The 144,179-nt window shown below is 48.8% G+C and overlaps 3 protein-coding genes and 1 long non-coding RNA gene across 5 annotated transcripts in view; 3 read left to right on the top strand and 1 right to left on the bottom strand.

The window, feature by feature from the left end:
• LOC142297053 (uncharacterized) overlaps positions 1-5,293 on the top strand; it is a 21,695-nt gene extending 16,402 nt beyond the window's left edge. Inside the window, exon 3 of the transcript XR_012751729.1 lies at positions 3,957-5,293. The gene's annotated coding sequence lies outside the window, so the exon portion shown is untranslated. The remainder of the gene's footprint in view (positions 1-3,956) is intronic.
• The window catches only part of LOC142297052 (uncharacterized), a 93,986-nt gene extending 72,649 nt beyond the window's left edge, over positions 1-21,337 (bottom strand). The window contains exon 1 of the mRNA XM_075341285.1: positions 21,249-21,337. The gene's annotated coding sequence lies outside the window, so the exon portion shown is untranslated. The remainder of the gene's footprint in view (positions 1-21,248) is intronic.
• On the top strand, positions 21,234-27,447 carry LOC142297054 (uncharacterized). The gene is made up of 2 exons (XR_012751730.1): positions 21,234-21,447; positions 22,720-27,447. It is a non-coding gene; the product is annotated as an uncharacterized LOC142297054 (long non-coding RNA).
• Positions 27,448-73,866: 46,419 nt separating this feature from the next.
• On the top strand, positions 73,867-120,431 carry LOC142297047 (uncharacterized). Of its 2 annotated transcripts, none has more exons than XM_075341281.1 (3): positions 73,867-73,931; positions 108,541-108,641; positions 119,039-120,431. In XM_075341281.1, exons 2-3 carry the CDS (start codon positions 108,563-108,565, stop codon positions 120,298-120,300), a joined length of 1,341 nt encoding a protein of 446 aa, XP_075197396.1. In that variant the 5' UTR covers positions 73,867-73,931; positions 108,541-108,562; the 3' UTR covers positions 120,301-120,431. The 2 variants fall into 2 exon arrangements, with proteins under 2 accessions (XP_075197396.1, XP_075197395.1); XM_075341280.1 differs by lacking the exon at positions 73,867-73,931 and adding an exon at positions 75,648-75,759.
• Positions 120,432-144,179: the final 23,748 nt, after the last annotated feature.

Genomic DNA, 144,179 nt, shown 5'->3' with positions numbered 1-144,179 from the left:
GGTGCTATGCGTGTGTGTTGATGGCGGTACATTGTATTTGTGTGTGTGGTCATGGGGGTGCATTGTATTGTGTGTGTGGTGATAGGGGGTGCTATGCGTGTGTTGATGGGTGTGCATTGTATTGTGTGTGGGGTGATGGGGGGTACATGATATTTGTGTGTGGTGATGGGGGGTGCATATTTTGTGTGTGTGGTGATGGGGGGTACATTGCATTGTGTGTGTGTGTGTGTGGGGTGATGGGGGCTGCTTTGTGTGTGTGGGGGGAGGGGGTGATGAGGGGTGCTTTGTAGTGTGTGTGTGTGTGTGTGTGTGTGTGTGTGGCAAGAGGGGTGATGGGGGTGTATTGTGTGTTTGTGGAGGGGGTGATGGGGGTGCATTGTATAGTGTGTGGGGAGGGTGTAACTGGGGGGTGCATTATATTGTGTGTGGGTGGGTGTGTGTGGGGAGAGGGTGTATTGTATTGTGCATCTGTGTGGGGCTTACAAAGGAGCAGTTGGGGAATATTTTGGAGAGGGGCAATATGGGGGGACATTATGGAAAGAGGCAGTGTGGGGGTATAATAAGGAGAGAGGCAGTGTGGGAGGTATTTTGGATAAGGGCAGTGTGGGGGGATACTTTGTGAAGGAAGCACAGCGATTATTTATTCAGGGGCAGATATTTATGGGACAGTATAATGATACTTTTATTTTTAGAGGTGCTGTGTAGGGAAGTGCTGCTGGAGAATAAAGAGGGATGTCTTCAGAAACAAGCGGTGGGCACGAAACCTCATCATGGCGTCTGTTTTCGTGGAGACAAAACGGACGGGAACAAATTATCACTAGTGACAACAGCAGCTTCCCTGATCCCCTATCTGTAGAATAGGTCATCAGTATTGGGTCAGGGGGATGTGATTGTGTATCCCTGCCCATCAGCTGTGACCGCAGCATTATGTGGAGCGCAGCGTCCTCTTCATTATCTGCGAGACCCAGCTCTGTATATACAGCACAGACCACCAGTGATGAGAATGCACGTGTGTGTGATAGAGCCTACAATGTATAGACTCTTGGTGGTCGGACTGTATATATATATATATATATATGTATGTGTGTATGTATATATATATATATGTATGTATATGTACATACATACAGTACAGACCAAATGTTTAGACACACCTTCTCATTCAAAGAATTTCCTTCAATTTCATGACTCTGAAAATTGTAGATTCACATTGAAGGCATCAAAACTATGAATTAGCACATGTGGAATGAAATACTTCACAAAAAAGTGTGAAACAACTGAAAATGTCTTATATTCTAGGTTCTTCAAAAGTAGCCACCTTTTGCTTTGATTACTGCTTTGCACACTCTTGGCATTCTCACTCATCACTAGTTACAAGTACTGAGCACCCGAGCATGGTAGTGCCCGCTCATCACTAGTTACCAGTACTGAGCACCCGAGCATGGTAGTGCCCGCTCATCACTAGTTACCAGTACTGAGCACCCGAGCATGGTAGTGCCCGCTCATCACTAGTTACGAGTACCGAGCATGGTAGTGTCCGACAAAGTATTGAGCAACCGAGCATGGTAGTGCCCGCTCATCACTAGTTACGAGTACCGAGCACCCGAGCATGGTAGTGCCCGCTCATCACTAGTTACGAGTACCGAGCACCCGAGCATGGTAGTGCCCGCTCATCACTAGTTACGAGTACCGAGCACCCGAGCATGGTAGTGCCCGCTCATCACTAGTTACGAGTACCGAGCACCCGAGCATGGTAGTGCCCGCTCATCACTAGTTACGAGTACTGAGCATGGTAGTGCCCGCTCATCACTAGTTACAAGTACTGAGCATGGTAGAGCCCACTCATCACTAGTTACGAGTACTGAGCACCCGAGCATGGTAGTGCCCGCTCATCACTAGTTACCAGTACTGAGCACCCAAGCATGGTAGTGCTCCCTCATCACTAGTTACCAGTACTGAGCACCCGAGCATGGTAGTGCCCGCTCATCACTAGTTACGAGTACCGAGCACCCGAGCATGGTAGTGCCCGCTCATCACTAGTTACGAGTACTGAGCACCCGAGCATGGTAGTGCTCCCTCATCACTAGTTACCAGTACTGAGCACCCGAGCATGGTAGTGCCCGCTCATCACTAGTTACGAGTACCGAGCACCCGAGCATGGTAGTGCCCGCTCATCACTAGTTACGAGTACTGAGCATGGTAGTGCCCGCTCATCACTAGTTACAAGTACTGAGCATGGTAGAGCCCACTCATCACTAGTTACGAGTACTGAGCACCCGAGCATGGTAGTGCCCGCTCATCACTAGTTACCAGTACTGAGCACCCAAGCATGGTAGTGCTCCCTCATCACTAGTTACCAGTACTGAGCACCCGAGCATGGTAGTGCCCGCTCATCACTAGTTACGAGTACCGAGCACCCGAGCATGGTAGTGCCCGCTCATCACTAGTTACGAGTACCGAGCACCCGAGCATGGTAGTGCCCGCTCATCACTAGTTACGAGTACTGAGCATGGTAGTGCCCGCTCATCACTAGTTACAAGTACTGAGCATGGTAGAGCCCACTCATCACTAGTTACGAGTACTGAGCACCCGAGCATGGTAGTGCCCGCTCATCAGTAGTTACCAGTACTGAGCACCCGAGCATGGTAGTGCCCGCTCATCACTAGTTACCAGTACTGAGCACCCGAGCATGGTAGTGCCCGCTCATCAGTAGTTACCAGTACTGAGCACCCGAGCATGGTAGTGCCCGCTCATCACTAGTTACCAGTACTGAGCACCCGAGCATGGTAGTGCCCGCTCATCACTAGTTACAAGTACCGAGCATGGTAGTGTCCGACAAGTACTGAGCACCCGAGCATGGTAGTGCCCGCTCATCACTAGTTACGAGTACTGAGCACCCGAGCATGGTAGTGCTCGCTCATCACTAGTTACGAGTACCGAGCACCCGAGCATGGTAGTGCCCGCTCATCACTAGTTACCAGTACCGAGCATGGTAGTGCTCCCTCATCACTAGTTACCAGTACTGAGCACCCGAGCATGGTAGTGCCCGCTCATCACTAGTTACGAGTACTGAGCACCCGAGCATGGTAGTGCTCCCTCATCACTAGTTACCAGTACCGAGCACCCGAGCATGGTAGTGCCCCCTCATCACTAGTTACCAGTACTGAGCACCCGAGCATGGTAGTGCCCGCTCATCACTAGTTACGAGTACCGAGCATGGTAGTGCCCGCTCATTACTAGTTACGAGTACTGAGCACCCGAGCATGGTAGTGCCCGCTCATCACTAGTTACGAGTACTGAGCACCCGAGCATGGTAGTGTCCGCTCATCACTAGTTACCAGTACTGAGCACCCGAGCATGGTAGTGCCCGCTCATCACTAGTTACGAGTACCGAGCACCCGAGCATGGTAGTGCCCGCTCATCACTAGTTACGAGTACTGAGCACCCGAGCATGGTAGTGCCCGCTCATCACCAGTTACGAGTACTGAGCACCCGAGCATGGTAGTGTCCGCTCATCACTAGTTACCAGTACTGAGCACCCGAGCATGGTAGTGTCCGCTCATCACTAGTTACGAGTACTGAGCACCTGAGCATGGTAGTGCCCGCTCATCACTAGTTACCAGTACCGAGCACCCGAGCATGGTAGTGCCCGCTCATCACTAGTTACAAGTACCGAGCACCTGAGCATGGTAGTGCCCGCTCATCACTAGTTACAAGTACCGAGCACCTGAGCATTGTAGTGCCCGTTCATCACTAGTTAAAAATATCTAAAGACCAACTTTTTTTATTTTTATTATATCCCAATATGTAAACCATGGAATTGAAAGAAAGAGGGTGTACTTAGTTTTCTTATGAAAATATACAGTATATAAATTCCTCCATATCTCCATTAAAAGTCACTGCTAGGTGGCGCTATAGCGTAATATCTTCTTTATTAATAAATGTTCCTCTTGTAGGGAAGAAGTAAATAAAGCCTATCGGATGCTCGCTGTGCTCCTCCACCCGGACAAATGCGTGGCTCCAAGAAGTGAAGACGCCTTTAAGGCAGTGGTGAATGCCCGGACAGCATTATTAAAGAACATAAAATAGAGATCGTCCTATCCCCTGACTCACCCAAGCACTAAAAGATTGTATCAGGGGCAATGTGACGCCCCCTTGTGGACAGTACACCGCTATATTTATGATACAGTATCGGCTGCATGCAGACACAGTGTGGACGCTTCCATGGTGACAGCTATGCACAGGCGGAGCCTGGATCGCTCCTCGGGGGCGGTTCTAGTCGTATAAGCACAATCAGGTTTCGTCGCTCCGGTTTTACCTTCGTTATTTCCCTTTTGTTTTAGTCGTCGTGGAGGAAGGTGCAGAGTCAGGAGCGTAATCGGTGCAGATCGGATGAAGTTTATTGTGCTCATCCCCTATAGGGCAGCATAATATCTAGAATGGACACCTATAGATTTTGGATTGTATATTGCACTGGAGTATTCAGGGGCTTCTATAAGATCCTGAGAAATGCATGGAAAAATATACACCGTGTGTAGAATATGGAGCGCCACTAGGTGTGGATGGACAGGAGCACCCAAAAAGAAAATGTTGCTGTTTCACTTATTATATTTAAAGGGGTTGTCCCATAAACAATAGATATCCACAGGATAGATGATAAATTCACCATCTCTGGGGGGTCTGACTGCTCGTATATTTAGGATGAGGCTCCCAAAGTGCCCTGTGTGAATGGAGCTGTACTGAGCATGTGCGACCACATATGTGTTTCCTGCCTTTGGGAGCGGTGGTCGTACATACTCAGTGGCCTCTATAATGTATGGGGGCCTCCCGACTCTCCCCCTATTGAGGGAGCGATAAGGATCAGACAATTGAATTGCAATATACCTAATCCTTTTGTTCTTGGGGGAGATAAGTGGATGAAGAAGAAACGCATGCTCAATTGAACTGAGCATGCACGTGTGAGGAGGGCGGGAGGGAAAGCTGTTGGCTTCACGAGTGTTCAGCCGTCATTGTGGGATCAATAATAAGCAAAACAGTATATTTAAAGGGGATAAAAGCACGGACCCCAGAGGCTTCGTTTTCGGGCTTCAGTTTGCCCCCCAGTAGGTTATATTCACAGGGGTAGACCAATATACATGATTGTCTCTACCCTCACCTGTCTACGGTTTATAGGTGGCAGTGAGGCTCCGCTTCTTTTCTTTAATGGAGTTGAACTGTAATACCATTCATAACCTACGGGCAAGGGTGGCGCTGTTGGTATCATTTACAACCCACTATGAGACAAAGGCAGGTTTATGCATATTACTTCCTCTAGGGGGCACTAAATTGCTGACAAGGTTTATAGATTGCATTTCCTGCTTCTGTAACATTGAAGTTCTAGTATAGGAAACAGTCAGCATGACTGTCAGCAGACTCGCCCCTAATATCTCATCTCCCTGTGTCCGCCTGCTCAGTGTCTGTATAGCGCTCACTCTGGTGATGTTATATTATGTGAAATGTTATCCTAGCTGTCCCCGCATTATTGGAGCTCATGTAAAGGGGTTGTCCACTACTTGGATGCCCTCTTTTGTTTTAATAACATCCCCCCCAATTGCAAAATAAAAACATCCAGAGATGCCAGACCTCCTTTTATATCACAAATCACCAGAGCAAACACTGTACAGACACTGAGCAAGGGAGAGGCTGTCAGATCTCAGCTCTGAAGCCTGAAGAATTGTGAATTCAGCTCTGGAGTATAACCCTGGATTACACAAGTATTTGGAGTGGGAGGGATCCCTATTCTGGGAACATTATCAGGACACCCCCCACTTCACATCAGACTTCCTCGTTGTGCCAATCACAGATGTGGCCCCTGGGGACGTTTATTGAGTGTTTTGTTATATACAACCCCTGACAATAATTCTGGCCTCTCCTGGCTCTGAGGATGTCCATTCAATTGTTTACTTTTGTTTAAAAAAAGCCGATCACAGACGGCACAAAACTAAAGTAATTTCAAATGGAAACTTTCTGGCTTTAAGAAACACTAAAAAAATCCTGAAAACATAATGTGCAGCCAGTAACTGTTACTATTCAAGACCAAACAGGGGGAAAAGTTATGGAATCACTCAATTATGAGGAACAAATTATGGAATCATGAAAAACAAACAAACAAAAGAACCCTCCAATACATCACTAGTATGTTGTCGCACCACCTCTGGCTTTTATAACAGCTTGCAGTCTCTGAGGAATGGACTTAATGAGTGACAAACAGTATCTTCATCAATCTGGCTCCAACTTTCTCTGATTGCTGTTGCCAGATCAGCTTTGCAGGTTGGAGCCTTGTCATGGAACATTTTTTTCAACTTCCACCAAAGAATTTCCATTGGATTAAGATCCGGACTATTTGCAGGGGTTCACGCTGGGCAGGGGGCAGTGTTGCACATTTGGGGGGCTCGCGGGGAGAGATGCTGCATGTTGGGGGGCTCGCAGGGAGAGAGGCTGCATGTTGGTTGGGGCTCGCAGGGGGAGAGGCTGCAGGTTTGGGGGGCCGCAGGGGAAGAGGCTGCACGTTGGGGGGGCTTGCACTAGGTAGAAGGTGATGCTTCACTTTGGCGGGGCTTGCTGAGCGGGGGGCTGTGTTGCACCTTGGGGCTCGCGCTGGCCAGGGGGCCGTGTTGCACATTGTGGGGGCGCTCGCACAGGGAACTCTGTGTGTTATTAATCTTCTCCCTTTGTTTTTCAAATATAGCTTGTGACTACTGGCATCTGGGTGTAATTGCCTCCCGTCGTCCCACCTCCGAGACCGAGAGAACAATGTGGTCTAATCCACATCACACCTCTTGTGTCCTCCAATGAATTCAACCACAGAGGATTTTTATGGTAAATTGAGAAATACAATTTTTTACACCTAAAACGCACGGGACTCCGATACAAAAGATTTCTTTCTTTCATGGTCTCCAATGTCCAACATGGCTTAATTGTACGTATTGATTTGTAAAGTTGATTGTTACAGTATCTATTTGTATCCCCGACCTACTGTCTCCCCCACCCTCATTAACCTGTAGACCAGGGGTGGGCAATTAATTTTCCCATATACACACACGCATATATACTGTGTGTGTATATAATATATATACACATACACACAATGTATACATATGTCACGCTGTACTCTAAGATGTACAATAGCAGTACAGCGCAGTAATGTGGGACTGAGAGGATTCCTGAAACTATCTGAGAAGGTAGTTAGCTGGTAAACCACTAGGGGGCGTAAAATCAAATTTGAATATCAAGATTTTCTATATATGCAATAGCGTTATCATTTACAATATAGAAATCCTTCTTGTCACCATGGTAGGATCTCAGGGGGCACTCCTCAACAATGTGCTGGATAGTTTGTCGATCTGCTCCCCAGTCACAGGTCGGAGAGTCATATTTTCCCCACTTATACATAAAATCTGCACAGACGCCAAAGTTTCTTCTGATACGATTTAGAGTAACCCATGTTTTCCTTGGTAGATTGAAGCCTGGTGGAAGGTTTTGTAAATTAGGGAACATTTGGGGATCACCGTCTACTACATTGACCCAAAGTTCTCGCCATTTCTCCTCTAAATTGAAGTCTTGTTCATGCAAGGTGATTGCAGTTCGGATGGGTGGGTGTCTTGATTTCAATCCTTGTATTGTAACATCTCTGGTATTTTGGTGTATTGGAAGTTTTTCATTATTCACTACTTTAGTGTACTCTTTAAGTAGGAGCTTTTGTCTTCTTAGATTTGCGGGTGCGATATGACCCAGCACAGGTAACCAGTGAACAGGTGTAGGTCTAATAGCACCAGATATTATACGCAAAGAGTTGTTCAGCTGAGTGTCAATTAAGTTTACATGACAGCTATTTAACCATGCTGGAGCACAGTATTCTGCAGCAGAGTACACCAGGGCAAGAGTAGATGTTCTCAAAACAGATGTTGCCGAGCCCCATGAGGATCCACAAAGTTTCTGAATAATATTATTACGTGCTTTCAGTTTCTGTGCCAATTTATCCAGATGGGATTTAAAAGTTAGACTTCTATCAAGGGTTACACCTAAGTACTTAGGATTGAAATTGTGTTTAACAGATTGGCCTTCAAATTGTACTTTAAGTTCAGTCTTGGCACTTGCATTGTGTAAATGAAAGCAACAAACTTCCGTTTTTGATGGGTTAGGTTTTAATCTCCATTGTCGGAAGTACTTTCCCATTACACTAAGATCTTTTGTAAGAACGTCCTCTGCTTCCTCCATTGTTTTGCTTACCATAGCAAGTGCCCAGTCATCGGCATATCCAAATTTCCGTGACACTGTTTTAGGAATATCAGCTAGGTACAGGACAAACAGGAGAGGTGCCAGCACTGATCCCTGGGCCAGTCCGTTGTTTAAAGATTTCTTACAGCTGGTTGAATCGCCCATAATAAGATGAAAAGTTCGATTTGCAATCATATTGTTCAAGAGGTACATCATTTTCTTACATGGAATCACCTTCAGAAATTTATATAAAAGTCCTTCCCTCCACACAGTATCATATGCAGCAGAGAGATCGATAAACGCCACTGAAACTTTCTTGTTCTTCTGGAATTCAGCTTCAATGAGAGTTGTCAAAGCTAAGACTTGGTCACTACAGTTTCGAGCAGGTTTGAAGCCGGCTTGCTCTATAGGTAGAGTCAAAAATCTTTAGACTGATCTTGTTATATATTAAGCGTTCTAAGAGCTTATATAAGCAACTCAACAAGGCAATGGGTCTATAGCTTGATGGATTATCTTCAGGCTTCCCAGGTTTTAACAATGCAAATATTTTGGCATGTTTTAATTTACTAGGAACTTGAGCATTCTCCATAATATCTGAGAAGAACTTTGCCATCCATTTTTTCGCATAAGGTCCACAGTTTTTGAGAAATTCAGGATGGATCCCATCAGAGCCGGGAGCTTTGTTAATTTTAGTTTCAGCAAGGGCAATTTCAATGTCACAGGTTGTAACGGGAGGATAGTCGTACCTTATTAGCATGGGAGAAACAACTGAAAGGTCAAGAAGTAGTGGAAAATATATTGAAAGGGTGGGTCCAAATGCGGAAACACATCACCAACGAGGGTTGGAGAGACACCCAGTTTAGGATTTTACACAGGGCTATTGTAGGTTTCAATATTCCGGGTAGAGATGCACGTTGTCCAAAATGTCAAACAGAGAAAACAGATATACTACATGGACTCTGGGAATGTAAGGAAGTGCAGAGGTTCTGGAATCGGGTAAGAATGTTGGCCCAAACAACATGGGGGATATATTGCAGACCAGAATTAATGGTGTGGATTTTCCATTTCTTTGAGGGTGGAGTCAAAGGGGGATCAAATACTCGGGACAAAAGGACATTTGCAATCATACATGACTTGGCCATGATAGCTAAAAGGTGTATCTTAAGACACTGGATACAGAGGGAGGGTCCATCTACAAAGGAGGTTATTGGGGAATTGCATACTCTTCTGAAGTTGGAAAAATTGGAAGCGGAAAGGGATAAGGATCAAAAGACAGTCGCGTTCTTTGGGAGATGCAAAACATTTATTGAACATCACTTCACACGGAGAGAAATAAATAATTTGGCGACACCTTTCATACACACAGAGTGGTATCTCCTGAATGAAATCCAGGATAGCTTGGGCAACCTGAGGATCACTTAGTGGGGCCTCGAGAGGAAGGAGGAGGCAAGACGTCAAGGAAGTATTAAGACATCATTGATTTTGGAATTATTAAAGAATGACACAGGGGTTTAAGGGACTATATTACATGTGGTTTATTTTGACTTTCTAGTTCGGTTTCATTATACAGTGCCTACAAGTAATCTTCAACCGCCTGCAGATTTAGCAGGTTTGATAAGATGCAAATAAGTTAGAGCCTGCAAACTTCAAACAAGAGCAGAATTTATTAACAGATGCATAAATCTTACAAACCAACAAGTTATGTTGCTCAGTTAAATTTTAATACATTTTCAACATAAAAGTGTGGGTCAATTATTATTCAACCCCTAGGTTTAATATTTTGTGGAATAACCCTTGTTTGCAATTACAGCTAATAATCGTCTTTTATAAGACCTGATCAGGCCGGCACAGGTCTCTGGAGTTATCTTGGCCCACTCCTCCATGCAGATCTTCTCCAAGTTATCTAGGTTCTTTGGGTGTCTCATGTGGACTTTAATCTTGAGCTCCTTCCACAAGTTTTCAATTGGGTTAAGGTCAGGAGACTGACTAGGCCACTGCAACACCTTGATTTTTTCCCTCTTGAACCAGGCCTTGGTTTTCTTGGCTGTGTGCTTTGGGTCGTTGTCTTGTTGGAAGATGAAATGACGACCCATCTTAAGATCCTTGATGGAGGAGCGGAGGTTCTTGGCCAAAATCTCCAGGTAGGCCTTGCTATCCATCTTCCCACGGATGCGGACCAGATGGCCAGGCCCCTTGGCTGAGAAACAGCCCCCCAGCATGATGCTTCCACCACCATGCTTGACTGTAGGGATGGTATTCTTGGGGTCGTATGCAGTGCCATCCAGTCTCCAAACGTCACGTGTGTGGTTGGCACCAAAGATCTCGATTTTGGTCTCATCAGACCAGAGAACCTTGAACCAGTCTGTCTCAGAGTCCTCCAAGTGATCATGAGCAAACTGTAGACAAGCCTTGACATGACACTTTGAAAAAGGTACCTTACGGGCTCGTCTGGAACGGAGACCATTGCGGTGGAGTACGTTACTTATGGTATTGACTGAAACCAATGTCCCCACTGCCATGAGATCTTCCCGGAGCTCCTTCCTTGTTGTCCTTGGGTTAGCCTTGACTCTTCGGACAAGCCTGGCCTCGGCACGGTGGAAACTTTCAAAGGCTGTCCAGGCCGTGGAAGGCTAACAGTAGTTCCATAAGCCTTCCACTTCCGGATGATGCTCCTAACAGTGGAGACAGGTAGGCCCAACTCCTTGGAAAGGGTTTTGTACCCCTTGCCAGCCTTGTGACCCTCCACGATCTTGTCTCTGATGGCCTTGGAATGCTCCTTTGTCTTTCCCATGTTGACCAAGTATGAGTGCTGTTCACAAGTTTGGGGAGGGTCTTAATTAGTCAGAAAAGGCTGGAAAAAGAGATAATTAATCCAAACATGTGAAGCTCATTGTTCTTTGTGCCTGAAATACTTCTTAATACTTTAGGGGAACCAAACAGAATTCTGGTGGATTGAGGGGTTGAATAATAAATGACCCTCTGAATAAACTTTTTACAATTTAAAAAAAAAAGAAATAACATTCTTTTTTGCTGCAGTGCATTTCACACTTCCAGGCTGATCTACAGTCCAAATGTCACAATGCCAAGTTAATTCCGAATGTGTGAACCTGCTAAATCTGCAGGGGGTTGAATACTACTTGTAGGCACTGTATGTCATTTTTCATGGAAGAATAATCTGGACTAGCAAGAGGGGGTTGTACCCCTCTTTTTGTTCTTCTATATCATACTCTGTCAATTGATTGTCCTTCCCTTGTAATCATACTCATTTTGTTATGGTTTTTATAAAATTTGCAAAATCAATAAAAATGTTTGGGAAAAAAATAACTGAGTGTGCATGAGGCAATCCTTAATACCCGGAAATTGTTACAGATGTCGCCCATGTGGTTACGGCTTTGCCTCCATCCTAAGTTACTGTAGAGAGGTTGTTCTCTGGCCTTAACATTATTAGGTCAGATTTGAGGTCATCTGCGAAGGAGGCTCTGATGGAAGCAATTCTATTTCTTAGATAGAACAAATTCATAGACTGCACAAATGTTATTTAGTATGTTTTTGTTGAAAATTGTTTTTTGCCACTTACATAGTGTATTACATAGTGTATTACATAAATTATATATATATATATTATATATATATATATATATATATACATACATATACACCGTATTTTTCGGACCATAAGACGCACTTTTTTTCCCCCAAATGTTGGGGGAAAGTTGGGGGTGCGTCTTATGGTCTGACTGTGGCTGCGGGGAATGAGGTGCTGCGGTGGAGCGGGTCATCGGGGGCACGAGCAGGCTGTAGCAGCCTGCTCTGACCACGTGTGCCCGCTCATTAAATATGCACGCCCATCCTCCCGCCCATTTCTCAACGCAGAAGCCGGCGCTGACAGGTGGGCGGGAGGACGAGCGGGGACGTGCGCATAGTAAAGAGCCGGTCCACATGATCACCCCTGGCAATTACAGCCTGGAGTGATCATGTGCGGCTGTATTCACTGCCCCCCGCGCGTCATCATCAGCGCGGGGTGCAGTGAATCAGTGTACTCACCCGTCCCCGTGTGTGGAGCCGTTCCCCTGCAGCACGCGATGTCTTCCTGTTTGTGCCGGTCAGCTGATCTGTGCCGGTCAGCTGATCGGCACAGACAGGAAGACATCGCGTGCTGCAGTGGAACGGCTCCACACACACAGGTCAGTGGTGCAGAGAGGAAGATGATCGGCTGCAGGGAGTGAGGAAAAGGTGAGTATAAACGTTTGTTTTTTTTTCTCTGTGCTATAGGATACAGGCCATATACCAGGATGGTATATGAGCACGATGGGGGCATATAGCAGGATGGGAGTATATGAGCAGGAGGGATGGGGGGTATATGAACAGGATGGAAGTATATGAACAGGATGGGGGTATATGAACAGGATGGGGGTATATGAACAGGATGGGAGTATATGAGCAGGAGGGATGGGGGGTATATGAACAGGATGGGAGTATATGAGCAGGATGGATGGGGGGTATATGAACAGGATGGGAGTATATGAGCAGGAGGGATGGGGGGTATATGAACAGGATGGGGGTATATGAACAGGATGGGGGTATATGAACAGGATGGGAGTATATGAACAGGATGGGAGTATATGAGCAGGATGGATGGGGGATATATGAACAGGATGGGGGTATATGAACAGGATGGGAGTATATGAGCAGGATGGATGGGGGGTATATGAACAGGATGAGGGTATATGAACAGGATGGGAGTATATGAACAGGATGGGAGTATATGAACAGGATGGGAGTATATGAGCAGGATGGGGGAATATGAACAGGATGGGGGGTATATGAACAGGATGGGGGTATATGAGCAGGATGGATGGAGGGTATATGAACAGGATGGGGGTATATGAACAGGATGGGAGTATATGAGCAGGATGGGGGTATATGAACAGGATGGGGGTACATGAACAGGATGGGAGTATATGAGCAGGATGGATGGGGGGTATATGAACAGGATGGGGGTATATGAACAGGATGGGAGTATATGAGCAGGATGGGGGTATATGAACAGGATGGGGGTACATGAACAGGATGGGGGTATATGAACAGGATGGGGGTATATGAACAGGATGGGGGTATATGAACAGGATGGGGTATATGAACAGGATGGGGGTATATGAACAGGATGGGGTATATGAACAGGATGGGGGTATATGAACAGGATGGGGGTATATGAACAGGATGGGGGTATATGAACAGGATGGGGTATATGAACAGGATGGGGGTATATGAACAGGATGGGGTATATGAATAGGATGGGGGAATATGAGCAGGATGCTGGTATATAAGCAGGATGGGGGTTTATAGCAGGATCATATACAAGGCAGGAGGATCATTACCAGGATGGGGTACCTTAGTAGAGAATTTGGGGACATTACCCCATAACAGTGTCAGCAGCAGATCCTCGCCCCATAACAGTGTGTCATGACCACATTTTTTTGCTTAAAGTTTTATTTTCCTATTTTCCTCCTCTAAAACCAGGGTGCGTCTTATAGTCCGGTGGGTGCGTCTTATAGTCCAAAAAATACGGTATATATATATATGTATATATATATATATATATATATATAATAAACTATGTAAGTGTCAAAAAACAGTTTTCAACAAAAACATACTAAATACCATTAACATTTGGCATAATGCTTACATTTAAGTGAAAAATTTATTGTAGTACAATGTGAACATCAGACATTGAATCATTTTTATGATACAATAATCAAGATATTTAGATAAAATATATTTATTGGAATACAACTTTAGAACACAAAAAACTAATAAATTGTAAATATGTAATACAATATGTAATATATATATATATATTATATATACATACATACACACATATATATACACACACAAGATATATACAGTATGTAATCTACTGTATATTACATAGTGTATTGAATATTTACAATTTATTACAGTTTTTTGTGTTCTAAAGTTGTATTCCAATAAATATATTTTATGTTATATCTAACTATCTTGATTATTGTATCATAAAAACTATTAAATGTCTGATGTTCACATACACATGTTCATGTACTACAATAAATTTTTCACTTAACTATAAGCAATATATGTGGGAGTCGGAGTCGGTGCAAGGGAAATTGAGGAGTCGGAGTCAAAGTCGAAGGTTTGGCTTACCGACTCCACAGACGTGGAAATAAATCCGGCACACAAAATATCCAAAATATTTTCAATTTTTTTTTTATTTTTTAAATCCAGTGAATAAAGACCACAATGTGAGTTAATCAGTGTCGTTTCGGTGCTTCCTTGGACCTTTATCAGACTCACTATAAAGATACATAAGAAAAATACAAAGTGAATATTATTGGAGTTTGCAGCCGCTGGGGACGTGGCTATTTTCCAATTGTGTCCATTTTCTGTTATATAGATAAATCTTTTTTATTTATTTTTGCTCTAATATTTATGTACCTTTGAGAGAATATTCACTTTGTATTTTTATAGTGTGAGTTTGATAAAGGTCCAAGGAAGGAACGAAACGTCACTGATTGACTCACATTGTGGTCTTTAGACACTGGATTTAAAAACCCTAGATGTGCCCCTATCCATCCTACAGTCCCCACCCCAGATGTGCTCACATCCATCAGTCCCCACCCCAGATGTGCCCCCATCCATCCTTCCTACAGTCCCCACCCCAGATGTGTCCCCATCCATCCATCAGTCCCCACCCCAGATTTGGAACCATCCATGCTACAGTCCCCAGCCCAGATGTGCCCCCATCCATCCTTCCTACAGTCCCCACCCCAGATGTGTCCCCATCCATCAGTCCCCACCCCAGATTTGAAACCATCCATGCTACAGTCCCCAGCCCAGATGTGCCCGTTATGATTCAAGGACCGTGGAGGATCAAAAAATGCAGAAACCAAAAAGGCAACAGAGTGGCTGGAATCTTATCGGACTGCAGACCCAATCCTGACACACAACTAGAAGTAGCCATGGGACGAGCCTACGATGACCTAGTCGTCTCGACACAGTCAGAGAGCTAAATATTCTTACAGATGGAGATATAGGAAAGCTAATCTGCCTCGGAGCAATCTCCAAAGATATAGATAGCCCCCCACATGTAAAGACTACGGTGACATAGAAAAACTCAATACAAAGCTAGAAAAACAGATTTCAGCAAAGGTGAGGCCCAAACTATCATTATAGGAAAGGATAGGAAGGAGCACTGTCTGCAACCGTAAAAACCCTAAAACATACCAGCACGCCTGATATGGAAAAACCCTGAGTTCACACGACCTCTCCCCCACTATATCAGCACACTGTTACTGGAATCCAACAACACTAACATAGATGAGGGACTGAATTAATACCAAGCATGACAAAACACATTGCAGAATTATGGAGCTAAGTATACAGACATTCCCACCTGGGAGTGATCCAATTCCACCAAGAACTTCACACAGACAAAATAGGATCAAGCATTAGTATCAAAGCAGAAAAACCACCAAGAAAGTGGAAACAATAAGCAGAGGTAAACGACCACTTATCTGAGAGGCGTTCTGGTAGTGAGCAGGGCTGGTTGTAGAATGTCCTTAAAAGGTAAAGTGTTGTGGTTTTTTATTTTTAATAATAATAATCTAATAATAATCTTTATTTCTATAGCGCCAACATATTCCGCAGCGCTTTACAATTCAGGAGGCTCATATACATATACTTATCATATACATAAACATATACAAACAAGTAACAATTATAGAAGATACAATATTTAAAGGGAAAAATGGCAACCCTTCTCGTGAGAGCTTACAATCTACAATGAGATGGGGGGAGGGGCAAGGTACAAGTGCTTATTTACATTGACAATCCAGCCATCTCATGGGGGATAGATAATGGCTTCCTGGATTAGTTGGCCAGAGCCATGAGATGCATTTGGGTGCCATGGAGTTTGACGTGGGTTATGTTCTGAGAAGTTGTAGAGGGATTAGGTGAAATTAGTTTGGCTAGGGAGTGTGATAGGCCACCCTAAAAAGATGCGTTTTTAGGGAGCGTCTGAAGCTGAGTAAGTTGTGATTTGTCCTAACTTCTTGGGGTAGAGCGTTCCAGAGGTTTGGTGCAACTCGGAAGAATTCTTGGATTCCGGAGTGGAAGGTTCGAATTAGTGTGGATGTTAGTCGAAAGTCATTTGCAGAGCATAGAGAACGGGTGGGATGATAGACAGAAAAGAGGGTGGAGATGTAGGGGGGGGGTACTGCACTGTGGAGAGCTTTGTGGTGATAGACAGAGAGGAGGGTGGAGATGTAGGGGGGGGTGCTGCACTGTGGAGAGCTTTGTGGTGATAGACAGAGAGGAGGGTGGAGATGTAGGGGGGGTGCTGCACTGTGGAGAGCTTTGTGGTGATAGACAGAGAGGAGGGTGGAGATGTAGGGGGGTGCTGCACTGTGGAGAGCTTTGTGGGTGAGAACAAGCAGTTTGAATTGGATCCTGTGATATATGGGCAGCCAGTGCAATGACTGGCAAAGAGCAGAGGCATCCGAGTAGCGGTTAGCCAGATAGGTGACCCTGGCTGCTGCATTAAGGATGGACTGTAGAGGAGAGAGTCTAGTTAGGGGGAGACCAATTAATAGAGTGTTACAGTAGTCAAGGCGAGAGTGGATCAGGGCCACGGTGATTTTTGTATTAATAATAGCAATTATAAAATCAAGTATTTTTAATATAAAATTAAAATCACTGCTTAGGCTATGTGCGCACGTTGCGTAAATACATGCAGTTACGCTGCGCTTTGTAGCGCAGCGTAACTGCATGCGTCCTGCGTCCCCTGCACAGTCTATGGAGATTGTGCAGGAGCCGTGCGCACGTGGCGTCTTAGAGCGCAGCGCTTCGGCTGCTGCCCGAAGCGCTGCGTTCTAAGAAGTGACATGTCACTTCTTCCGTGCGCTTTGCCGGCAGCTCCTGCTCTGTCTATGGCAGGAGCTGCAGGCAGAGCGCATGGAATCGGCTTTTTTTTCTCTATGGACATTTTCCCGAGCGATTTGAAGCGCACGTGTGCTCTTTAGATCGCTGCAGAAATTTCTGCAGGGCTAGTACGCAACGTGCGCACATAGCCTTATTTAGTTTTTATCTAATTCTAATTTTACTGAAGCACTGTGGGCTGCCATCTTGGATTTGGTGTCTGTAAGGACAGTTTCTCACCTCCTTTATGGCAGCCCCCTGCGCATAGACTCTGATAGTCGGGCTCCGACCCCATTTAGTAACATTAGAGAAGGTGTCTGCTGTGACCTGGACGCGCCCCCTGGGCTGTCCAGATCACAGCAGAGGGAGGAGATCAGCGCCATCATTGTGGAGCTCACAGCGTATGCTGTTTGCTCGACTTTACCCCTGTCAACCGCCGGGATCTGTATGGGGCGCCAGGCTGCCGCCCCTCCCCGGCCGTATCCACTCCTATCATGTGTGATACTGTTTCCACTCCTATCATGTGTGATACTGATTGCTGAGCTGTGCATCTAATCTTATGTGGTACTGTCTGCAGAACCGTGTATCTAATCCTATCCTGTGTGGTACTTCCTGTTTAGCTGTGTATCTAATCCTATCCTGTGCAGTACTGTCTGCTGAGCTGTGCATCTAATCCTATCCTGTGTGGTACTACCTACTTAGCTGTGTATCTAATCCTATCCTGTGTGATACTGTCTGCTGAGCTGTGCATCTAATCCTATCCTGTGTGGTACTGCCTACTTAGCTGTGTATCTAATCCTATCCTGTGTGATAGTCCTGCTGACCTTGGTGACACTCTAGACATTTCTGGTCACCAGCAAAATGGCTCCGCACTGTGATCCTAAATTTCATTCTCTGTTATCCTTTGGAAACACCCAGATTGGGAGGGGGAGGTGACATCACACACAGGAGAGCAGATTCTGCCCACTTTACTGCAGCTGTAATCCAGGCTATTTCTACAGTTGGATTTCAGTAGGATTTCAGCAGCTGCTCCCCTTAGTGTTTAAGGCTATGTGCCCACGGGGAAAGTGTCCTGCGGATATATCCGCAGGAGCTCCCAGAAATCCGCAGCACAACTGTCTGTTTTCATGCTGCGGATGTATTGCAGAATGTCCTGCGGATATGCTGCGGTCCTTCTGCATTGAGGATACAGTACCATGGCTTCGGCACTGCATCCTCAATGCAGAACAAGTGCTGGAGTGATCGGTGAGTTCATACTTACCTCCATCACGCAGCACTTCACTTTCCAGCCGTGTCTGTCAGTGTCTGCACTTTGCAGGAGGTGGACGGGCCTGAACGAGCTCTGGCTGTCACATGACCGGAGCTTGTGCAGGCCCCGCCCACCACCTGCTGCCTGCTCCTGGCTCCACCGCACTCCTCTGCCTGCACTGGAGGAAGTGACTCCGGTGTCTGCTATCAAGGCAGGTAAGTATGGGATCTTGCGGAAAAATCCACAAAAATAATTGACATGCTGCAGCATTTGGGGAGTGCTGTACCTATGCTGCGTTTTTTTCCGCAGCGGAAATAATATGGATTTCCCTGCGGAAAAAAATGCAGCATGGGTACAGCACTCCCCACATGCCATAGAAAGGGCTGGGGACTTGCTGTACTGCGGATTTTTCAAAAATCCGCCGAATTTTCACGAAAAAATCGCGGCAAATTTTCCGCAGCGTTGGCACATAGCCAAAGAGTGGAAAATATCAAACTTTCATTTTTTTTTAATATTTTGCTCAATTAAAAACAAATAATATTTAAACAAACCATTAAAACTTTACATTTTTCCAGTTATTGAAAAACAATTTTTTGGACACCTCCCCTTTAACACACAGGATATCCATTGAGAACCGGCAAGAGACAGGAGAAAACTTCTCAGTTATATAGTCTAATCAGAAAAGCCTCATTGCCAGTCCTCCACAGGTGTGTGGCTTTCATTCCACAAATCAACTGCACCGCCAGCACTGACCACAAGAGGGAGCCCCAAACTGGAAAACTTATTTATAATAAGTATATATAATATATATCCATCCATCCTACAGTCCCCACCCCAGATGTGCCCCCATCCATCCTACAGTCCCCACCCCAGATGTGCCCCCATCCATCCTACAGTCCCCACCCCAGATGTGCCCCCATCCATCCAAGTCACCACCCCAGATGTGCCCCCATCGATTATACAGTCCCTACCCCAGATGTGCCCCCATCCATCCTACAGTCCCCACCCCAGATGTGACCCCATCCATCCTACAGTCCCCACCACAGATGTGACCCCATCCATCCTACAGTCCCCACCAAAGATGTGACCCCATCCATCCTTCCTACAGTGCTCACCCCAGATGTGCCCCCATCCATCCTACAGTCCCTACCCCAGATGTGCCCCCATCCATCCTACAGTCCCCACCCCAGATGTGCCCCCATCCATCCTACAGTCCCTACCCCAGATGTGCACCCATCTATCCTACAGTCCTCACCCCAAATGTGCCCCCATCCATCCATCCTACTGTCCCCACCCCAGATGTGCCCCCATCCATCCATCCTACTGTACCCACCCCAGATGTGCCCCATCCATCCATCCTACAGTCCCCACCCCGGATGTGCCCCCATCCATCCATCCTACAGTCCCCACCCCGAATGTGCCCCCATCCATCCATCCTACAGTCCCCACCCCGAATGTGCCCCCATCCATCCATCCTACAGTCCCCACCCCGGATGTGCCCCCATCCATCCATCCTACAGTCCCTACCCCGGATGTGCCCCCATCCATCCTACAGTCCCTACCCCAGATGTGCCCCCATCCATCCTACAGTCCCTACCCCAGATGTGCCCCCATCCATCCTACAGTCCCCACCCCAGATGTGCCCCCATCCATCCTACAGTCCCTACCCCAGATGTGCACCCATCTATCCTACAGTCCTCACCCCAAATGTGCCCCCATCCATCCATCCTACTGTCCCCACCCCAGATGTGCCCCCATCCATCCATCCTACAGTCCCCACCCCGGATGTGCCCCATCCATCCATCCTACAGTCCCCACCCCGGATGTGCCCCCATCCATCCATCCTACAGTCCCCACCCCGAATGTGCCCCCATCCATCCATCCTACAGTCCCCACCCCGGATGTGCCCCCATCCATCCATCCTACAGTCCCTACCCCGGATGTGCCCCCATCCATCCTACAGTCCCTACCCCAGATGTGCCCCCATCCATCCATCCTACAGTCCCCACCCCGGATGTGCCCCCATCCATCCATCCTACAGTCCCTACCCCGGATGTGCCCCCATCCATCCTACAGTCCCCACCCCGGATGTGCCCCCATCCATCCATCAGTCCCCACCCCGGATGTGCCCCCATCCATCCATCCTACAGTCCCCACCCCGGATGTGCCCCCATCCATCCTACAGTCCCCGCCCCGGATGTGCCCCCATCCATCCATCCTACAGTCCCCGCCCCGGATGTGCCCCCATCCATCCTGCAGCCCCCACCCCGGATGTGCCCCCATCCATCCATCCTACAGTCCCCACCCCGGATGTGCCCCCATCCATCCATCCTACAGTCCCCACCCCAGATGTGCCCCCATCCATCCTACAGTCCCCACCCCGGATGTGCCCCCATCCATCCATCCTACAGTCCCCACCCCGGATGTGCCCCCATCCATCCATCCTACAGTCCCTACCCCGGCTGTGCCCCCATCCATCCTTCCTACAGTCCCTACCCCGGATGTGCCCCCATCCATCCTTCCTACAGACTCTTCCCCTCCATCGTGCAGCATCGCCCAGTGTAAGCCCCAAAATATGCAGCATCGCCCCCTGCCCTGTGTAGCCCCCCCATATCCCCCTTCCTTATGGAAGCCTCCACAGCCCTGTGCTGCAGCTTCAGCCCCTTCCCTGTGATATATACACGAGCTGCAGCCCCCAGTAGTGACAGGAGACACTTTTATTTCTTCCCCCAAAATCCAGTGTGACCTCAGCTCTATAACTAATGAGGAAAAGCTGAATCTTCCCCACCTCAGGGTCAGGATCCGGTAGAGTCTAGATCCCAGTGGCCAGAGGGACCTCTGCTGACGTCACGCCCATGTGACCGGCCTCTTGTGTGGGAGGAGCCTGTAGTTCCCGGCAGTCAGTGCGCAGTTGCGGTACAAGCAGCAGGATGTTTCCCTCTTCTCTGCTTCTGCTGTTTCCAGCCCTGGGTGTGATGTAACAGGAGGTCATATCTGATGGAGATTATCACATATGAGCCTCAGGGGGAATAAAAAGGGATTGTAGGTCACCGGCTCTGGGTGCAATAGTGTGCAGCAGCAGGTGCAATCCTCTGTGTGTGTGGGGTGCGATGCTCTGTGGTGAAGGGGGCGAGAGAGAGGGTGCAACGCTCTGCCTGGGGGAAGGGGAGAGAGAGGGTGCGACGCTCTGCCTGGGGGAAGGGGGGAGAGAGAGGGTGCGACGCTCTGCCTGGGGGGAGAGAGAGAGAGGGTGCGACGCTCTGCCTGGGGGGGGAGAGAGAGAGGGTGCGACGCTCTGCCTGGGGGGAGAGAGAGAGAGGGTGTGACGCTCTGCCTGGGGGAAGGAGAGAGAGAGGGTGCGACTCTCTGCTTGGGTGAAGGGGGTAGAGAGAGGGTGCGACGCTCTGCCTGGGGGAAGGGGGGAGAGAGAGAGGGTGCAACGCTCTGCCTGGGGGAAGGGGGGAGAGAGAGAGAGGGTGCGACGCTCTGCCTGGGGGGAGAGAGAGAGAGGGTGTGACGCTCTGCCTGGGGGAAGGAGAGAGAGAGGGTGCGACGCTCTGCCTGGGGGAAGGGGGGAGAGAGAGGGTGCGACGCTCTGCCTGGGGGGAGAGAGAGAGAGGGTGCGACGCTCTGCCTGGGGGAAGGAGAGAGAGAGGGTGCGACGCTCTGCCTGGGGGAAGGGGGGGAGAGAGAGAGAGAGGGTGCGACGCTCTGGATGGGGGGGGGAGAGAGGGTGCGACGCTCTGGATGGGGGGGAGAGAGAGAGGGTGCGACGCTCTGCCTGGGGGGAGAGAGAGAGGGTGCGACGCTCTGCCTGGGGGGAGAGAGAGAGGGTGCGACGCTCTGCCTGGGGGAAGGGGAGAGAGAGAGGGTGCGACGCTCTGCCTGGGGGAAGGGGAGAGAGAAAGAGAGGGTGTGACGCTCTGCCTGGGGGAAGGTGAGAGAGAGGGGGTGCAATGCTCTGTCTGTGGGGGGGTGTCGCAGAGCAGCACCCGGGGTCCCTTGCCTCTTTTCCCATTAGAGGCATGGAGCGGGGGATAGATCCAGGAGGAGGGGATTGGAGCAGTCACTGTATATAAGGGAAGCCATTGGATATTAAAGCTGGAGCCAGAGATCACAAAGGGCTGAATTCCACAATGATCTGTGACAGATACTGATGGGTTTATTAGCAGGTGATTATCAGCGCATTCATTATACACAGTTTATGGGAATTTGTGTCATTATTATTATTATTATTTATTGGTCATTTTTCTTTATAGAGTTCGGGGCAATGTCGGCTCCACAGAGAATTCTTCCTCATCCTCTGAATATGAAGGTTTCATCTATTGGAGAGAATGCCACAAGTGACATAAGAGGATATCTCTGTGTATATTCTCTGTGATGTGTATTATATGGAGTGTACTTATATATTCTCTGTGCTGTGTATTATATGGGGTGTACTTATATATTCTCTGTGCTGTGTATTATATGGGGTGTACTTATATATTCTCTGCACTGTGTATTATATGGGGTGTACTTATATATTTTCTGCGCTGTGTATTATATGGGGTGTACTTATATATTTTCTGCGCTGTGTATTATATGGGGTGTACTTATATATTCTCTGCACTGTGTATTATATGGGGTGTACTTATATATTCTCTGCACTGTGTATTATATGGGGTGTACTTATATATTCTCTGTGCTGTGTATTATATGGGCTGTGTATTATATGGGGTGTACTTATATATTCTCTGTGCTGTGTATTATATGGGGTGTACTTATATATTCTCTGTGCTGTGTATTATATGGGGTGTACTTATATATTCTCTGTGCTGTGTATTATATGGGGTGTACTTATATATTCTCTGTGCTGTGTATAGTCATGGCCAAAAGTTTTGAGAATGACACCACAATGCTATTTTCACATGATCTGTTGCCCTCTGGTGTTTGTGTTTGTCTGATGTTACATCACATACAGAAATATAATTGCAATCATATTATGAGACCAGAAGGTTCTATTGACAGTTAGAATGAGTTAATGCAGCGAGTCAATATTTGCAGTGTTGACCCTTCTTCAGGACCTCTGCAATTCTCCCTGGCATGCTCTCAATCAACTTCTGGACCAAATCCTGACTGATAGCTGTCCATTCTTGCATAAGCAATGCTTGCATTTTGCCAGAATTTGTTGGTTTTTCGTTGTCCACCCGTCTCTTGATGATTGCCCACAAGTTCTCAATGGGGTTAAGATCTGGGGAGTTTCCAGGCCATGGACCCAAAATCTCTATGTTTTGTTCCATGAGCCATTTAGTGATCACCTTTGCTTTATGGCAAGGTGCTCCATCATGCTGGAAAAGGCATTGTTGGGCGCCAAACTGCTCTTGGACAGTTGGGAGAAGTTGCTCTTGGAGGACATTCTGGTACCATTCCTTATTCATGGCTGTGTTTTTAGGCAAAACTGTGAGTGGTGCGATTCCCTTGGCTGAGAAGCAACCCCACACATGAATGGTTTCAGGATGCTTAACAGTTGGCATGAGACAAGACTGGTGGTAGCGTCACCTCTTCTTCTCCTAATAAGCTGTTTTCCAGATGTCCCAAACAATCGATTCATCTGAGAAAATGACTTTACCCCAGTCCTCAGCAGTCCAGTCCCTGTACCTTTTGCAGAATATCACTCGGTCCCTGATGTTTTTTCTGGAGAGAAGTGGCTTCTTTGCTGCCCTCCTTGAAACCAGGCCTTGCTCAAAGAGTCTCCGCCTCACAGTGCGTGCAGAAGCACTAACACCAGCCTGCTGCCATTGCTGAGCTAGCTCGGCACTGCTGGTAGTCCCATCCCACAGCTGAAACAAGTTTAAGATACGGTCCTGGCGTTTGCTAGCCCTTCTTGGGTGCCCTGGAGCCTTTTTTGCAACAATGGAAGCTCTCTCCTTGAAGTTCTTGATGATGCGATAGATTGTTGACTGAGGTGCAATCTTTGTAGCTGCAATACTCTTCCCTGTTAGGCCATTTTTGTGCAGAGCAATGATGGCTGCACGTGTTTCTTTAGAGATAACCATGGTTAACTGAAGAGAAACAATAATACCAAGCACCAGCCTCCTTTTAAAGTGTCCAGTGGTGTCATTCTTACTTAATCATGACTGATTGATCGCCAGCCCTGTCCTCATCAACACCCGCACCTGTGTTAATGGAACAATCACTAAAACAATGTTAGCTGCTCCTTTTAAGGCAGGAATGCAATGATGTTGAAATGTGTTTTGGGGGGTTAAAGTTCATTTTCTTAGCCAATAGTAATTGCTGTTCAGCTGATCACTCATTATAACATTCTGGAGTATATGCAAATTGCCATTAGAAAAACTTAAGCAGTAGACTTTGTAAAAATTAATATTTGTAGCATTCTCAAAACTTTTGGCGATGACTATATTATATGGGGTGTACTTATATATTCTCTGTGCTGTGTATTATATGGGGTGTACTTATATATTCTCTGTGCTGTGTATTATATGGGGTGTACTTATATATTCTCTGTGCTGTGTATTATATGGGGTGTAATTATATATTCTCTGTGCTGTGTATTATATGGGGTGTACTTATATATTCTCTGTGCTGTGTATTATATGGGGTGTAATTATATATTCTCTGTGCTGTGTATTATATGGGGTGTACTTATATATTCTCTGTGCTGTGTATTATATGGGGTGTACTTATATATTCTCTGCACTGTGTATTATATGGGGTGTACTTATATATTCTCTGCGCTGTGTATTATATGGGGTGTACTTATATATTTTCTGCGCTGTGTATTATATGGGGTGTACTTATATATTCTCTGCACTGTGTATTATATGGGGTGTACTTATATATTCTCTGCACTGTGTATTATATGGGGTGTACTTATATATTCTCTGTGCTGTGTATTATATGGGCTGTGTATTATATGGGGTGTACTTATATATTCTCTGTGCTGTGTATTATATGGGGTGTACTTATATATTCTCTGTGCTGTGTATTATATGGGGTGTACTTATATATTCTCTGTGCTGTGTATAGTCATGGCCAAAAGTTTTGAGAATGACACCACAATGCTATTTTCACATGATCTGTTGCCCTCTGGTGTTTGTGTTTGTCTGATGTTACATCACATACAGGAATATAATTGCAATCATATTATGAGACCAGAAGGTTCTATTGACAGTTAGAATGAGTTAATGCAGCGAGTCAATATTTGCAGTGTTGACCCTTCTTCAGGACCTCTGCAATTCTCCCTGGCATGCTCTCAATCAACTTCTGGACCAAATCCTGACTGATAGCTGTCCATTCTTGCATAAGCAATGCTTGCATTTTGCCAGAATTTGTTGGTTTTTCGTTGTCCACCCGTCTCTTGATGATTGCCCACAAGTTCTCAATGGGGTTAAGATCTGGGGAGTTTCCAGGCCATGGACCCAAAATCTCTATGTTTTGTTCCATGAGCCATTTAGTGATCACCTTTGCTTTATGGCAAGGTGCTCCATCATGCTGGAAAAGGCATTGTTGGGCGCCAAACTGCTCTTGGACAGTTGGGAGAAGTTGCTCTTGGATGACATTCTGGTACCATTCCTTATTCATGGCTGTGTTTTTAGGCAAAACTGTGAGTGGTGCGATTCCCTTGGCTGAGAAGCAACCCCACACATGAATGGTTTCAGGATGCTTAACAGTTGGCATGAGACAAGACTGGTGGTAGCGTCACCTCTTCTTCTCCTAATAAGCTGTTTTCCAGATGTCCCAAACAATCGATTCATCTGAGAAAATGACTTTACCCCAGTCCTCAGCAGTCCAGTCCCTGTACCTTTTGCAGAATATCACTCGGTCCCTGATGTTTTTTCTGGAGAGAAGTGGCTTCTTTGCTGCCCTCCTTGAAACCAGGCCTTGCTCAAAGAGTCTCCGCCTCACAGTGCGTGCAGAAGCACTAACACCAGCCTGCTGCCATTGCTGAGCTAGCTCGGCACTGCTGGTAGTCCCATCCCACAGCTGAAACAAGTTTAAGATACGGTCCTGGCGTTTGCTGGCCCTTCTTGGGTGCCCTGGAGCCTTTTTTGCAACAATGGAAGCTCTCTCCTTGAAGTTCTTGATGATGCGATAGATTGTTGACTGAGGTGCAATCTTTGTAGCTGCAATACTCTTCCCTGTTAGGCCATTTTTGTGCAGAGCAATGATGGCTGCACGTGTTTCTTTAGAGATAACCATGGTTAACTGAAGAGAAACAATAATACCAAGCACCAGCCTCCTTTTAAAGTGTCCAGTGGTGTCATTCTTACTTAATCATGACTGATTGATCGCCAGCCCTGTCCTCATCAACACCCGCACCTGTGTTAATGGAACAATCACTAAAACAATGTTAGCTGCTCCTTTTAAGGCAGGAATGCAATGATGTTGAAATGTGTTTTGGGGGGTTAAAGTTCATTTTCTTAGCCAATAGTAATTGCTGTTCAGCTGATCACTCATTATAACATTCTGGAGTATATGCAAATTGCCATTAGAAAAACTTAAGCAGTAGACTTTGTAAAAATTAATATTTGTAGCATTCTCAAAACTTTTGGCGATGACTATATTATATGGGGTGTACTTATCTATTCTCTGTGCTGTGTATTATATGGGGTGTACTTATATATTCTCTGTGCTGTGTATTATATGGGGTGTACTTATATATTCTCTGTGCTGTGTATTATATGGGGTGTAATTATATATTCTCTGTACTGTGTATTATATGGGGTGTACTTATATAATGTTGTATTGATGCTTCTTGTAATCTTCTATCATTGTAAGTTGTCATTTGCTCGTGTCTTGGTGATGTGATGATTCGGTGACGGGGTTTGTTCCCCCCTCAGAAGTTGTGGGTTTTATCAGTGGCCGCATTCACTTTGATATTGTCATGTAAGAGCAGTCATCTGTGTGAGACGCGGTGATGGACAGGGTGTACTTTTCTTTCCACATCGTGCTTTTTCACTGTCTTTAATAAAGTTTCTTTTAGTGAAGCTGTTGCAGGATTTCTGCTCTTCTATGGGGTCTCAGAGACGCTGCCATCACTAATCTAGGACTTAGTGGCAGCTATGGGCTGCTATTAACTCCTTATTACCCCGCTTACCACCGCACCAGGGCAATCGGGATGATCCAGGTAAAGTGCTGGGACTGTCACATCTAATGGATGTGGTGATCCGGGAGGCTGCAGGCTGATAATTTTAGACTGGGGGGGCAGCCTAATAACCATCGACCTCCCCAGTCTGAGAATCAAAATTGAGGGGACTGCATGATGTTATTTATTTTACTGTACGCCATAGACCCATCCATCGGCGTCTGATTGGTTGCAGTCAGACAGCTGTCATTTGGCGTCGGGGTGCGTCTGACTGCAACCAATCACAGCCACCAGTGGGCAGGGGAAGCCGTGAATATGAATAAGCCTAATGAGCGGCCGAGGAAGAATGACAGGCCGCAGGAGCAGTGTGACAGCCGCGCTGGTGATCGGTGAGTGTGAAGTGCTTGCTCCTACCCCTTTGTGCCGGATTCTGGTCCCCATAGACTTTATATGGGGACCAGCATCTGACCAGATACCGGGGATCAATCCCCCACTGACCCGGAGTCAGCGAGGATTGATCTGCCAGTCCTCCAAAACACACAAAGAAGTGACACGCTGCTGCTTTTTTCTTCCACAAAAACTGCAAGGAACAAAGAAGCGACGTGCGCACAGCCTGTCTGAATTCTCATAGACTTTGCTGGGGAAGGCAATGCATGCAGTTTTGGGCAACAACCTGCACCCAAAAACGTGGCAAAAAACGCAGCATGCGCACAGGGCCTAAAGATGGAATTGCTGCTGGTCAACTTGTAAGGCTAGGTTCACACACTGCGTTTTTTTGACGCTGCGTTTTTGTGCGTTTTTTAGCGCTAAAACCGCACAGAAACGCAGCGTCTTTAAAAAACGCATGAAAAAAACGCATGCATTTTTACTGCGATTTGGTGCATTTTTGGCTGCGTTTTTGTTCTCTGCGTTTTGCTGCGTTTTTCCAATGCATTACATGGGGGGAAAACGCAGGAAAGAACTACATTATGTATATTTGGTACTGAGGTGACTGGAATGGAGTTTTTCGAAGAGTGGGAGGAGTCTCAAAGCAAAAAACAAAACAGAGCGCAGCTGAAAGTCCTCATAATATCCACATTGTGTCGTAGTGGATTTTTTGAGGACCTCATTTTAGCCACTACATTATGTATATTTGGTACTGAGGTGACTGGAATGGATTTTTTCGAAGAGTGGGAGGAGCCTCAAAGCAAAAACCGTAACAGAGCGCAGCTGAAAGTCCTCATAATATCCACATTGTGTCATAGTGGATTTTTTGAGGACCTCATTTTAGCAACTACATTATATACATTTGGTACTGAGGTGACTGGAATGGATTTTTTCAAAGAGTGGAAGGAGCCTCAAAGCAAAAAACGTAACAGAGCGCAGCTGAAACTCCTCATAATATCAACATTGTGTCGTAGTGGATTTTTTGAAGACCTCATTTTAGCCACTCTGTTCTAGATGATTCACTAGTGAGCTGTCTAGATTGGGCCCGTGAGTCACTGGGGCCCAGCGGACCCCCTGCCGAGGATCGTGTCGCGGCCGGAGGAGGTGACGCTGCGCTCTCCTACTGCTCGGGTCCGGCTTCTGCTGCTGCTCGGTGGTGGCTCGAGCGGTGGGCCGGATTCCGGGGACTCGAGCGGCGTTCCTCGCCCGTGAGTGAAAAGGGGGATTTGATTGTGGGAATTGGATATTGTCCGTGACGCCACCCAAGGTTGTGGTGAAGTTGTGACACCACCGCTGCTCTGGACGGGGATCCCGGGAGCGATGACAGGGAGCAGCCTGGATGTTAGTTCTCCCCTCCGTGGGTAGGGGGTTGGTTGTCCCGGGGTCCGGTGATGGGGTAGGTAGGGATGCATGGCAGGCGGGTTGCGGGGCCTGGTGAGGTGCAGGGTCGCGGGGGCAGCGCGGTGCCGCACGGCACGGTGGTACTGACTCAGCCAATGATGAGGACACAGTTCTCGGTAAAACACACGGCTGGATGGACGGGTCCCACAGACGGCTGCGGTGTTGTTTCTCCCGGCAGGTTGATGGTGACTGCCTTTCCCTGCACCTATGTAGTGTAACAGTTCCAATGGGTTCCCACCGGTAACCCGCTCCCCGGCTTGGATATGGGCCGGAGGAGCTCCTTTTGCCCGCAGGCGCTGGCCCTGGGAACGGTAGCCTTGGCGGTGGCTGTGTTTCCCTCTCTTGGTTGGACTGTTGCCTTCTGTCGGGACTTGGCTGCTGGGAAACCCAGGAGGTTCCCTTCGCTAACGAATCTGGCAAATTCACGGCGGCTCCTAGTCTTGCAAGGGTCCGTAAGCCCCTGCCAGATGGTGCTGACTTCTTTTTGTGTACCGGTCCAGTACCGCCGGGCCACCGCCAGTCCACGGTCCTTGCGGTAAACTCTGATAGGCCACTCCTGCAGATGGTCACCACCGTCTGCCAACCTTGCTGCTCCGTCCGGGCCACACACCCGGACCAACTTCAGTCTGCCCTTTTGCTACCCCCCTCCTCTCACTTTCACTTCCAAAACCTATCTCACTGTTTTCCTGCCTCCAGGACTGTGAACTCCTCGGTGGGCGGAGACCAACCGCCTGGCTCCACCCCCTGTCGTGAACATCAGCCCCTGGAGGAAGGCAACAAGGGTTTTTGTCTGACTTCGATGTGCCTGACCGGGAGTATGGGGTGTGTTGGTGTTGTTCTCTGTGGCCCCTGGCTTGTCCAGGGCGCCACAATCGCACTTTCATTTATATCGGCATCACCAACACAGATGCCAATCCAATTGAAAAGAACAATGAGAGGAGGAGCAGAACACTCTATTTTCTAATCATTCTACTACTATGTGTCTGTGAGACACTGATATGTCAGCATGGAGGAGTGCGGTGACTAGAGATGAGCGAGCCTCTGAAGGCTCCATTCGACGAACCGTTCGACTAACCTCTCGAACCCCATTGAAAACAATGGGAGGCAAATACAATCACATAAAAACACATAGAAAACACCTTCAAAGGTGTCCAAAAGGTGACAAACAACTCACAACACACCACAAACACATGGGAAAGTGACAAGGACATATACTCATGCGAAAACAAAAGAGCTGGACACGGAAAAAGAGGAGGAGACACAGATATAGGCATGGCACGCCCTTCTAAAATCATGTAAAACACCGCAAGGTGACTCCAAGCGGAGTCTCCCTTTTTTCCAAAAATTGGGCCACACACACACCCACCCCTTCAGTGGCAGCACTTGTGCCCCAGTTGTACACTTCACAGCTAGATTTGCATCAAGCACATTCAAAAATACACCATACTTAACAGTCCCTAGGATGACACCGGGGTAGGTAGCAAAGTCTTTCCTGATCCCAGCTCTGTGCATCTTGGATCATTTTTAAAAACAATGTAAGCAAGGGTTACTCCAAGCGGAGTCTCCCTTTTTTCCAAAAATTGGGCCACACACACACCACTTCAGTTAGATCACTTGTGCCCCAGTTGTAAACTTCACATGTTGATTTGCATCAAGCACAATCCAAATCCACAAGCCTTTACTCTCCCCAGGATGACACCGGGGTAGCAAAGTCCCTGCTGATCCATGACTTGTTCATCTTGATGAACGTTAGTCTGTCCACATTGTCACTGGACAGACGCGTGCGCTTATCTGTCAGCACACACCCAGCAGCACTGAAGACACATTCAGAGACAACACTGGCCGCAGGACACGACAAGATCTCCAAGGCGTAAGTGGCGAGCTCAGGCCATTTTTCAAGATTGGAAGCCCAAAATGAGCAAGGCTCCAGTTGCACAGTCATGGCATCGATGTTCATTTGGAGATACTCCTGTATCATCCTCTCCAGCCGTTGACTATGTGTCAGACTATGTGTTGTCTCTGGTGGCCTTGCAAAGGATGGTCTAAAAAAATTATGAAACGATTCAATCAAACTGCTGTTACCACCAGATACGGTGCTGCTGGTACGGTTTGACTGTTGATGACGAGACAGTCCCATGTTTGTCAAGTTACAACTGGGAGATTCACTCTGTGCACCACTGGTGTTTTGTGGAAAAGCCGAGCTAAGATTGAGTAACAGCTTCTGCTGATACACCTGCATACGTGCATCCCTTTCTATGGCTGGAATTATTTTGCAAAACTTGGACTTGTACCGGGGATCTAAGAGTGTGGCAACCCAGTAGTCATCATTACTTCTAATTCGGACAATCCGAGGGTCATGTTGTAGGTAATGCAGCAAGAAAGTGCTCATGTGTCTTGCGCATCCCTGCGGACCAAGTCCTTGCTGTGTTGGTGGCGGCGAGGTGATAACCGTGCTCCCTTCCTCTGACATATCCTCCCAACCTCAAACAACCGAAATTTGATCAAGGTCTCCCTCATCAGCTGAGTCTTCCATGTCCATCGACAGTTTGTGCTCCATTTCTTCATGGGCTCCTGCACCTTCCTAAACAGTTTGGCTGCTACCATGCGCCCTTGTTAATCCCTCTCCCCCACTGTCCCATGCCTGCCGCCTTGGTGATGATGAACGTCTGGTCCTTCTAGATCTTGTTAGCCCTTCCGCATAGGAATCCTCCTGTACTTCCTCCCCTTTCTCTTGTCCCGCCCCCTGACTCCAAATAGTGTTTAGAGTGTGCTCCAGTATGTAAATGACTGGAATTGTCATGCAAATAATGGCATTGTCAGCGCTAAACATGTTCGTCGCCATGTCGAAACTGTGCAGAAGGGTGCATAAGTCCTTGATCTGAGACCACTCCAGCAGCGTGATCTGCCCCACCTCTGCATCTCGTTGGCACAGGCTATACGTCATAACGTATTGCACCAGGGCTCGGCGGTGCTGCCACAGTCGCTGTAACATGTGGAGAGTCGAATTCCAGCATGTCGTCACATCGCATTTCAGGCGATGAACCGGCAGGCCGAAAGACCTCTGCAGCGATGCAAGTCGCTCAGCTGCGGCGGTTGAACGGCGGAAGTGAGCAGAGAGTGACCGTGCCCTGTGCAGAAGCCCATCTAGGTCGGGATAGTGGGTTAAAAATTGCTGGACAACAAGGTTCAACACGTGAGCCATACAAGGCACGTGTGTCACCTTGCCCCGGCGAGGGGCCGCACCCAGGTTTGCAGCATTGTCGCACACGGCCTTACCTGGCTACAGGTTGAGTGGAGACAACCATTTACGAAACTCGGAGTGCATAGCTGACCACAACTCCTCAGCTGTGTGACTCTTATTTCCCACACATTTCAACGTAAAGACCGCCTGATGCTTTTGAGCTCTGCTGCCAGCATAGTAAGGAGGTGTGTGGGATTCCTTGTGCACAGTTACAACGCGGGTGGCCTGACCACACAGGCTTTGGGCGGAAGTGGAGGACACAGATGAGGTTTAGGAGGCAGAAGCAGTGGAGGAATTTCGACATACAGAGGATTGACGCACAAGTCGTGGGGACAGCAAGACTTGTTCAGCAGACCCCTCACCATCTCTCACCATAGTTACCCAGTGCCCAGTCAGCGACATGTAATGCCCCTGTCCATGCTTACTGGTCCAAGTATCGGTCGTGAAATGCACCCTGTCACACACAGAGTTTCTCAAGGAAGCGGTGATGTTGTGTGCGACATAGTGGTGTAGCGCAGGCATACCTTTCTTGGAGAAGTAGTGGCGACTGGGCATCTGGCACTGGGGCACTGCGACTGACATAAGGTCTCGAAAATCCTCTGTGTCCACCAGGTGGAAAGACAGCATTTCGGTAGCCAAGAGCTTACAGAGGGTGAAAGTCAACCTCTTAGCTTTGTCATGGCTCGGAGAAAATGGCCTTTTATTTGTCCACATCTGAGGGACCGAGATCTGGCTGCTGTGTGGAGACAGTGGTGAGTAGGGTGTCCCTGGAAAACTGCAGGTCTGTGAGGAAAGGGCAGGCAGAGACATGATGTTACCTTCATCCAAAGTTGGTGCTCTCGATGTCTGAGAGAGCTCTACACCAGCACTTGTTTCCCCTTCCAAACCAACTGAGTGACGACCTGCCAAGCAAACTGGCTGTTGCGGTTAAAGAGGTGGAAGGTCTGCATGGAAAAACATGTGTGACAGCTGTCCCCACAGTCATAGAAGATGAAGAGCGTGCGGAGGAACTTGAAGGGACAGACGGTGGTTGGCCCGCTCCGCTAGGCCGCATTGCAGCACGGTGAGCTTCCCACTTGTTGTCAAACTGGTGAGGTTTTGGCCTTTACTTATAGATTGGCGACAAATTTTACAGATCCCATGATTTGGGAGATCCTTTGCAAGGTCAAAAAAGGACCAGGCTAGGCAAGGCTTAGAGGCCATGCGACCTGCAGAGCCACCCCGACTTCTGCTCAGAGGCAGAGTTGTGGCTGAGGATGCAGTTGTTGACGTGCTTCCAGTTCTCCGACTCTGTCCAGGAAGGCACAAGGTAACTTCGTCGTCAGTTGCATCCTCCTCCACCGCCTCTGGTGTCCTCCTCGAGTGCCTGACTGTGGGTTGACAGTAAGGGGATCTAGATCTTCATCATCAAGCGTGGTGTTTGCACTCCCCTCGCCCTCAGACCTAACCTCTTCCTGCCCTGACTGAATAGTTAAGTTGTCATCCCAATCTGGTATCTGTGTCTCATTTCCTGGTCTGTACTCATTGTAGCTTGGGAGCAGACCTCTGATTCCCAGGCTATAGTGTGACTGAACAGCTCTGCAGACTCAGCCATCTCTGTTACACCATTCTCTGCAGGGCGGGTGGAGACTTCAGAGCTGGGAGAAAGCAAGTACGATTGGGGTGACAACTCAGAGGACTGTTGTTTTTTGGATGTTGAAGTTGAGGTGGCGGAGAGGCCACTTGTTGGAGCACTTGAGATCCATTCAAACGTGTTCTTTTTTTGTGCATCATCTACCTTTGTTACAGTTGTTCGGTTCTGTAAAAAAGGGAGCACATCCGATTGTCCACGGAAAGTAGTAGACATCTTACTGTTGCTGGAAGATGGCATTTCTTCAGCAGATGTTAATGTAGCTTTCCCACCTACCCCACGGACACCAACTTTTTTTCCTTTTCCAACACGCCTGTTCCCCTTTCCACCAGCATCTGTCCTTTTGCCACTCATTTTGCTAGCGACAAGATTGGACACTTAAAATGTGATAGCAAAAATGGAGAGGTGATGTAGATTGCAGAGGTGGTCTAGCTTTATTGACAGCTGAAGAACCAACACTGACTATCCCAGACAATTTTAGTATGCCCCTAACAGTGGCAGCACAGTTTGCAGTTAGAATTGCGTGGCAAAAATGGGCAGTTGGGTAGAATGCCCGGGTGCTGTGGGTAGCAGGACAGCAAAGGAACACTAACTTAGTATTCCAGACACTTTTAGGATGACACAAAAAGTGTCAGCTCTTTGGGCAAATAAAATAGCGTGGCAAAAATGGGCATGTGGGTAGAATGCACGGGTGCTCTGGGGAGCAGGACAGCAAAGGAAGCCTCACTTTCAATCCCTGCTAATGAAAACATGCAGCAAGGAATTGCCTGAGCTGAGGTAGCCATACGCTGTTATCTAAAGCCCTACACAGTGTTTGCACGGACCTGCCTAGCAGCTATGGCTATGAAAGCCTGTAAATCAGCCCTGAAAAGGGCTGAAATAACCAGCGGTCCCTAATCCCTAAAGCGCTGTGTAGATTGCACTGTATCTCTATAGCGCACACAGCAGCAGCAGCGTGAGCGGTGACTGTCACCCACACGCAGAAGACAGATAATAGCAGCGAAGGGGAAAATGGCCGTATCTTATAAGGCAAGGACATGTGACATGCACAGCCTATGACACATGCCCTTGCTTGTCTGGCAAAAATCCACTTAGCTGTGTGTATGTCTGTGATTTCCTGACAGCCTGGCCCGCCCCACTGCACTCGCGGTTAGGGGAAAAAAAAATAAAAAAATGGCGATCGGCATTCTCTCAGCACTCTGCAGCAACACAGATCTAAACCCCGTCCCACCCGCACACTATACGCTGAAATTTGATAATGTCGTGATTCACAGTGACTCACACTATTACAGTGAAAAGCCAGCTAGTAACTAGCTAGGCTATTTGGTGATTGAACCGTTCTCGAACGTAACTCGAACTGTAGAGCTTTTAGCAAAAATCACTGGAACATGAAAATGGCGAACCTTGAACATCGCTCATCTCTAGCGTTGACGTCACTACTGCGCGCTGATGTGCTAAAATGTCAGAGTGGCAGAACAGTGGACACACGCTGAGGAGACTGGGGCAGTGGCTGAATGAGGAGAAGTGAGTATATTTGTGTATTTAATCAGGAATTCCAGAGGACTGGGGGGTTGCAAAATAGTATATGGAGCTGCATATAACTATATGTTGGCGCACAATATTATATTGGGGCACACAATATGGTGGTGCACTATATGGGGGCTGCATACTAGTATATGGCGGAATATAAGGGGTGCATACTACTATATGGAGGAATATAAGGGGTGTATTAAACTATATGAAGGAATATAAGGGGTGCATAATACTATATGGAAGAATATAAGGGGTGCATAATACTATATGCAGGAATATAAGGGGTGCATAATACTATATGAAGGATCCCTTTTACATGGAATATAGGGGTGCATTATACATGGAGGACTATGGAGCTGCATAATCCAATATGAAGGACTATGGGGTGCATTTTAATACATATAGGACTTAGGGGGTTGCATTATATGGAGGACTAATGGGGTTACCTTATACCTGGACTTTAGGGGTGCATTATATATGGAGGATTATATGGCTGCATAATACAATATGAAGGACACCTTATACATGGAATGCGAGGGTGCATTATACATGGAGAACTATGGGGCTGCATAATACAATATGAAGCACTATGAGGATGCGTTATAATACATATAGGATTATGGGGGCTGCATTATATGAGGAGTAATGGCGTTACCTTATACATGGACAATAGGGCTGCATTAGAATACATTAAGGACTATGGGGTGAATAATACAATACACTGTGCAGAATTATTAGGCAAATGAGTATTTTGATCACCTGATACTTGTTATACATGTTGTCCTACTCCAAGCTGTATAGGCTGAGAGCCAACTACCAATTAAGTAAATCAGGTGATGTGCCTCTCTGTATTGAGGAGGGGTGTGGTGTAATGACATCAACACCCGATATAAGGTGTGCTTAATTATTAGGCAACTTCCTCTCCTTTGACAAAATGGGTCAAAAGAGAGATTTGACGGGCTCTGAAAAGTCCACAATTGTGAGATGTCTTGCAGAGAGATGCAGCAGTCTTGAAATTGCCAAACTTTTGAAGCGTGATCACCAAACAATCAAGCGTTTCATGTCAAATAGCCAACAAGATCGCAAGAAGCGTTTTGGGCAAAAAAGGCGCAAAATAACTGCCCATGAATTGAGGAAAATCAAGCATGAAGCTGCCAAGATGCCATTTGCCACCAGTTTGGCCATATTTCAGAGCTGCATCATTACTGGAGTATCAAAAAGCACAAGGTGTGCCATACTCAGGGAGATGGCCAAGGTAAAGAAGGCTGAAAAACCACCACCTCTGAACAAGAAACATAAGATAAAACATCAAGACTGGGCCAAGAAATATCTTAAGACTGACTTTTCAAAGGTTTTTATGGACTAATGAAATGAGAGTGACTCTTGATGGGCCAGATGGATGGGCCAGAGGCTGGATCAGTAAAGGGCAGAGAGCTCCACTTCGACTCAGACGCCAGCAAGGTGGAGGTGGGCACTGGTATGGGCTGGGATCATCAAAGATGAGCTTGTGGGACCTTTTCGGGTTGAGGATGGAGTGAAGCTCAACTCCCAGACCTAGTGCCAGTTTCTGGAAGACAACTTCTTCAAGCAGTGGTACAGGAAGAAGTCGGTATCGTTCAAGAAAAACATGATTTTCATGCAGGACATTGCTCCATCACATGCATCCAACTACTCCACAGCGTGGCTGGCCAGTAAAGGTCTAAAAGATGAAAAAATAAGGACATGGTCCCCTTGATCACCTGATCTGAACCCCATAGAGAACCTGTGGTCCCTCATAAAATGTGAGATCTACAGGGAGGGAAAACAGTACACCTCTGGGAGCAGTGTCTGGAGGCTGTGGTGGCTGCTGCACCCAATGTTGATCGTAAACAGATCAAGCAATGACAGAATCTATGGATGGTCGGCTGTTGAGTGTCATCATAAAGGAAGGTGGCTATATTGGTCACTAATTTTTTGGGGGGGTTTTTTGCATGTCAGAAATGTTTATTTCTAAATTTTGTGCAGTTATATTGGTTTACCTGGTGAAAATAAACAAGTGAGATGGGAATAGATTTGTTTTTTATTAAGTTGCCTAATAATTCTGCACAGTCATAGTTACCTGCAAAACAGAATCCTCCTAAGATAGCCAAATCTAAAAAAAAACCCCACTCCAACTGCCAAAAATATTAAGCTTTGATATTTATGAGTCTTTTGGGTTGATTGAGAAAATAGTTGTTGATCAATAATAAAAAAATCCTCTAAAATACAACTTGCCTAATAATTCTGCACACAGGGTATGAAGGACTATGGTGACTGCATTATAATACATATAGGACTATGGGGGTGCATTATAATATATGGAAAAGTATGGTGTGCAGTGTAATATACGGAGGACTGTGGGATGCAGTATAATATATGTAGTACTATGGTGTGCAGTATAATATACGCAGGACTGTGGGGTGCAGTATAATATATGTAGTACTATGGGGTGCAGTATAATACATGGAGAACTATGGGGTGCAGTATAATATATGGAGTACTATGGGGTGAATTTTACATTGATGGCTATGGGGTGCAGTATATGCAGGACTATGGGGTTCAGTATAATATACAGAGGACTTTGAGGGCTGCATTATAATACATGAATGACTATGGGGAGTGCATTATACAGTAATACATGGAGTACTATGTGAGCTGTATTAATAATAATAATAATAATAATAATCTTTATTTCTATAGCGCCAACATATTCCGCAGCGCTTTACAATTCAGGAGGATCATATACAAACAAGTAACAGTAATAGAAAATACAATATTTAGAGGGGAAAAAAAAGACAACCCTGCTCGTGAGAGCTTACAATCTACAATGAGATATGGGGGGGGGTGGCAAGGTACAAGTGCTTATTTACAATGACAATCCAGCAATTTCAAGGAAATGGGGGATAGATAATGGCTTCCTGGACCAATTGGCCTGAACCTTGAGATGCATTTGGGTGGCATGGAGTTTGACGTGTGGTTATGTTGTGAGAAGTTGTAGAGGGACTGTGTGAATTGGATTTGATTAGGGAGTGTGATAGGCCGCCCTAAAAAGATGCGTTTTTAGGGAGCGTATGAAGCAGAGTAAGTTATGATTCATCCTAACTTCTTGGGGTAGAGCATTCCAGAGGATTGGTGCAGCTCGGAAGAAGTCTTGGATCCGGGAGTGCGAGGTTCGGATTAGTGTTGATGTTAGTCGAAAGTCGTTTTCAGAGCGTAGAGAACGGGTGGGGTGATAGACAGAGAGGAGGGTGGAGATGTAGGGGGTGCCGCACTGTGGAGAGCTTTGTGGTGATAGACAGAGAGGAGGGTGGAGATGTAGGGGGGTGCCGCACTGTGGAGAGCTTTGTGGTGATAGACAGAGAGGAGGGTGGAGATGTAGGGGGGTGTCGCACTGTGGAGAGCTTTGTGGGTGAGAACAAGCAGTTTGAATTAGATCCTGTGATATATGGGCAGCCAGTGCAATGACTGGCACAGAGCAGAGGCAACGATTAGCCATATAGGTGACCCTGGCTGCTGCATTAAGGATGGACTGTAGAGGAGAGAGTTTAGTTAGGGGGAGACCGATTAATAGAGAATTACAGTAGTCAAGGCGAGAGTGAAGCAGGGCCACGGTGAGGGTTTTTGTCATTTCCATTGTGAGAAAGGGGCGAATTCTAGAGATGTTCCTGAGGTGCAAGCGGCAGGAGCGGGCAAGAGATTGTATGTGGGAGGTGAAGGAAAGATCAGTGTCAAGTATAACACCCAGACAGCGGGCTTGCGGCCTTGGACTTATCGTTGTGCCACACACTGAGAGGCAGATGTCCGGTTTTGGAAGGTTGGAAGACGGAGGGAAAAGAAGTTCAGTTTTGGAAAGGTTAAGTTTCAGATAGAGAGCAGACATGACATTGCAAACTGCAGTCAGGCAGTCACTTGTGTTCTGTAGTACAGCGGAGGTGAGGTCAGGGGATGAGGTGTATAGCTGTGTGTCATCAGCATAAAGATGGTACTGAAAGCCAAATCTGCTGATGGTCATTCCAATTGGGGCAGTGTAGAGGGAGAAAAGAAGAGGGCCGAGGACTGAACCTTGAGGGACCCCAACAGTGAGAGGAAGAGGAGAAGATGTGGAGCCAGCAAATGATACCCTGAATGAACGGCCAGAAAGATAGGAAGAGAACCACGAGAGCACAGTGTCCTTTAGGCCGATAGAATGGAGCATAGAGAGAAGAAGATGGGGGTCAACAGTGTCGAAGGCGGCAGAGAGGTCAAGAAGGATAAGCAGAGAGTGGTCACCATTACGTTTTGCTGTCAATAGGTCATTGGTCACTTTGACAAGGGCAGTTTCTGTTGAGTGTAAAGGGCAGAAGCCAGACTGTAAAGGATCTAGAAGAGAGTGGGAGGACAGGTAGCGTGTGAGGCGAGAGTAGACCAGGCGCTCCAAGAGTTTGAAGATGAATCGGAGATTGGAGACTGGTCTGTAGTTGCTTGTGCAGGACGGATCAGGGGAAGGTTTTTTTTAATAATGGAGTAATAATAGAGTGTTTGAGGGAGGAGGGGAAGATACCTGAAGAGAGAGAGAGATTAAAGATTTTAGTTAGGTGAGTGGTGACAACCGGAGAGAGGGACTGGAGTAAGTGTAAGGGAAACGGATCAGTAGGGCAAGTGCTAGGATGAGAAGAAGAGAGGAGCCTGGAGACTTCCTCCTCTGTGACTGGGTCAAATGTGGAAAGTGAGCTTGATGGGATATATGGAGGGATGGGATTCACAACGCTTGGTGGCTGGGAGCTGATCTCTTGGCGGATGTTTTCTATTTTATAAAAAAATAAAATAAATAAATCTTTATTTTTATATAGCGCTAACATATTCCGCAGCGCTTTACATACATAAGGAACACTGTCCCCATTGGGGCTCACAATCTAAATTCCCTATCAGTATGTTTTTGGAGTGTGGGAGGAAACCGGAGTAAACCCACGCAAACACGGGGAGAACATACAAACTCCTTGCAGATGTTGTCCTTGGTGGGATTCGAACCCAGGACCCCAGCTCTGCAAGACTGCAGTGCTAACCACTGAGCCACCGTGCCGCCCTTATCTGTGAAATATGAGGCCAGGTCATCAGCATGAAGGTCTGTGATGGGGGTCTGTACTTTGGGACTGAGGAGGGAGTGAAAGGTGTCAAAGAGCTTTTTTGGATTGTTGGATAGTGAGAAAATAAGGGTGGTGAAGTAGGTCTGTTTGGCGAGATGAAGGGAAGAGTTGTAGGTCCTTAAGATGAACTTGTAGTGGATGAAGTTTTCTGGTGTGCGGGTTTTCCTCCATATGCGTTTGGCACTCCTAGAGCATCGCTGGAGAAATCGAGTTTGGGAAGTGAGCCAAGGCTGTTTTACTCTGTGTTTGGAGGTTCTGAGGGTGAGGGGTGCTACTTGGTCTAGGGTATTTCTGAGTGTGTCATTGTAATGGTTTACAGCCAGATCAGGACAGGAAAGTGAGGAGATAGGGGACAGTGATGAGTGTAAAGAGTCTGTAAGGGTCTGAAAGTCAATGGCCTGTAGGTTTCTGAATGTGTGATAGGTGGGAGTGTACTGGGGTGGACGAGGGTTTGTGAGCTTGAAGGAGAGGATGTTGTGGTCAGAGAGGGGAAGAGGTGAGTTTTCAAAGTCAGAGATTGAGCAGAGGCGGATAAAGACCAGGTCAAGAGTGTTACCATCTTCATGTGTCTCAGAGGATGAGAGCTGTGAGAGGCCAAGGGAGGTGGTGAGAGATAGAAGCTGGGATGCAGATGGGGAGGAGGGGCTGTTCATGAGTATGTTAAAGTCTCCTAGGATGAGGGTTGGTAATTCTGAGGACATGAAGTGCGGCAGCCAGGCTGAAAAGTGGTCAAGGAACTGGGTGGGCCTGGGGGACGGTATATGATTAGAGGTCCTGTCCCAACCTAAGTCCCCAAAGCAGACAACCACCCACAGAGAGGGATAGGGCAACCGCCAGGGCCCATAGATCCCACGGGTCAGCGTCAGCGGGCACGGCTCCTCAGGTACACAAAAGGCCGGGAGCAGACTCCCGTGTTCCATACCGGGAAGTCTAAACAAACAACAATAATAGTGCAGAGGAAAAGACGGCGACCACCAGCCCGGGTGGGGGACCAGAGTACAACAGGCCACGGCGGCTGGCTACAGCACCTTGGTTTACCAAAAGACTCGTGTGATTCATTTTATTGTGAGTAACCAAACATCCCTTGAAACGTCTGGGCGCGCAGTCTCTTGCCATCGCCATACCCTGCATAGAGACATTGGGCCCCGGGGCAACCATCCCTACCCACGGAGGGGTTAACATCGAGCTGCCACCGCATCTCTCCCGGGTGCCCCCCAACAGCAGCGGTGGTGTCCCACTTCAACACCCACCGTGGGTAGCATCACGAACAGAGTACGGACAAGCCCGTACCACTACGTTCCCCCCTTTTTCATTCGGCGTGTCCGCGTGACCCCCGGGTCCGGAGGATTCCTCGAGCCACTCAGCGAGTCCGGATCTGAGCAGTCCGGCTGCTATGGGCGTGGGGGCGGCACATGTACATCAACTTCATTATAGATGTTTCAGTACAGAGATGACTAGATCGGAGTTGTTGCACCTAGGTCCACGATTTCTGGGTATTGTCTATAAGGACGTCCTCTCTGCAGCAGCTCTATTCTAGCTGTCTCACTACAGAGGTGACTAGAGCGGAGTTGCTGCACTGAGGCTCATGATTTCTGAGCTCACAGTACTGTCTATAAGGACGGCCTCAGCCAGTCCATGCATTGTGTTCAGAGATTGTACTGACGTGCATAGATTGTTTGAATAAGCCCTTATAAAGATTTCATGAAGGCTCCCATACACAGGGCTAAAGTCGCCCGGATCAGACAACAATCTGAGGTGTATGGGGACTTTCCGACTTACCTCGAGAATGGATGTCAAGGGAGGGAAGGAATCGGCTTATTGGAATTCCACTTGTTGATCCTTTTGTTCTTTTGAAAGATAATCCACCCCCAGAGAAGGCGACATCTGTTCTCTGATAGAGAACACAAGAACATTTGGCCGAGCACTCCTGTATGTGATAGTCAAGAGAGAGCTGTCGGACAAATGATTGTAGGAATGGTTTACGGGCCTTAAAGGGATTGTTTAGTGAAAATCTTAATTACTTACCGGTAATGGGATTTTCAGAAGCCCATGACAGCACAACCTATCTCTCTGGTGGTGCTGTCATGGGCGAAAGGGGAGAAACAAGTTATCACCTACTCATATGACAGGTGATACCTGCTGATCAGTGTCCGATCACCGGGACCCGCACTGATTGGGAAAGCAGGGAATTTTTATCCATGTTTCAGGTATGTGTGACATCCATTTTTAACATGGATGCCCCACGTACTCATGTTATTCTATGGTGTTCCTCACACATGCGTGTTTTCACATGGACCGTGTGGCCCCATGTTTCCCTGCACGCAGACATGTCAGTTTTTCCTCTGGCAGCACGGGTGTCACACTGACGTGATCCGTATGACACATACCGGAGAAAATACGTGTCTCTGAAATAAAATGATTTATTATACTCACTTGTCTCCAGCCCTGCTGTCACTTGCTTCCGATCCCCGCTCATTATACTCAATGAATATGCACTGCACAGAGGACCTGGAAGCAGCACCACCAGAGACACTAGTGCCAGGGACAGCATCGCTGGGGACAGGTGAGTATCCGAGGAACTCTGATGATATCCTGAGACACCCACGCTACTGCGGGTGTAGTGAGTGACTTCACGGGTTCATCAAAGTTCATTGGGTACTGAGATGAACCCATGACGTTACTGCCGCGACACCCACAATACCGCGGACATCACAGGGGTATCATCAGGATGTCATTTGACTTCATTGTGAACTCCGATTAACCCGTGACATCACTGCCACACCCGCACACATACTGCTGAGGTCGTCCCTGCGGTGACCTGAGCTCACCTTATGAGATCCAGGTCACCGATCTGAAGTATACAGAGCAGTGTGTGTGCGCTCCCACAATAAATGAGGAACGATCGGTTCTTCATTGAATGTGACAGCAGTATAGGATCGACGTGGCCGCCCCAATTGGATTTCGGCAGACCAGGATTAGGGCTTTGCTAGAGAAATAAATTTGAAAAGAGGGTGTCTCATCTTTATTTATTGAATGATTCTTTTTATGTCTTTCGAGGTTTGCTTTTGGGGAATGTCATGGGACTTCACCATGGATTACGGCGGAATTTTTATTTATAAAAATCAAATAAATTGGTGAATGAGGGCCTAGTCGGAGGTTTTTTGTTCAAATAAACTTTGTTATTCGTATTTCAACTACTGGATTAGTAATAGGGGGTGTATGCTAGACGCCACCCATTACTAATACCAAGTCTTGATACCAGCTGGAGCTGGCATCAACCCTACATATATTACCCCATTTGCCATCACACCAGCACAACGGGAAGAGCCGAATCCAGCACCTGAATGGGCGCTGCTAATGGATGTTTCACTTTTCAGGCGTCTGTGGACTGCTATTGTAAGTGCTCATGAGCACGTAACTGCTGAATATTCTGCAGCGATTTGACAGCACATGTGCGCTTCAAATCGCTGCAGAAACACTGCATAATGTACGCCATTCTTTTGTTAAAAAAAGCTGATTTCATGCGCACGGGATGCTGACCCCACCATAGACCGAGCGGGAGCTGCATCCATAGCACATGGAATAATTGACATGCTGCTTTTATGAACGCACAGATTTGGGTCAAAATTTTAGCACCCAAATCGCTGTGTTCAAAAAAAGCAATGTGCGCACGTCTCATGCCCAATCTACATAGATTGAACACAGGACGCATGCATTTACGATGCAGTGCTAAACGCAGCGTAAATGCATGTAAGTACGCAATGTGCGCATGAGCCCTTAGGCTGGAAAGGGCCAAATAACCATGGCCCTTTCCACCCTAATAATATCATCCCCCAGTTGTCTGCTGTACCATGGTTGGTTTTTAGTAAAATGGAGGGGACCCCACAACATTTTTTTTAAATCTAAAAATATGAAAAATAAGCATGGGATCCACTCTTTCATAACCAGCCAAGGTACAGCAGAGAGCTGAGAGTTGCCTGCAGCTGCTGCTGCTCCTGTGCTCTAGACATGAAAATTGGGGGGACCCCGCGTCATTCATTTATTTTTTTAAATTAAAAAATAAAAATAGTGTAAAACAGCTGGTCAAGCTTTCTGTTCTATTTAATCTTTATATATGCATTTATAATTTTTCAGGCTTTACAAAAAAACCCAACAAAAAACACATTCATTTCAGTGTCTTACTTTTTTTACTGATACCACACGGACAACCATACCGGCACGTGTGACTTGCAACTGTTTAAACACGGACATCTGAAAGGGGCCTTATAGATACCCATCTATGTACTATTATAGTTTTGTGTTGTTGCAAATTATGATTTTCTCCTCCTTGGCTAAAAATACTTCTCAAACTTTCTAAGGAGTATTGTTACCCCTCTTTAAAATATGTAGTGTGACCTCTGCCAGAGCCTGTCCTATGGAACAGCGGTGGCACCAGCTTCAGACCCTCAGCGACTTACGTCCCTTTAATTAAATTAAAAAAAAAGGTTTCGCCCCAAATGACCTGAATCAGGCGGTGTGAGCCTTATGGAGTTATGTTGCCACAAAAAGAGGGAAACACCGAGAAACATGACTGGGACCTAATAAATGGGGGGCATAAGAGGATCAGGGGCTGCTAAAGTCAGAAAATAAGCTGTGAGCGAGATCTGAATAATTTACTGTGGGTCTACATGTGAGGACTAGAAATTACCTACAGCAATGTGTGAACACAGCCCGATACAGATCCAACCGGCAGTGACTGATCACTAATGTCACACCGAGTTTTATCAATATAGAAATGAACATTCAGCCCATACGTCTAGAACAGTTTTATTAAAACAAGTACATCAATTAAAAAAAAGAAATATATTTATACAGCTTTATTTTTATAGAGAACATTTATTCCATGCTGTACATGGGAACGGGTAACACACAAAATACAGAAATAAATTACAGTGAATAAACCAATCCTGAGAGACGGGTACAGAGGGGAGCGGACCCTGCCCTCAGGGGCTACAGTCTACAGGGTAATGGGGAGGAAACAGAAGGTCGGGGATACAAATATATAACACTGACAGACGGGTACAGAGGGGAGCGGACCTTGCTCTCGGGGGCTTACAGTCTACAGGGTAATTAGGGAGGGGGATACAGGTCAGGGATACAAATATATACTGTAACAATCAACTTTAGAAATCAATACGTAGAATAAAGCCATGTTGGACATTGGCGACAATGAAAGAAAAAAAAATCTTTTGTATCGGAGTCCTGTGCGATTTAGGAGTAAAAATTGTATTTCTCCATTTACCATAAAAATCCTCTTGTTGAATACATTGGAGGACACAGGAGGATGATGTGCATTAGACCACACTGCTCTCTCAGTCTCTAAGGTGGGACGACGGGGGGCAATTACACCCAGTGCCGATAGTCACAAACTGTATTTGAAGAACAAAGGGAAAAGATTAATAACACACAGAGTTCCCTGTGCGAGCCCTACCCAACGTGCAACACGGCCACATGCAAGCAAGCCCCCCCAACGTGCAACACTGCTCCCTGCCTAGCGCGAGCCCCCACCCAAAGTGCAACACGGCCCCCTGCTCAGCGCGCCCTGCAAGCCCCCCCACAAACGTGCAGTGCAGCCTCTCTCCCTGCGATCCCCCCCAATGTGCAGTGCAGCCTCTCTCCCTGCGAGCCCACCCCCCAACGTGCAGTGCAGCCTCTGTCCCTGCGAGCCCCCCCCAACGTGCAGCCTCTCTCCCTGCGAGACCCCCCAACGTGCAGCCTCTCTCCCTGCGAGCCCTCCCACAACGTGCAGCCTCTCTCCCTGCGAGCCCCACCACCCAACGTGCAGTCTCTCTCCCTGCGAGCCCCCAACGTGCAGTCTCTCTCTCTGCGAGCCCCCAACGTGCAGTCTCTCTCCCTGCGAGCCCCCCCAACGTGCAGTCTCTCTCCCTGCGAGCCCCCCCCAATGTGCAGCCTCTCTCCCTGCGAGCCCCCCCAACGTGTAGCCTCTCTCCCTGCGAGCCCCCCCCAGCATGCAGCCTCTCTCCCTGCGAGCCCCCCCCAACGTGCAGCCTCTCTCCCTGCGAGCCCCCCCAACGTGCAGCCTCTCTCCCTGCGAGCTCCCCCCAACGTGCAGTCTCTCTCCCTGCGAGTCCCCCCCAACGTGCAGTCTCTGAACCTGCAAGCCCCCCCCCAACGTGCAGTATCTCTCCCTGCGAGCTCCGCCGCAACGTGCAGTCTCTCTCCCTGCGAGCCCCCCCAACGTGCAGTCTCTCTCCTTGCGAGCCCCTCCCCCCAACGTGCAGTCTTTCTCCCTGCGAGCCCCCCCCAACGTGCAGCCTCTCTCCCTGCGAGCCCCCCCAATGTGCAGCCTCTCTCCCTGCGAGCCCCCCCCCGCAACGTGCAGCCTCTCTCCCTGCGAGCCCCCCCAACGTGCAGCCTCTCTCCCTGCAAGTCCCCCCCAACGTACAGTCTCTCTCCCTGCGAGCCCCCCCAACGTGCAGTCTCTCAACCTGCAAGCCCCCCCCCCCAACGTGCAGTCTCTCTCCCTGCGAGCTCCGCCCCAACGTGCAGTCTCTCTCCCTGCGAGCCCCCGCAACGTGCAGTCTCTCTCCTTGCGAGCCCCTCCCCCCAACGTGCAGTCTCTCTCCCTGCGAGCCCCCCCCAACGTGCAGCCTCTCTCCCTGCGAGCCCCCCCAACGTGTAGCCTCTCTCCCTGCGAGCCCCCCCCAGCATGCAGCCTCTCTCCCTGCGAGCCCCCCCAACGTGCAGCCTCTCTCCCTGCGAGCCCCCCCAACGTGCAGCCTCTCTCCCTGCGAGCCCCCCCCAACGTGCAGTCTCTGAACCTGCAAGCCCCCCCCAACGTGCAGTATCTCTCCCTGCGAGCTCCGCCGCAACGTGCAGTCTCTCTCCCTGCGAGCCCCCCCAACGTGCAGTCTCTCTCCTTGCGAGCCCCTCCCCCCAACGTGCAGTCTTTCTCCCTGCGAGCCCCCCCCAATGTGCAGCCTCTCTCCCTGCAAGCCCCCCCCAATGTGCAGCCTCTCTCCCTGCGAGCCCCCCCCGCAACGTGCAGCCTCTCTCCCTGCGAGCCCCCCCAACGTGCAGCCTCTCTCCCTGCAAGTCCCCCCCAACGTGCAGTCTCTCTCCCTGCGAGCCCCCCCAACGTGCAGTCTCTCAACCTGCAAGCCCCCCCCCAATGTGCAGTCTCTCTCCCTGCGAGCTCCGCCCCAACGTGCAGTCTCTCTCCCTGCGAGCCCCCGCAACGTGCAGTTTCTCTCCTTGCGAGCCCCTCCCCCCAACGTGCAGTCTCTCTCCCTGCGAGCCCCCCCCAACGTGCAGCCTCTCTCCCTGCGAGCCCCCCCCAACGTGCAGCCTCTCTCCCTGCGAGTCCCCCCAACGTGCAGCCTCTCTCCCTGCGAGCCCCCCCCACAACGTGCAGCCTCTCTCCCTGTGAGCCCCCCCGCAACGTGCAGCCTCTCTCCCTGCGAGCCCCCCCCGCAATGTGCAGTCTCTCTTTGCGAGCCCCCCCAACGTGCAGCCTCTCTCCCTGCGAGCTCCCCCCAATGTGCAGCCTCTCTCCCTGCGAGCCCCCCCAACGTGCAGCCTCTCTCCCTGCGAGCTCCCCCCAACGTGTAGCCTCTCTCCCTGTGAGCCCCCCCAATGTGCAGCCTCTCTCCCTGCGAGCTCCCCCCAACGTGTAGCCTCTCTCCCTGTGAGCCCCCCCAATGTGCAGCCTATCTCCCTGCGAGCCCCCCCAACGTGCAGCCTCTCTCCCTGCGAGCCCCCCCCAACATGCAGCCTCTCTCCCTGCGAGCCCCCCCAACATGCAGCCTCTCTCCCTGCGAGCCCCCTCAACGTGCAGTCTCTCTCCCTGTGAGCCCCCCCAACGTGCAGTCTCTCTCCCTTCGAGCCCCCGCCAACGTGCAGTCTCTCTCCCTGCGAGCCCCAGCCAACGTGCAGTCTCTCTCCCTGTGAGCTCCCCCCCAACGTGCAGTCTCTCTCCCTGCGAGCCCCCCCGACGCGCAGTCTCTCTCCCTGTGAGCCCCCCCAACGCGCAGTCTCTCTCCCTGTGAGCCCCCCCCAACGTGCAGTCTCTCTCCCTGCGAGCCCCTCCCAATGTGCAACACGGCTCCCTGCCTAGCGCGAGCCCTCCCAACGTGCAACACGGCTCTCTGCCTAGCGCAAGCCCCCCCGACGTGCAACACGGCCCCCTGCTCAGCGCGCCCTTCAAGCCCCCCCCAACGTGCAGTGCAGCCTCTCTCCCTGCGAGCCCCCCCCACGTGCAGCCTCTCTCCCTGCGAGCCCCCCCAACGTGCAGTCTCTCTCCCTGCGAGCCCCCCCAACGTGCAGTCTCTCTCCTTGCGAGCCCCTCCCCCCAACGTGCAGTCTTTCTCCCTGCGAGCCCCCCCCAACGTGCAGCCTCTCTCCCTGCGAGCCCCCCCAATGTGCAGCCTCTCTCCCTGCGAGCCCCCCCCCGCAACGTGCAGCCTCTCTCCCTGCGAGCCCCCCCAACGTGCAGCCTCTCTCCCTGCAAGTCCCCCCCAACGTGCAGTCTCTCTCCCTGCGAGCCCCCCCAACGTGCAGTCTCTCAACCTGCAAGCCCCCCCCCCCCAATGTGCAGTCTCTCTCCCTGCGAGCTCCGCCCCAACGTGCAGTCTCTCTCCCTGCGAGCCCCCGCAACGTGCAGTCTCTCTCCTTGCGAGCCCCTCCCCCCAACGTGCAGTCTCTCTCCCTGCGAGCCCCCCCCAACGTGCAGCCTCTCTCCCTGCGAGCCCCCCCAACGTGTAACCTCTCTCCCTGCGAGCCCCCCCCAGCATGCAGCCTCTCTCCCTACGAGCCCCCCCCAACGTGCAGCCTCTCTCCCTGCGAGCCCCCCCAACGTGCAGCCTCTCTCCCTGCGAGCCCCCCCCAACGTGCAGTCTCTCTCCCTGCGAGCCCCCCCAACGTGCAGTCTCTGAACCTGCAAGCCCCCCCCCAACGTGCAGTATCTCTCCCTGCGAGCTCCGCCGCAACGTGCAGTCTCTCTCCCTGCGAGCCCCCCCAACGTGCAGTCTCTCTCCTTGCGAGCCCCTCCCCCCAACGTGCAGTCTTTCTCCCTGCGAGCCCCCCCCAACGTGCAGCCTCTCTCCCTGCAAGCCCCCCACAATGTGCAGCCTCTCTCCCTGCGAGCCCCCCCCGAAACGTGCAGCCTCTCTCCCTGCGAGCCCCCCCAACGTGCAGCCTCTCTCCCTGCAAGTCCCCCCCAACGTGCAGTCTCTCTCCCTGCGAGCCCCCCCAACGTGCAGTCTCTCAACCTGCAAGCCCCCCCCCCAATGTGCAGTCTCTCTCCCTGCGAGCTCCGCCCCAACGTGCAGTCTCTCTCCCTGCGAGCCCCCGCAACGTGCAGTCTCTCTCCTTGCGAGCCCCTCCCCCCAACGTGCAGTCTCTCTCCCTGCGAGCCCCCCCCAACGTGCAGCCTCTCTCCCTGCGAGTCCCCCCCAACGTGCAGCCTCTCTCCCTGCGAGCCCCCCCCACAACGTGCAGCCTCTCTCCCTGTGAGCCCCCCCGCAACGTGCAGCCTCTCTCCCTGCGAGCCCCCCCCGCAATGTGCAGTCTCTCTTTGCGAGCCCCCCCAACGTGCAGCCTCTCTCACTGCGAGCTCCCCCCAATGTGCAGCCTCTCTCCCTGCGAGCCCCCCCAACGTGCAGCCTCTCTCCCTGCGAGCTCCCCCCAACGTGTAGCCTCTCTCCCTGTGAGCCCCCCCAATGTGCAGCCTCTCTCCCTGCGAGCTCCCCCCAACGTGTAGCCTCTCTCCCTGTGAGCCCCCCCAATGTGCAGCCTATCTCCCTGCGAGCCCCCCCAACGTGCAGCCTCTCTCCCTGCGAGCCCCCCCCAACGTGCAGCCTCTCTCCCTGCGAGCCCCCCCAACATGCAGCCTCTCTCCCTGCGAGCCCCCTCAACGTGCAGTCTCTCTCCCTGTGAGCCCACCCAACGTGCAGTCTCTCTCCCTTCGAGCCCCCGCCAACGTGCAGTCTCTCTCCCTGCGAGCCCCAGCCAACGTGCAGTCTCTCTCCCTGCGAGCCCCCCCGACGCGCAGTCTCTCTCCCTGTGAGCCCCCCCAACGCGCAGTCTCTCTCCCTGTGAGCCCCCCCCAACGTGCAGTCTCTCTCCCTGCGAGCCCCTCCCAATGTGCAACACGGCTCCCTGCCTAGCGCGAGCCCTCCCAACGTGCAACACGGCTCTCTGCCTAGCGCAAGCCCCCCGACGTGCAACACGGCCCCCTGCTCAGCGCGCCCTTCAAGCCCCCCCCAACGTGCAGTGCAGCCTCTCTCCCTGCGAGCCCCCCCCACGTGCAGCCTCTCTCCCTGCGAGCCCCCCCAACGTGCAGCCTCTCTCCCTGCGAGCCCCCCCCCAACGTGCAGCCTTTCTCCCTGCGAGCCCCCCCCCCAACGTGCAGCCTCTCTCCCTGCGAGCCCCCCCCCAACGTGCAGCCTCTCTCCCTGCGGGCCCCCCCCAATGTGCAGCCTCTCTCCCTGCGGGCCCCGCTCCCAACGTGCAGCCTCTCTCCCTGCGGGCCCCCCCCGATGTGCAGCCTCTCTCCCTGCGCCCCCCCCCAACGTGCAGCCTCTCTCCCTGCGGGCCCCCCCCAACGTGCAGCCTCTCTCCCTGTGGGACCCCCCCAACGTGCAGCCTCTCTCCCTGTGGGCCCCCCCCAACGTGCAGCCTCTCTCCCTGCGAGCCCCCTCAACGTGCAGTCTCTCTCCCTGCGAGCCCCCCCAACGTGCAGTCTCTCTCCCTGCGAGCCCCCCCCCAACGTGCAGTCTCTCAACCTGCAAGCCCCCCCCCCAATGTGCAGTCTCTCTCCCTGCGAGCTCCGCCCCAACGTGCAGTCTCTCTCCCTGCGAGCCCCCCCAACGTGCAGTCTCTCTCCCTGCGAGCCCCAACGTGCAGTCTCTCTCCCTGCGAGCCCCCCCAACGTGTAGCCTCTCTCCCTGCGAGCCCCCCCAACGTGTAGCCTCTCTCCCTGCGAGCCCCCCCAACGTGCAGCCTCTCTCCCTGCGAACCCCCCCCAACGTGCAGCCTCTCTCCCTGCGAGCCCCCCCAACGTGCAGCCTCTCTCCCTGCGAGCCCCCCCCAATGTGCAGCCTCTCTCCCTGCGAGCCCCCCCCCGCAACGTGCAGCCTCTCTCCCTGCGAGCCCCCCCCAACGTGCAGCCTCTCTCCCTGCAAGTCCCCCCCAACGTGCAGTCTCTCTCCCTGCGAGCCCCCCCAACGTGCAGTCTCTCAACCTGCAAGCCCCCCCCCAACGTGCAGTCTCTCTCCCTGCGAGCTCCGCCCCAACGTGCAGTCTCTCTCCCTGCGAGCCCCCGCAACGTGCAGTCTCTCTCCTTGCGAGCCCCTCCCCCCAACGTGCAGTCTCTCTCCCTGCGAGCCCCCCCCAACATGCAGCCTCTCTCCCTGCGAGCCCCCCCAACGTGCAGCCTCTCTCCCTGCGAGTCCCCCCCAACGTGCAGCCTCTCTCCCTGCGAGCCCCCCCCACAACGTGCAGCCTCTCTCCCTGTGAGCCCCCCGCAACGTGCAGCCTCTCTCCCTGCGAGCCCCCCCGCAATGTGCAGTCTCTCTTTGCGAGCCCCCCCAACGTGCAGCCTCTCTCCCTGCGAGCTCCCCCCAATGTGCAGCCTCTCTCCCTGCGAGCCCCCCCAACGTGCAGCCTCTCTCCCTGCGAGCTCCCCCCAACGTGTAGCCTCTCTCCCTGTGAGCCCCCCCAATGTGCAGCCTCTCTCCCTGCGAGCTCCCCCCAACGTGCAGCCTCTCTCCCTGTGAGCCCCCCCAATGTGCAGCCTATCTCCCTGCGAGCCCCCCAACGTGCAGCCTCTCTCCATGCGAGCCCCCCCAACGTGCAGCCTCTCTCCCTGCGAGCCCCCCCAACATGCAGCCTCTCTCCCTGCGAGCCCCCTCAACGTGCAGTCTCTCTCCCTGTGAGCCCCCCCAACGTGCAGTCTCTCTCCCTTCGAGCCCCCGCCAACGTGCAGTCTCTCTCCCTGCGAGCCCCAGCCAACGTGCAGTCTCTCTCCCTGTGAGCTCCCCCCCAACGTGCAGTCTCTCTCCCTGCGAGCCCCCCCGACGCGCAGTCTCTCTCCCTGCGAGCCCCCCCAACGCGCAGTCTCTCTCCCTGTGAGCCCCCCCCAACGTGCAGTCTCTCTCCCTGCGAGCCCCTCCCAATGTGCAACACGGCTCCCTGCCTAGCGCGAGCCCTCCCAACGTGCAACACGGCTCTCTGCCTAGCGCAAGCCCCCCCGACGTGCAACACGGCCCCCTGCTCAGCGCGCCCTTCAAGCCCCCCCAACGTGCAGTGCAGTCTCTCTCCCTGCGAGCCCCCCCCACGTGCAGCCTCTCTCCCTGCGAGCCCCCCCAACGTGCAGCCTCTCTCCCTGCGAGCCCCCCCCAACGTGCAGCCTCTCTCCCTGCGAGCCCCCCCCCAACGTGCAGCCTCTCTCCCTGCGAGCCCCCCCCCCCCCAACGTGCAGCCTCTCTCCCTGCGGGCCCCCCTCCCAACGTGCAGCCTCTCTCCCTGCGGGCCCCCCCCGACGTGCAGCCTCTCTCCCTGCGCCCCCCCCCAACGTGCAGCCTCTCTCTCTGCGGGCCCCCCCCCAACGTGCAGCCTCTCTCCCTGTGGGCCCCCCCCAACGTGCAGCCTCTCTCCCTGTGGGCCCTCCCCAACGTGCAGCCTCTCTCCCTGTGAGCCCCCCCAACGTGCAGTCTCTCTCCATGCGAGCCCCCCCAACGTGCAGTCTCTCTCCCTGCGAGCCCCCCCCCAACGTGCAGTCTCTCAACCTGCAAGCCCCCCCCCAACGTGCAGTCTCTCTCCCTGCGAGCTCCGCCCCAACGTGCAGTCTCTCTCCCTGCGAGCCCCCCCCAACGTGCAGCCTCTCTCCCTGCGAGCCCCCCCCGCAACGTGCAGTCTCTCTCTCTTTGCGAGCCCCCCCAACGTGCAGCCTCTCTCCCTGCGAGCCCCCCCAACGTGCAGTCTCTCTCCCTGTGAGCCCCCCAACGTGCAGTCTCTCTCCCTTCGAGCCCCCGCCAACGTGCAGTCTCTCTCCCTGCGAGCCCCAGCCAACGTGCAGTCTCTCTCCCTGTGAGCTCCCCCCCAATGTGCAGTCTCTCTCCCTGCGAGCCCCCCCGACGCGCAGTCTCTCTCCCTGCGAGCGCCCCAACGCGCAGTCTCTCTCCCTGTGAGCCCCCCCCCAACGTGCAGTCTCTCTCCCTGCGAGCCCCTCCCAATGTGCAACACGGCTCCCTGCCTAGCGCGAGCCCTCCCAATGTGCAACACGGCTCTCTGCCCAGCGCAAGCCCCCCCGACGTGCAACACGGCCCCCTGCTCAGCGCGCCCTGCAAGCCCCCCCAACGTGCAGTGCAGCCTCTCTCCCTGCGAGCCCCCCCCACGTGCAGCCTCTCTCCCTGCGAGCCCCCCCCAACGTGCAGCCTCTCTCCCTGCGAGCCCCCCCAACGTGCAGCCTCTCTCCCTGCGAGCCCCCCCCCAACGTGCAGCCTCTCTCCCTGCGAGCCCCCCCCAACGTGCAGCCTCTCTCCCTGCGGGCCCCCCTCCCAACGTGCCGCCTCTCTCCCTGCGGGCCCCCCCCCAACGTGCAGCCTCTCTCCCTGCGGGCCCCCCCAATGTGCAGCCTCTCTCCCTGAGGGCCCCCAACGTGCAGCCTCTCTCCCTGTGGGCCCCCCCCAACGTGCAGCCTCTCTCCCTGCGAGCCCCCCCAACGTGCAGTCTCTCAACCTGCAAGCCCCCCCCCCAACGTGCAGTCTCTCAACCTGCAAGCCCCCCCCAACATGCAGTCTCTCTCCCTGCGAGCTCCGCCCCAATGTGCAGTCTCTCTCCCTGCGAGCCCCCCCAACGTGCAGTCTCTCTCCTTGCGAGCCCCTCCCCCCAACGAGCAGTCTCTCTCCCTGCGAGCCCCCCCAACATGTAGCCTCTCTCCCTGCGAGCCCCCCCCAACATGCAGCCTTTCTCCCTGCGAGCCCCCCCCAACGTGCAGCTGCGAGCCCCCCCAACGTGCAGCCTCTCTCCCTGCGAGCCACCCCCAACGTGCAGTCTCTCTCCCTGCGAGCCCCCCCCAACGTGCAGTCTCTCAACCTGCAAGCACCCCTCAACGTGCAGTCTCTCTCCCTGCGAGCCCCCCCAACGTGCAGTCTCTCAACCTGCAAGCCCCCCCCAACGTGCAGTCTCTCTCCTTGCGAGCTCCGCCCCAACATGCAGTCTCTCTCCCTGCGAGCCCCCCCCAACGTGCAGTCTCTCTCCTTGCGAGCCCCTCCCCCCAACGTGCAGTCTCTCTCCCTGCGAGCTCTGCCCCATTGTGCAGTCTCTCTCCCTGCGAGCTCCGCCCCAACGTGCAGTCTCTCTCCTTGCGAGCCCCCCCCAACGTGCAGTCTCTCTCCTTGCGAGCCCCTCCCCCCAACGTGCAGTCTCTCTCCCTGCGAGCTCCGCCCCAACGTGCAGTCTCTCTCCCTGCGAGCCCCCCCCAACGTGCAGTCTCTCTCCTTGCGAGCCCCTCCCCCCAACGTGCAGTCTTTCTCCCTGCGAGCCCCCCCCAACGTGCAGCCTCTCTTCCTGCGAGCCCCCCCAACGTGTAGCCTCTCCCTGCGAGCCCCCCCAACGTGCAGCCTCTCTCCCTGCGACCCCCCCCAACGTGCAGCCTCTCTCCCTGCGAGCCCCCCAACGTGCAGCCTCTCTCCCTGCGAGCCCCCCCCAACGTGCAGTCTCTCTCCCTGCGAGCCCCCCCAACGTGCAGTCTCTCAACCTGCAAGCCCCCCCTACGTGCAGTCTCTCTCCCTGCGAGCTCCGCCCCAACGTGCAGTCTCTCTCCCTGCGAGCCCCCCCAACGTGCAGTCTCTCTCCTTGCGAGCCCCTCCCCCCAACGTGCAGTCTCTCTCCCTGCGAGCCCCCCCCAACATGCAGCCTCTCTCCCTGCGAGCCCCCACCCAACGTGCAGCCTCTCTCCCTGCGAGCCCCCCCCAACGTGCAGTCTCTCTCCCTGCGAGCCCCCCCAACGTGCAGCCTCTCTCCCTGCGAGCCCCCCCAACGTGCAGTCTCTCTCCCTGCGAGCCCCACCCAACGTGCAGTCTCTCTCCCTGCGAGCCCCCCCCAACGTGCAGTCTCTCAACCTGCAAGCCCCCCCAACGTGCAGTCTCTCTCCCTGCGAGCTCCGCCCCAACTTGCAGTCTCTCTCCCTGCGAGCCCCCCCAACGTGCAGTCTCTCTCCTTGCGAGCCCCTCCCCCCAACGTGCAGTCTCCCTCCCTGCGAGCCCCCCCCAACGTGCAGCCTCTCTCCCTGCGAGCCCCCCCAACGTGTACCCTCTCTCCCTGCGAGCCCCCCCCAACATGCAGCCTCTCTCCCTGCGAGCCCCCCCCAACGTGCAGCCTCTCTCCCTGCGAGCCCCCCCAACGTGCAGCCTCTCTCCCTGCGAGCCCCCCCCAACGTGCAGTCTCTCTCCCTGCGAGCCCCCCCCAACGTGCAGTCTCTCAACCTGCAAGCCCAGCCCAACGTGCAGTCTCTCTCCCTGCGAGCTCCGCCTCAACGTGCAGTCTCTCTCCCTGCGAGCCCCCCCCAACGTGCAGTCTCTCTCCTTGCGAGCCCCTCCCCCCAACGTGCAGTCTCTCTCCCTGCGAGCCCCCCCAACGTGCAGCCTCTCTCCCTGCGAGCCCCCCCAATGTGCAGCCTCTCTCCCTGCGAGCCCCCCCGCAACGTGCAGCCTCTCTCCCTGCGAGCCCCCCCGCAACGTGCAGTCTCTCTCCCTGCGAGTCCCCCCCAACGTGCAGTCTCTCTCCCTGCGAGTCCCCCCCAACGTGCAGTCTCTCTCCCTGCGAGCCCCCCCCAACGTGCAGCCTCTCTCCCTGCGAGCCCCCTCCTAACGTGCAGCCTCTCTCCTTGCGAGCCCCTCCCCCCAACGTGCAGCCTCTCTCCCTGCGAGCCCCCCCCGCAACGTGCAGACTCTCTCTCTTTGCGAGCCCCCCCAACGTGCAGCCTCTCTCTCTGCGAGGCCCCCCAACGTGCAGTCTCTCTCCCTGTGAGCCCCCCAACGTGCAGTCTCTCTCCCTTCGAGCCCCCGCCAACGTGCAGTCTCTCTCCCTGCGAGCCCCAGCCAACGTGCAGTCTCTCTCCCTGTGAGCTCCCCCCCAACGTGCAGTCTCTCTCCCTGCGAGCCCCCCCGACGCGCAGTCTCTCTCCCTGCGAGCCCCCCCAACGCGCAGTCTCTCTCCCTGTGAGCCCCCCCAACGTGCAGTCTCTCTCCCTGCGAGCCCCCCCAACGTGCAGTCTCTCAACCTGCAAGCCCCCCCCCACGTGCAGTCTCTCTCCCTGCGAGCTCCGCCCCAACATGCAGTCTCTCTCCCTGCGAGCCCCCCCCAACGTGCAGTCTCTCTCCTTGCGAGCCCCTCCCCCCAACGTGCAGTCTCTCTCCCTGTGAGCCCCCCCCCCAACGTGCAGCCTCTCTCCCTGCGAGCCCCCCCAATGTGCAGCCTCTCTCCCTGCGAGCCCCCCCGCAACGTGCAGCCTCTCTCCCTGCGAGCCCCCCCCAACGTGCAGCCTCTCTCCCTGCGGGTCCCCCCCAACGTGCAGTCTCTCTCCCTGCGAGCCCCCCCCAACGTGCAGTCTCTCAACCTGCAAGCCCCCCCAACCTGCAGTCTCTCTCCCTGCGAGCTCCGCCCCAACGTGCAGTCTCTCTCCCTGCGAGCCCCCCCAACGTGCATTCTCTCTCCTTGCGAGCCCCTCCCCCCAACGTGCAGTCTCTCTCCCTGCGAGCCCCCCCAACGTGCAGCCTCTCTCCCTGCGAGCCCCCCCAATGTGCAGCCTCTCTCCCTGCGAGCCCCCCCGCAACGTGCAGCCTCTCTCCCTGCGAGCCCCCCCAACGTGCAGGCTCTCTCCCTGCGAGTCCCCCCCAACGTGCAGTCTCTCTCCCTGCGAGCCCCCCCCAACGTGCAGTCTCTCTCCCTGCGAGCTCCGCCCCAACGTGCAGTCTCTCTTCCTGCGAGCTCCGCCCCAACGTGCAGTCCCTCTCCCTGCGAGCCCCCCCAACGTGCAGTCTGTCTCCCTGCGAGCCCCCCCAACGTGCAGCCTCTCTCCCTGCGAGCCCCCTCCTAACGTGCAGCCTCTCTCCCTGCGAGCCCCCCCGCAACGTGCAGCCTCTCTCCCTGCGAGCCCCCCCCGCAACGTGCAGACTCTCTCTCTTTGCGAGCCCCCCCAACGTGCAGCCTCTCTCTCTGCGAGCCCCCCCAACGTGCAGTCTCTCTCCCTGTGAGCCCCCCAACGTGCAGTCTCTCTCCCTTCGAGCCCCCGCCAACGTGCAGTCTCTCTCCCTGCGAGCCCCAGCCAACGTGCAGTCTCTCTCCCTGTGAGCTCCCCCCCAACGTGCAGTCTCTCTCCCTGCGAGCCCCCCCGACGCGCAGTCTCTCTCCCTGCGAGCCCCCCCGACGCGCAGTCTCTCTCCCTGTGAGCCCCCCCAACGTGCAGTCTCTTTCCCTGCGAGCCCCCCCCAACGTGCAGTCTCTCAACCTGCAAGCCCCCCCCACGTGCAGTCTCTCTCCCTGCGAGCTCCGCCCCAACGTGCAGTCTCTCTCCCTGCGAGCCCCCCCCAACGTGCAGTCTCTCTCCTTGCGAGCCCCTCCCCCCAACGTGCAGTCTCTCTCCCTGCGAGCCCCCCCCCAACGTGCAGCCTCTCTCCCTGCGAGCCCCCCCAATGTGCAGCCTCTCTCCCTGCGAGCCCCCCCGCAAAGTGCAGCCTCTCTCCCTGCGAGCCCCCCCCAACGTGCAGCCTCTCTCCCTGCGGGTCCCCCCCAACGTGCAGTCTCTCTCCCAGCGAGCCCCCCCCAACGTGCAGTCTCTCAACCTGCAAGCCCCCCCCAACCTGCAGTCTCTCTCCCTGCGAGCTCCGCCCCAACGTGCAGTCTCTCTCCCTGCGAGCCCCCCCAACGTGCATTCTCTCTCCCTGCGAGCCCCCTCCTAACATGCAGCCTCTCTCCCTGCGAGCCCCCTCCTAACATGCAGCCTCTCTCCCTGCGAGCCCCCCTGCAACGTGCAGCCTCTCTCCCTGCGAGCCCCCCCCCCGCAACGTGCAGTCTCTCTCTCTTTGCGAGCCCCCCCAACGTGCAGCCTCTCTCCCTGCGAGCCCCCCCAACGTACAGTCTCTCTCCCTGTGAGCCCCCCAACGTGCAGTCTCTCTCCCTTCGAGCCCCCGCCAACGTGCAGTCTCTTCCTGCGAGCCCCAGCCAACGTGCAGTCTCTCTCCCTGTGAGCTCCCCCCCAACGTGCAGTCTCTCTCCCTGCGAGCCCCCCCGACGCGCAGTCTCTCTCCCTGCGAGCCCCCCAACGCACAGTCTCTCTCCCTGTGAGCCCCCCCCAACGTGCAGTCTCTCTCCCTGCGAGTCCCTCCCAATGTGCAACACGGCTCCCTGCCTAGCGCGAGCCCTCCCAACGTGCAACACGGCTCTCTGCCTAGCGCAAGCTCCCCCGACGTGCAACACGGCCCCCTGCTCAGCGCGCCCTGCAAGCCCCCCCAACGTGCAGTGCAGCCTCTCTCCCTGCGAGCCCCGCCAACGTGCAGCCTCTCTCCCTGCGAGCCCCCCCCAACGTGCAGCCTCTCTCCCTGCGAGCCCCCCCCAACTTTCAGCCTCTCTCCCTGCGAGCCCCCCCAATGTGCAGTCTCTCTCCCTGCGAGCCCCCCCAACGTTCAGTCTTTCTCCCTGCGAGCCCCCCCAACGTGCAGTCTCTCTCCCTGCGAGCCCCCCCCAACGTGCAGTCACTCTCCCTGCGAGCCCCCCCAACGTGCAGTCTCTCTCCCTGCGAACCCCCCTGTGAGGGCATAGGGATATTCTGAGCTATAAGCCATGTTCCTATAGCCGCCATCTTGTCAAGCTTCAGGCCTGGAAGGAAGCTTCAATCAGAATGCTAATGAACCTGAGTAACCTGTCTGGTTAGCAGTAGCTTGAGTAGAAAGCAATCCCCTGTGATATGGAAATTAGCTGAGCTGTGAACACAAAAGGAAAGGAAGACCCCCTTCTGTGACATGGTGGAAGAAGTTCCTTACTAATTAACATGCCTCTGTACTTCTAGACAGACCGGCACCAGGAATAAATGTTCAATATCTTGTGAGCTGTGCTTCCTATATGGCTACCAGGAAAAAACTGTGGAGGAAAAGCGCAAAATAGGGTCTTATCTGGTAGACAAGAGGATTAATGTGAGATGGCAGGTACTCACCTGTTACAGTTGTAGACAGTTGTTAAAATCTTTTATAGACGACTATGCCCTTAGTGAAATCACCATCCTGTATATGTAGGATTTCAAACAACCCCATGAAAAGGTTTGCATAAGAGCAAGCTGCTTTAGACCCCATCGCTGTACCAAGCCGCTGATGGTACAACTGTTCAGAGAAAGTAAAATAATTATTTTTCAAAATAAAACCCATGGCCTCTATGAGGAAATCTTTCTGTAAGACAGGGAATCTTTTTATTTCCCGAACCTTATAAATTCTAACCCACTAATGTTTTTACCATCTCTCACTATCATGTGGCTAAACCAGCCCTTGCATGTATGAGTATATGCAAATACATAATGTGTATGTGCACATGGGTATGTTTTTATGTATGTTGGTTTTTTTTTTTCCTTGTCTTCGTTCCCCGTTTTTTTCTATCTTTTAGTCATTAGTCATTGTTCTATTTTTGGGATGTGCATTGCCACCTTCATAGTTCCCCGTTCTTATTTTGCTATTGTCAGCCACATTTCTGCAGGACATATTCTACCATTATATGAACATATCCCAACTTGTATCCTACAGTCCACTAGATGCAGAGTCCCCCCCCCCCATTTTTAGCCTTCGCAGGCTAATTTCTTAATCCTTCTCTTTACTCTGACTATTTTCTTCTTTACGCATGCGCCTTTTCCTTTTTCCCACGCTCTGTCCTCACATTACCTTTGTGAGCGAGTTTCTGTGGTAATGAGCTGGGTCTGCTCACGCATGCTCAGTAACTTTTTTTCCCACGGTCTTGCTTGAACTCTCTTCACCTCGGTCCAGGTAGGGTTTTGTTATACATGTTTAATTACAACAGTCCTGCACCAAATACACTTTATCAGCTCACTTTAATGAATCTAATAAATAAAATTTCTCAGAAATGACATCTTTATTCAATAGTTATCACCCTTTTTTGGGATGAACATATAGATATATTATATGTTTTCATGTGCTCACTGTACACTTTCCACATATTCTTTATAGATTCATTTAAATTCATATAAATTCACATTCTTGCAGTCTTATATACGTGTATGTTCATTTGCAGATGTGCATATATGTGTATATATATATTTTCACATTTTGCTTTAGCATCATTTTTTATTATTCTAATATTATCAATTTTGCTTATATTTTTCCAGCACCTTTGAAACCAAAACTGGTTACACCCTCTTCTCCCCTCTCCCCCTTTTTTTTCTTTTTTCCTTTCCTCATTCCACTGCTACAGCTCCCTTTTTTTCTCCGCTCTGAGAACTCCACGTGGCGCTTAGTCACTGGTCTTCTGACGTCATTCCTGCTGACCTGGCTACTTCTCTTGTTCAATACTATATATCTCACTGTGTGCAGCAACATGTGTTATGCTGTTCTTTTTTGCTTTGTTTTGTCCTGATGAAGAAGGCGGCTATGCCTTCGAAACGCGTTGACCCGTGCAAATAAAGAAAAGGATTTCATCAAACCTCCTGGAGTTGTGGTTTTTAGCGCAGCATCAAACCCGTTTTTCTCCATCCATTTTGTGTCCTATACGGCTACGGCCGCCCTGGCGGATGACTACACCAACAGTCGGGCCCCGGAGGCCAAGAGAGCGACCGCCAGCAACACCTAGAGAGGTTGTAAGATGAATTCTTCGACTGCCCCTAGACTGCAGGGGGTGCCCCCCTCTCCAGGCCAGTGGCAGATCCAAGACGGTGCCACCAGTGCCACCAAACTGGACACTTCAAGGCCATGTGCCCTCAGCGCCCCAAGGCCCCGGCTCCGTCCCAAAGACCGCCCACGGTGTGGTGTGTGGGTGGGGGTGGTGGTAGGTCCTTGGACAACTTCCAACCTGTCACCGTCAGCCGGTCCACGACCCTGTGACTACGAGACACCGCCGCTGAGCTGATCCTCGTACGGCCTGAGATGGTGTCCCCCCTAGACTTGGGTACCCGGAAAAACCCTCGCTGTCAACAGGATTGGAGGCATTGAACCGGCGCTGCCCGTTGCCCAGGTTTATTTAGATTGGGGTGCATGATGAGGGGTGAGGGAGGTGGGGATAACTGATCGGATTCCCGCCAAAGTGTTACTGGGGACAGATTTGGGGCGGATAACCTCCCAGTTTGAGGCCCCCGAACCCCCAAGGGCTGATCTTTCAGCCAGTACTGACCTACCCCCTGGCAATGTTGATGTGTTATCTGTAAATGATGTAAGGGAGGAGGGAGTGAGCTCTGGGTCTTCTGCTTACACAGACACCATAGACACACACACACAGCTGCAGTTGTGACAGGGGAGGGGGTTGGAGAAAGGTGTGACAATGCCTTTACAAGTGATCAGCCAGTGAGCTGGGATCTGTTGCCCTCTGCAGGGATCAGCAGAGAGCAGGATACTGCAGGGAGAGAGCCAGTGTGTGAGGTGGGGGCTACCACAGCAAATGCGGGGTCCCAGAGATTTCACAGCGAGGTTCTGTTGCTGCAGGGGGGGGGAAACAGGCAGGTGAGATTGGGGCTGGCCCAGGAGCAGAAGTGCTCCCAGGTAAGATCTCGGTGCAGGATTTCCCCACAACCGGGTTGTCAGGAAGCCAGGTAGGTCTGCCTGAACCGGCAACTTTGTCAGGAATGGAGGAGGAGCAGGTGCGACCCATGGTAACAGCGGCTGTGGCCGCTGTCACCCGCAGTGGGAGTGCTGGAACCCAAGGGGCCTCCCGGAGGTCCGATAGCTCTTCACCTTCTGACCAAGTGGCAGTCAAGTCAGGCAGAGGCCAGGACACAGGTCCCGGGGTACTGACCGAAAATGTGACAGTCTCGTTGATTCTGGCCACATCTAGTCAGGGGTTTCAGGCAGCGTTAGAAGCTGACGACAGCCTGAAAGCTCTTAAGGAGCAGGCAGCACAGCCTCCCTCGGACTTGGAGCGAGTGGTCTGGGACCAAGGACGGCAAGGGTTCACCAGAGGCGTGGCCCAGGGACCGACAGTTGGTGGTACCCTATCCATTCTGGACGGAGTTGTTGCGGATTGCACATGAGATTCCGATGGCCAGGCACCTAGGGATCGCTAAGACCAAGGCCAGGTTAACCAAGCATTTCTACTGGCCAAAAAAGGATATTTTTGTGTACTCACCGTAAAATGTCTTTCTTGGAGCCTTTCATTGGGGGACACAGACCGTGGGTTATATGTTGTCTCCAGGGGAGGCTTGACACTAAGTTTAAAAAAGAGTTAGCTCCTCCTCCCACAGCATATAACCCCAGCTAGGCGGGAACTAGCTCAGTTTGGTGTAAAGCAGTAGGAAAAGGATAATTAAAACCACAAGGGTGGGAGCTGTGTCCCCCAATGAAAGGCTAAAAGAAAGACATTTTACGGTGAGTACACAAAAATGTCCTTTCCTTTCTCGCCTTTTCATTGGGGGACACAGACCGTGGGACGTCCCAAAGCAGTCCCTGGGTGGGAACTGAACTAATAACAGTCAGGAATGTGAGAGAGATTCCAGGGCACTACTTAGCATATAGCCAGTCATTCCATCCAATGTAGAGGAAAGTCTCGTATTCAGAGGCCAAAGGCAAACACTGGGGTGCTTATATCCAAAGATAGCAAATAACGCAGTGTGGAAGTAGAAAAATATAGCACTCACCAGTTTGCTTTGCTGTGCAGGATCTTGTTTATTAAACAACGGAGGTTACATGTGCAGAGAGGGCTGGTGGGGAGAGGGAGTAAACGCCGTGGCAGACGACGGCCGTTTCGCACCTGTCCGGTGCTTCAGCTGGTCTGGTTAGGTATGACATCATGTCCGTTTTATCCTCATCCAAAAAGATGGGGATGATGTCAAATAATTAAAACATATGTTAAAAACAAACAATACATGCAAAACTTGAATTTCAGCAATAATTTACAGCAAACATATGGAAATATATACGGATGAAGCCAAATGCTCCTTAAATCAACCTAGAAATACACTAAGGTCATTTTTATCATTTAACCCTAGGGAGCCTGTTGCATTAAATCTCATAATATATTCAGCCTCCTTTCTTAGTAAAGTTTTATGCGTATCACCTCCCCTGGCATTAGGCTCAACCAATTCTATCCCTGCAAAGGACAATACATTACAATCAGAATTGTGATATTCTTTTACATGGTTAATTAACCTAGTTGCCCCTATGCCACTATGAATGGAGTTCCTATGCTCACGAAATCTTACAAAGAGCTGTCGTATCGTCTTTCCAATGTAAAAATATTGGCACGGACAAAAAATCACGTAAACGACCATTTTGGTCCTACAGGTTATCAAGTGCCGCACATAATGTGAATGGCCACCAATTATAAAGGAATTACCCGTCATATGGAAACCACAAAACGAACAGTTTCCACATCTATAGTTGCCTATAGGACCCACCTGGTGTAGCCAGGTTTTAGGAGGTATATACCGTTTTTTGACTATAATATCACCAATATTTTTACATCTTCTATGCGTTATTAGGGGTTTATTAAGGGCCATTTCCCTAAGCTCTGATACACCTTAATAATATTTTTACATTGGAAAGACGATACGACAGCTCTTTGTAAGATTTCGTGAGCATAGGAACTCCATTCATAGTGGCATAGGGGCAACTAGGTTAATTAACCATGTAAAAGAATATCACAATTCTGATTGTAATGTATTGTCCTTTGCAGGGATAGAATTGGTTGAGCCTAATGCCAGGGGAGGTGATACGCATAAAACTTTACTAAGAAAGGAGGCTGAATATATTATGAGATTTAATGCAACAGGCCCCCTAGGGTTAAATGATAAAAATGACCTTAGTGTATTTCTAGGTTGATTTAAGGAGCATTTGGCTTCATCCGTATATATTTCCATATGTTTGCTGTAAATTATTGCTGAAATTCAAGTTTTGCATGTATTGTTTGTTTTTAACATATGTTTTAATTATTTGACATCATCCCCATCTTTTTGGATGAGGATAAAACGGACATGATGTCATACCTAATCAGACCAGCTGAAGCACCGGACAGGTGCGAAACGGCCGTCGTCTGCCACGGCGTTTACTCCCTCTCCCCACCAGCCCTCTCCGCACATGTAACCTCCGTTGTTTAATAAACAAGATCCTGCACAGCAAAGCAAACTGGTGAGTGCTATATTTTTCTACTTCCACACTGAACTAATAAGTGTATAACATCAGACTAAGAGCTGACTAACAACTGCAACTGCAGTGAACTCATATGAAAACACTGTCAGAACCGAGCAGTGGCCACTTATAAATGGGCCACTGCCGCCTGAAAGACTTGTCTTCCAAGAGCAGCATCCGCAGAGGCATGCGTATGCACTCTGTAGAATTTTGTGAACGTGTGCACACTGGACCAGGTAGCGGCCTTGCAAAGTTGGGCCGCCGAGGCCTGATGGCGGATAGCCCAGGAGGCACCCACCGCTCGTGTAGACTGGGCCCGCACAGATTGAGAGGGGAACGGCACCTCATGCTTTGTATGCCTCACAGATGGTGGTCCTGATCCATCGAGAAATCGTAGATTTAGACTCCGGGTCGCCCTTCTTGTGTCCTACTGGGAGGACAAAAAGGGCATCGGACTTGCGCAACGGCGCTGTTCTGGAGATGTAGATCCGCAGAGCCTTGACAAGATCGAGATTGTGAAGGGCATTCTCAAAAGGAGTGGACCGGGGCCGGGCAGAATGACGGTCGTATCCTTTTTCCACCTGACCTTCGGAAGGAAGGCGGGGGAAGGCCGAAGGACCACCTTATCATGATGGAATATCAGGTAAGGTGAACGACAGGAAAGAGCTGGCCTGATAGAGGTGATAGCGACCAAAAAGGCAACTTTCCAAGACAGTCGCTGGAGAGAGATTTCTCTCAGAGGTTCGAAAGGAGGAAGTTGAAGGACACCCAGAACCAGATTCAGATCCCAGGGGTCTAAGGGGTGGCGATAAGGAGGGACCAAATGCGCTACCCCTTGAAGAAAGGTACGGACCTGAGGGCGAGAAGCTAGCTGCTTCTGGAAAAAAATCGACAAGACCCGAGTCCAGACCATCTTGCAGAAAGGCAAGAACATTAGGGATTGAAAAGGTCAGGGGTGACCGATTATGACGGTCACACCAGGAAAGATAGGTCTTCCAGGTCCTGTGGTAAATGCTGGCGGAGGAAGGCTTCCGAGCATTAAGCATGGTATGAACTACCCTGGAAGAAAAACCCAATTTGGCTAGAATCAGGGATTCAAGTGCCACGCCGTCAAATGCAGCTGTGCTGTATTCTGGTGGAATATTGGCCCTTGCGACAGAAGATCCGGGCGGTCGGGAAGACGCCAGGGAGTGTCGCTGAGAAGTTGGAGGAGCTCTGGGTACCAGGCTCTCCTGGGCCAGTCCGGGGCAACGAGGATCACCGGAATTCCCTCCGCTTTGATTTTTTTGATTACTCTCGGAATGAGAGGAAACGGAGGGAAGATGTAGGGTAGGCGGAACTGCGACCATGGAAAGACTAGAGCGTCGGAGCCGAGCGCTAGCGGGTCTCTCGACCGAGATATGAAGGGACGTATCTTGGCATTCATTCGAGACGCCATGAGGTCCACATCCGGGAGTCCCCAATGTAGAGTGATCTGATGGAACACTTCGTCGTGGAGGGACCATTCTCCTGCCGCTAGACCTTGCCTGCTGAGAAAGTCTGTGGCCCAGTTGTCTACCCCTGGGATATGGACAGCTGAAATGATGGGGATGTGCTTCTCTGCCCAAAGAAGAAACCTGGATACCTCCTTCATCGCTGCCTTGCTGCAAGTTCCTCTCTGACGGTTGATGTAAGCCACGGCCGTGGCATTGTCTGACTGGATCCGAACAGGGAGGCCCAGTAATAAGGGTTGAAGATTCTGAAGGGCCAAAAATATGGCTCTGATCTCCAGAACATTGATGTGCAGAGAGCGCTCGGAAGGAGACCAGCGTCCCTGAACAGTGTGGTGGAGAAACACCGCCCCCCAGCCTATCAGGCTGGCATCAGTCGTGACTACCTGCCAGTGGACCGGGCGAAAGGACTTCCCTTGAGATAGGGATGAGGCTTGAGTCCACCAGACGAGGGAGCTGAGCGCAGACCGAGACAGGCGGACTGACCGGTCCAGGGAAGCTGGATTCTTGTCCCAGGAGGATAGAAGATCCAGTTGTAGAGGGCGCAGATGGAATTGGGCAAAGGACACAGCTTCTATGACCGCCACCATCTTGCCTAACACTCTCATTCCGTTCCGAAGGGATGTGTGACGGCGAGAGAGGAGGGATTGGGCAGCCCGGATCAGGGAAGACCTCTTGTCCTCTGGAAGGAAAACCCGGGACTGAGCCGTGTCTATCAGCATACCTAAAAAGGTGATGCGCTGATGAGGAATGAGGGATGACTTGTTGAAATTGAAAAGCCACCCTAGCCTTGACAGCGTGTCTAGGCAAATCTGCACGCTTTCTGAGCAAACATGAGGAGAGCTCCCTTTGACAAGAAGGTCGTCCAAATAGGGAACGACCAGGATGCCTCTGGGGTGTAAAATGGACATGATGGCCGCCATGACCTTTGTGAAGACCCGAGGCGCAGTGGCCAGCCCAAAGGGGAGGGCCCTGAATTGGAAATGACGGTGTCCTACGGCAAAGCGAAGGAACCGTTGATGAGAGACACATATGGGAATGTGTAAGTAAGCATCTTGAACGTCAATGGAAGCTAGGAATTCTCCAGGTTCCATGGCGGCTAGTACAGCTCTCAATGATTCCATTCGGAAAGTTCGAATCCGTACGAATTTGTTCAGCCGTTTCAGGTCCAAGATAGGTTTGAGTAGAAACCTTTGCCGCGCTGTTCCAGGGGCACTGGAATGATAACGTTTGCTTTTTGTAAAGAAGCTATGGCCTGAAATAAGGCCCAGTTTTGCGTTTCGGATTTTGGGAGACGAGAACGCAGAAACCTGTTGGCCGGCAGGGAATGGAAATCGATCTTGTAACCTGAGGTGACGATTTCTCGAACCCAGGCATCGTGAGTGTGGTCCAGCCAGATATCCTGAAAAAGCAGAAGCCGCCCTCCCACAGGAGTCGGATCTGCGGGATACCTGGCGTCATGCTGAGGGAGCCTGTACAGAGCGAGGTCCTTTGGATTTAGGCTGCTTGGAGTGGGAACGCCAAGAAGAGCCTCTTGAGGGACCGGATCCTCGATCTGAGCATTGGGACGGTCCTTGGGCCGAAGGCTTTTGGGGGGCAGGCCGAAAGGACTGCCTGCGGCAAGAAGATTTTTTGAAATTTCTGGCTACAGGCCGCTTTTGTGGTAGAATGGTACTTTTACCACCCGTCGCCTCAGATATGAGCTTGTCCAGGGATTCACCAAATAGACGAAGACCCTGGAAGGGAAGTGTGGACAGGGACTTCTTGGAGGCACTGTCCGCATTCCAGATCTTTAGCCACAGAACCCTGCGGGCGAAGACAGCATTGGCTGCCGTTAAGGCTGACCAGTTGACTGCATCTAGAGAGCCGTGAAGAAGATAATTAGAGGCGAGAGAGAACAAATCAAGAATCTCAAGAGCCTCCGGAGGAATATTGCAAGGGCGAAGCAACTTGCGCAGATTCCTACTCCACACGCTCATAGCTCTTGCCACCCATGTCACGGCAAACAGGGGGCGCAGAGAGGAGCCCGAAGCCTGAAAAATAGATTTGACCGCAGCCTCAACTGGCTGCCGGACGAGTCCTTAAGAGACGTGTTGTCTGAAACAGACATAACCGTGTGTTTAGCCAGTCTGGATACTGGCGGATCCACAACAGGGGGTACCGACCAGGGCTTAACCATTTCCGGGGGAAAGGGATAAGCGAATGAAGAGGAGGATTTTTTATTAAACCTCCTATCAGGGTGATCCCACCGTTTAGATACGATTTGATGAAAAATCGGATCCTGGGCAAAGGACTTAGGAGGCTTCTTGGCTCGCTTGATTGCCGACTGAGAAGTCGGGTCCGAGCGCTGATCAGAAATCGACAGAGAGTGATTGACAGCCGCTATCAGAGTGTCTTCCATATGCCTAGACTCAGAAGTGACATCTGAATCAGAGTCAGAGTCTCGGGAATCGTAACTACAAAAGGTCACGAAGCCTGAGTCAGACTGACCATCGTGTGAGTCAGACGAGGCGGAGCGGTCGCAATGGCGCCTTTTGGAGACAGCCTTTTTACGTACTGGGGATGATACACCAGACAAAGGCGGGCTCCTCTGAGGGAGCTGAGCCGGGGGGAGGCTGTGGGAGCCAGTGGAAGGCTGAGATATCTGAGCGGCCAGGTCATCTAACCTTTTAGACATCAGAAGAGCCCATGCAGGGATAGCCTCATCAGACGGGGGAGCTGCCTGAATGGCGGCCGGGGCCGAACCCACAGATTGCACGACCCCCTGGTCCGGCAACGCCTGTTGTGACATTGTAGTAGGGGCATCGCAGCCTCGGCAGAGTGGATAGCTTCGACCATTGGGAAACGAGCTTCCACAGGTGGTACAAGCATAGTACAGGTCCATAGAGGATGCCTGGGAAGCTTTATCACTCTTGCGGTTTTTACGCATGTCAGCAACAAACGTACAATTATACTGTGAGCCTTTAGCAGTATTACACTACTGTGGGTGAGGAGCTAGTAGCAGTATTAGAAAGGGACTGCTATACAGAGCTGGTATATACCAATAGTAAAGTGCCACACTCTGCCAAACAGTCAGTATATATCTGCAGGCACAGCTAGTATATACCGCTGAAAGCTGATATACACCGCCAGCCAGCAGGCACACACCGCTAGGAAGACAGCGATATACCACTGAACAGAGCGGTATATAGTGCTGCAGAGTTGCAGAGCCAAGGAGGCGATCTCACCCAAGTCTGCTCCCCACGTGTAATGGCGTCCAGGATTCTCTGGCAGCATGGAGGGGAGAGACGGCCCACTAGAGGGAGCAGCTTCTAGAGCAGTGGAGGGGGCATTGCTAAACATGCAGGCCGACGCTGGGAGCTAAATTAATGCTGCTTCCCCGGGATCACGGCCTGCATCGCCCCACCGGCGCCTCCTCAGGCGGCGGTTTGGATGCAGGGGACGGGTACACGTCGTCTCCCTACCTGCTCTTGCTCCGTCTGAAGACGCGTCGGTCCTGGGATGCGGAGATCTCGGGGACGCATCTTCAGCTCAAGGCTAGCAGGCTCTCGGCTCTGCCTAGCCCTCTGGAGCTACCTCTGTGAGGTGCTTCCAGGGAGCCTGGAGGGGTACGCAGACCCGACCACTTGGGCGCGAGGGAAGACTGACTGCTTTTGCACGCCAGGTTTCCTCTGCCCGTACACGGGGGGAACGGGGGTGAGCACACCCTGGTATTGCCCCATAGTCAAAAATAGAATAAATCGCAAAGAACATAAGCTGGCCTGGGGCTCAGGCCAGACGTGTCAGCATCCCTGCTGACACTAAAAAGAACTGGGCTAGTTCCCGCCTAGCTGGGGTTATATTCTGTGGGAGGAGGAGCTAACTCTTTTTTAAATTTAGTGTCAAGCCTCCCCTGGAGACAACATATAACCCACGGTCTGTGTCCCCCAATGAAAAGGCGAGAAAGGAATGGGGATCGATGTGGTTGCCTACTGCCGTTTGTGTGACACCTGTCAGAGTGGGGAAGGCGGGGCCACGCCCCAAAGCCCCACTGGTATCTCTGCCCATCATAGATGAGCCTTTCAGGAGGGTGGCTGGCCATCCCCAGCAGCTCCGGGAAATGCTTCATACTGACGGTAGTAGACTATGCCACCCGGTACCCTGAAGCGGTAGCCTTTTCGTCCATTCAGGCTGACAAGGTGGCCACCGCATTGCTGGAGATTTTCTCCCGAGTGGGTTTTCCCCAGGAAATGCTCACTGACCAGGGGACCCAATTCATGTCGCAGCTGATGGAGTCCCTCTGTAAGCAAATCCAGGTGCAACATCTGGTGGCCAGCTTGTACCATCCACAGACTAATGGCCTATGCGAGCGGTTCAATGGCACCTTAAAGCAGATGCTTAAGATGTTGGTTGACTCCCATGGGCGTGACTGGGAGCGGTATCTCCCACACCTGTTCTTTTCTTACCGGGAGGTTCCACAGGCCTCAACGGGGTTCTCACCTTTTGAGCTCCTGTACGGGCGACGTGTGCGGGGCCCCCTGGCTCTGGTGAAAGAGGCTTGGGAAAGGGATTTGGCCACCCCTGGAGTGTTTGTCATTGAGTATGTCGTGCGCTTCCGGGACAAAATAAAGGCCTTGACGCAGCTGGTGCACGACAATATGGCTCAAGCCCAGGCCGATCAGAAGCGTTGGTACGACCAGAATGCTTTTCAGAGGACCTACCAAGTGGGTCAAAAGGTGTGGGTACTGGTCCCCGTACCACAGGATAAGCTTCAGGCAGCCTGGGAAGGCCCATACCTCGTGTACCAGCAGCTCAACCCTGTAACGTACCTGGTCACCCTTGACCCTGCCCGTGGAAGGCCTTCCATGTCAACATGATGAAGGCACATCATGAGCGGGAGGCAGGCATGTGCACTCCCCGTGTGCAACCTGCCTGAAGAGGGAGAGGCTGAAACCCTCTTGGATATGCTCGCCCAGGTTAGGGCGGGTGGATCCATCAAGGATATGGAGGTTGGCCACCAGCTTTTGGAGGACAAACGGTCCCAGCTATGGGCCACCCTACACCCCTTCCGGGAGTTGCTTACCAACCGGCCCGGAAGGACTGAGTTGGCCGTCCATCACGTGGATACTGAGTGCCACCCCCCGATCCGTCGCTTATCGAGTCTCGAGTCATATCGAGTCTCCCTGGAGGTGCAGCAATACATGCGCCAGGAGATTGACGAGATGCTGAAGCTGGGGGTGATCCAGGCATCCAACAGCGCTTGGGCCTCACCTGTAATCCTCGTCCCTAAGAAGGACCAAACCACTCGGTTCTGCGTGGACTACAGGGGGCTCAATGCTGTCACGGTCGTCAATGCGTACCAAATGCCGCTCATCTATGACCTGCTCAATAAGTTGGCCGGGGCTCAGTACCTGACCATCATGGATATGAGCCGGGGATATTGGCAGATGCCCCTGACTCGCGAGGCCAGGGAACGCTCTGCCTTTATTACTCCATTTGGACTGTACGAGTCCACGGTGATGCCATTCGGAATGAAGAATGACCCTGCCACTTTCCAGCGGATGGTCAACACCCTGCTCAAGGGACTTGAAGGGTACATGGATGACATTGCCATTTTCAGTCCCACCTGGGAGGATCACCTAGAGCATCTAGCACATGTGCTCAGGCGGATCCACCAGGCAGGTTTGACCATCAAGCCGGGAAAGTGTCAGCTGGCCATGAGCGAGGTCCACTACCTAGGTCACCGGGTAGACGGGGGAGCTCTGAAGCCAGAGCCTGAGAAAGTGGAGGCCATCACATCCTGGCCCACCACAAGAACCAAGAAGCAGGTGATGTCCGTCTTGGGGACCGCCGGGTACTATAGGAGGTTTGTTCCACACTATAGTAGCCTGGCAAAGCCCCTGATGGACCTCACCAAGAAGAAGCTGCCCTCTGCAGTCGATTGGACAGTGGACTGCGAGACAGCCTTCCAGACCCTAAAGGGTGCCCTGTCCAGCTCACCAGTACTACAGGCAGCCGACTTCACGCGGCCGTTTGTAGTACAAACCGACGCCAGTAACTTCGGCCTCGGTGCGGTGCTCAGCCAGGTAGACTCTGCGAGCCAAGAGCACCCCGTCTTGTATCTGAGCAGGAAGCTGTTGCCGAGGGAGGTGGCCTACTCCACGATGGAAAAGGAATGCCTAGCCATAGTGTGGGCTCTGCAGCGTCTGCAACCCTACCTGTATGGGCGCCGCTTCATCGTGGAGACGGACCACAATCCCCTCAGCTGGTTACACACCGTCTCCGGGACGAATGGGAGGTTGTTGCGATGGAGACTTGCGCTCCAGCAGTACAACTTCACCATTCGCCACAGGAAGGTCCGTGACCATGGTAACGCAGACGGGCTGTCCCGACAAGGAGAGGTCGCGGACGGGCGCGCGGGGGAACACTGGAATGTGCTGCCCCCTAGCGCCCCCTAAAGGAGGGAGGTGTGAGGGCATAGGGATATTCTGAGCTATAAGCCATGTTCCTATAGCCGCCATCTTGTCAAGCTTCGGGCCTGGAAGGAAGCTTCAATCAGAATGCTAATGAACCTGAGTAACCTATCTGGTTAGCAGTAGCTTGAGCAGAAAGCAATCCCCTGTGATATGGAAATTAGCTGAGCTGTGAACACAAAAGGAAAGGAAGACCACCTTCTGTGACACTGTGGAAGAAGTTCCTTACTAATTAACATGCCTCTGTACTTCTAGACAGACCGGCACCAGGAATAAATGTTCAATATCTCGTGAGCTGTGCTTCCTATAAATATGTCAAGCAGAAATATGGCATCGGGGCAGGCTAACGACTCCAGCACATATTTTATATAGGTGTGGGACCTCTGTAAGTAGCCCAAACTTGATATTGTGCAGTGGAGCACCAGCAAACTAGCCATGCATCCTATCATTTTGAAGGTAAATTCATAACTGAAAAAATGAGAGCATTGGCGTCCGCCTACGACGTTCCCAGGCAAAGTTATGGCCAATAATCCCTTTGGATATTATTTTGACTCAAGGCAGGGGGTGGGGCAGTGCTTCCCTGTGAGGTCACTAAGGTAGGAGGGGACATGGATTGAGCCAGGTTGATAACCACAGTTCAGACATTTTGGCTTGTTCTTGCTCGGGGGTCTTGTGTCAGACACATGTGAGGAAGTTCCTAGGACCCTGGTCTATCGGCGCCCCCCTGTGGCCAGATGCATAAGGTAACTGCTTGAACTGTATGCCTGTTTGTAAACCATGCTTTATTTGTAAATGTACTCTGACCTATATATGTATATATTCTGTAGATTCCGTATTGTATATATTGTAGTTTCTAGTGTGGCTTAGGCCGATTAAAATATAATTGTGCGTCGCCCAGAGCGAGGCCCCCAAACGTGCGTCGCCCCCTGCCCAGTGCGAGGCCCCCAAACTTGCGTCGCCCAGTTCGAGGCCCCCAAACATGCGTCGCCCCAGTGCGAGGCCCCCAAACGTGCGTCGCCCAGTGCGAGGCCCTCAAACGTGTGTCTCCCAGTGCGAGGCCCCCAAACGTGCGCCTCCCAGTGCGAGGCCCCCAAACGTGCGCCTCCCAGTGCGAGGCCCCCAAACGTGCGCCTCCCAGTGCGAGGCCCCCAAACGTGCGTTTCCCAGTGCGAGGCCCCCAAACTTGCGTCTCCCAGTGCGAGGCCCCCAAACGTGCGTCTCCCAGTGCGAGGCCCCCAAACGTGCGTCTCCCAGTGCGAGGCCCCCAAACGTGCGTCTCCCAGTGCGAGGCCCCCAAACGTGCGTCTCCCAGTGCGAGGCCCCCAAACGTGCGTCTCCCAGTTCGAGGCCCCCAAACGTGCGTCTCCCAGTTCGAGGCCCCCAAACGTGCGTCTCCCAGTGCGAGGCCCCCAAACGTGCGTCTCCCAGTGCGAGGCCCCCAAACGTGCGTCTCCCAGTGCGAGGCCCCCAAACGTGCGTCTCCCAGTGCGAGGCCCCCAAACGTGCGTCTCTCAGTGCGAGGCCCCCAAACGTGCGTCGCCCAGTGCGAGGCCCCCAAACGTGCGTCGCCCAGTGCGAGCCCCCCAAACGTGCAGTGTCGCCCCCTGCCCAGTGCAAGCCCCCCAAACGTGCATCACCTCCTGCAAGCCCCCCAAACGTGCAGCATAGCCCCCTACCCAGTGCGAGCCCCCCAAACATGCAGCGTCACCCCCCTGCCCAGTGCGAGCCCCCCAAACATGCATCACCCCCTCCCCAGTGCGATCCCCCAAACATCCGTCACCCCTGCCCAGTGCGGGCCCCCCCAAACGTGCAGCGTCGCCCCTGCCCAGTGCAAGCCCCCCAAATGTGCAGCATCACCCCCTGCTCAGTGCGAGCCCCCCCCCCCCAAACGTGCAGCATTGCCCCCACAATCCCCTCAAACGTGCAGCGTCACCCCCTGCTCAGTGCAAGTCCCCCAAATATGCGGAGTCGCTCCCTGGCAAGTGCAAGCCCTCCAAAACATTCCACATTGCCTCCTGCAAGCCCCTCAAACATGCAGCGTCGCCTCCTGCCTAGAGTAACCCCCACATTCCTTATGAAACCTCCACAGCATCACCCCCTGCTCCGTGTAACCCCCCCCCATACCCCCCTTCCTTATGGAAGCCTCCACAGCCCTGTGTAGCCCCCCCATATCCCCCTTCCTTATGGAAGCCTCCACAGCCCTGTGCTGCAGCTTCAGCCCCTTCCCTGTGATATATACACGAGCTGCAGCCCCCAGTAGTGACAGGAGACACTGTTCTCTGTGCCCCCAAAATCCAGGCTAAAAACTCAAAGTTTTAACTGAATGTTTCTCCACCTCAGGGTCAGGATCCGTCCGCTCTGCAGGGCACGAGGAGGCCCCGCCCCTTCCAGTGACATTTTTCCCTCAAAAAAATCACTCTACTACCGTAGTACTACCCAGTGTGCACACCTGTGAGCGGGAAGCAGCGGTGCTCGGGCTCCTGTGCAGCGCGGACGGATCCTGACCCTGAGGTGGGGAAGATTCAGCTTTTCCTCATTAGTTATAGAGCTGAGGTCACACTGGATTTTGGGGTAAGAAATAAAAGTGTCTCCTGTCACTACTGGGGGCTGCAGCTCGTGTATATATCACAGGGAAGGGGCTGAAGCTGCAGCACAGGGCTGTGGAGGCTTCCATAAGGAAGGGGGATATGGGGGGGCTACACAGGGCAGGGGGCGATGCTGCACATTGGGGGCTTACACTGGGCGATACTGCATGCTGGGGGCTTACACTGGGCGATACTGCACGCTGGGGGGCTTACACAGGCAGGGGGTGATGTTCCATGTTGGGGGGGCTTACACTGGCCGAAACTGCATGATGGGGCCACATCCGGTGTGGGGACTGTAGGAAAGATGGATGGGGGGCACATCGGAGGTGGGGACTGTAGGATGGAGAGATGGGGGGCACATCGGAGGTGGGGACTGTAGGAAGGACGGATGGGGGGCACATCGGGGGTGGGGACTGTAGGATGGATGGGGGGCACATCGGAGGTGGGGACTGTAGGAAGGATGGATGGGGGGCACATCAGGGGTGGGGACTGTAGGATGGGGGGCACATCGGAGGTGGGGACTGTAGGAAGGACGGATGGGGGGCACATCGGGGGTGGGGACTGTAGGATGGAGGGATGGGGGGCACATCGGGGGTGGGGACTGTAGGAAGGATGGATGGGGGCACATCTGGGGTGGGGACTGTAGGAAGGATGGATGGGGGCACATCTGGGGTGGGGACTGTAGGAAGGATGGATGGGGGGCACATTGGGGGTGGGGAATGTAGGAAGGATGGATGGGGGCACATCTGGGGTGGGGACTGTAGGAAGGATGGATGGGGGCACATCTGGGGTGGGGACTGTAGGAAGGATGGATGGGGGCACATCCGGGGTGGGGACTGTAGGAAGGATGGATGGGGGCACATCTGGGGTGGGGACTGTAGGAAGGATGGATGGGGGCACATCTGGGGTGGGGACTGTAGGAAGGATGGATGGGGGCACATCCGGGGTGGGGACTGTAGGAAGGATGGATGGGGGCACATCTGGGGTGGGGACTGTAGGAAGGATGGATGGGGGGCACATTGGGGGTGGGGAATGTAGGAAGGATGGATGGGGGGCACATCGGGGGTGGGGAATGTAGGAAGGATGGATGGGGGGCACATCGGGGGTGGGGACTGTAGGAAGGATGGATGGGGGGCACATTGGGGGTGGGGACTGTAGAAGTCCATGGCTTATCATATTTCTCTTTCTTGGTCTATGACATTCGCTCACACACCGCGCTGCTATCTCCACTGCAGTCTCTTCTTCCTTCAGCAGGATATATATTTTCTCTTCCTCCTTTATGGAGCTTAAATCCCGGGAAGATATCATAGTCTCCTGAAGTGAGTGTCCCTCGCTGCTGAGTGTCCCTCACTGCTGAGTGTCCCTCACTGCTGAGTGTCCCTCACTGCTGAGTGTCCCTCACTGAGTGTTTGGTGCAGTGTAGCAGGAGGTGGGTTTCTTCCTTCCTTGGCCTCCAGGTCAGTGTTGGCACAGTCTGTCCTCCCTGGGCTTGTAGCTCTGCTTGTGTGGGAATTGATGGCTAGACTGTGGGCACTGAGTCTATATTGGCTCATAGTCCTGCGGTCTCTGGGAGTTTCTCCAGATATGGGGCCAGTCTGTAGTCTCTGGTACGTGGTCAGTTTCTGTGAGGTGTAGACATCGGTCCTCCAGTCACTGACACCTCTCCTGGCCCTCGTCTACCATCTTCCTGATTCAGGGCTTTATGGTGATGGGAGCGTGGATTGTTATTCTGTAGGTGAGACTGACATGACCGTGCCCTCTTCAGAGCTGCTAGGTGTAGAGGGAATCTGCCCAGTTCGGCCTGACAGGCGCTGTTGAAGGTGCTTCGATAGACCTGGAGAAGGCAGGAGCATTGAGGTGATGATGGAATTGAAGCTTTTTAGCCAGACCCTCACTGGTGGCTTCAGATGAGTTTCCTTCGGATGGCATAGCAATCTCTATTGCTTATTTGAAGCTCCCTGACTGGTGAATTTTCAGGCCCAGGTCGGTGTACTTGTCCAGTCCTGTAAGGCTATGTTCACACAAGACTTTTTTGGTACGTTCTTACTGCGTTTTTTTTTGCTGCAGATTTGCCTTGGTTTTATGCAAATCCATGCTAATAAAAAACTGCTATTTACAGTCAGACCCAGCAAAGTCTGAGAGTTCTGAAATCTCATATATATATATATATATATATACCGTATTTTTCGCTTTATAAGACGCACTTTTGTTCCCCCAAATTTTGGGGGAAAGTAGGGGGTGCGTCTTATAAGCCGAATATACGGGGGGGGGGGTGGTATATATATATGTACCCTGCAGCGTCCAGGGGAGGTGGGGGCAGCAGCTCTGGAGCACAGGGGAACGCTGCGGGCTGCTGCCTTTGATCTCCTGCACCCGCTCATATAATATGCACAGCCGCTGTCCATCTCCAATGGTGCTGAAATCGCACGCAGTGAGGGGCTGGTGAGCGGTGCATATTATATGAGCCTGCGTCCCACTGTGATTGCACATGCCCACCCCTGTGTTAGATTTGGCCCCCAGGCTGCTGCTCATTCTAAAATAAAAAATCTTTACTTACCCTGCAGCGTTTCTCCCCGTGTCTCTGCTTCCAGTGTGATCAGGCAGGCAGAGATCTCAGCCTGCTGTGCCGATCACATGACCGCACTGACAACCAGGAAGTAAGGAAGAACAGAAGCACGGAGCCAGACAGGAGGGAGCGCAGCGCTGCAGGAGATAAGGAAAGAGGGTTTTATTTTACTTTGGGCAGCAGCCTAGGGGCCATATCTGACACAGGGGGACTTGTGCGATCTATAGGGGCCATGGGCAGCACTATGGGGGCCATATCTGACACAGGGGGACTTGTGCGATCTATAGGGGCCCATGGGCAGCACTATGGGGGCGATATCTGACACAGGGGGACTTGTGCGATCTATATAGGGGCCATGGGCAGCACTATGGGGGCGATATCTGACACAGGGGGACTTGTGCGATCTATAGGGGCCATGGGCAGCACTATGGGGGCGATATCTGACACAGGGGGACTTGTGCGATCTATATAGGGGCCATGGGCAGCACTATGGGGGCGATATATAACACAGGGGGACTTGTGCGATCTATATAGGGGCCATGGGCAGCACTATGGGGGCGATATATAACACAGGGGGACTTGTGCGATCTATATAGGGGCCATGGGCAGCACTATGGGGGCGATATATAACACAGGGGGACTTGTGCGATCTATATAGGGGCCATGGGCAGCACTATGGGGGCGATATATAACACAGGGGGACTTGTGCGATCTATATAGGAGCCATGGGCAGCACTATGGGGGCAATATCTAACACAGGGGGACTTGTGCGATCTATAGGGGCCATGGGCAGCAGCATGGGGGCGTTATCTAACACGGGAACGTGTGCAATCCATAGGGGACCATAGGCAGCACAGGGGAACGTGTGCCATCACAAGGGGGCTATATTCAATATAAGGGGGCCATATCCAGATTAAGGGGGCTAATTTTAGGATGGGGGGCTATGAGGGACATATACCCTATATGATTTGTTAGAGGGACACTGGCATTATAAGATGGACCCCATTTACCATTAAAAAAAAAAATTCTCTTTTCCTTCACCAAATTTGGGGGTGCGTCTTATAATCAGGTGCGTCTTATAAAGCGAAAAATACGGTATATAAGATTTCAGAACTCTCAGACTTTGCTGGGTCTGACTGTAAATAGCAGTTTTTTATTAGCATTTTATTATATATATATATAATACACACACACACACCAGTTCTTTTTCCTGACTGTTTTGTCAAATACCTGCATTTTGGTCAGGTTTTTAAAGAATGAACGTGTCAATTCTTTGCTGCGTTTTTTTCATTGATACAACCCATTTTGTAGAAAAAAGGCAGCAAATCCGCACCACATCTGCAGCAAAAACGCCACTAAAAAACACACCAAAAACGCAGATGACTCAAAGTATATTTCCTGCCACAAGATCAGGTTTTGGTCCAGAAAAAAAACAAAAAAGCCCTGTGTTAACATAGCCTAAAGGCCCCTTTACACACTGCAACATCGCTAACGACATCGCTGTTATGTCACCGGTTTTGTGACGTAATAGCAACCTCCCCAGCGACATTGCAGTGTGTGAAACGCATCAGCGACCTGGCCCCCGCTGTGAGGTCGCTGATTGCTACAAATCTTTCAGAACCATTTTTTGGTCCTTTGTTTCCCGCTGTGCAGCATGCATCGGTGTGTTTGACACCGTTGCAACGACTTCGTTAGCGACTTCCCTTTCAAAAAGCTGTTTTAACACGTCCCCAATAACTAGCTAGGTCGTTCTGCAGGTCCGTATCGCTGCTGCGTCGTTGGCAGGTTTGCCTGTTTGACAGCTCACCAGCGACTCACCAGAGACTTTGTAGCGATCCCGGCCAAGTTGTGATCGCTGGTGGAATCGCTAGAAAGTCTCAGTCTGTAAAGGGGCCTTAAGAGAGCAGTTGTTTAGGACAAAGATGTGTAGGTTGTCTTGGAGGCCTTTCTCAGGTGGTGTCAGGAGCAGGAGGTCATCTGCTTAGAGCCAGAATTTCACCTGGGCATCATGGAGGGTAAGACCTGAAGCTGTAGAACAGGGGTGGGGAACCTTTTTACTGCCGGGGGCCATTTGGAAAATTCTACCAACCTTCGGGGGCCGCACAAAATCATCAACTTGAAAATGACCTGGCTATAATTGGTCAAACAATTAATTAACTCACCCCTATACCCCTACTGTGGCAGCCAGAGCTGATTCTCTTTGGTGCGCTGTGATGTTTGCGTCTCACAACTGCTTTTCCAGGTTTGTCTTTGTTTGAAGCGCAGATTGGTAAATCATATATATTACACAGGAGACACTGTACATACACACACCGCTCTGACACACTGCCCGTATACTGCACACAGCCTTGACACAGTTGTCATATTGTACACTACCCATGACACACACTGGCCATATATAGTACACATGCACAGGAGATACTGTATACTGCACACAGCACTCACATGCCGTATACCGCACACACATAAGCCATACACAGCACTCAGCAAGCCAAAAAGTTCTGCATGTAAACATGTGCACACCAGGAATTAGATATACCAATAAACCTTACAATATGAAACTTTATTAAGTGCCAAACACAGCACACACACACGCCGTATACACAGCACACACACAGCACACACGCCGTATACACAGCACACACACAGCACACACGCCGTATACACAGCACACACACAGCTCACACACGCCGTATACACAGCACACACGCCTTATACACAGCACACACACAGCACACACGCCTTATACACAGCGCATACACAGCACACACACACACGCCGTATACACAGCACACACACAGCACACACGCCGTATACACAGCACACACACAGCGCACACACGCCGTATACACAGCACACACACAGCTCACACACGCCTTATACACAGCACACACGCCTTATACACAGCACACACACAGCACACACGCCTTATACACAGCGCATACACAGCACACACGCCGTATACACAGCACACACACAGCTCACACACGCCGTATACACAGCACACACGCCGTATACACAGCACACACACAGCTCACACACGCCTTATACACAGCACACACGCCTTATACACAGCGCATACACAGCACACACGCCGTATACACAGCACACACACAGCTCACACACGCCGTATACACAGCACACACAGCACACACGCCGTATACACAGCACACACGCCGTATACACAGCACACACACAGCTCACACACGCCTTATACACAGCACACACGCCTTATACACAGCGCATACACAGCACACACGCTGTATACACAGCGCATACACAGCACACACGCTGTATACACAGCACATAAACAGCACACACGCTGTATACACAGCACACACGCTGTATACACAGGGCACACGCTGTATACACAGCACACACGCTGTATACACAGCACATACACAGCACACGCTGCATACACAGCACACACGCTGTATACACAGCACATACACAGCACACACGCTGCATACACAGCACACACGCTGTATACACAGCACATACACAGCACACACGCTGTATACACAGCACACACGCTGTATACACAGCACATACACAGCACACACGCTGTATACACAGCACATACACAGCACACACGCTGTATACACAGCACACACGCTGTATACACAGCACATACACAGCACACACGCTGTATACACAGCACATACACAGCACACACGCCGTATACACAGCACACGCACATGTCGTATACACAACAGACGCTGGACACTTAAGTCACAAATACATTTGATATATGGTGGTATATATTAGATATAAACACACTTAGCGCAGATATAAGTACCTGCTGCTTAGTTGCCCTGTAAGATCAGGTGCAGCACAAGTGATGGATGCAGCAGCTCAGCTCAAGGGCTGGCTTCATTCTCGTCTTTTCTCTCCAAGAAAAGACCTGCTACTGCTAGCCATGAACAGCCGAGCACAGAATGGGAGTGTGAGAGGTAGCACGCATGGCACTATACAGCCTTCTATGTCCCGTGCAGGCCCCTCCCCCATCACTCTGATTCTAGCTGCAATCTGACAGGGAGCATGTAGGAGCAAGAGGGAGGAAGTCCCACCCCCAGTGCTGTCTCCCGGCAATAGACCAGATGAGCGGCTGCCCGAGCACTGCAGCCTCCGGGAATCTGCTCCAGTGCCCCGGGGGCCACAGAAAAGGTCATTGCGGGCCGCATACGGCCCGCGGGCCGGAGGTTCCCCACCCCTGCTGTAGAACATTCCAGAGCAGTGTACACTCATTGATGTAAATATTAAAGAACGTTAGAGACACGGCCACGGCCGTCCACAGCCACACGTGGACTACTGCAATCCTCGCATGACACTCGTCACAGGCTGGCAGCACAGCAGCAGCCGAGTGTCATGCGAGTGTCACTGTGACTGAAGTCTGATCTTGCGATCGGACCACCGCTGCGGGGGGTGGGCCAGCTCTGAGGAGGGGCGGGCCGGCGCTCCGGAGGGGAGGGCCGGCGCTGCGGTGAGGGAGGGATTTATCTCCCTCCTCCATTGATGGCTATTGTCTTTCTCACTTTGCACTCACAGTACACCGGTGTACTGCGAGGGCAGTGCGATGTTTCTCTCGCCCCATAGACTTGAATGGGTGATGAGAGAAACAGACTCACATTGCACCCACAGCATGCTGCAACTATTTTGTCGGTCCGCTTAGAGCTGAGAAAATAATCGCTCATGGGTGCTGGCGCATAGGTTAATATTGGTTTATTGCAATAAAACATAGCATTCCACGCGCTTTGATGTTCATGCTGTGTGTCGTAGGCTGCAGCCCTATTTGACTCCAGGGCTCTGGAAATAAGCCATTGGTCTACCATTCACACTGCAGAGGTTCTCCGTATAGGAGCTTTTGATGACATCGTAGGTTTTTCCTACTATTCCGGGTGCCACACTGAGTCAAAAGCCTTTTTAAAGGGAACCTGTCATCAGAAATTAACCTGTAAACCTAAAAGTTTCCCCCTCTGCAGCTCCTGGGCTGCATTCTAGCAAGCTTCCTATAGTTTTTGTGGCCCCTTTTATACTAAAATAAATACTTTATAAACTTGTACCTTTTCGTATGCAAATTTTGTAAATCAACCATGGGGGCGGGCTGCCTGGTGTCCGTTGCTGTCCTCCTGCCGATTTACGCCGCCCCCGAACGCTGAATTTCAAACCTCAGGACGCCGCCCCTGGGTGCCCGTTGTCCCGCGCATGCGCTGTGCGACTGTAGCGGTGCCGTGCACTGTGTGCACGTGTGACCGCTGGTGACGCTTTGCGCGGGCACGAGGTTATGGGCGGCGCTGTGAGTGTCATCAGCAAGTGCCGCCCATAACCTCGTGACCGCACTTTCCCCTTTGCCTCCTGCGTTCTGCGCAAGTGTCTCCTCGTAACCTGTGGTGGCCTGATCCGCTCCTCCCATCTATTTCCTGCTGCAGGGCAAGATGGGAAAGGTGACGTCGGATCATTTGGCCAGCGCTTGCGCAGAACGCAGGAGGCAAAGGGGAGAGCGCGGCCACGGTATTATGGGCGGGCACTTGTGATGCATTCACAGCGCCGCCCATAATATCGTGCCTGCGACCACGTCACCAGCGATCCTGGCGTGCACGCGACCTCGGGCGCTGTGGGCGGCGTCCTGATCTATTAAATGAAGCAATGGGGGACGGCGTAAACCAGAAGAGGGACAATAACCGACACCAGACGGCCCGCCCACATGGAGAATTTACAAGAATTGCAGGCAAAAAGGTACAACTTTATAAAGTGTTTAATTTGGTTTAAAAGGGGGCACAAAAAGTACAGGAAGCTTGCTAGAATGCAGCCCAGGAGCTGCAGAGGGGGAATCTTTTAGGTTTAAAGCTCAATTTCTGATGACAGGTTCCCTTTAAAGTCCACAAAACAGGCGTATATCTTCACGTACTTTGTTTTGTGGATGTGGCTTCGATTGAAACTGCAGGGTGTAGATGTGGTTTGTGGTGCGATGGTTTGGCACGAACCCTGGTTGGCTCTTGCTGAGGACATTGTTCTTGGTGAGGAAACTGAGGATCCAGGTTCTTGCTGGCACCTATTCCTTTGTAGTTGGCAGGGTCATACCTGTCCCCACTCTTGTGGATGGGTGTGATGGGCCCTTGCTTCCAGGTATGAGGGAAGTAGCCGGCACTCAGCACAATATTGAACAGTTTAACCATTGCAGCTTGTATTTCTGGTGGGCTTTATTTCAGCATCTTGGGGGATTCCATCCGGACCCCTAGGTTTTTTTTTTTTTTTGTTTTTGTTTTTTTTACACCTTATGGAAGAGATTCTCTGCAACTTCCTCTAATGTATTTGGTGTATCCAGTGGGTTTTGTAAATTTTTTATTTTCTCCTCTATTGCCTTTAATTTTGATGTTCTGTTTTCCTGTTATAGACCCGCAACACACATCCGTTTAATTTGTACGTGTGCGGTACGAATTTGCACGTACCGGAGACACGTACACACGGAGACCCATGTTGTTCTATGGTAGATGGCGCACACACGTAAAATCACACGGAACGTGCGCTTTTCTACACGGACAACATGTCCGTTTTTGGCCGGCTTCACGCAGGCACGGACCCGCTAAAGTCTATGGGTCCGTGCCTGCATGGACCGCACACGGAGTATGTCCGTGTTCAGCACGTTTCGTGCGTGTGCGTTTTTACACTAGCGATCTTATTTTTTTTTTTTTTAAATTAAATTCAGTATACTTACCTTTTTTTCTGCTGTTCTCAGTCATACTTACATTGGCGCTCGGGTTTTTTCTTCCCCCGGCTCATACCGCTCCCCGATCACCAGCGCGGCGAGGAACAGCTGTGCAGAGAATACGCGGCAACAATTACTTTGCAAATGCCGGCCGCTCATTAATCAATCTCGTATTCCCTGCTTTCCCCACCCTATGATTGGTTGCAGTCAGACACGCCCCCCACGCTGAGTGACAGCTGTCTCACTGCACCCAATCACAGCAGCCGGTGGGCGTGTCTATACTGTGCAGTAAAATAAATAAATAATTAAAAAAAAAAGGCGTGCGGTGACCCCCCCCCCCCCCATTTTAATACCAGCCAGATGAAGCCATACAGCTGAAGGCTGGTATTCTCAGGATGGGGAGCCCCCCAGCCTAACAATATCAGTCAGCAGCCGCCCAGAATTGCCGCATACATTATATGTGACAGTTCTGGGACTGTACCCGGCTCTTCCCGATTTGCCCTGGTGCGTTGGCAAATCGGGGTAATAAGGAGTTTTTGGCAGCCCATAGCTGCCAATAAGTCCTAGATTAATCATGTCGGGCGTCTCCCCGAGATACTTCCATGATTAATCTGTAATTGACAGTAAATAAACACACACACCTGAAAAAATCCTTTATTAGAAATAAAAAACACAAACATATACCCTGGTTAACCACTTTTATAAGCCTGAAAAAGCCTTCCATGTCTGGCGTAATCCAGGATGCTCCAGCGTCGCATCCAGCTCTACTGCATGGAGGTGACCGGAGCTGCAGAAGACACCGCCGCTCCTGTCACCTCCACGCAGCTAATGAAGGCATGTGAGGTAGCGACCACCAATGTTGTGGATGGTCGCAGTGGAGAAGGATCCCCCGGTGATATTGAACTGAAGGTGTGACTGTGGGACCTGTAGTTCCACAGAACTTGGGTTGTAATTAAGGGTTAGGTTCCCTTTAAACTGTGACCAGTGTGATGGACAGAGCTGGAGAATCACATACCTCCACCTGTGGATGTATCTGGTTGGGTTTAAGAGACTGTTAGTTTTAGAAACAGAGAGAAGTCTGAGAGTGCTGCACATGGAGGATGTGTGCTGGAGATCTCAGTCTGTGTGAAGACTCAAGAGAGACTCCTGGAAATCAGTCCCGGTGAGGGCTGGGGAAAAATACTGCAGCCTTGCTGTAGAGGGCTGGAGGCTGCAGGAAGCAACCACAGTGACTTGTGTTCGCTGGCTGGAGCCAGAGTGTGGAGAATCCACTATGGACATTTAATTGGACTGGAAGCCCACGGTATGTGGATGTTATATTTTCCTTTAAGCCAGGAGAGGCTTTGTTACATTTTGTTCAGCAGTTTATGTTGAGTCTAATAAATAAACTGCTGCGTTTTATAAGAGACGGTGACACCTATGTTGTCTAAGCTGCCTAGCACCGCTGCAAGCGAGTGAAACCCCCGGGTTGCGGTAAGCAACGTTTACATATGGTGGAGAATGCGGGCAGCAATCCAGGCAGCACATCTAGCAACTGCAGAGGTGTTGTTCCTGTGGATCAGCCGGGTCCACAAAGGTTTTTTTTTCTCTGCTGTCTACATACTGCAAGGAAGTGTTGCCTGTGGATCGGCGGGTCCACGAAAACAATTTTCGAAGCGGTTTGCAGTGGATCGGCGGGTCCACAAAAGTTGACGGCGCACTCAAGCGGCTTGCGGTGGATCGGCGGGTCCACGAAGGTCCGTGGGTGCTGAGTGACCATGAATGGAGCAGCTTGTGTGGATGAGATACTGTTAAAGTACCTGGTGCGGGTCGGTGAGCAACGACTGCAGGAGACTGGCCGCCAGGAGGTAAAGCAGAATGAGCTGCAGCGGCGCCAGGAGTCGCTGGCAGAGCGTCTGGACTTGGTGGCGCTGGACAAGTGGGTATAGTCCTTTGTGGGGCCAGAGAGCACACAGAGCCCAGAAGGATACCTGGGGCACAGAGGTACTGTGTGGTTTGGGACATGCGTTTTCCATGGAATGGCCATGGAATGTATTCTCTGGGGACTGGGTTGCCGAAAAGGGGGTGGAATCCCATGAAAGGGTGGTTGCCCAAAAGGGGGTGGAGCATCCCATAGACAAGGGCGCAGTGGCGCAGATGGACAGTAGTCAAGCACAAACGTATTCATGCTGCAAGTGTCCTGTCTGCAGTATAGACCACCCATCTGACGAGAAGCCACGTCTGTGTACCGTGGAAGTGGATGGGGAATCTGTAACTGGACTTGTAGACTCAAGGAGTTTGGTGACCCTGGTGAGGGCCACATCTGATGTCTACCTGATTCCTGGAAAGAAGTTCCACGCCTACTGCACCCACATAAATGATAAAGAATACCCAATGTCCAGTGTGGTCATTAAGACAGAAACGGACATTGGTTCTCATGATGTTGGTGTAGTTTCAGATTTACAGCACCCAATTATTATAGGTTGGGACTCTAAATTATTTGTGGACTTGTGGAAGCAGGGGGAAGTGTCCGGGTGCTTTTGTAAGAGCCGTAACAGTCCAAAGGAAACTCCACCACAGTGGGAGGTTAAAAAGAGTCCTTGTGGGGTCGCTATGTGTGGTAAGGTGAAGATGGCACCCCCTAAAGGTGACTGTCCTAAGTTAGTGGGGAGCAAAGAAAAAGGTGGACATGCCCAACTTAGTGACATGATGTTTAAAAAAATAAATTACAATATGACCGTTAGTGACAGGGGAGCTCCAGAAAAGGGAGCCAACACCTGGTTAGGTGGGAACATGTCAGTCCAGGACACCAGGGCAAGTAACGATGACTCCAGTAAATACACTAACTCTACTAAAGTGACAAACGAGTACAGTGACGTACTGATTAGCGAACAGGGGAAAACCTCCTCCCGTCACCGAAGGCGCAACAGGCGTAGAGAGGCGGAGCGAGCTACAACCTCTGAAAATATGGTCCAGGTAGAGACAGTGTCATGTATTTCTGCCAAAAGGGTGGATTCCCTTCCAGAATCTGAGTGTGCAGAGAAGGTTGAGAAAGGCACGTTGCCAATAGCAACCGCTAATGTAGAGTTGGACAGCAAAATCATGCAAAAGAAAGAGGAGTCTGAGCTGGAACTGACACATTGTAACGGCAGAAATCAACAGGGTGAAAGTGCAGAAAAGGAGCTGACCAAAACAGTAGTGGTGATGTCCCCTATGATTTCCTGGTGTGAAGCTGATGGTCTGTTGAGTGAAAACACTATAGGAGAAGAAATCGTGGAGGCTGTTGGTGGAGGAAAAATCCACAAAGGTCATGGTGAGCAGACCAGTGATCCACCCAGTGCTGGGGTGAATAATAGTGCAAACGGCACAAAAGCTATTGTAGACCCCAGAGAATCTGAGGTTGAAGGTATGGAGTGCAAGAAAGCCTCTGAAGTTGCAGAGAATCAAGAGGAAATTGAGGGAGATGCTGCAGAGTCCCAAGAGATGGCTGAAGCTGCAGAAATTGAGAGAACCCTTAAAGTAGGGAAATCTAGCCCAGAAGTCCCATCAGCAGCTGAGAGCTTAACTGAACTTACTGGTAAGACCAAGGTGGAGGCAATAAAGATGGACTTGGTACAGAAGATTGAGAATCTTGAGGCCAAAGATGAGGAACAATTCAAAGGCTCTGAGGCTATGGAAAAACCTGAGGAGAATGCAACTCCAAAGGTGGAGCCTGTGATAAGAAAAGAGGATGGATATGGAAGACCCAAGGAACGGTCCTATGGCCTTACAGGTAAAGAAATTCGGCCAGTCTTTACGTGCATGGTAGAAGTCCCTGCAGACTTGAGAAAAGCCTGTGCCAGTGAGGCGGTACATGAAAAATTCAAGACTGCCGTAGGAGCCTATAAAGTCTACTTTGCCCCAGAGTCTTGTCGGTTGGTGGTGTGCTCTGTAAGTGATGTCACAAAGAAGCGGGTGGCTATCCTGAGTGGTATGCACCTACAGTGTCTTCGCACGAAGTGGCTCATCTCTACAAAGATGGAAGAAGACACCAGACGATTGGAGCATATGAAACGGCTCACCACAGCGTTTCAGGAAGTGGTGGTTGTGAAGAAACCATTAATTGGGCTTGCAATAAGAGCGCTAAGAAGTAACATTCAGCAAGCCAGGAAGGTTCCAGGTATTAGAGCTATTGAAGTGGAAGAACACAGTGGAACATTCCGAATCTTTGGGAAAACTGCAGAAGCAGTCAAGACAGCTCGAAGGTTGTTGGAGTTTGTGGATGAGATCACACAAGTGCCCAGAGAACTGGTTAAGAAGCTGATTGGAAGAAATGGAAGAGTCATGCAGGAGATGGTTGACAAGTCCGGTGTGACGAGAGTAAGAATTGATATTCATAATGAAGCCAAGATACTCTGTGAAGTCGGTATGGTTCCCTGTGTCATTTGGGAACAAAGGAGTGTGTTGAAAATGTACGAGTCCTCCTAGAGTACCGCCTGGGTTACCTAGAAGAACTAAGGCAGTTGAACCTAAAAAGGCAGAATATTGCAGAACAACTCCATCAAGTGGGTATGAGGTGGAGACCGCTTTCAGGCTGGGGCCAGGAGAAAGGTTGCCCACCTGATAAAGGTGTTGCTTCAGTTGGCACAGAAAGTAGGTCCTATAATGAAAGGAACCAAGGTCATGGAAGACCTAACTACACTTTGGGCTATAGCATAGACTCTGAATGGTCCAAATCCTCTACTCTAAACTCCAAAGGAATGGATGAAGGGAGTGATGTATCTACAGCGAAGGATGGTCTTGAGAGAACACACCAACAGAACGATGACAACCGAAGACGCCATGGCAGAACAAGCCATAGTAAATCTGCAAAAAGAGAATGCAGACGGTCTAGATATAGCAGATCGTCTATCCACTCAGTGCTGAGGTGCCCAGACAGTAGCCCTTCTAGTGGATTAGATGGCTCGGAGTCAGACCAGACAGTAGTTTCGACTGGAAGAGACTTTCGCTACTACACTAGCCGTTGGAGACAGTCATGGAGAGATAGGTCTGACCGGGGGGTGTATCTGACAAGGGGGTTGACTGAGACGAGTCTGGTGACAAGGACCGACTTTGTCAGGAGCTAAAGCTCAAATTTATCAGAGAGGGCCCTCTCGACTGGTAGGGCAAGGTAACACTACTGCCCTGTCTCAGGGCCCCTGTGGGTTATCAAATGTTCAACCCTACAAGTTTGAACAGAGGGGGGGGGATATGTGAGGTAGCGACCACCAATGTTGTGGATGGTCGCAGTGGAGAAGGATCCCCCGGTGATATTGAACTGAAGGTGTGACTGTGGGACCTGTAGTTCCACAGAACTTTGGTTGTAATTAAGGGTTAGGTTCCCTTTAAACTGTGACCAGTGTGATGGACAGAGCTGGAGAATCACATACCTCCACCTGTGGGTGTATCCGGTTGGGTTTTAAGAGACTGTTAGTTTTAGAAACAGACAGAAGCCTGAGAGTGCTGCACATGGAGGATGTGTGCTGGAGATCTCAGTCTGTGTGAAGACTGAAGAGAGACTCCTGGAAATCAGTCCAGGTGAGGACTGGGGAAAATACTGCAGCCTGGCTGTAGAGGGCTGGAGGCTGCAGGAAGCAACCACAGTGAGTGTTCGCTGGCTGGAGCCAGTGTGGAGAATCCACTATGGACATTTAATTGGACTGGAAGCCCACGGTATGTGGATGTTATATTTTCCTTTAAGCCAGGAGAGGCTTTGTTACATTTTGTTTAGCAGTTTATGTTGAGTCTAATAAATAAACTGCTGCGTTTTATAAGAGACGGTGACACCTATGTTTTCTAAGCTGCCTAGCACCGCTGCAAGCGAGTGAAACCCCCGGGTTGCGGTAAGCAAAGTTTACAAAGCAATAGCGTGATCAGCTGTATTCAGCGTTGGCCGCGAGTAACCTCAGTGACAGCTCAGCTGATCGCGCTATTGCCTTCATCAATAGATTGATTTGAATAGATTTTTTTTCTCATTTTGTACAATCCCTTTTTACATCTGTATTATGGCCTTTTTGGCCCTGAGTACATGCAGCCATGCTTGGAGTAGCAAGGCTCCATCATCCATTGTCTGGTCTCATCCTGTACATTTATCCACAGGATTTGTATAGTAGATGCTGATCCCACCAATGTGGCCACGACCTGCGCTGCTCTCAGCCCAGAGATGCAGAACTCCCATCCGTGTGTACAGGAATTTATATAATCTCTCTATGAAGAGCAGCAGCGCCTCATTCTCCAGATACATGTGTGCCCATTGGTGAGATCCTCATGTACCATCCATCATGTAATATCCATGGATACAGCATGAATATACGAGATCAGAAGACCCCAATAGGGATGAGCTCAGATGTGGTGAAATTAAAGTGGATCTGAGGGGCAGATGCTCCAGCCCAAATTTGGAGGAGTTTATTGTACATTTGAAGAGATCAATTTTGTTAAATTATATTTATATATATATATATATATATATATATATATATATATACATATACATATACAGTTAGGTCCAGAAATATTTGGACAGTGACACAATTTTCGCGAGTTGGGCTCTGCATGCCACCACATTGGATTTGAAATGAAACCTCTACAACAGAATTCAAGTGCAGATTGTAACGTTTAATTTGAAGGTTTGAACAAAAATATCTGATAGAAATTGTAGGAATTGTACACATTTCTTTACAAACACTCCACATTTTAGGAGGTCAAAAGTAATTTGACAAATAAACCAAACCCAAACAAAATATTTTTATTTTCAATATTTTGTTGCGAATCCTTTGGAGGCAATCACTGCCTTAAGTCTGGAACCCATGGACATCACCAAACGCTGGGTTTCCTCCTTCTTAATGCTTTGCCAGGCCTTTACAGCCGCAGCCTTCAGGTCTTGCTTGTTTGTGGGTCTTTCCGTCTTAAGTCTGGATTTGAGCAAGTGAAATGCATGCTCAATTGGGTTAAGATCTGGTGATTGACTTGGCCATTGCAGAATGTTCCACTTTTTTGCACTCATGAACTCCTGGATAGCTTTGGCTGTATGCTTGGGGTCATTGTCCATCTGTACTATGAAGCGCCGTCCGATCAACTTTGCGGCATTTGGCTGAATCTGGGCTGAAAGTATATCCCGGTACACTTCAGAATTCATCCGGCTACTCTTGTCTGCTGTTATGTCATCAATAAACACAAGTGACCCAGTGCCATTGAAAGCCATGCATGCCCATGCCATCACGTTGCCTCCACCATGTTTTACAGAGGATGTGGTGTGCCTTGGATCATGTGCCGTTCCCTTTCTTCTCCAAACTTTTTTCTTCCCATCATTCTGGTACAGGTTGATCTTTGTCTCATCTGTCCATAGAATACTTTTCCAGAACTGAGCTGGCTTCATGAGGTGTTTTTCAGCAAATTTAACTCTGGCCTGTCTATTTTTGGAATTGATGAATGGTTTGCATCTAGATGTGAACCCTTTGTATTTACTTTCATGGAGTCTTCTCTTTACTGTTGACTTAGAGACAGATCCACCTACTTCACTGAGTGTTCTGGACTTCAGTTGATGTTGTGAACGGGTTCTTCTTCACCAAAGAAAGTATGCGGCGATCATCCACCACTGTTGTCATCCGTGGACGCCCAGGCCTTTTTGAGTTCCCAAGCTCACCAGTCAATTCCTTTTTTCTCAGAATGTACCCGACTGTTGATTTTGCTACTCCAAGCATGTCTGCTATCTCTCTGATGGATTTTTTTCTTTTTTTTCAGCCTCAGGATGTTCTGCTTCACCTCAATTGAGAGTTCCTTAGACCGCATGTTGTCTGGTCACAGCAACAGCTTCCAAATGCAAAACCACACACCTGTAATCAACCCCAGACCTTTTAACTACTTCATTGATTACAGGTTAACGAGGGAGACGCCTTCAGAGTTAATTGCAGCCCTTAGAGTCCCTTGTCCAATTACTTTTGGTCCCTTGAAAAAGAGGAGGCTATGCATTACAGAGCTATGATTCCTAAACCCTTTCTCCGATTTGGATGTGAAAACTCTCATATTGCAGCTGGGAGTGTGCACTTTCAGCCCATATTATATATATAATTGTATTTCTGAACATGTTTTTGTAAACAGCTAAAATAACAAAACTTGTGTCACTGTCCAAATTTTTCTGGCCCTGACTGATATATATATATTTAAAAAAAAGCCTCTGGTCCTCGTTTGTTTCCTGGGAAACTGGGTAAAAAATCAGTAGTGTGGGGGCACCAAAGGACAGTTTTGCACAGGGCACCATTCTGGCTAAGGCCGGCCTTGAATGCAAGGACTATAGGATGCATTTTACTATATGGAGGACTTTGGTGATGTATTATACTATTTGTGAGACTATGGGTGGTGCATACTATATGAAGAGCTATGGGGTGCATTCTACTATAGGGAAGACTGTGGGGCCCATTATACTATATGGAAGACTATGGGGGATGCATTATAATATATGGAGGACTATGGGCATGCATAATACTATATGGAAGGCAATGTGAGGCCCAATATTCTAAATGGAGAGCTATGAGGGTGCATTATATATGGAGGAATATGTGGGGCCAATTATACTATTTGAAGGGCTATGTGAGGGCCATTATGACATTTAGGCCCTGTGCACACTTACCGGTTTTTCCCGCGGATTTCCTGCGGTTTTCCTGCATGTTTCACTGCAGAAAATGTTCATAACATCTTTGCAGTGATTCACCAGCAAAACCTATGGGAAAAAAATGCTGTGTGCACTATGCGGAATTTGACAGCTGCATGTTTTGCTGCGGGATTCCCGCAGCAAAAACAGTTGCATGTCACTTCTTTTCCGCAAGTCCCTGCTGGATTTCACTCCATTGACTGTAATGTTATCGTGAAATCCCGCTTAGAGGAAGCGGAGCAGAGAGTAAACACACACACATCACACTCACACACAGACATATAGAATACACATACAAATCAAACGGAAATATAGAAAACAAAACACGTGGGCTCCGCCGTATTTTTACCTTCCAGCCGAGGTAAGCACACAGCGGCGGTCCCAGTATTCTCAGACTGGGGAGGGCGAGGGGCAGGGTTAATGTCCTCCCTCCTCCTGCAGCCGAGAATATCAGCCGTAGCTGCCCCGGGACTGTCGCAATCATTATGCGACAGTCCCGGAGTGTCCCTGGCTCTTCCAGATGCCGTGATGCGGTGGCTATCCAGGTAATAACGAGTTAATGGCAGCGGATCGCCGCCATTAACTCCAGGCTTGATCATGGCAGCATCTATGTGACAGCTGACATGATCAACCCGTGAGTAAAGTGATCACCCGTTTATTAACCCCTCACCCCCACCCCCCCAGAAACACACAGTTCCGGCGTAATTCACGTCTTGCGCTGCTTGCATCCAGAAGCGAGTGACACAGACACAGGCTGAATGCAGCCTCGCAGCGAGCCTGCAGAGGTAACCACAGGGCATTTCCCACGGCCGGTAATGTGAACTCACATTACCGCTCGGGAGAACTGCAGCGTGTGCTCACAGGGACTCTATCTATTCCTCTACCTGTCTATTTATCGATCTACTCTCTATCTCAGAAGGAAATGACCTTTTTTTTTTTTTCTCTTCAATGTGCTTTATTGCATGGAATGCATTAAAGCACATGTACCAACCCGCACGCGGCAAAACCGTGGCGATACCGCGAACAATACCGCGGCAAACCGCACGCAGTTTTCGGGTGCGGTTTGCAGCGTTTTTTTACCGCGGGTGCGGTAATCTTTCAGACCCTGCGGAATTTTCTTAAGAAAATTCCGTTTTCCAGTGCGCACAGGGCCTTAGAGGCTACGGAGAAGCCTTTATACTTTATGGAAGTCTATATGAGGGCCATTATACCGTACCCAAGCAATTATACAGTGTGAATGTTTGTGTGCGGTCCATAATAATATGCAGAGGGCTGTGTGGTGGCAATTATACTGTTTGGAGGGCTAGTGGAGGCCATTATTGAGTGTGAAGTGGTGTTGAGGCCATTATACTGTATGTTGGCCAATTGTACTGCATGGAGGGCTGTGTGTGGGACATAATTGGGGATTATATTGTGCTGGGGTCACCATTCTTTGCTGGGGTAGTTTAGGGGATACAGTAGGGTCATAATATTGCGCGTGTGGAGGAAGTCACTGTGGAGGTATCATACAGTGCTTGTATTATACATTATGGGGCAATAAAAGGGGAATCTTTGGGCTTTAAAAGGAAAATTACTTTGCAAGGGCTGTAAAGTTGGGAGATAGGTTCTTATATGATCCAGTTGAATATTACATTTTTATTTTTGGGGGGAGAGGTACCAATTAGAACTTCCGCTATGGGGTCCCATGATTTCAATGAACACCTTGGTTCGTTCTCTTAAATAAAAACAATTGAATAAAATTAATGTACCTCAAGAAGACTTTCAAAAACACATTGTTTCGGGCAGGAAAGAAACCTAGGGTTGGTATGTCTCCCTTATTTTATAGTTATTCACATGGTGGTCTGGGGGTCCTGAATTTTTATTTGTACCATAAAGCAGCGGTTCTAGAGGCGTTAAGGGAGTGGTATGATGATTCTAGTACTCACAAATGGGTGTTCGTGGAGAAATACTTGGCCCCGCATGGGACTTTGAGATTTCTACTGGAGGCGCGAGTACTTAGTTCCTTTGCCCCCTGTCTTCCACTGCAGACAATGAAAGTGGCATTTTCTTACTGGTCTGATCTGGTCTCTACTCGTCAGGTGATTACATTTGAGTCTATCTCTAGTAGAGCCTTGGAGCTTCATGTGCATGGCCTCGCGTTAGGCAATTGGTTGAGGCATGGTATTTTGGTCATGAAAGATATCCTCTTAATTCAGGAGTTGAAACCTTTCTCTGTCCTAATGGATGAATTTGGCCTTCACAGAAATAACTTCCACCAGTATCTGCAAATTCGGCATTTTTTAAATTCATGTGTATTTCCCTTATCCTGCCATAATGCTGTTTGCTCACCAATACAGCGGTTTTTTAGTTCCTACTCCTCCCCCTCAAAAACACAGCCTCTCGGTAGTATATAAGGTGTTTAATTCCCCCGGTAATGGTCCTAAACAAGCGTATATGAGGCGCTGGGAAGGGGCTCTTGCTTTCTCCTCAACCCCAGACCAATGGTGGTCCGCTTCTGGCGACCTGCAGAAATATTCCTCCTGTATCAATCATCTTGAGCAGCTTAAGAAAGTTCACTTTGACTGGTACTACACCCCACTGAAGATTTCCAAGTTCCTATCCCCAATCGTGCTGGAAGGGCTGCTCGGGTGTTGGTTCCCTAGGGCACGTGTTGGGATTGCTCGCTCATCTGGCCTTTTTGGGAAGAAGTGTCTAACATTATTACCTCAGTTACAGGCCTGGCTGGAAGTTTGAGCGGTCCGCTAGCGGTTTTGGTGATCGGTTTACATATATTCCCTGGTGATTTGAGACCAATTGTATCACACATTCTAAGGCTATGTGCGCACGTTGCGTTTTTTCCAGCGGAAATGCGTTTAGAACTGCAGCATTTCAGTGCCAAATTGCATGCGTTCAGCTTCCCCAGCAAAGTCTATGAAAGCCAAAAAATCAATGCACAGCGCAGCGTTTTGGATGCCCAAAATCGGTGTGGGAAAAAAAGCAGCATGTCACTACGTTTGTGCGTTGTAGCTGCGTTCTCCACCCATTGAAATCAATGATGTGGGTCAGAACGCAGCTACACCGCAGTTCGTTGCATTTTTGTTGCGGTCCGCATGCTTTTTGGGCATACAGAACGCATGCATTTTTACCTGGAAGTGAGGTCAAGAGGTGTCCTGTTGACCTCACTTCCTGGCAAAGTTCAGGAAAGCCGGTGTCGCCAAAGTGCCCCCACCGACCCCCAACCCCCTCCCGAAAATCCAAGATGGCTGCACACACAGCAGCGCACCGGCCGCCCTACACCTCTGTTTCTGTCACGTGCCATAACACATGCGTCAGAAAACTGCTTCCCAGGTCCTGCCAGATCACCCCCTATTCCCCCCCCCCCCGGTGACCCCCGTACCTGTCGCAGCGCTGATCCCCCCCCCCCAGTCGCCCCCTCCTCCTTCACAGCAGACGCCGGTCACATGTGCAGAGAGCAGCTGACAGCTCAGCTTCCTGCCTTCAGAAACGCTAGCTGCTGCTCGCACTCTGCAGCTGTGACCCGGGGAGAGTGGGTGCAGATTCTTTGCACCCACTCTCCTCAAATGGAGGGTCTGCACTCCCAGAAAATGGGGTATATGTTCCCTGAATGTGCCCCCCGTAGTCTAGATGGTCCAGAGTCAACGTGGGACGTCCAAAATGTATTACTGCGGACCCACTTTTTTTTTTCTTTTTTCAATAAATTGGTGAAAGCGGGAATGTTTTGGGGAGTGTTTTTTTTGAATTTTTTTTTTTTGTTGTCAATTTTTTTTTTCTATTACTGTCAATTAGTTATGTCTGGTATCAAATAGACGCCGTGACATCATTAATTGCTGGGCTTAATGCCAGGTGATATTACACATCTGGTATCAACCCCATATATTACACCGTTTGCCACCGCATCAGGGCAACGGGATGAGTTGGGGCGAAGCACCAGGATTGGCGCATCTAATGGATACGCCACTTCTGGGGCGGCTGCAGCCTGCTATTTTTAGGCTGGGAAGAGTCCAATGATCATGGCTCTTCCCATCCTGAGAATACCAGACCCCAGCTGTCAGCTTCACCTTGGCTGGTGATCTAATTTGGGGGGACCCCATGTTTTTTTTTATTTTTTTTTTTTATAGATAAAAAAAAAACAGCTTGGGGAGCCCTCCAAATTGATCACCAGACAAGATGAAGCTGTCAGCTGTGGTTTTCAGGCTACAGCTGTCTGCTTTACCCTAACTGGCTATCAAAAATAGGGGGGACCCCACGTCATTTATTTTAATTTTTTTTTTTGGGCTAAATACAAGGCTAGGCACCCTTTAGTGCCACATGAAAGGTACTAAAGGGCGCCAGCTTAGAATATGCAGGGGGTTGGGATGTTATATATATGTTTGACATCCATTGACGCATTTTTGGCTGTGTGCCCACAATCAGGGTTTGCAGCGTTTTGGGCGCAGAGTGTTTTCCCTGTGTCCATAACGCTGCGTTGTGCAGTAGAAGCACAGTGGAAGGATTTTTAGAAATCCCATGCCCACTGTGCTTCTTTTCTCTGCAGCATAAACTGACCTGCGGCGTGGATTCCCAAGCCTCAGCATGTCAATTTAAGCTTCGGAGACAAGAGTGTTCTCTGCAGGTAGTGTTAAGGTGAACTCTTAACCAGAGATCACTAGTTGCCTACTGCCTGGTCTAAATGGTGTGGATCGAGTGCATGCTTGAAAAATGAGATCAGACAAAGTCGGATATTCATCTTTCCTCGACAGAAGTCAGCCCATGCTCTGCCTTTATTACAACTGAGCTTGCTCTGATATAACCTTGCAAAGGGGCATGTCCGGATGTGTTCATTGGTCAGTAGGTCGAACAATGTGTTAGTCCATGAGCTGATTGGTGGGCGTCATTGTAGGTGGGTCTATGACATCATTGGATGGATCCATGGTGATGGTGATGAGAGGGACGTCATCTGGTGCATCCATGCTGATGGTTTGGTCTGTGATGTCTTCTAGCTTGACCAGGGGTCTTCCCTTATATGGTATCTTCTTACACCTGGACATTCCTTGCATTCCAGGCAAGGTGTGGAGAAACAGGCAATAGCAGCCATCTTTATATCTGTGTCATGTATATGATCTGAAACCTGAATTACGTAAGGTAAATCGACATATTTCCCATAATCCCATGTCAAGAAGTTAATTAAGTATTTCATCTTATGGCTCTCCTCAACAGTCCCCCCTAAATACTTTATTAACCTTCTGACCCTACCATGGTCCTCTAACACATCAGCTCTAATGCTTTAACTGCAACCTTTTTTCATTTTTCTATCCGCTATACAAGCAATACTAAGCCTTTGCCCCCGCTGGTACAGACTGCTGATCAGAGAGTTGATCACATCCCGCACACACAGTTCACAGAGGCACAGGTAACTAGAACAGATTTATTTAATGCTGAAGAGCTTACTCAGAATTTGAGATTAATCGATTAGAAAGAGTAAGGCAATTGTAAGAATAAGCTTCTTACTGTTATGCTGCAGCTTTTAGCATTACTGTTTCTGAAAGGCTGATTCTCAGTCAATATCCGAGTGCTGTCCGCGTTTTCGAGACTTTTCTACCCGAATACACCTGATTGTATCACAACACTAATGGATCTCTTCTTGTCTCGGGTCTATAATCTACCAACAGGAGGCCTTTAACAACATTTCCCTTACACATGGATCCGATTACCTTCAGTAACACAGAGTAGCACTTTTACGGCTTCAAATACCAACAAATAAAACAATACCAGTTACCTACAAGTGTATGTTATCCTTAAGTCACTTAAACCCTTAAAATAATTGATTGGTTCAGGTCAGATAATGTTTTTCCCACCATGAGCCCTTATTTGCGTAATGTTCCTGTACCCATTGTTCCCTTATGGTTATTTCCCATGTATCATCCCCAATCTAGAAATTCTCCATAAAGTTCTATGTGAGATAATCCAGCACTATGTGTGTTGTGACCCTCATTCTGCTGGTACAATGGACTCTTTACAGTGGTTGTTGTCTCCAGATGGGTTTTCCCTCAAGCTTCATGGAAGTTGCTGTGGTTGGGATAAGCTGGATCGGCCCATCTGATTCTGACTCATGGCTCATTCTGACTTGTCTTTTTAGGATCACCCAGTCTCCTGGCTGGAGACCACGTGCTCCTGACACTGATTTAGGATCTGGAATTGGATGATACACATGTTTAACACACTATATAGGCAGTCGTATACGGCTCGTACATCACTGGTCAGGACATCACACTGTATCTAAAGTATCTAAGAAATATAATCACATTGTAGGTGCTAAACCAAAAATATCTTATATAAAGATCTAATTATTAAGAAAAAGGAAAATTTCTTACATGATTTGCAGCGTTCACCATTATCTTGTGGATCGTTACATGTTTATGTTATAATCATTAAAATTCCAAACAACATACACCCATGTGACTATAGACACAATAAGATATTCCAATACAGGAGGGGGCAGGGATTGGGGCAATAGCCCTAAACTCTCCCTACCTCGCAGCGGAGGTCGGCACCCTGTAAGGCGAATTGGCGCCCCCGCTCACCGATGGCTCACCCTCTCTATCCCTACACTGCTAATGCTAATACATGCTGCTAATGTCAGTGAGGGAATATAGAAACCGTGAGATACAGGGATAAAGAGGCGTCAATATGCAATTATATATATCCAATTCATTCCCAAAGATTACATATTCACACTCTGTATTTTACATAGCTGTTTGGTAGCTTAAATCAATATGATACAGCAAAATTGAAGGACCAAACCCTAAAATAAATTAAATATCTCAAATGTATAACATGTACCCACTGTATCAATATAATAATAATAAGGCCAGGTAAAGTCATGAGGAGATCTCGTCCAATCACAGACTCTCCACTGTCCAATTCACACTCAGGCTAATAAAATAAACGCATATTTATCAGCCACTTAGCATGAAAGAAGCGCAACGCATTTCTCCCCTCTTCGCAGTGGCAGACAGGGGTTCATCAGGGGCATCCCCAGGTACTGTATGATCATTATAATGACCTGTGCTATAGCATATGTACTTTTACCACTTTTAGGAACTCCATCTTTACATACCACCAGCATCACGAGTTTTTCAGCAGTAATGTTTTCTATACTGGATATGTTTCAGAGCAGACCTGAAAAGAAACTCACACAACACGCACAAAACTCATATAAACCTACTCATGGTAGATGTATATGACTAATCTGCACTCACCGGAGCAGTAGAGCGGATGAGGAGGGTGTTTCTACGAGGTCTTTACAGTTTTTCTACCTTAATAGACACACGTCTTACAAGACTGGAGGTGTCTCGCCACCTGGGTACTGAGCAGTGGTGCCGCCCATATCTTGTCCATCCCAACACCTTTGTCACATGGGTTACCTGGGCCATTATTGAGTAGAACGCTCATGGCAGAGAAAGCTTACCGCCCTTTATCCACAGACCTTCCTCAGTCACTGGCTCCCTGCGTCTCACACTCCGTTCCTTGCTGAATCGCTTGTTCCTGTAAGGATTTAAGAACACAAGGAGTGACCAATGTCATGGACGACGTGACAGGAGCCACCGAGGTACTGGTCTGCTTTGTATAAGGACTTTCAACTCTAGGCCCATTCACTGCTTCTTTGTTGTGCACCTGTGCGAGCATCTCCGGCTGCTGCCTATATCCACATTTTGACTATCTTACCCCTTTCCGCTCTACGAACCACAGTGATCGCAAATCTTCAACTCGTTCTCCTATTCCGATGAGAGAGGGAGTGAAGGGAGGGAGTGGTTTGATTTTTAATATTTCATGTTGCATAACCTCAGCATATCCAGTGCAGAATCAACCAGCATCTTGGTATCTGGATCCATCTACGGAAAAACTCAAAATCTGCATTAGCAATGGGCTCATCTGAGACATGTTCAAAACCTGACAATTCTTGTTACATCAGAGCAATCATGAGATATATGTCTGTCTGCTGTATCCTCCTTACAGATAAAAATATAAAGACAACTTAATAGAAAAACGTCAATCGATGAACAAATTAAAACCTTAAATAATGTGTGACTTTCCACATCATCTTTCCCCCCCTTTTTGAATCTATTATCCAAAACATAATTAGATTCAAAAAGTGTGTGGCCCCGGAGCTCTACATTTAGGCATGAAAGTCACATTGTATAGATTGTACCTAATCGGGAACACCAGAAATATTGTTTTTATCTGTAACGTAATAATGGAAAACCCTATAACCTTTGCTTGGACCACAGAAATCTGCACTGCAATCATTCTTTCTATAAAAAGAAAGCAGATTATTCAATACATTAAATATAAAACACATAATTCCATAAATAATCCACATTCCTTAAATCAAATTATTGTAATTATTAATAAATGATTATTATTATGATTATTATTATTATTATTATTATTATTATTAATAATAACTATAATAATAACGTAGCACAACCTCTGGATATTGGATGTAGGGGCGTTCATATTTGAAACATTGAGGAGATTATCAGCATCTCTGTGATACTGTCCTATAACTTGAAGGGATAAAAAAATCTAGAACAAATAAACTGGCCATGTGGGAAAACAAAATGTTGATTTGCCATAGAAAAATTATCTAACAGACCTCTATGCTTGAAAAGCGATCAATGAATGTTAACATGTCCACAGTTGACTTTTATTTCTTTGGGATAAAATTAGTAAAATAAAACTATTGTCAATGACCTTTTTCCAATATAATTTGCAATGAATTAAATGCAGGAAGCCCCCTTTTTTTTTTTTTTTTTTTTTTTTTGGGCTGCTCTCACAATAGATTCCAAGGGGAGACAAAAAAACCCTGTTCCACAAGTTTTTAAGATTGCTCCTCCCCCCAAAACCAGATGGAAAGAGGCTTCTTCAGCTGCAGGAGACTAGTCACATTTCCCTTCTTCTGTTGATTTATTTGTTTATTTTTTAAGACATGCAACTCTCAGGATAAATCTATCAGATCCATAACGGAAATATTTATTATTTACTTCTTTATCATGACCTCTACTGCAAAGGTACGCTATTCAAAGGTTTTTTCTAATTTTATTGCTTACTAATTAATAAGATATTCCTCCTTGTGACTGTCCTGACTCAATCCAACCTGCACACTGGATCTATATTAAGTGTTTTCCACAACCACCCAATCATTCAATGTTCCATCTTTTAGTACTACAAACATTTACTAACACTTCATGTTATTCAGTGGCTGCAGTTTTGTCAGCTCCACTGAGGCCTATAGAAAATGGCCCCACAGCACGTGACTTCCTTCTTTGTTGGGATTGCAGCATCATGTGGGGGAGGGGAAGGTAAACTTTTTTTTTTTTTTTTTTTTCCAACTATTTCCCCCTATATTCTATAGTCTGGATTTTATACATACACACCATTGCACATCCCCCACTCACTCTCTGTCTTTGTCTCAATCATGCCTCAGCCATGTGCTTCATCCACCATTTTAAAATCTGTAGGAACATGTGGCAGAGAAAAGGGAAAATTGACCTCACATCTGCTCAAACTCTGTCTCCCCATTTTCTATAGTCTGTACTTATACATATATTTATACACACACACACATGTCCTAGATCTAAGTCTAATTATAGATAAAAACACTTATTTTTCAGTCTAAGTATATAGTACTCCATCCAATCCATTGCTCAAACATTTACAGAGCATATGGTCTTCTTCACACAAACCCCTGACTCACTTCGTTTTCTTTGTCTCAATCATGCTGTAGCCATGTGCTTCGTCCACCATTTTAAAATCTTACCTAAAATGTCTGCCTCCATGACTAGCACATGGTTTATCACAGGATTGCGGCCTAGAGTCCTCACATCTCAACACATTCCACTCATCCGGATTTTTTCCGACCACAACTACACACAACTTCATCAATTTCTCCATCTTTCTCTCAAGATAAACAATATCAACAAAACCAACAAACAAACACAGGACTAGATGACTCACAACTGACACACAACTTGAACACTAAGTAAAGTTTTTGTTAAGTCTGCAGCAGGCGCCTTGTCACGGTGTCCCTGCCCAGTTTCTACATGGTCCGTAATTCATAAAGACACCAATGGTGTCACCCCTGGCTACAAGGTGCCCGTACCAGCCGATTCACGTCCAGCGCTTTTTCTAGACCCCAAGACACCTCATACCAATTATATCACCCAAGCTTGCGCTAAGCCCCAATGGTATCCGTACCAGCCATTTCACGTCCAGCGTTAGGCCCCAAGACTACCACGTACCAGCCACAATGTGCAACTTAAACGCTATGCCCCAATGGTATCCGTACCAGGCATTCCACGCTACACTGCGCTAGGCCCCAAGATTACCCCGTACCAGCAGTCCCACGTATTTCCTCACAGAGCCATAAACTGTACCACAGGCGACAACCGTATACTATATCACAGACAATATCCTTTACCATACCAACAAATTTGAGAGCCCGTGAAAAACACGTGCCTAACCTGACCAATTAAAACCTGCGCTATATCTCTAGGTCTTGTACCAAACCGTATTAACTACTTAAGTTTCCACTAGAACCACAAACCATATCACAGGCGACAACTAATAGAACTCATAAACCCACATGCTCTCTTAACTACCAGTCAATCTCTCCTCAAGACAAATACACAACAGGCAGCAGGCAACTGAATATGTGACGGTTCTTCCGAGATTAATATGGCCAATAGCCGTGAGACCCGTCTGCCCGTCAACAGATACCCCAACAAACCGGACACAGTCAGGCAATCAGTGCCACACACCCCACCGAGACCACGGGAAGACTACAGATTATGAAAAATCAGCAGACCTACCGTACTCTCGTTTGGAAGTGATCAATTTCCTGGGGTGCCCAGCACATCATGCCATTCCAGTTGCCGGTTCATCAGGATTTCAGGTGTCTCCGTCTATTGGCTCCACGTTGGGCACCAATAATGTTAAGGTAAAATCTTAACCAGAGATCACTAGTTGCCTACTGCTTGGTCTAAATGGTGTGGATCGAGTGCATGCTTGAAAAATGAGATCAGACACAGTCGGATATTCATCTTTCCTCGACAGAAGTCAGCCCATGCTCTGCCTTTATTACAACTGAGCTTGCTCTGATATAACCTTGCAAAGGGGCATGTCCGGATGTGTTCATTGGTCAGTAGGTCGAACAATGTGTTAGTCCATGAGCTGATTGGTGGGCGTCATTGTAGGCGGGTCTATGACATCATTGGATGGATCCATGGTGATGGTGATGAGAGGGACATCATCTGGTGCATCCATGCTGATGGTTTGGTCTGTGATGTCTTCTAGCTTGACCAGGGGTCTTCCCTTATATGATATCTTCTTACACCTGGACATTCCTTCTTGCATTCCAGGCAAGGTGTGGAGAAACAGGCAATAGCAGCCATCTTTATATCTGTGTCATGTATATGATCTGAAACCTGAATTACGTAAGGCAAATCGACATATTTCCCACAATCCCTTGTCAAGAAGTTAATTAAGTATTTCATCTTATGGCTCTCCTCAACAGTAGAATAGAACGAAAGTCCACAGCAGCCTGAACCCAAATCGTGGGCATGGGCAGCTGCGTTCTCCCGTGGACAACACTCACATCTCTGCAAGAAGGCTGGCATTGTGTACTAGACGCCGTATCACTGGATCATGTGGTCAAAAACGCACCTGAAGAGACTGCATGGAAAACGCATGCGTTTTCGATGCGTTTTTTTTCAAAACGCATTGTTTACAATTGTCCCCTCTGCCAGAGGGTGCGTTGTTTTCATAGTTACATAGTTACTTAGGTTGAAAAAAGACCTAGGTCCATCTAGTTCAACCTTCCTCCACCAGTTCTACATTTGGTCACTAAGTCATTTATAACCAACAATGTTGTGTGTACTGAGGAAATCATCCAGCCCTTTTTTTTAAAAGCTGTTATAGTATCAGCCATTACTACCTCTTGTGGAAGGGCATTCCACAGTCTGACTGCTCTGACTGTAAAGAACCTTTCCTATTTAGCTGCCGGAATCGCTTTTCTTCCACTCGCAGTGAGTGCCCCCTGGTCGTTAGTACTGTCTTTGGAAGAAATAAGTCATGTGCCAGTCCTTTATATTTCCCACACATGTATTTATACATACAGTTAGGTCCAGAAATATTTGGACAGTGACACAAGTTTTGTTATTTTAGCTGTTTACAAAAACATGTTCAGAAATACAATTATATATATAATATGGGCTGAAAGTGCACACTCCCAGCTGCAATATGAGAGTTTTCACATCCAAATCGGAGAAAGGGTTTAGGAATCATAGCTCTGTAATGCATAGCCTCCTCTTTTTAAAGGGACCAAAAGTAATTGGACAAGGGACTCTAAGGGCTGCAATTAACTCTGAAGGCGTCTCCCTCGTTAACCTGTAATCAATGAAGTAGATAAAAGGTCTGGGGTTGATTACAGGTGTGTGGTTTTGCATTTGGAAGCTGTTGCTGTGACCAGACAACATGCGGTCTAAGGAACTCTCAATTGAAGTGAAGCAGAACATCCTGAGGCTGAAAAAAAAAGAAAAAATCCATCAGAGAGATAGCAAACATGCTTGGAGTAGCAAAATCAACAGTCGGGTACATTCTGAGAAAAAAGGAATTGACTGGTGAGCTTGGGAACTCAAAAAGGCCTGGGCGTCCACGGATGACAACAGTGGTGGATGATCGCCGCATACTTTCTTTGGTGAAGAAGAACCCGTTCACAACATCAACTGAAGTCCAGAACACTCTCAGTGAAGTAGGTGTATCTGTCTCTAAGTCAACAGTAAAGAGAAGACTCCATGAAAGTAAATACAAAGGGTTCACATCTAGATGCAAACCATTCATCAATTCCAAAAATAGACAGGCCAGAGTTAAATTTGCTGAAAAACACCTCATGAAGCCAGCTCAGTTCTGGAAAAGTATTCTATGGACAGATGAGACCAAGATCAACCTGTACCAGAATGATGGGAAGAAAAAAGTTTGGAGAAGAAAGGGAACGGCACATGATCCAAGGCACACCACATCCTCTGTAAAACATGGTGGAGGCAACGTGATGGCATGGGCATGCATGGCTTTCAATGGCACTGGGTCACTTGTGTTTATTGATGACATAACAGCAGACAAGAGTAGCCGGATGAATTCTGAAGTGTACCGGGATATACTTTCAGCCCAGATTCAGCCAAATGCCGCAAAGTTGATCGGACGGCGCTTCATAGTACAGATGGACAATGACCCCAAGCATACAGCCAAAGCTACCCAGGAGTTCATGAGTGGAAAAAAGTGGAACATTCTGCAATGGCCAAGTCAATCACCAGATCTTAACCCAATTGAGCATGCATTTCACTTGCTCAAATCCAGACTTAAGACGGAAAGACCCACAAACAAGCAAGACCTGAAGGCTGCGGCTGTAAAGGCCTGGCAAAGCATTAAGAAGGAGGAAACCCAGAGTTTGGTGATGTCCATGGGTTCCAGACTTAAGGCAGTGATTGCCTCCAAAGGATTCGCAACAAAATATTGAAAATAAAAAAAAAATTTTTGGGTTTGATTTATTTGTCCAATTACTTTTGACCTCCTAAAATGTGGAGTGTTTGTAAAGAAATGTGTACAATTCCTACAATTTCTATCAGATATTTTTGTTCAAACCTTCAAATTAAACGTTACAATCTGCACTTGAATTCTGTTGTAGAGGTTTCATTTCAAATCCAATGTGGTGGCATGCAGAGCCCAACTCGCAAAAATTGTGTCACTGTCCAAATATATCTGGACCTAACTGTATAAATGAGATCTCCTCTGAGACGTCTTTTTTCTAAGCTAAACAAATCTAATTTTTTCAACCTCTCATCATATGGGAGGCCTCCATTACTCATCATACGGGAGGCCTCCATTACTCATCATACGGGCGGCCTTCCATTCCTTGTAGTAGTCTAGTTGCCCACCTTTGAACTGCCTCTAACTTCTGAATGTCCTTTTTAAAATGTGGAGCCCAAAACTGGTTCCCATATTCCAGATGTGGCCTTACAAGTGATTTATAGAGGGGTAACAATACGTTTCTGCACTGTAAAAAACGCAACGTGAGCACATAGCCTTATAGCAGCACGTATGTGTCTGGCAGACCACTGAAGAGAAATAACTATCCCCTCTAAATTGGAAATTATCCAAAAAAATCAATAAACATTACCAATACGAGCTCCTTCTGACCTCAGATCTGTTTACCAAAAATAAAATAAGGAATCGTTGGTCCCCTTGGGTGGTGTCCAAATTCTCGTCCTTCCAGTCCTGATTGATGGACCTGTTATCTTATTACCTATCATCCCTAACCTTGCTTCCTATGTTGCAAATTGTATGCTCTAACCCTACTATGCAGAATTTTCAGCTGTTATCTCTTTTTACTTTGAATTTTATTGTCCTGCTGTTATAGGACAAATTTTTCAACTGTCCGCATGTTTGTTGCGGTGTATAACCTGTATTTTATAAAATTTCAATAAAAACTTATTGAAATAATAAAAAAAATATAACATTGTTGACTAAAACAATTCTCAAATGACAGAAAAATAAGCATTAGGGCGTCCAAATTGTGAAGACAAAAAAAATGAAGGAAATCCCAATGTCATAATGTACCACACTAAGTGGATCCTGCCACGTCTGCTTCTATCCCTGCTGAACTGACTCTGGGGCAGCACGGGCGATATAGGAGGCGTAGAGGCCATGCATAGATTGTACTCAGGAGCCATACGGCTCTGGTAGCAGAAGCGTCCATCTAGAACCTTCCACATGACTTTTCCTTCTGTCCATGACTTTTACAGTATTTATTTTACAGCTTTGAAATTCACGGAAAATATATGCAGAACGCTGCAGACACCATGGAAAAAGGGGAAATGGATGTGCGGGGTGACGACCGGAATAGAGACCTTTCCACAGGTAACCCTCCTCAGTGATGCGTCACCATTAAATAACAAGGAGAACAGTCACATTCCCAGCTACAAGGAGAAAATGAAGTTACATTTTCCCTGCTGCCGCTCGTATACAGTCACCGATGTAGTGTGGGAAACAGTAACACTTACCGCTCACAGGCTGTCAGCCAAGGAACAAGAGGGTTGATTACTGTGCACCCACTATCTAGTGAGTGGTGACTGTTACAGCCTCTCCCACTGTGCTGGTGACTGGAAGTGAGCAGCTGCTGGGAGAATGTAACTGAATTTTCTCCTTGCAGCCACTGTGTCACAATCTCTCCGCTGTCTTGGACTCCGTGAGTGACAATTTTGCCTCTCTATGGAATCAGGGCCTTGCCAAGCTGTAAGTTTGTTGAGCGACAGCTCAGCTGTCCAATCTGAAACTGGAAGATGCTTAGTTTTCTTCAGGGGTTCCATGTTGTGAGTGATTGATCAGTTACTTAGCCTGGTTTTGGGACTAACTACTCAGCTATCACGGAGGTGTCGGGGTAACTGGAGAAAGGACCCCCCCGAAACTGGCCCTCAGACTAGTGACCTTGTGTTGTCCCATATTCCTGAGGTAGGCTTGATGGTATCTAGGTCTAGACCGCCGGCGTAACTGTGGCGCCGCTGAGGATTCAGTCTTCAAAAGGTATTGCATCTCACTTAAGGTGGAGTACTCATCCCGGGTAAGGAAGGGGTTAATCACGTGTTCATTTACACAACACACACACAGCTTAGCAGACATCCACTGGAACTGGGCTAGAGGTGGTCACCATAGCAACGGGACTTTAAAAGCACTAGCGAGTCATCAGGAAGGTGGGGGCAGCATGAGGGAAGTTAGAGAACACACAAACTTTTGCCTCAGAATAGTCTGAGACTCAGAAGAACACGGTCACTGAGAGGAGTGCTTAAGAGCTCTCTCAGATAGGACCGGGCAGACTGGAAGAAGCAGGAGACGACCAGTGGAGCTGGTGAGACACAGGAGCAACACAGTAGTTGGAAGTAGAGCTCAATAGCTCCCTCAGCACCAGCGCAGACAGGGTGCAGAGCGCTAGGGTGGCGTACACTCCACGTTGCGCCATCAGAATCTGCCAGGAAGGAGGACTTCATATCCCATTGCCCACGACAAAAATCCCGGGGTACAGCAGCACATAGACTCAGGAGTTGGGCCCACGTTTGATTTGCGCTGCCTGCGGACGGGAACTTAACTACAAAATACAGGGGTCCCCAAGTAGTTTCACGTCACAGGGATCCCACTACAGAGCGCAAGGAAGGAAGGAAGGTCTCACACTCCACAACACCGGTGATGGCCTCTGAATTGTCCGGGATCAGCTGGGGCCCATCATGGTGGAAACTGACACTCCGAGGGTAGCGACAGAATTTTGAGTAAAAAGAACTTTGACCGCAGCCCCTGTGTCGTCCCTGTCATTGCCGGCACCATCAGGGAGCCATCGGCCACTACCGGCACCATTATCCTCCCTGGGGCATAGCTCTACCTGTGGGAAGCCGAACCATCCAGGCTGCATTACCATTTGCCCCAGAGGAAAAGACCCGCAGCGGCGGCTAATCCCTAGCCGCACACCACAGGTAGCGTCACGAGACAATTACTACTCCCAACATCCTCCAACCTCTCCTTCATCATCACCCATCTCCTCATCCTCTCATTCCCCATTTATTGTGGACACCTCGGGGCCACGAAGCCGGGCAGGGCCACCCGTGAGATCCCTGACCCACAGCGGCTCGGCGACGAGTATTTAACCCCTTCACGACCGCGGGCAGTAAAATTACGTCCTATTTTAACGTGACTTAACGACCAGGGACGTAATTTTACTGCCTAAACTTCATTTGATTGCCGTGGCCATAGCAACGGCTTTCAAATGATGTCCCCTGCTGTTTCTTACAGCAGGGGACCTTTGCTTGACCCCAGGGGGGGTGGCATCGCCACCCCCTCTCGACGATCGATGTGATTGGCTGTTCAAATCTGAACCGCCAACCACATCGATCGCACTAATTTCGGCAAAAATAATGCCCGAATTAGTGCGATCCTGTGAGATCCAGCTATGAGATGCCGCAGCTGCTGCAGCATATCATAGGTGGACCTCAAACATGCCGCCCCCAGCCCCTGCAGCACTGATTGGAGCGATCGTGCTATGACGCGCAATCGCTCCAATCAGTGTGCAGTGGGGCGGTCTGATCTGCCGGTGGCCGCCCTCCCCAGGCCTGTACTGCTCTGGGGACCCTCCCCCAACATGGCTGCAGCGTGGAGTGGCTGGTACTTTTGGTACCACGCCACCGCTGCTGCCGCCGCAGACGCCGCCTCTGCTGTCACCGCGCCAGCTCCAAAGGTAAGTATTGTGCTCCGGCGATGGCCCCTGCGCGCTCCCGTGAAGGCCCCTGCGCGCTCCCGTGAAGGCCCCTGCGCGCTCCCGTGAAGGCCCCTGCCCGTGCCCCCCCAGATCTGCCCCCCTACGCCCCGATCTGCCCCCCTACGCCCCGATCTGCCCCCCGGCATCCCGATCTGCTCCCCACGCGATCTGCCTGCCTCCTCTGTCATCTGCTTCCAAGGTTCCTTCCTTCTGCCTTTGCTTCTCCGCCCCCTCTGCTCTCCCTCTAACCCCCCCCATCTGCCCCCCCCTCTCCCCATCTGCCCCCCCCTCTCCCCATCCCCCCCCCTGCCCCCCCCGACGTCCTCTTACCTGCCTTCACGGGTCGTCCGAGGTCTTCACTGGCCCGATCACATCTGCCTCCATCTGGGTCCTTCTGCTGATCTGTCCAACGTCCTGCCTGCTGCTGGTGTAAAGCTGTCTATCTCACTGCCTTCTTGTTCCTCTGCAACTCTTCTGGTCAGTGATCCTCTTGGTACTGTGAGTATAACTTTTTTTTTTTTTTTTTTATTGTATCTTGTCCATTTTTACACTTCATCTGTCCGTGCGTCCCGCCAAGCGCTGATCAGGGATGCAGATAACGGATCTGCATCCGTGGTCAGTTTTTGGCATGACTTTTTTCCGTATTCGCGACGCTTTTTGTATCGCGTCCGTCCGTGCGTCCCGCCGAGCGCTGATCAGGGATGCAGATAACGGATCTGCATCCGTGGTCAGTTTTTGGCATGACTTTTTTCCGTATCCCCGACGCTTTTTGTATCGCATCTGTCCGTGCGTCCCGCCAAGCGCTGATCAGGGATGCAGATAACGGATCTGCATCCGTGGTCAGTTTTTGGCATGACTTTTTTCCGTATTCGCGACGCTTTTTGTATCGCGTCCGTCCGTGCGTCCCGCCGAGCGCTGATCAGGGATGCAGATAACGGATCGGCATCCCTGCTCAATTTTTGGCGTGACTTTTTTCCGTATTCGCGACAATTTTTGTATGGCATCCGTCCGTGCGTCCCGCCGAGCGCTGATCAGGGATGCAGATAACGGATCGGCATCCCTGCTCAATTTTTGGCGTGACTTTTTTCCGTATTCCCGACGCTTTTTGTATCGCATCCGTCCGTGCGTCCCGCCGAGCGCTGATCAGGGATGCAGATAACGGATCGGCATCCCTGCTCAATTTTTGGCGTGACTTTTTTCCGTATTCGCGACAATTTTTGTATGGCATCCGTCCGTGCGTCCCGCCGAGCGCTGATCAGGGATGCAGATAACGGATCGGCATCCCTGCTCAATTTTTGGCGTGACTTTTTTCCGTATTCCCGACGCTTTTTGTATCGCGTCCGACCGTGCGTCCCGCCGAGCGCTGATCAGGGATGCAGATAACGGATCGGCATCCCTGCTCAATTTTTGGCGTGACTTTTTTCCGTATTCGCGACAATTTTTGTATGGCATCCGTCTGTGCGTCCCGCCGAGCGCTGATCAGGGATGCACATAACATATCTGCATCCATGGTCAATTTTTGGCGTGACTTTTTTTTTTATGTATCCCCGACGCTTTTTTTATCGCATCCGACCGTGCGTCCTGCAGCGACCGATCAGTGCACTGCGTCTGTGCGTTTGAAAAGTCAAATGGCGCTCCTTCTCTTCTGAGCCCCGCCATGCGCCCAAACAATTACTTTCCACCACATATGAGGTATCTGCGTACTCAGGAGAAAATGCACAATACGTTTTATGGTGCATTTTTTCCTGATAGCCTTGTGAAAAAAAAAGCTACCTAGTTGAAGCAACCGTTTTGTGGTAAAAAAAATTTTTTTCTTTTCACGGCTCAACGCTATAAACTTCTGTGAAGCCCCCAGGTGTTCAAAGTGCTCACCAAACATCTAGAAAAATTATTTGAGGGCTCTAGTTTCCAAAATGGTGTCACTTGTGGGGGAGCTCCACTGTTTAGGCACCATAGGGGGTCTCCAAACGTGACATGGCGTCCGCTAATGATTCCAACCAATTTTGCTGTCAAATGGCGCTCCTTCTCTTCTGAGCCCCGCCATGCGCCCAAACAATTACTTTCCACCACATATGATGTATCTGCGTACTCAGGAGAAAATGCACAATACATTTTATGGTGCATTTTTTCCTGTTACCCTTGTGAAAAAAAAAGCTACCTAATTGAAGCAACCGTTTTGTGGTAAAAAAATTTTTTTTTCTTTTCACGGCTCAACGCTATAAACTTCTGTGAAGCCCCCAGGTGTTCAAAGTGCTCACCAAACATCTAGAAAAATTATTTGAGGGCTCTAGTTTCCAAAATGGGGTCACTTGTGGGGGAGCTCCATTGTTTAGGCACCTCAGGGGGTCTTCAAACCTGACATGGCGTCCGCTAATGAGTGCAGCTAATTTTGCATTTAAATGGCGCTCCTTGCCTTCCGAGCACTGCCGTGTGTCCAAACATTTGATTTCCACCACATATGAGGTATCTGCGTACTCAGGAGAAAATGGACAATACATTTTATGTTGCATTTTTTCCCGATACCCTTGTGAAAAAAAAAGCTACCTAGTTGAAGCAACAGTTTTGTGGTAAAAAAAATTTTTTTTTCTTTTCACGGCTCAACGTTATAAACTTCTGTGAAGCCCCCAGGTGTTCAAAGTGCTCATCAAACATCTAGAAAAAATATTTGAGGGCTCTAGTTTCCAAAATGGGGTCACTTGTGGGGGAGCTCCATTGTTTAGGCACCTCAGGGGGTCTTCAAACCCGACATGGCGTCCGCTAATTAGTGCAGCTAATTTTGCGTTCAAAAATTCAAATGGCGCTCCTTGCATTCCGAGCACTGCCGTGTGTCCAAACATTTGATTTCCACCACATATGAGGTATCTGCGTACTCAGGAGAAAATGGACAATATATTTTATGTTGCATTTTTTCCCAATACCCTTGTGAAAAAAAAAGCTACCTAGTTGAAGCAACAGTTTTGTGGTAAAAAAAAATTTTTTTCTTTTCACGGCTCAACGTTATAAACTTCTGTGAAGCCCCCAGGTGTTCAAAGTGCTCATCAAACATCTAGAAAAAATATTTGAGGGCTCTAGTTTCCAAAATGGGGTCACTTGTGGGGGAGCTCCATTGTTTAGGCACCTCAGGGGGTCTTCAAACCCGACATGGCGTCCGCTAATTAGTGCAGCTAATTTTGCGTTCAAAAATTCAAATGGCGCTCCTTGCATTCCAAGCACTGCCGTGTGTCCAAACATTTGATTTCCACCACATATGAGGTATCTGCGTACTCAGGAGAAAATGGACAATACATTTTATGTTGCATTTTTTCCCGATACCCTTGTGAAAAAAAAAGCTACCTAGTTGAAGCAACAGTTTTGTGGTAAAAAAATTTTTTTTTCTTTTCACGGCTCAACGTTATAAACTTCTGTGAAGCCCCCAGGTGTTCAAAGTGCTCATCAAACATCTAGAAAAAATATTTGAGGGCTCTAGTTTCCAAAATGGGGTCACTTGTGGGGGAGCTCCATTGTTTAGGCACCTCAGGGGGTCTTCAAACCCGACATGGCGTCCGCTAATGAGTGCAGCTAATTTTGCGTTCAAAAATTCAAATGGCGCTCCTTCCCTTCCGAGCTCCGCTGTGCACCCAAACAATTGATTTTTACCACATATGGGGTATCGGCGTACTCAGGAGAAAATGCACAATAAATTGTAGGGTGCACTTTCTCTTTTCTCCCTTGTGAAAATGAAAATTTTATGGCTAAAGTAACATTTTTGTGTTAAAAAGTAAAATTTTCATTTTTTCCTTCCACATTGCTTTGGTTCCTGTGAAGCACCTAAAGGGTTAATAAACTTTTTGGATGTGGTTTTGAGCAGAGTGAGGGGTGCAGTTTTTAGAATGGGGTCAGTTTTGGGTATTTTCTGTCACCTCGGCCTCTCAAAGTCACTTCAAATGTGATGTGGTCCCTAAAAAAAATTATTTTCTAAATTTTGTTGGAAAAATGAGAAATTGCTGATGAACTTTGACCCCTTCTAACTTCCTAACGAAAAAAAAATTTGTTTCGAAAATTGCGCTGATGTAAAGTAGACAAGTGGGAAATGTTATTTAGTAACTATTTTGTGTGACATATTTCTCAGATTTATGGGCATAAATTTTCAAAGTTTGAAAATTGCGAAATTTTCAAAATTTTCGCCAAATTTCCTAAATTTTCACAAATAAACGCAAAAAATATCGGCCTAAATTTACCACTGACATGAAGTACAATATGTCACGAAAAAACAATCTCAGAATCGCCAGGATCCGTTGAAGCGTTCCAGAGTTATAACCTGTCAAAGTGACACTGGTCAGAATTGCAAAAAATGGCCCGGTCATTAGGGTGTTTTAGTGGCCGGGGGTGAAGGGGTTAACCCCTGCCCCTTGGGTGCTACATAACACTAACTCCTGTCCAAACCCTGATTCCCCCTCCCCCCCCCAACCTGGAGTGGAGATGCAAACCCCACAAATACCACAGACACAGGAAAAAAACAAAACTCATACACACTGCACACAAAGGGGAGGGAATAAAGTATAAGGAAGGAAATAAATGTACAACAGGGAAACTTCCACACCACTCCAACAGCAATATACTGGTCACTGTTGTGAATGTTAGTTATGTTTTGGCTGCTGGGAGGCTCCCTCTGGTGGCCAGGAAGGGTTTGGACAGAGACCAGGTGGGTTGTGCAGTGGGTGTTTCCTTTCCTAATTCTCTGCTTATTTAGTCCTGGTCTGATTGCAGGCTGTTGCCGGATGTCAGTAGTACTAGGTATTTTCAGCCTGCTTAATCCTGCTCTACACCACATCTTCCCCAGATAAGTGCTTGATCTTTATTGTCTGGTTCTTTTGTTTATCTGGGTTTGTCATTTGTTGTGGTTGGTTTCAGTTTATTTCCTTCCAGGGATTTTCCCCCTCAGGGGATTGTTGAGGAACTCCCTGCAGTTCTGTGTGGAGTATAGCTCCTTTGGGTCTATGTGTTTATGGCTTGTTGAATTTGTTATAATTCTTGTTTTCTGTTCATTGGTATGACAAGGGCACCTGGTATAGGACGGAGTTCAGATCAAGCGATCTGAGGGCCTTTTTGTACTATTTTGAAGTTGGTATTTTGTAGGGTTTTTCTCTGGCTACCATCAGTTCCTTTCCTGTACTTTCCTATTTTAGTCAGCGGGGGCCTCACCTTTTGCTAATCCTGTCATCTACCTGTGTATTGTGTTTTTCCTATATCACCGCAGTCTTTGAATGTGGGGGGCTTGCTATTCTTGTCTATTTTCTGAGGCAGAGAGTTATTCATCTTTCCTACCTTTAGGATAGCTAGTTCTCCGGCTGGGTTCGCGGTGCACAGGATGTTAGTTCACCCCTCGGCTACTTCTTGTTGTGTTGGTTAGTAAGGGGATGGCGGCCAGATTAGTTGCCAATGGTCTTGTCACCTTTTTTGCCAATGATTTGTGGTGGTCTTCCATGGTTCCGGATCATAACAGGTCACCAAGAATAGGATTGCCACAAAGACCGGAATCACAGGAGCATAAGCTGAAGGTATGATCTGCAGCAACAAGCAGACTCTCAAACCTTGAATAAGGAGAAGACAGATGAATAGAAATTAGCCCCCTGAGTTTCAAGGAGCCACATCCCACTCCACAGGAATTAACTCCTGCAGGACTGGAAAGCAGTGGAAAATACTCAGCTGAGGCTGAGCAACTAAGATCAGGTTGCCAGTGAACAGAGTCTGACGCCGCAGCGGCACCCCTCGTATGTGGGTCTAAACATGGTTATCTGTGCTCTGATCTATAGCTGCCAGACCCTGGACCTCCTTTGACCATCCATTTGTCACGATCCGCTATCATCTTTATACTCTGACCCCAGACTTGACTACGCCTTTCTCTTTCCCCTTAAGTGGGCTTTACACGTTGCGACATCGGTAACGATATATCGACGGGGTCACGTCGTTAGTGACTCACATCCGGCACAGTTACTGACATCGCAGCGTGTAAACCCTAGGAGCGACAATCACCAATTGCAAAAATGTCAAATCGTTGATCGGTGACACGTCGCTCCTTTCCATAATATCGTTACTGCTGCAGGTACAATGTTGTTTGTCGTTCCTGCAGCAGTACACATCGCTATGTGTGAAACCGCAGGAACGATAAACCTCTCCTTACCTGCGTCCACCGGCAATGTGGAAGGAAGGAGGTGGGCGGGATGTTATGTCCCGCTCATCTCCGCCCCTCCGCTTCTATTGGCCGGCCGCTTAGTGACGTCGCTGTGACGCCGAACACACCTCCCCCTTGAAGGAGGGATTGTTCGGCGGTCACAGCAACGTCGCCGACCAGGTATGTGCGTGTGAAGCTGCCGTAGCGATAATGTTTGCTACGGCAACGATCACCAGTGATCGCATGTACGACGGGGGCGGGTGCTATCGCGCTCGACATCTCTAGTAATTGCTAGCGATGTCGCAGTGTGTAAAGCCCGCTTTAGTTCATGGCATGTTCTTTGTATCTGACCCCAGAACATTCTATAACCCTGCCTCACGGCTTGTCCATGCAGTGACTAGCATCACACACTGTTCTAATAAACGAGATAGATACTTAAATGCCAAGTACTCAGATTACCACTATATCTGCAGGTAAATAGTGTTTTTGTAGCTGCCAGGTTTTATTTAACCCCTTCTCGATATGTAACGTATTATTACATCCTATTACTTTTTGCGGGCTCAGAAGCTGAGTCTCCATTATTGCCAGCAAATGATGTCTGACTTATTCAGTGGAGGTTATCTTCGGTTGACAGCAGCATTGGCAGCTCGCAGCCTATAGGGTACAACGTTCCACATATCCAACGCCCCCAGCAATGTTATCATTGGGTGCCTATGGGTCGCCATAATAGCTGGGGATCTGCTAAAGACCCCATGCCCTATATAAGGGTATTCCTATGAACTCTACACCTCTAGATACATTCCTTCAGTGGTGTAGATTCCAAAATGGGATCATTTGTGGGGGGTTTCTACTGTCTAGGCACATCAACGGCTTTATAAACGTGACCTAGAGGATGACATCTATTTCAGCCAATTTCTGTTCTCCAAAAGTCAAATGGTGTTACTTCCCTTCTGAGCCCTGCAATGGACCCAAGCAGTAGTTTTCCACCACATATTGGGTATCGGCGTACACACGAGAAATTGCACAACAGAATTATATGGTCCATTTTCTCATCTTACCCTTGGGAAAATGAAAATTTGTGGTTAAAGCAACACTTTTGTGGGAAAAGTTAAAATCTTCATTTTTTTTTTTTCCTTTCACATTGCTGTAATTTCTGTGACACATCTAAAGTGTACTTTGGCATTGCATTACTGCTGTAGGAATATTACAAAAAAGGGATAAATACGTAGCTAATGTGAAAAATGAGTAAAAAGATAGACATTGCATTACTGCTTTAGAAATATTTGCAGAGAGATTCTTAGCTTATGTATTGGCCAATTCATGTGAGCCCAATTACCTTGACAAGGCGATCTCGTTATATTGGGAACCTATCCTTAAATGCCTCTATGTGTGATTAAAAATCTGCATGTCTGGACAGATAGGTTCCTGGCTAAATAAGATGGTGGAGTGCTTGGTCAGGTGCTTGTCAAGGTTATTTGGCTCACGTGGATTGTTCAATACATAAACTAAAAATCTCACTTTGCAAATATCTCTAAAGCAGTAATGCAATGCATATGTCGTTTTACTAATTTTATTCATTATCTAGGTTTGGTTTTTTTTCTAATATTTCTACAGCAGTAATGCAATGCCAAAGTATCCTTATATTAAGTGCCACTGGATATGCTTTTGTAGATATGTTTTATTGAATGCCGTTTTGAGCACTTCGAGGAATGCAGTTTTTAAAATGTCATTTTGTGTATTTTCTGTCACATAGGCCTTTTAAAGTAGAACTTTGCTACACACTTTGGAATTTGTACGAATTTATGTGTCTGTGTATGTTTGAGGTTATATTATTAAAAGCCTATAACTTCAATTTTTTTATGACAGATGACTGTACCAGGAGGTCAACACAGAATGCTAAGGGAAGTGAAAGTCACAAAGGAGAGAAGCCATATTCATGTTCAGAATGTGAGAAATGTTTTGCTAAGAAATCACATCTCATTACACATGAGAGAATTCACACAGGAGTGAAGCCATATTCATGTGCAGAATGTGGGAAATGTTTTTCTCAGAAATCAAATCTTGTTAAACATGAGAAAATTCACACAGGAGTAAAGCCATATTCATGCTCAGAATGTGGGAAATGTTTTGCTCGGAAATCAAATCTTATTATACATATGAGAATTCACACAGGAGAGAATTCATATTCATGTTCAGAATGTGAGAAATGTTTTGCTCAGAAATCAAATCTCATTACACATGAGAGCATTCATACAGGAGTGAAACCATATATATGTTCAGAATGTGAGAAATGTTTTGCTCGGAAATCAAATCTTGTTAAACATGAGAGAATTCACACAGGAGTGAAGCCATATTCATGCTCAGAATGTAGGAAATTTTTTGCTCGGAAATCATATCTTATTATACATATGAGAATTCACACAGGAGTGAAGCCATATTCATGCTCAGAATGTGAGAAATGTTTTACTCTGAAATCAGATCTTAGTAGACATGAGAGAAGTCACACAGGAGTGAAGCCATATTCATGTTCAGAATGTGGGAAATGTTTTGCTAAAAAATCAGATCTTGTTAAACATGAGAGAATTCACACAGGAGAGAAGCCATATTCATGCTCAGAATGTGGGAAATGTTTTACTCTGAAATCAGATCTTATTACACATGCAAGAATTCACACAGGAAAGAAGCCATATTCATGCTCAGAATGTGGGAAATGTTTTGTTTGGAAAGCACATCTTCGTTTACATGAGAGAATTCACACAGGAGAGTATTCATATTCATGTTCAGAATGTGGGAAATGTTTTGCTGATAAATCAAAACTTAATAGACATGAGAGAATTCACACAGGAGAGAAGCCATATTCATGTTCAGAATGTGGGAAATGTTTTGCTGATAAATCAAAACTTAATAGACATGAGAGAATTCACACAGGAGAGAAGCCATATTCATGCTCAGAATGTGGGAAATGTTTTACTCGGAAATCATATCTTATTATACATGAGAGAATTCACACAGGAAAGAATTCATATTCATGTTCAGAATCTGGGAAAAGTTTTGCTGAGAATCCAAATTTTAATAAGCATAAGATAATTCAAACAGGAGAGAAGCCTTATTCATGTTCAGAATGTTGAAAATGTTTTGCTCAGAAATCATATCTTATTATACATGAGAGAATTCACACAAGCTTGAAGCCATAGTCATGAATGTCTGTTTTTGTAAATATTAAAACGTTTACTATCTGTTAATAAAGAGTTCATTTTATTTCATGGGCCATTATGGTTGTGTACTTTTTTATGATGGATCATTTACAAACTTCATCTTTTTACACATTTTTTTTCTAATTAGAATTTCTAATTATTTCTACATGATCTCTATAATTTAATTTAATTAGGACCACACACACAAAATGTTATGTCTCATGCTGAATGGCAACAACAAAATCTACTGCCTGAACAGCGACCCACTATTCCTGAGAACTGCTGATCCAACCACCTTGCCGTCCTCAGAAAGGCAACTCAAGCTGTATCAAAAGGTAAGAAGCTTATTCTTACAATATTTGAATTTGATACACAGCCGATTTTGCTAATTTTCCCATCTGCAAAGAATGGAGAGGGCTGTAATTTTTATTGTAAGTAACTTCAACTGTGACAGAATATAAAAAAAATACAGAAAATTACATTCCAAGATTTTTAAATAATGAATTTACATTTTATTGCGTGAAATAAGTATTTGATACAATTGAAATACAGAACTTAGCATTTGGTACAGAAACGTTTGTTTGCAGTTACAGAGGTCAGACGTTTCCTACAGTTCTTGACCCTGTTTGCACACACTGCAGCAGAGATTTTGGTTCACTCCTCCATACAGATCTCCTCCAGATCTTTCAGGTTTCTGGGCTGCATTGAGTTTCAGTTCCTTCCAAAGATTTTTTTTTATTATTAGGCTCAGGTCCTTAGTTGCCCTGTCTGTGTGTTTCGGGTCATCATCATGCTGGAAGACCCAACCACGACCCATCTTCAATGCTCTAATACCAAAAAGTTCTATTTTGGTCTCAACTGACCACTTGACCTTCCCACATGCCTCTTCTGGATCATCCAGATGGTCACTGGCAAGATTCAAATGAGCCGGGATGTGATGGCATAAGCAGGGAGACCTTGCATGCCCAAAATTTTAATTCATGAGGGCATAGTGTGTTACTGTAATATTTGAAAATGTGGTCCCAGCTCTGGTCAGGTTGTTGACCAGGTCCTCCCGTGCAATTCTGGGCTGGTTCTTGACTTTTCTGAGAAGTATACTTACCCCCACCTTGCATAAAGCCCCAGACAAAGTAAGATTGACAGTCATCTTCTGTTTCTTCTATTTTCCACTAACTGCGACAACAGTTGTTGCCTTTTCACCAAGCTGCTTGCCTATTGGCCTGTATCCTATCCCAGCCTTGTGAAGGTCTATAATTCTTTTTCTCTGGTGTGCTTAGATAGCGCTTTGGTCTTGGACGTAGTGGAGAGGTTGGAGTGTGATTGAGTGTGTGGACAGGTGTCTTTTATACAGGTAAGATGTTCAAACGGGTGCAATTAAAACAGGTAATGAGTGCAGATTACAAGGTCTTCTTAAAGAAAAAATAGCAGGTCTGTGTAAGCCTGAATTCTTGCTGGTTGGTAGATGATTAAATACTTATTTCATGCAATAAAATGTATGATTTTTAAATTAAGAAATTACAATGTGATTTTCTGTTTTTTTGGTTTTTTTTATTGTCACTGTTGAAGTTACTTACAATAAAAATTACACTTCTCCATTTTTTTGTAGGTGGGAAAACTTTTCATATCGGCATTGTAGCAAATACTTATGTTCCCTATCGTACCTCCTCATGTCACGATTTTACCACTCAGTGAGTGCTCATTCGACATTCAGATTCAGAGCTGTGCCAAGCTGTGCCAAGCTGTCAGTTTTGTTAGTGACAGCTCGTCTGTCCTATCTGTTGCATGCTGAGCTGTCAGTAATAAGAAAAACAGTTCAGTAGCCCAATCAGGGCAGGGGTGTGCTGAGTTTAGGCCAGGTGTCTCCTGTTCTGAGTGACTATCTGGCTATTTAGCTGGTTGGCCGCAAGAAAACAACATCCAAATCCAAAATGGCAACATCTGGCTCTAGTACTTTAGAGACTTCTACAAAGACATCCCAAAAGAAGGACTAAGCCAAGAACAGGAAAACCATAACATCAAAACTAAAGGCGCTGGAGGAAGAAGTAAAAAAATTCCAAAAACCCTCTGGATACAGCAATTACATTAGAGGAAGTTGCAGAGAATCTCTTCCATAAGGTGTAAAAAGAGCCAGTGGTCCGGATTGAATCCCCCCAGAGATGCTGAAGTACAGCCCACCAGAAATACAGTTTTAGTCTCCACCCGCATACAGCTAGCCATAAGCAGAATACTTCCGGGGGTGGGAGGGTGAAGTTTTTCCATTTATTTTTTTTTGGGGGGGGGGGTTGCACACTACATTTGATCACTCTGTTGTTACCCCCACTGCGAGCTGTTCAAATACTGCAGGCGCCTCGCACAGGGCTAAAGCAGCAAGCTTACCTGAGCAGAGTGGTCCGCTCACGTAAAGCATCCGAACCCGAACTTTGTTTTGTTTTTTTTTCGGTGGAAAACCGAACATCGGGTTCACTCATCTCTACTGCTGACACATATTCCTCTGTAGTTGGCAGGGTCATACCTGTCCACCCTCTTGTGGATGGGTGTCATGCGGTCTTGCTTCCAGGTACGAGTGAAGTAGCCGGCACTCAGCACAATATTGAACAGTTTGGAAGTATTCTGCTTATGGCTAGCTGTGTATGGGTGGAGACTAAAACTGACAATCAGTGACTTGCTCTAGGGTTCGCGTCAAGCTGAAACCAGTGGAGGCTCAGCTCGTTTGCTGCCGTCGAACCGAACCTTGACGCATCCGCTCATCTCTATACAGCAGCAACCTGGGAAAACTGTTCACCAGCCTCCTGAACAAGAGGACTCTCAGTTTCCTCACCAAGCACAATGTCCTCAGCAAAAGCCAAGCAGGATTTGTGCGAAACCACCGCACCACGGACGACATCTACACCCTGAAGTCTAATTCAGAGCCACGTTCACAATACGAAGCACGGGAAGGTATACAGTGCTGGCCAAAAGTATTGGCACCCCTGCAATTCTGTCAGAGAATACTCAGTTTCTACTTGAGAATGATTGCAATTACAAATTCTTTGGTATTATTATCTTCATTTATTTTGCTTGCAATGAAAAAACACAAAAGAGAATGAAACAAAAATCAAATCATTGATCATTTCACACAAAACTCCAAAAATGGGCCAGACAAAAGTATTGGCACCCTTAGCCTAATACTTGGTTGTACAACCTTTAGCCAAAATAACTGCGAACAACCACTTCCGGTAACCATCAATGAGTTTCTTACAATGCTCTGCTGGAATTTTAGACCATTATTCTTTGGCAAACTGCTACACTGGGCCCTACATTATGCTGCAAAATTTGTTGGTAGTCTTCAGACTTCATAATGCCATGCACACGGTCAAGCAGTCCAGTGCCAGAGGCAGCAAAGCAACCCCAAAACATCAGGGAACCTCCACCATGTTTGACTGTAGGGACCGTGTTCTTTTCTTTGAATGCCTCTTCTTCTTCTTTTTTTTTTTTTTTTTCCTGTAAACTCTATGTTGATGGCTTTACCCAAAAAGCTCTACTTTTGTCTCATCTGACCAGAGAACATTCTTCCAAAACGATTTAGGCTTTCTCAGGTAAGTTTTGGCAAACTCCAGCCTGGCTTTTTTATGTCTCGGGGTAAGAAGTGGAGTCTTCCTGGGTATCCCACCATACAGTCCCTTTTCATTCAGACGCCGACGGATAGTACGGGTTGACACTATTGTACCCTCGGACTGCAGGGCAGCTTGAACTTGTTTGGATGTTAGTCGAGGTTCTTTATCCACCATCCGCGCAATCTTGCGTTGAAATATCTCGTCAATTTTTCTTTTCCTTCCACATCTAGGGAGGTTAGCCACAGTGCCATGGGCTTTAAACTTCTTGATGGCACTGCGCACCGTAGACACAGGAATTTTCAGGTCTTTGGAGATGGACTTGTAGCCTTGAGATTGCTCATGTTTCCTCACAATTTCAATTCTCAAGTACGCAGACAGTTCTTTGGTCTTCTTTCTTTTCTCCATGCTCAATGTGGTACACACAAGGACACAGGACAGAGGTTGAGTCAACTTTAATCCATGTCAACTGGCTGCAAGTGTGATTTAGTTATTGTCAACACCTGTTAGGTGCCACAGGTAAGTTACAGGTGCTGTTAATTACACAAATTAGAGAAGCATCACATGATTTTTCAAACAGTGCCAATACTTTTGTCCACCCCCTTTTTTTGTGTTTGGTGTGGAATTATATCCAATTTGGCTCTTTTTTTTTTTCCCAAACAATTTTTATTGATTTTACAAAATTTTATACAAAACCATAGCAAAAGAAGTATGATTGCAAAAAAACAAAAAAAACCATACATTCATTGCCAGAATATTTCAAAGAAAAGGATAACACCTCAACATGGTATTCCAAACCATTTTTCGATTTGCAATGACATACAATGAGTCAGTATTAGAAAATCCAAACGTAACACATATAAAACAAACCCCTGAACCCCTTTGTCATCCTGTAATATTTCCAATATCAATGTTGAGCCTTGTTGTTGCCGTGACGTCTCTCCTTCGCCCTTCCCTCGAGTCCCCACTAGTTGAACTTTAATTTTCCCAAACTACCCTGGATTTCATTTAGAAGGTACCACTCCGAATGCCTGAAAGGTGTCACCAACTTATTTATTTCTTCCCGTGTGAAATGAGACTCTATAAAGGTTTTCCATCTCCCAAAGAACTTGGTAGTCTTATTGTCTTTGTCCCTTTCTGCTTCTAGTTTCTCCAACCTCAGAAGATTATGTAGTTTGCCAATGACTTCCCTTGTGGATGGGGCCTCCTCCTTTATCCAATGTCTTAGGATGCACCTTTTAGCTATCATGGCTGTCATGTATGATTGAAAATGTCTTTTTATCTTGAGTGTTCAGTCCCCCTCTAACTCCACCCTCAAAGACGTGAAAAATCCACACCATAAATTCTGGTTTGCAGTAAACATTCCATGTTGTCTGAACCAATGTTCTGACTTGATTCCAGAACCTCTTTATTGCCCTACATTCCCACAAACCATGTAGCATGTCTGTTTTTTTCCTTGTGGCATTTAGGACACCGTGCATTTTTACCCGGTATGTTGAAACCCAACACCGCCCTGTGCAATATCCTAAATTGGGTGTTTCTCCAGCTCTCATTGGTGACCTGCCGCTGCATCTGCACCCATCCTTTCAGTATGTCACCCACTACTTCTCGTCCTTTCAGTTGCTTCTCCCACGCTAAAAGTGTACGACTGTCTTCCTGGGATATTAACAAACCTCTGAATGTTTGATATATTTGAGAGACATTCACACTTGTTACATCACACTCCATTAGCTCGTCAATCATGCTCTTGTTCAGTTCCCTTCCAATTTCTCCAAGATCCCTCATTACTCCATGCTTCAATTGTTCATATTGAATAATGTGGAAACTGTTGAGGTCATATTTATCCAGCACTTCCCGTCCTGTCAGCCACCTTCTCTCTTCCACACTCATAACATCTTTCATTTTTCTAATGCCCTTCTCTTTCCATCTAAGGAACAGTTTATTCTCCCGCCCCTGGGGGAAGTTTGGCAATGCCCAAGGATTTAGATATTTTGATACCTTCCATGAAAGTCCCAATTTCCGTCTTACCAACCTCCAGGCTAGCATGGTGTCTCGGAATATAATTGAATTTCTTATGTGACCTTCGACCTTGGACAGTGGGGAGTGTAGAATGGACGTCAGGTCCCATGGCTCCGCATACTTGCGTTCCATGCCATGATCTGAGTGTCTGCTCGTTCCTCTAAGCCAGTCAATCACATGTCTCATGATGCACACAATGTTGTACCCCCTAACGTCTGGGAAGTTTATTCCTCCCTCCTCCACTGACTTCATCAGCGTACGCAGCTTTATTCTAGGTTTCCTTCCCCTCCAAATAAAATCTGCATACGCTGAGTTGAGTCTATTGACATCCTTTAGTGTTATCAGTAACGGAATCGTTTGGAAGGGGTACAGCAACCTGTGAAAGCTCATCATTTTTATGAGATGGCATCTTGCCAATAGTGGTAGGGGTAATCCTTTCCAGCCTCTCAGTTGGTTTATAATTTTCCTAATCAGTGGACCATAGTTCAATTTGTAAATTGATTCCACCGTCCTCCCTATATACACTCCCAGGTATTTAACTGATGATTGTGCTATAAGGATCCCATTCACATGACCCTCGCTTAAGTTTCTCCCAGTTGGCCCTTGACCTCCCTTCAAAAATAGAATTTCGCATTTCTTTTTGTTCAACTTAAAACCTGAGAAAGATCCGAATTTTTCAATCATGTCAAGTGTCCGGGGCAGGTCCGCTCCTGGATCCCCCATAAATAAAATCACGTCGTCGGCGAAAAGTGGTATCTTCATTTCTGCTCCCCTTATGTTTATCCCTTTGAAACTATTGTGACCCTGCAGCACCCTTGATAACGGCTCAATTGCCAGGTTAAATAGTAGGGGGGATTACGGGCATCCCTGTCTCGTCCCTTTCATCAGAGGGAACATGTCCGAGAGGAAGCCCGGTGTGTGTATCCTAGCTCCCGAGATAGCATATAGGTTTTTGATGTAGCGTCTCATTTTACCTATAAGCCCCGCAGCTTCCATCACCTTGTCCAACCAGCCCCAATTAACATTATCGAACGCTTTCTCAGTGTCGAGTGTGACTAAAGCAGGCCTTGCCCTTCCCTCAGTACGCCCCAGTCGAACAGCATCAACCACTAATATCGTCTTCCTAATGTTGGTCACTGCATTTCTCCCTTTTAATAAACCCTACCTGATGTTCTGAAATTAACCCGGGTAGGACCATGGCCAATCTGTCAGCCATGATTTTGGACATTATTTTTAAGTCCTGGTTGATGAGCGAGATGGGCCTGTAGCTCGAGGGGTCATCCAGATCTTTAGTTCCCTTAGGTATCAATTTAATGTATGCTATGTTGGCGTTTCTAGGGATTTCTGTTCCTCCCAGGATTGCATTAAAAACTAAGGTTAGATCTGGTGAAATCAGATCCTTAAGTGCTTTATAAAATTCGCTATTGAAACCATCAGGTCCTGGTGCCTTATTAGTGTTGAGTTCCCCTATTGTTCTTGAGACCTCTTCTTCTGTAATGTCCGCGTTTAGGGCTTCTATTTCCTCTTCCGTTAAGCTAGGCAACTGGGCTCGTCGTAGCCACTCTGACACGTCAGTCATGTCGCTATGTCCTGACCCATATAACTTCCTATAATAGTCTCCCAGCACCCTGTTAATTTCCTTGGGATCCGAAGTAGTCCCCCCACCCCTTGTTTTCAATTTAGAGATTACTGTCATTTTTCTGTTACCCCTTGCTAAATTTGCCAACATCCTCCCCGCCTTATTGCCAAATTTGTGAAGATCAGCTTCCTTGTAAGACCAAAAAAGCTGTTCTTTTTTTTTTTTTTTTGCCCACTCATCAAAATCTCTTTTAGCCACCAACCACCTATCTTTTGCCGTACTAGACCTGTCTGTCAAATATTTAGTATATGCTATCCGCACTGTCTCGCTGTGGGAGTTGTAACTCTCATTCGTCTTCCGTTTAATCATGGCCGCATATCCCACCAAACGCCCTCTCAAGACCGCTTTCGCCGTTTCCCAGAATAGTACTGGGGTCACCCTGTGTTCCTTGTTATCTTCTGAAAACTCTTCCCACCACTCTTTAATTATCTTGTGAAAATTGTTTTGTCTGAGGAGGAATGACGGGAATCTCCAAATAATGTCTGATCCCCTCTTCAATTTCTCTCTGAGGTCCACTCTCACCGGACTGTGGTCAGAGATCACCATATTCTCAATCATACAGTTTTGTGCTCCATTCACAAGTTCCATAGACATCCAAATCTGATCTATACGTGACCAACTGCCGTGTGGGTGAGAGAAGTGTGTATATTCTCTGTCATGCGGGTGAGTTAATCTCCATACGTCTTTCAGACCTACATCTTCTAATGAAACATCTTTGTGAGCTAAACCTTTGTCCACGGATCCCAACTCTCCCTCTCCCCTCCTTCTATCCTCCACTGAGTCTGGCACTGTATTGAGGTCTCCCGCCACTATGATGTTAGATTCCTTGTCAGCTAAAATTAGGGCTTTTAGGGTGTCATGAAACTTGCTTTGGTGCGTGTTTGGACCATAAACATTATATATGCTGAGTGTTCCCGCTGGACTAGTAATTGTTAAATGCTGCCATCTTCCTTGGTCGTCCTCTTCATGAGCCACCACTTCATGATTGAGCTGTTTGTTTATCAGGATCAGTGTGCCCGCCTTCCTACCTTGTGCCGCTGCCCCATACACTGAACCTACCCAGTATTTCCTCATATGGAAAAAATCCTCTCTCCCCAAGTGGGTTTCTTGTAATAGAGCAATATCCGTTTTTAGCCTTTTCAAATGTCTTAATATCATTGCTCGCTTATTAGGTGATCTGAGGCCCTTAACGTTCCACGTTGTTAAATGCACCATGCTTGTCTATGTAATCTGCTCTTGTCAATGCTACCCCTCTGGACCCCTACTTCAGGAAAAACACGGCTACCCATATTGTTCTCGCAACTGTCTCCACCAGGATGACATTTCTTTTCCCCATCTTGTAAATAAAACCTTAGATAACGCATGAAAAGTAAAAAATCTGCAACTATAAAACATGTTTTCCCTTTCAAGGGACTTTCGGCTTTCCTCGCCATGTGAGTGACTTCCCCTTTTCCTGGCCAAAATATTAGGCTCCCTAGTCACCCCCCTGATAAACAAGTTCTGTGCTCTATCCCCCTGGTAAAACACAATGATCTTAAATATTATGTAAGGATTAAAGCATTATGTTATATATTATAAAACCTTAACGAGAGTTCGTCAGCTGGGCTAGTCCTGGATTTGTAAGGCCTTTCTGTCAAACAGATCGGGTCCATCGTGCTTGGATCTAAAAAGCAATCCAGACAGCCAGAGAGGAAGAATAGAGAGGAAAGAAAAAAAAAATTCCCTTTTTCTTTCCTGTTTTTCACTCACCGAGAGTGGGAAGATCAATCAGTTCTCTCCCTATCCTCTTCGCGATGGCTCGCCCCTCTCTACGTGGCATCTTTCCTTGAACAAGGGGAGCAAATAATATCCAGTAGAAGTCGATTCAAGGATCATCAGATGTCTCGGTCTCCCAGAGCGCTGTTCCCTGGGACCTGGCCCAGGACTAGGCTGCTGAACTGGACTTCTGCTCCTTGCTCCGCTGATCTCAGTTTGTGCTTGTCTATTTGATTGTCCCCCCTCTCCTCCCGGGCCTGTAGGGGAACCTTTTCTGTGATATCCTCCTCCATTGGAACTTTTCTCCTGTTCATCTGACCGGTTTTTGTCGTGTTGTGACATGAGGACGTTTTCCGCTTCCTTGTGATCTTTGTAATACGAGAAAGAGCCATTGGAGTTCCTGACCTTTAGTATAGCCGGATAGAGTAATTGGCATCTTACTCTTTTGTTGTATAGGAATGTGCATATTTTGCTGAATTCCTTCCTCCGTTTAGCTACATCAGCAGAATAATCCCCAAAGATCAGCAGTCTATTGCCTTGGTATTGTAAGGGCCGTTTTCGGTCTCTGAAAGCCTTCAGGATTTCCTCTTTGTGCTTTGTAGTCAAGCTACTTGAGTATCACTTGTCTGGCTCTTGGCGGGGGTTTATTACTTGAATTTTGACCTTCACCTTTATTCCCCTCCTGCGGCCTTAATGGTCCCACTCTGTGGGCTCTTTCTACTCTAAAGTCCGCTTTTATGCCCAGCGCCCGTGGTAGCTCCACCTCACAGATATTGTCTAGCTGGCTCATCGATACCGATTCTGGCAGCCCCACAATGCGAAGATTGTTTCGCCTTGACCTGTTTTCTAGATCTTCTGCCTTATCTTTCAGGTATTCATTGGATTTTACTAAAGTTGCTATTTGTTCTTGCATGCTCTGAATTACCTCCTCAGAGTTAGATATTCTATGTTCTGTTTCTGCCAATCTATTGGAGTGGTCATTCAGTTGTTTTTGCATGGCGGCTAATGAAGATTGGATAGCTGTCTCAATGGCCACTGTAATTTCTTTAGACAGGTGAGATGCCACTTCTATTGCCAGTCTTTTATTGTTTGTTTTAATGTTTTGTTTATTGAAGCAAAAAAAAAGAATACAAAGTCAACAGAAATCAGTGTTAACTAATATTATTTCAACTGTATCGTATCTTCCCATTATATCTGTATAACTCAGACTACTTGTGCGCTGCCTGAGCTTATCCGAATAATAGACTTAGTCTTCCGGCTGTGGGAGAGTCCGATCCAGATTTTTAGCCTGGTTTCTGGATTAATATGAAACAATTTTAACAGTAAGTACCATAGGAAATAGGGGTAGGGGGGGGTAGCTAGAATCTAGAAGAGCGAATTTATATCGCATGAAATTCAGTTAAGGGATTAGAGTGAAAGGGTTCAAGAAACGGAGAAAGAAGAGGAAGGGATAGAAGAGGGAAGAGAAAGGAGAGGATTTTGGTCTTGGGTCCACTCATCTCGTGGTGGGTATGGTCTGACAGTTGTCCTTCATCTCATTGGAGGGTGGTAGGATGACTCACAGTTCCCTATGTTGCTGTCTGTGAAGTAACTACTGAGAATTGGGGAGTAGACTTATAGGTTTGCCAAGCCTTCCAAACCTGGTGGAAAGGGAGCACATTCTGACGCGAGAGGGCCGAAAGTTCTTCAACATGATATAATTGATCAATCTTCAGCAAGAGCTGCGTGAGAGTGGGAATTTTCGTTGTGCGCCACAATTGGGCTATGAGAAGTTTACAAGCTGAGCCTACAAATGTCGCTAGTTTCGAAGTAGCTTTATCTTTAGGCCACATTGGGAAGTTCAGAAGCAATTGTCTAGGGTCCAGGACCCCCTTTTTGCCTGTGAGGTCAAATATTAACTGTGATGCTGTCCGCCAGAAGGTCTGGATAATCGGACATTCCCACCACACATGTAGATATGTTCCCTTGTCCCTCTCGCATCGCCAGCATTGCCACGTACTAGACGAGGTGGGGACAATGTACCATCTCGCAATCACTTTAAAGGAATTCTCTTGAACTCTCACACAACATGACGGACCGTGTGAGGCATTATAAATTTGGCTCGTTTGTAGATCGGTAAATGTAGTTTTCAGGTCCCTTTCCCATCTTAGTATATATGCTCTCTTTACCACCAGTTTTTTTGTAAGCAGGGTATGGTATAGATTAGAAAGAACTTTTCTGGGAGCCCGGGTTTGCATACAGAAAGATTCAAATGTAGTTAAAGGTCTGTCAAGACGGGTGTGAGGCAATAATGGGTGGATCACATGTTTTAATTTCGTATGATGGAGAAATGTGAGCCTAGCGAGGAGAGGGTTCGTACCCATCTCCTGTTCAGATATCAAAGAGCCATCCACCAAAAGATCAGCTAACGGAACATTCACATTGGTCAGGAATGTGGCCTTCATGGACGCGGCTTGATTTACATCAGCGTCTAGTATGTCTGAAACTTGGGTTAGAGGAGAAAGAGGGGGGGCCAGTGTCTCCCTATTTTCCTTCCATTTGTGCATAAGGGTTCTCGTTAGTTCATTTGGAATGGTTCTTTTATCTTTCTGGTTAGGAGGGGAAAGTAACATAGCTCGTAGAGGGGTGGGGGCTAAGTATTCTTCTATAGATATCCACAATTTATTCGGTGGGCGTCTGATCCAGTCTACCGTTCTGGAGAGGACGGCGGCTTGGTAATATAACGATACATTGGGTAAACCCATGCCCCCTTTGTCTTTTGTAAGGTTCAATGTTTGAAAATTGATTCTTGGTTTATGTTTATTCCAGACGTAGTTGGATATTAAAGAGTTACATTGAGAAAGAAAAGCTGTGGGGATTGGTATGGGTAACATTTGAAAGAGGTAGATAAACTTTGGGAGTATAATGCTTTTAATTAGGTTTTTCCGGCCCATCCACGAAAGAAAGGGAGCCCTCCACGAGGCTATTTGTGCGGTAAGATTAGGAAGAAGGGGCTAATAGTTGAGATCAAACAAGGACTTGAAGGTTTTCCCTAGTTTAATGCCTAAGTATGTTATATGACTATTTGGCCACCGAAAAGGAAACGAGTTTTGGAGAGACTTTGTAACTTTACTGGCGATATTAATGCTTAATGCTTCTGATTTAGATAGGTAAATTTTGAAGTTAGACCAGTGGCCGTATTCCTCTAGTAATTTCATAAAGGCAGGGAAACCCCTTTCCGGCCTGGACATTACCACCAACAAGTCGTCTGCAAAGGCGGCAGACTTGTGATGAACTCCCTGCAGGTTGAACCCCTCAACTTCCTGGTCTTGCTGGATGGAAATTAGCAGTGGCTCCATGACCAAGACAAAGAGTAGGGGGGATAAGGGGCATCCCTGCCTTGTGCCATTTTTAATGTCGAGGGGGTCGGTGAGAGTATTATTTATCTTAATCCTGGCCGTGGGGGATGTGTACATCTGTAGGATTGCGCGTATGGTATCTGGGGGAAAATGGAAGGCCTCCAACGTCCCCTGCAAGAAGGTCCAGTCCACCCTGTCAAACGCTTTCTCAGCGTCCGTTCCCAGCAGCACCAGAGGCAGCTTATGGGTCCTGGCGTGTTGCATTAAGTTTATTACTCTTAGCGCGTTATCCTTCCCCTCTCTACCTCTAACAAACCCTGATTGTTCAGGGGAGATGAGATCTGGAAGGATATCCGCCACTCGGTTAGCAATTAAGCTAGCATATATCTTTAGGTCCACATTCAAGAGTGAGATGGGCCTATAGTTTCCACAACACTCCGGGTCTTTCCCGTCTTTGTGTATCAATGATATATGCGCCTCTAGTGCTTGCTTAGGTATAGGATCGCCGTGGAGTAGAGCGTTGCATGATGCTAAGAGGTGGTCCCCCAGGATGTCAAAAAATTTTTTATAATAGATAATGGGAAGGCCATCTGGACCTGGAGCCTTCCCCACGGGGCTCCTGGACAGGAGGACTGAACCTCAGCTCGAGTGAACGGTTTTCCCAGGGTTGCCTGCTGTATTTTAGAGAGTTTCGGGAGATTTAATTTGGCTAAGTAGTTTTGTATACCACATTTCCTCTTGTCCCTTTCCGTATCTGACTCCTCTGGCCGAATTTGATATAAATTTTTATAAAAACGAAGGAATTCGTCCGAAATTTGGGAATAGTCTTGCGTACGATGACCCTGTGAGGTTTTGATTGCATGTATAAAAGTGCGAGCCTGTCTTTTTTTTATCAGGGACATCATTAGTTTAGAGGCTTTATCCCCGTGGAGGAACATACGATTCCTCCAACCGAGATAAAATTTAGCCGACTGTTTATTAAGCATATCCCTAAGTTCCACACGCTTCGCAGTCAGTTGTTCTAATGTCTGTTGGGATAGGGACTTCTTATGCTGAGCCTCCAGCGTGGCAATCTCAGCATACAAAGTCTGCAAGAACGACTTCCTTTGCTTGTTGAGGTATGAGGATATGGAGATCAACTCTCCCCTAATGACCGTCTTATGCGCTTCCCACAACATTGGGGCCGCAATATCTTGTGTCTTGTTCTCTGCAAAATAATTACGGAGACATTCAGATATGCGTTTCTTATTTTCTTCCGAGGAGAGAATTGATTCATTCAATCTCCACGTACGGTGTAGCCAATACGGCCTCAGGAGTGAGAAGCTGACTGAGACATAAGCATGGTCGGAGTAAGGTGTTGATTGGATCTCTGAGTCATTGACATTAGGTAGTAGATGCCTGGGTAGAAAAATGTAGTCTAGTCTGTGGTATGATTTATGAGGATTAGAGTAGAATGTAAAATCTTTAGTTGTGGGGTGTTGGTAACGCCAGATATCTATCAAAGAAAGGGAAAGGAGAGAGCATTTAATCCGAGATAGGTCCCTTAAAGAGAGGTGACTTTTTTGCAGTGGAGTCCAATTTAGGTTCCAAAGCCACATTAAAATCACCGCACAATATTGGAGTACCTTCTGAAAAAACGCGGAATTTTTTGAGTGTGGACATCAACCAACGAATCTGTTTGACATTTGGGGCATATACATTCCCTAGGGTTACCATAGAGCCGGCCAAGACACCCTTAACGAAAATGAACCGGCCCTCTGGGTCAATAGCGACATCTTGAGCTAGGAAGGGTATATCTTTAGCCAGGGCTATGGAGACCCCTCTAGAACTTTTACGTGGGGAGGGGGCATGGAACCAAGTGTTATAGTGTGCTTTGTTAAAACTTGGGATTTTGCCTTCGCGGAAATGCGTTTCTTGGAAGAATATCATGTCTGTGTGCTTCTTTTGTAGGCTATGTAGAGTCTGTGACCTTTTGTATGGGGGAATTTAACCCATGTGCATTGAGGCTTATTGCTGTAAATACCTTATGATGTAAAGCCATGGTAATACAAGCGGAAGGACATTCTGTTCTTTTTCCATCGAGATGAATGGACCAGACCTATGACCAATAGAAGAGAAGAAGATATAGAAAGAGCAGGGGGTAGAGAGAGGTTCAGAGGAGAACAGGGTATTAGTATCAACATTTTCAACTATTTGAAATTCAAACAAGTTAGAGTGTGCATCAAGAGGGAGAAAAAAGTGCAAAACCCCTATAATAACTTCATGTTTTAACTAGCATAATCAGTTATGTGCAACAACAGACCCACTCAAAGGTCCCTTCAGGGGGGCTCGCCCTCAAAGTTCATCTGGAGTTTCTTTGCCGCTTTGCGTCTGGATCTGTGGGTCTTTGGGGTGAGATTGTGCCACGGTGCCGGATCTGGAAGCATTTGTAGCGTAGAAGCCGATCGATGGATTTCCAGCTCCGGATATTTCTCCAATGTGATCCCCAAATCTTCACAAATCCACCTTATCTCCGCAGAATTTTTGGCTTGGTAGTGCTTCCCATTAGCAGATATAGCAATGCCAAATGGATATAACCAGCGGTACGGAAACTGGCGTTGGCGTAACACTGTTGTGAAGAGTTGTAGCAATCTCCTTTTGGTCAGGGTGGTGGAAGCGAGGTCCTGGAAAATCAGAATTTTGGAGCCTTCATGACTTATGGACTCCGCTTCTCTGGCTTTTTTAAGAATAAGTTCTTTAATTCGGTAATCCAGAAAGCGACATATGACATCCCTTGGTGGTTCCCCTTGTTTGGGTCGAGGTCTCAAAGATCTTTGAGCTCTTATCAGTTCCAATGTTGGAGCAGGGTCAGAGTCTATAAGGTCAGAGAAGATGCCCTGCAGGGTCGGGATCAAAGCTTCATTTGCCACCGATTCTGGGAGTCCCTTTACTCTGAGGTTGTTTCGCCTTCCTCTATTTTCATGGTCCTCCAGGATGGCATGAATTTGATTGATGTTGTCCTCCTGTTGGCGAAGGCAGGAGATGACAGTGTTGGAAGTGGAGGTTAATGTGGCTTGGGCAGCTTCCAGGGTTTCCACCCTGTGTCCAATTTGGCCGATTTCTTGTTTAATGTCTGATAGATCCCTTGCCACCGGTTCCAGCGCATTTTTGAGGATCCGTTTTATAAAAGATCTTGAGATAGGGAGACTCTTGCTATTATCAGCACCTTCAGTGTCACTTTCGTCATCATCCATATCTTGTGCATCATTAGTAGACATGCTTTGGGGACTGTCTATTTTAGCATCTGCTGTATGTAGGTGTTTTTTGAGAAACTTATCGACGTCAGCCTGGGTAATGGTTTTAACTGGTCTGGGCAGTGAGCTGGCTCTTGCGTTGCCGATTTTGACCATGTTAGAGTCAGACATATATGATTCTATGCTGGGGTGAATAAATAGCAGGGGTTAGGCCACCCTATTCCCTCTAGACAGCACAGAGACTAGAACATTGTACACCCCTAGAGAGGGGGCAGGAGGTAGGAAGAGAGTGTCTCTATGCTAGAGGTACTTCTGTGAGACCACTCTCTATATCGACTCCACTATGAGGCCTCTCTGACTGCTTCAGGGCCCAGACAGGTGTGTGGAGCTGTGACTTAAAGAGGTTATCTGCCCCCAGCCAAGATGTGGAGGTCCGGTTGCGTGACGATCAGGCTCCCTGCTGTGTGGGGGCCTGAAGAATCCCCCCTTAGAATCTTAATTTCTCTGGGTTGGGTTGGGGTGGGGATCCCTTTCAACCACGCTCCGTTCACCCCTCTTCTCTCTCCCCAGGTAGATACCCGGTATGGGGAGAAATTGTCCGGCGTCACCTCCTCGGCACAGGCCCCTGCACTCCCCGCGGCTCAGAACTCCGCAGTGTGACCGGTTGCTGATCCCCTCGGGAAATCTATGGGAGGGGGGACGCTGGGGCGCTGGATGCTCGCGGCTAGGCCTGTGTGGCGTTGTGAGCAGGATTCAAGGCCCGCCGGGGGTCTCTGGAACGGGTGAGGAGCGGGCGCCCGTCCGGACAACAAAGTGCTACTCACTCACCACCAGGTCCTCTCCCCGGGTGCCGCAGGATCTCCAGGAGCGCCGCTCGTCGCCACCGCGTGACTTCCAGCAAAGTCCCAGGAGCTCCAGACGGTCTCCCCAGAATCCCACGCAGTTCACCGGCACCTCTTCTCCGGACCCGCCTCCAGATCTGGTGAGTGTCGGGGCTCCCGTTCCCCGCCTGCCGACCGCCTCTCCCCCGCAGCCCGTGGAGTCGTCGCGCCCAGCGTGCTCCTCTAAGATGGCGGCGGATCCTCTCCCGTCTCCTCTCCGTGCGGCGAGTCAGCGACGGGACAAATCGACCTGGGACGAGGGGGGGTTGAGGGCAGTCAGGCCTCCGGTTCCCAGTCCACTCTCCTATAGCCCGCCGATGTTCCGCAAGTGTCTTCCTGGCGCCTGCAGTTCTCTGATGACACGTGTCTCAGGCCCTGCTGCCCTCAGCGGCCTGTCCGGTCCCAGTGTTGGAGGGTTCTTAAAGAGTGCCCCAGTGGGGGCAGTTAGAAAATGAGGGTCTCTCCCCTCCCGGGGTGCTCTGGGGACGTGGATGGGGGAGCCAGACGGTCGTGTTTTTCGTCTGGGAGCCGGATGTCTGTAGATAGTTCAGGAGCTCCCACATCCACGTCTCCTATTGCCAGTCTTTTATAATCCACATTAAACTCTTGTGGTTGCTTGTTTTGGCCAGTAGATGGCGCTGTTGTCTTTTTTTTTTTTTTTATCTGTAGTGAGTTTCTGCCTCCCTTCCCTGATGTCTTGCAGGAATGTGATGTCAGTGGGTCTTGTTTTATGTTTCCTTTGCCAGGGGTTTGTAGTGTTATACTTTTTCTTTGGTGGGGTTGTCTCACTCTCCTCTCCCTGCTCTGCTGCCTTGCTGAATCCTCCCTCCTTACTTCATGCTCCCCCTCCTCCATGCATCCATCTTCTTCCTCTTGTTTCTCCCTCCATGACCCCCTCATCCTCCCACTGTGATCCACCCTCTTTTGACCCCTGCATCCACCTGTCTCCAGCTCCGTTGTAATCTGTCTGCTCAGCCACGTCCTCCATTGCTCTCATGCTCCCACACAGATCCATCACGTCTTTCTCCTGCACTTCAGGCTCCGCCCCCAGGAGACTCTCCAGTGCCATGTTCAGCTCCTCTGCTCTTCTCATATCTTCAGCGTCGCCGCTCCTCCCGGGTCCCTCGCTGCCACTGGCACTCCTCAAAAGGTATCTGTCCATTGCTCCCTTCCTCCTCTTCCCCGCTGGATCAATCACGTTCCGGTCTCTGAAGCAGGGGGGCTTATTTCTGTCTGAATCTTCAGGGGTGGCAGGAGCTTCACCTTTACACCTCCACCTCAGCCAGGACCGGATCCGGAAGTGCCAATTTGGCTTTTTAACTTTTTTTTTTTTTTTTCTTCATTGAAGACAAATTAAATGAAGATAATACCAAAGAATTTGTGATTGCAATCATTTTCAAGAATAAACTGTTATCTGACAATTGCAGGGGTGCCAATATTTTTGGCCAGCACTGTATGTCTGTTTTGTGGACTTTACAAAGGCCATTCGCTCAGTGTAGCACCCAAGCTAATTCTTGAAATTGCTTTTGAGCGGAATAAAGGAAATGCCTACAATGACCTCAAACGCTCCTTGTTTTTTGGGTTTCTAATAACAGGACAGGGGCCCCTAGGCTAGTCCTCTGACTTGAGACCCTGCACTGTCCCTTATCTTGGAGGTAGGCTTGATGGTAGCCAGGTCTGAGGCCTCAGCATGACCCTAACTCCTGTCTGAGACCTGATTTTACTCTCCTTCTCCCACACCCAAGGGGCAGGCTGGAAAACACAATGACAAAGTCCCACAAAAGAACACAGAAGAGGGAGAATGAAAATTCGTACACCCTGCGCTCAAAACACACAGGAGAGACAATATGTGTACAGGGGAATAATAAATAAGGGAAGGAAGGAAGTAACGTACTACAGGGGAACGCTCACACCACTCATGAAGGCAACACGGATCACCATTAACAGGATAACCACCAAGGCTGGGATCACTGGAGTTTATGCTGAAGCTATCATTGGCACAAACTGGAGGGAAGCCATGCTCTAAATAGAGAGGAGACAGCTGCATGTGGCAACTACCAACCTGAGCTCTTAGGTCCTGCTCACCAGTCTGCAGCAATTAACTCAGCAGCGGCCCGACTGGCTGAACAATCCAGAAGCCTCAGGTTGATTGTCAGACTCTGTGGTGTGAACACAGGCGACACCATGCCAGCAGGTGCAGAGCCGAACATCACAAGACACTTCTACACCGAGAACCTCTGCAGGGTGCATGTGAACGGTAGAAGAACGGCTTATTTCCAACAGAGCTACAGTCAAACAGGGGCTACGGCCTAAATCCAATGCTGTTCAATATTTACATCAAGTAATTTCAGACAGCAGGAGAAAAGCAGGTTTGAATACCGCGCCAAACCACAGGAGTCCAGATGATATAAGTAAATCTCTTTTCTTTATTTACACAGGTCTACGCGTTTCAAGGACATCTCCGTCCTCTTCCTCAGGACAATGCACAGAGAATACTATAGCAAAGTGGAGGCCACAGGCTCTCATATATGTTGAAAGAGTGCTACGTATTCACTAATTACGTCATTATCCTCCTCGTGACTCATGGGCACGTGGGGAAGTGAATAAAGTTCTAAGTGTTGACAACTGAAAGAAAAAAATGGAGAAAGGAAAAAGAACAAAAAAGGGGGAGCAAAAAAAGGAAAAAGAAAGATGGATGTGAAGAAAAGAGGGGAAAAAAGAGAAAGCGGAGAAAAAGGAAACATAAAAACCGCTGTGGTCAGATGGACAAGACACGAAAAATGGAAAAAATTGAGCCTGTGTGGGGCAACCATAGTGAAAAGATCAGTAATGACTGATGGGGAGAAAAAATAAATAAAATGTGAAAACGTGTCCACAGAAAAAGGAAATTTTTTTTATAAATAAATAAAATATGTATATATTTAAGTGAGTGTATTTAATAAAGATGCATATGTCCTTAATAAAAAATGAAGTGGATATGCAATAAACATGGGCGAAAAAAGTGTTTTTGTGATTTGATGATTATTAATTTTTATTTAGATTTCCAAACATATGGAAAAAAATGGTAAAGAAAGAATATTAAATAAATAAAGGGGGTGTGTAGTGAGAAAAAATACTGGAAGGTGATTCAAATGTCACCAGATATGGAAGATTAGCGGTGTGGGTTTGATGTGACAGATGGATATTAGCGGCTTTGGGACAGAAACATTTGGTAGTGAGAAAGGTACCGAGCGGGAGCGGTGGTGGTCCGCAAGTGGGGTTAACTGGGGTTGAAAAGGGTTGACAGCGTAGAAAAGTGAGGTGTGCGCCTACGCGAAAGGTGATCTGAGGCGAAAAATGTTTGAAGAAGAAAAGGCAGAAAGCGACTGCACAGAAAGGTAACCCGAGGTTAATACCAGGAAAAAAAGACATTGCGCTTGCGCGTGAAGGTGTAAGGAGTTAGAGCCGTGCGGATGACAGCCGAGTCAGCGGCTACGAAATATGGTGGATTCAATATGAAGATGAGGGGAACAACATGGAAGAATGTGATTTGGGGAGTGTGTTCAAATCACAAGAGGCAATAATATGAAATAAAGAAATGTACATGTGGGATCAAAAGGGGGGGGGAAGGGGAGGGGAAAAGGGGGCTGGAGAGGGGCGAAACTCTGTCAGGATGGAGAAAAAGGATGTGTGTGTCATCCATTCAGCAGACTCCCTACAAAGGGTGTGGGGCAGACTGTTTTGGGGAAGCACAAAGGTCACCTGGGGAAGGGGACCAAGAAAGACTTGGAGAGGTATATAAGGTATAAAAAATATATGTGAGAACAAAAAGTAAAAACCGAAGGGAGGGGAAGGGGAAAAATGAAAATATTTTTAATCAATAAAAACAGTGGAAAAGAAGTAGTAAAAAGGGGAAAGACATAAAGGTCTAGGAAAAGGGTACAATAAAAGCATGAAATTAATGTACATGCATATATGCAATGTGTAGGTCTATCAAATAGAATAGGGAAAGTAGATGTAGCTAACAAACTAGCATAAAGACCCGCAACACACATCCGTTTTTTTTGTACGTGTGTGGTACGTATTTGTACATACCGGAGACACGTACACACGGAGACCCATGTTAATCAATGGTAGATGGCACACGCACGTTAAATCACACATAACGTGTGTCCGTGTCGTAAGTACGTGTGTGCGTTTTTCTACACGGACGACATGTCCGTTTATTGCCGGCAGCACGCAGGCACGGACCCGCTTTAGTCTATGGGTCCGTGCCTGCACGGACCGCACACGGAGTATGTCCGTGTTCAGCACGTATCGTCCGTGCCTGTTTTTCATCACAAAATCTGAAACACTTGTTTCCAATCTATCAGGTCATTTGAAAGCAAACAACAACACCAGGATCTCATGATGAATGATTAACAACGTTAATTGGGTAAGAATACGGATCTTAAAAAACGGACGGCACACGGACATATTTTATGTCAATACGGACATTCCACGCGCACACACGGCTCGCATACGCCATCACACGGATACCATACGTACCGGAGAAACGCCCCAAAAAAACGGAACACGGACCGTGTCATACGGACGTTTTTTTTTTGCGGAAGTGTGTTTTAGGCCAAAGAGGTAGTGAATAGTGGCCAAAACAAAGAATAAACTAAAATAATCATAAGGGAATATTAATACATCAAAAGTTATATAAAGGGTAAATACGTGTGAGTGTACTTCTGTATTTCTTTATTTCATGTCTCTTGTGATTTGAACACACTCCCCAAATCACATTCTTCCATGTTGTTCCCCTCATCTTCATATTAAATCACCATATTTCGTAGCCGCTGACTCGGCTGTCATCCGCACGGCTCTAACTACACCTTCACGCGCAAGCGCAATGTCTTTTTTTCCTGGTATTAACCTCGGGTTACCTTTCTGTGCAGTCGCTTTCTGCCTTTTCTTCTTCAAACATTTTTCGCCTCAGATCACCTTTCGAGCAGGCGCACACCTCACTTTTCCACGCTGTCAACCCTTTTCAACCCCAGTTAACCCCACTTGCGGGCCGCCACCGCTCCCGCTCTGTACCTTTCTCACTACCAAATGTTTCCGTCACAAAGCCGCTAATATCCATCTGTCACATCAAGCCCACACCGCTAATCTTCCATATCTGGTGACATTTGAATCACCTTCCAGTATTTGTTCTCACTACACACCCCCTTTATTTATTTAACCCCTTCACGACCTTGGACGGATCTATCCGTCAAGGATCGTGTCCCGTTAAGCCCCGCCCCCTGCCGCGGGCAGGCGGCGGTCGGCACACATATCAGCTGTTTTCAACAGCTGACATGTGTGCCTGCATGTTGCGAGTGGAATCGCTTCCACTCGCAACATTTAACCCCTTAAATCTCGCTGCCAAAGTCTGGCAGCGAGATCTATATGCGCGCGGCCATGTTTTTTACTTACCGCCGCCCCCACCGGAAGTCACGTGAGTGATCACGTGACGTTCGGTGGTTGCCATCGTAGCACAGGGTCATGTGATGACGCCTGCAGCTACGAAGTTTCACTTTCGTTTTTCCTTGGCACGGAGCAGAGGGAAACCGGAAGTGACTGAATCTGCTGTTTACAGCTGTATAGCTGTGATCAGCAGATAGATAAGAGCGATCGGATTGCTGATCGCTATAGCCCCCTAAGGGGACTAGTAAAATTAAAAAAAACCAAAAAAACCTAAAAGTTCAAATCACCCCCCTTTCACCCCATTGAAAATTAAAGGGTTAAAAAATAAATAAATATACACATTTGGTATCGCCGCGTTCAGAAATGCCCGATCTATCAAAATATAAAATCAATTAATCTGATTGGTAAATGGCGTAGTGGCAAAAAAATTCCAAACGCCAAAATTACGTTTTTTGGTCGCCGCATGTTTTACGCAAAATGCAATAACAGGCGATCAAAACGTAGCATCTGCGCAAAAATGGTACCATTAAAATGTTAGCTCGAGACGCAAAAAATAAGCTGTCACTGAGCCATAGATCCCGAAAAATGAGAACGCAACGTGTTTCGGAAAATGGCGCAAAACGTTCGCCACTTTTATTGGACAAACTTGTGAATTTTTTTTAACCCCTTAGATACAAGTAAACCTATACATGTTTGGTGTCTACACACTCGCACCGACCTGAGGCATCACATAGATACATCAGTGTTACCATATAGTGAACACGGTGAATAAAACATCCCAAAAACTATTGTGCGATCACACTTTTTTTGCAGTTTTTCCACACTTGCAATTTTTTTGCTGTTTTCCAGTACAATATATGGTAAAACCTATGGTTTCATTTAAAAGTACAAATCGTTCCACAAAAAACAAGCCCTCATATGGCAAGATTGACGGAATTATAAAAAAGTTACGGCTCTCGGAAGAAAAGGAGCAAAAAACAAAAACGCAAAAACAGAAAGTGCCCGGGGGCTGAAGGGGTTAATATTCTTTCTTTACCATTTTTTCCATTATTTTCCATATTTTTCGAAATCTAAATAAAAATTAATACTCATCAAATCACAAAAACACTTTTTTCGCCCATGTTTATTGCATCTCTACTGCATTTTTTATTAAGGACAAATGCATTTTTATTAAATACACTCACTTAAATATATACATATATACATATTTTATTTATTTATTTAGAATTTTTTTTTTCCTTTTTCTGTGGACTCACACGTTTTCACATTTTATTTATTTTTTCTCCCCATCAGTCATTACTGATCTTTTCACTATGGTTGCCCCCACACAGGCTCAATTTTTTCCAATTTTTTCCATTTTTCGTGTCTTGTCCATCTGACCACAGCGGTTTTTCCCTTTCCTTTTTCTCCTCTTCTCTCTTTTTTTTCCCCTCTTTTCTTCACATCCATCTTTCTTTTTCCTTTTTTTGCTCCCCCTTTTTTCTTCTTTTTCCTTTCTCCGTTTTTTTCTCCTTTTTTTCTTTCTGTTGTCAACACTTAGAACTTTATTCACTTCCACACGTGCCCATGAGTCACGAGGAGGATAATGACGTAATTAGTGAATACGTGGCACTCTTTCAACATATATATGAGAGCCTGTGGCCTCCACTTTGCTATAGTATTCTCTGTGCATTGTCCTGAGGAAGAGGACGGAGATGTCCTTGAAGCGCGTAGACCTGTGTAAATAAAGAAAAGAGATTTACTTACATCATCTGGACTCCTGTGGTTTGGTGCGGTATTCAAACCTGCTTTTCTCCTGCTGTCTGAAATTACTCCTTGCCGCGGGACCGCTGCCTTCTACGTTACTTATATGCTGTCAAAGGGGTTGTGACTGGCACAACCACACCAGGTGAGTGTTCTTGTTAACATTCACCCCCCCATTGTTATAC

Source organism: Anomaloglossus baeobatrachus, chromosome 3 (assembly GCF_048569485.1).
Source record: "Anomaloglossus baeobatrachus isolate aAnoBae1 chromosome 3, aAnoBae1.hap1, whole genome shotgun sequence".
Classification (NCBI taxonomy): domain Eukaryota; kingdom Metazoa; phylum Chordata; class Amphibia; order Anura; family Aromobatidae; genus Anomaloglossus; species Anomaloglossus baeobatrachus.
The sequence above is the reverse complement of the archived record's forward strand: the minus strand, read 5'-3'. Positions and strand labels throughout refer to the sequence as shown.

What these genes read in the sequence shown, in the direction of transcription:
- LOC142297047 (XM_075341281.1), top strand. Translation starts at nt 108,563, where the DNA reads ATGCAGAACGCTGCAGACACCATGGAAAAAGGGGAAATGGATGTGCGG. An exon ending in GAATAGAGACCTTTCCACAG is followed by an intron (nt 108,642 to 119,038) that starts GTAACCCTCCTC and finishes TTTTTATGACAG; the next exon opens with ATGACTGTACCAGGAGGTCA.